This window comes from Mustela lutreola, chromosome 15, assembly GCF_030435805.1.
Source record: "Mustela lutreola isolate mMusLut2 chromosome 15, mMusLut2.pri, whole genome shotgun sequence".
Lineage (NCBI taxonomy): Eukaryota > Metazoa > Chordata > Mammalia > Carnivora > Mustelidae > Mustela > Mustela lutreola.
This window is the reverse complement of record NC_081304.1, coordinates 1,304,006-1,415,074: the sequence shown is the minus strand read 5'-3', so window position 1 is coordinate 1,415,074 and position 111,069 is coordinate 1,304,006. Positions and strand designations below refer to the sequence as shown.

At 64.6% G+C, this 111,069-nt stretch overlaps 3 protein-coding genes and 2 long non-coding RNA genes across 7 annotated transcripts; 4 read left to right on the top strand and 1 right to left on the bottom strand.

The window, feature by feature from the left end:
* Nucleotides 1–15,473: 15,473 nt before the first annotated feature.
* On the top strand, nucleotides 15,474–71,326 carry BAHCC1 (BAH domain and coiled-coil containing 1). 3 transcript variants are annotated; one of them, XM_059147886.1, is made up of 27 exons: nucleotides 15,474–16,000; nucleotides 38,708–38,887; nucleotides 48,947–49,069; nucleotides 51,351–53,078; nucleotides 53,274–53,379; nucleotides 53,703–53,911; nucleotides 54,077–54,235; nucleotides 54,483–54,664; nucleotides 54,795–55,125; nucleotides 55,715–56,527; nucleotides 59,552–59,751; nucleotides 59,872–60,008; nucleotides 60,311–60,439; nucleotides 62,367–62,484; nucleotides 63,075–63,370; nucleotides 64,130–64,308; nucleotides 64,405–64,706; nucleotides 64,917–64,991; nucleotides 65,113–65,284; nucleotides 65,368–65,482; nucleotides 65,557–65,632; nucleotides 65,728–65,836; nucleotides 66,205–66,324; nucleotides 66,449–66,625; nucleotides 66,745–67,919; nucleotides 68,519–68,755; nucleotides 69,222–71,326. In XM_059147886.1, exons 1-27 carry the CDS (start codon nucleotides 15,826–15,828, stop codon nucleotides 69,426–69,428), a joined length of 7,830 nt encoding a protein of 2,609 aa, XP_059003869.1. In that variant the 5' UTR covers nucleotides 15,474–15,825; the 3' UTR covers nucleotides 69,429–71,326. The 3 variants fall into 3 exon arrangements, with proteins under 3 accessions (XP_059003869.1, XP_059003868.1, XP_059003867.1); XM_059147885.1 differs by having other exon boundaries at nucleotides 53,271–53,379; nucleotides 64,920–64,991; XM_059147884.1 differs by having other exon boundaries at nucleotides 53,271–53,379.
* A 13,173-nt stretch (nucleotides 71,327–84,499) lies between these two features.
* LOC131816442 (uncharacterized) lies at nucleotides 84,500–85,794 on the top strand. The gene is made up of 2 exons (XR_009348065.1): nucleotides 84,500–84,811; nucleotides 85,287–85,794. It is a non-coding gene; the product is annotated as an uncharacterized LOC131816442 (long non-coding RNA).
* Nucleotides 85,795–85,889: 95 nt separating this feature from the next.
* Nucleotides 85,890–89,580, top strand: LOC131816667 (collagen alpha-1(I) chain-like). The gene is made up of 2 exons (XM_059149595.1): nucleotides 85,890–85,988; nucleotides 87,241–89,580. Exons 1-2 carry the CDS (start codon nucleotides 85,890–85,892, stop codon nucleotides 89,578–89,580), a joined length of 2,439 nt encoding a protein of 812 aa, XP_059005578.1.
* A 1,177-nt stretch (nucleotides 89,581–90,757) lies between these two features.
* LOC131816280 (uncharacterized) lies at nucleotides 90,758–92,436 on the top strand. The gene is made up of 3 exons (XR_009348001.1): nucleotides 90,758–90,841; nucleotides 91,202–91,495; nucleotides 91,695–92,436. It is a non-coding gene; the product is annotated as an uncharacterized LOC131816280 (long non-coding RNA).
* A 14,081-nt stretch (nucleotides 92,437–106,517) lies between these two features.
* On the bottom strand, nucleotides 106,518–109,332 carry ACTG1 (actin gamma 1). The gene is made up of 5 exons (XM_059148578.1): nucleotides 109,173–109,332; nucleotides 108,495–108,863; nucleotides 107,773–108,211; nucleotides 107,480–107,661; nucleotides 106,518–107,390 (listed from the first exon to the last, which is right to left on the bottom strand). The coding sequence occupies exons 2-5, from the start codon at nucleotides 108,855–108,857 to the stop codon at nucleotides 107,247–107,249; spliced, it is 1,128 nt and encodes a 375-aa protein (XP_059004561.1). The 5' UTR covers nucleotides 108,858–108,863; nucleotides 109,173–109,332; the 3' UTR covers nucleotides 106,518–107,246.
* Between the last annotated feature and the right edge of the window lie 1,737 nt (nucleotides 109,333–111,069).

Sequence of the window (111,069 nt, the reverse complement as noted above, 5' to 3'; positions counted from 1 at the left end):
CGCAGCTTGCTCCCCAGCCGCGGCATGGGATGTGCGGGGCTGTGGGCCTCTCGCGAGCGGGACCTGCTGCCCAGAGCTCATTTTACGTGCAGGCTCAGAAGACAAGTGCCCAGCTTTGGCGATGGGCTTCTGGGAGCTGGTGGACCAGACTGGACCCTGGGGATGGAGGGACGACAGCCAGAGCGGAGGGCACTCCCCCTGAGCCCAGCTGGCGGTCTCCATAGGGCCTGGTGAAGGGGCTGTAGGGCGAACTGAGGGGCACCCCAGGGTCTACAAACCATCAAGGGGTCCATGGAGCAGGGATAGGACCAAGGCTCCTGGGGAGGACCGAGGACACTGAGCTAGTGATCCCCAGCGGCACGGCCGGGGGCTTCTGGCCCAGAGATGTGTTGGGGGTCATGCCTATTGTTTTGGATTTCTCTGATTGCAGAAAGAATACTTTCAGGGGCGCTTGGGTAGCTCAGTGGGTTAAACCTCTGCCTTCAGCTCAGGTCATGGTCTCAGGGTCCTGGGATCGAGCCCCGAATCACATCCCCGAATCACATTGGGCTCTCTGCTCAGTGGGGAGCCTGCTTCCCCCCTCTCTGCCTGACTCTCTGCCTGCTTGTGATCTCTCTCTCTCTCTCTCTCTGTCAAATACATAAAATCTTAAAAAAAACCACACACGCAAAAAAACCTTTCAAGAGAGAAATGTGAGAAGCCTAGGAAATTATAAAGAAGAGAACTGTCCTGACCCTACCACAGGGCCTGAGGCTGGGTCAGTGGGCCAGACAGGTACGGTGGCCTGGGCCAGAGATGCTGCGGCCCCGGGGCTCCCTGGGGTCCCCGTATGCCTCGCTGGCCCTTTGCTGCCCCTGCCACTTACTGCGAGAGAACAGCCCACAGTCGCAGGGAGGACCCCACTCCCGGCCCAGATTCTGGCAGTTCAAGCCCAGACGCCCAATTGGAAGCCTGCAAATCACCCTCATCCGCCTCTCCTGACCTCCACCCGCCCTTCCTGCCTCCAGGAAGCCCTTCCTGATCCCCCACCCCCACCCCAACTCGCTCTGAAGTCCCTGCAAGGTCCTCCAGCTTCCAGCCAAGGATGTCTGGGCTCTTTTCCCAGTTGGGTGTCCCTGTGGTCAGGGAAGAGATCCGGCAGAGCTGACGGCTGCCCGGTGCGGGAGCTGCTCTACACGACGGAGAACTCCCCTGGAGTGAGGTGCGGGCTGCAGCCAGCTCAGGAATGCGGTGCCCTCAGGTTGGGCTTCTGTTCCCAGACGGGCCCAGTACAGGAAGAGGAATCTGGGGAAGGCTGAGTGCGGGTCAGAGCTACCGCCACCTGGAACACCCCCGCCCCCGCCGCCCCCTGCCAAGGCCCACCCGCTCATCCCCCCAGCTGCAGCCATTTAAATCCAGAAAACATTTGGTTTCACGACACTGTTTTGAACCTTGGGTCCTGACACTGATTTTTACCCTTCTCCCGCATGCCGCCAGCCCCCAAGCACAGAGCCAGGCAAAAACTATGCATGCAACACCCACTCAAGGGTTAACTGAGGCCAAAAAGCAGAGCCACTGTTGTTCTCCCGGGCCCCCAGCCCCAGGCGCTGATCCCTGGTCCCGTGGTGACCACGGGAGTGTGGGTGCAGACAAAGCTGTGTTCTTCCAGCCCCGGGTTTGATGATAGCAGCACAAGGACCCCATTCTCTCTTGTGCCCAGCTGTGTCCCCTCCCCCAGTGAGCCTGACACCCCGGGAGGGCCCCCAAGGGCACAGGCTCAGCTGCCGGGCTGGGGCTGGGGCTCGGAGACATTCACAAGGGGCCTCTGCTGGGGAAGCCAGTTCTGCCCGAGAGGTACAGACAGCTGCAAGTCCGCACGTCCAGCCTCGGGTGCAAACCGCCTGCATTGTTACAGCTGATTTCTGAACCCAAAAGTGGAGGTTCATACCCAGCCTGTTAAACATAATCTTATTGGTTTCAGTCCAATGTGACCTTTTGGAATCTGGCTTCCAGATTCTTCCCATATATTAGCAGTTCTCCCCAGCTGTAGAGATGGTGACCTGCCTGGCTGTGCCTTCATCCCAGGGACTCCGAAAAACAGGCCTGGCTGGCAGAGGCTGCAGAGGGGACTTCCCAGGGAGAACAGGGCCCTTGGCATCCTGCTTGTGGGTGCTGTGGCCCACAGTGTGGGGTTATAAGGCCCACCTTTTCCTGCTCTCCGTCTACAAGCATAAGGGCCTGGAGACGTCAGGACACAGTCTGCCCGGTCCATGAGTCTTGGGGCTATCAAGACTGACCACAGGCCAGTCAATCCATGTCTGGAGGTTTTGCAGAATCTGGGACCCCAGCACCCAGCCCCTGGGTAAGAACTCAGGCCGGCCAGTTCCCGACTGTCCCAGTCTCCATTTGCTCATCTGTAAAATGGGGATGATCGTCATGCCCTCTGTATCCCCGGCTACCCAGAGAATTAAATGAGGGTCCAGGACACCATTTGGCGCCCAGATGTCCATGTAGTCACATAAATCAAAGAGGTAGACCAGTGGAATTGGCCCAAGTCTTGCCCTCTGGATCCTGGTCTGGTCCCTAGACCAGGAGTGAGTCCCTCCCCAAGGACTGTCCCTTCTTGGCCAGAGCCCAGCTCAGCCAGGTTGCCAGCCTGGTTGGTACTGTGTTTTCTCCTGAGGATGGGAGCCTTCCTTTCTGCAAGCTGCCCCACTGGGGTCCCTCATTCATTCCCTCTCCCAGAAGCACACCCCTCGCCCTCAGTCGTTGAAAGCCAGGCCCTTGGCCCCAACTGCATAGGGCCACAGGACAATCCGCCCCAGCCTGGAGGCCTCAGGAAGCCTCTGGCCTGGTGGCTACTGGGCCCGGGGCCTCCTCCAGGCCGCCAGCAGGGCAGGGGGAGGCCTCGGCGGAATGTTGCCCCTGGGCTGGCGGAGGGGATGGGGGGATAGAGCCCAGCTCACCGGCAGCACCTCCGGCCCCGCGGCGCCCCTCCCCCCCCCCCCCCCCCCGGGCGTGACCTTCGCCGCAGCGCGGACAAAGGCCGGCGGGGCGGGCGGCGCCTTTAAGGACGCGGCGCGGCGGGGTCGGTGCCAGGAGGCGCCGGGCGAGCCCCGGGGGAGCCGCGCGGCGGGCGGAGGAGAGCGGGCGCCCGCGGCCAACCCCGCAGCCACCCGGGGCGCGCCCGGCGTGGTCACTCGCTCGGTGGGGGCGGGATGGGGCAGCCGGGGGCGCGGAGGAGCGGGTGGCACTGGGATGCGGAATGCGGCGGGGGTCGGCGGGCCGCGCGTGGGGGCTGGAGGGGAAGCGGGGCGAGGTCTCGCCCCACCCCCGGCGACCCGGCCGAGCTCGGGAGGCAGCAGCGAGCGCGGGCCCCCCATTCCCACGCGCGGCGGCCTCCCCGCGTCCCGGCCAGCGGCGGCCCCGAGCAGCGAGCCGAGCCGGCGTGCGGGGCGGAGGGCGGACCCCGCTCGCCTCCCGTCAGTTTCCCGTCCGCTGTCGCCGGCCCGTAGCGGGGGCGGGGGGGGGGGGCGCCTCCCGGGCCGTGAATCCGACTGTGGCGCCTCCAGCCGCCTGCGCGCCCCGGGGACGGGCGGGACGGGGGAGCGCGGCGGCCGCTTCCCGCGCGGGGACCCGGAGCGGGACCGGATGGGGACACGGAGCCGCGGAGCGGTGGCTCCTCCCGACGCGGCCGCCCCCGGTGGGCTTTTGTTTCTCGCTCGCCGCCGGGGGCTCTGCGCTCCCACCCGCCTCGCGCGGCGGCTCCGGGCCTCGGGCACTCGCGCTCCCGGAAAACACGAGCGCAAACCCCGGAACGGGCGGCGCCTCCCCGGGCCCGAATCCGCGCGTGGGGACCGACCCGTCCGCGCCCCCGCGGCCCCTCGCCCGCCGGACTCTGGACTCGCAGCCCGGGCCTCGCGCGCTGGGGACGCCGCCGCGGAGGTGGCTCTCTGGGCGCAGGGGGCCGGCCTCGGCGCTGCCCTGGGTGCGGCCCCGCTGCCCATCCTGCCTTGCCCTGTTGGAAGGAGGACTTTCCCGGGGATTCTCCCCGCCCCCCGCAGCACTGATGCGTCATGGACTGGGACGCGGCACATATTCCTGCAGGTCGAAAACCCACAACAACAACAACAACAATAATAAACGGGGCTATTGAATGATCTTTCAATTGAATGGATCTACTGTCCTCTTAACAAACGCAGGCTGCAGTGGTGGTCCTGTGGCCCTGCCTGGGCCAAGCCCTTTGCTTGCCTGGGAGGAATGAGAGGAGAAAGGGCTTTGCCACAGTCCCCGGCTGCTCTATGGGAATTTTGATGGGAATAATTTATTGTTGGTTCATATATGGCCAGGCTAACAGGCGGAGGGCTCAACCCCCCAGCAGTAAGGAGGCAGAGAACAGGCAGACCTGGTACCTGCCCAGCCCTGGTTTCTTCCTAGACACAGCTGGCCTGGTCTTGGCCATTCCACTGGGAGAAAAGTCCTAGGGAGCACAGGGACAAGGGGAGGTTGTGAGGTGTGCCCGCCCCATGGAGCAGGGTCTGGGATGTGAGTGGGGAGCGAGGCCAGCCGCAACTTCACAGCAGGAAGAGAACAGGAGGGCTGCCAGACTGAACCGTCCAGGCCTCTGGCTTTGTGTGTCAGAGGCCAGTCTGCACCAGGCAGCCCCGACCATCGGAGCCCTCTGCTGGGACAGAGGCAGGAAGGGGAGCCTAGCAGGGCAGTTGGGGGGGGGGGCGGGGGGCGGGTCTCCCACCTTCGGGAATGTGAAAAAGTCCAACAGGGAAATTTGCTTCAAGGTTCCTGGCCACTCTGGAGGTTGGGGTGAGAAGGGGCAGGTGCCATTTCCCCTACATCTGGGGGGAACTGGTGCCAGAGGAACTGTGTTGGTCATGTGTTAGGGTGGGGTGAGATGAGCTAGGAGCTGTGGCCAGCCCAACCCCTGAAGATCGGGCCAGCCTAGGTTTTGCTCCTGGCCTTGCCTGTCTTGGCTCGCCAGGGCCAGCTGGATTTTATCAGAGGAAACCCTGACACCCAGCCTGTACCCCTCTCCCAGCCCCCCCACCCCCATGTGAGATCAGGCTCAGGAAGCCGGGCCCCAGAGACCCTGTCCAGACATACCCTGACAGCGATATGTGTAAACACACCCAAACAGCCGGCCGGCCGGGAAGGAGCAGTGCACAGCAACTGCTTACTTGGCTCTCCCTCTGGCGGGAGTGCGAGGCCTGGTCTGGGAGGAGGCAGGTGTCCTCGAAGAGAAGGCATGTGGCCAGTCTCTGCGGGGAGCAGGGGGCGAGTGCCCAGAAGCACCCTGTACCTGGCCCCTCACGAGGTCCAGCAGTTTCTGTCCCCCACCCTGGCCCGGCCCACCCCACTGCCAGAGCTGTTCCAGCCACTAGGCCACCTCCATTCCCCTGGGCTGGGGCTGGGGCTCGGGTCTTTCCCCACAGGCAGGAAGAGGAGGGCCCGGTTTGGGCCAGCCTCCTGCAAAGGAGACCCCCAAAACACACCCCTCCACAGTTCTGGCTATGGAGGGTGATCATAGGTAGGGAAGGAGCAGTTGGCCTTAGGGGCCGGCGGCCTAGTACACGCTATAGATTCCTCCCCAGACATCCCCGCGGGGTCCCTTGCCTTCTTGTAGGCCATGTGTAAAGGTGTCCAGGAGGCTGGAGGGCGGCGGGGGGACAGCGGGGGGGCTCCCTCTCCTGGGGCCCTCCTCACCCCTGTGGGTCCCAGGCGCCTCCCGGCCCCTTCATCCTCTTCAGCAGAAGAGCCTCGCTGCCACTGGGGGGAGGAAGCTGGGCAACAGGGACGCTCCTGCCCTTTTATGAAAATCGCTTAGATTTAACCCAGATGGGTCTCCTGTTGATAACCTCACGCAACCAGCACCCTGAATTATACTGTAGGTGTGAACACACTGGGTTATATTTAGCCGCAAATTATGGCTCTGTTTAACAAGCACCTTCCCAGAGCTGAGGGGGCTGGGCAGCCTTCTGACCTGGTTGGACCAACCAGAAACAGAATTACCCCCCCAGGCAGGAGGGGCCTGGGAAAGCTGTTCATCCAATTTCAAAGTTTGGCTCCCCAGCAGCTCCTGCTGCCTTTTGAAACTTCCAGCTACATCCCCAAGGCTGTCCTGGAGCCTGTCTGTGGCCTGCAGGGACCAGCTGTGTTCAGGATGGGGGGCGGTGGGGATGGTGTCTGGCCTCAGCACGTAGGCCCCTTGCTCAGGCCAGAGCTGGGACTTGGGAGACATTCCGCTCAGGCCACGGGGCCTGGCCATGCTGGAGAGAGATGTCCTGGGGGAGGTGTAGAAAGGACCCTCCCACCCTGGCCTGGCCCAGGTCAAGCCTTCTCCTTCTGTCTGCTGCCCCTCCCCATCACCTGGCCTTGTGTGACAGAAGGCATTGTTTTCCAGTGGGGAGGGGGGAGGGCCCCTTTCTTTGGGGGAGGGGATCTCTGCCTTCCTCTCCCCTCCAAAGCAGGGCTGCCTTAACAAAGCTTAACCCCCAAAGAGGACAACGTGGCAAGAAGACCATCTTCCAGTCTAGGCACAAAGACCCCTGTACAGCACCTTGGGGAGGGCCTGTGGGGGTCCAAGCTGCCCTAGCGAGGGAGCCACATGGGGGAGAGTGCTTCTGGGGTCTGGGCTGGGGCTGGTCCACACAGACCAGCACCTCTGCTCCCTCCAGTGCACCAGCCAGAGGCCTTGATGAAAAGAATCCAGCCCCCAATCTGGTGGCAGAAGACCTCTTTCAAGGAGATCATGTGGAGGCCCGGCTTCGGGGTGCTGGGGCCGAGCTCCTCCAGCTAAGGTGCTCCGGGGAATGTGTCTGGTTTTTTTCTTCTTCTTTAATCCCTCTTACTTGGGCAGGGGGGGGTGCAAACTCTTTATCTTTTTTTTCTTTTTCAAAGATGTTATTTATTTATTTGACTGAAAAAGAGATACAATGAAAGAGAGAACACAAGCAGGGGGCGTGGGAGAGGGAGCAGGCTTCCCGCTGAGCAGGGAGCCGGATGCGGGGCTTGATCAGGACCTGAGCCCAAGGCTTAACAACTGAGCCACCCAGGTGACCCCAAACTCCAAATCTTTGTACTGTCCTCGGAAAGAGCAGATGTGCACCATTCTCCTCCTGGGCCAGGGGAGGGGGTGCTGGCTCAGCTCACCCCCCTTTGCTCTCCTGCACAAACTCTAGACACTGGGCAAGTACAGACCTGTGGGTACAGGGCCCCCCCTTCAGGCAGGCCGGCCTGCCTGCCCTCTGGACCTGGCCCCCTGAGCTGGGGGGGGGGGGCGCTGTAGAATTAAGAGTCAATTTTTGTCAAGAAATTGTTCCTAATTTGCCCTTTGACTAATGGCCCAGGGAACAATGGCGAGACTCCTGATGCACAATTACAGAGCACGCGGCTCCGCGGCTCTCTGGCCCAGGCAGGTGCCTATTTGGAGCAGGGACTAATTCACAATTTTATGTAACTCACCCAACAACCCCACCCTCTGGTGTTAAAAAATGATTATTTCATGATTTCAGACAGAGCAGGATCACGGTCCTTCGGGAGCTGAGAGATCTAGATCTGTCGCCACCTCCCAGGGACCCTTGCCGATGCTGGGGATGGGCTTTGGCCGGCAGGGGCCCAGGCTGCGTTGGGGGAGGCAGGTTCTCCAGATACTCGCTGATACACGGGCCTGCTGTAAACATGTGTCAGCGTGGGGCATGGAAGTGGGTGTGCGTACGTTTTGTGCACACGGGATGTCATGTGCCGTGCAACGCCCGAGTGTATGCCCGTGTGATGTATGTGTACGCGGGGCACGTGAGCATGCGGGAGAGGGCACATGTGTGTCGTGTGGTCTGGGAGACCACATGCCCAAGTGTCCAAGAAGGGCTGGCGGCTCGGGGATCTCTTTATCTTCTTCTTGGGGCCAGAGGGCAAGCCAAGAGAGGTGTTCACCAGGAGAGGCGTGTGCCAGCGTGTGCCAGCAGGGCTCTTGTAGGGAGGGGCCTTGCTGGGGGCTCACCCTGCTGGTGGTGTTGAGGCGGGGGCAGGCATACGGGCTGCTGGGGTGTGAGAGCCCCTTCCCCCATGAAACGGTGGGTGACTGCAGGGCCTGGACACCCCAGCTCAACCCGATTTGCCATCGGGACCCCTTGTTCCTCCTCTCTGACCTCTCCCTGGTTTTCTCTCCCGCCCGGGGGGAAGGCAAGTCTACAGATCCCTACACCACGTTCCTCTAAAATTAAAAACATTTGTTAGCTCTGGACAGCGGAGAGAGTGAAAAGGAAACTGGAGGTTTCCTTGGAGCTGATAGCGCTCCCAGCCAAACATGCCCGGCCCCAGCCTCAAGGGGGAACACTGGGAGCTCATTTCCGTGGCACTTCAGGAGCTGCCTAGCGGCCCGGTGCCCGAGCTGGGAGGCTGCCAGCCGCTGCCGCATCCAGAGGCAGTCTGCAGTCATTTGCTGTAACAACTGTTTTGAAACAGCATTGGTGGGGGGGAGCCCACCAGATTGGTTTTAAGTGATGCTGGGGGAAGAAGGAGGGGGTGGGGGCCATGGCTGGGCAGGGAGCAGTGAGGCCCAGGCACATCCAAGGTAGGCAGGCCCTCGGGAGGCCTGCAGCCTGCATCCCGGTGCAAGTCACCAGGGGCAGGGCACAGCACTGGAGAGGCTCCGAAAGCCAGCTCTCACCCCCTGGATGAGTAAACTGGTGACTGTGAGCTGGAAAGCCTCAGTGAGGGCGATCTGCAACCCGCGGACAGCAGGGAGCTCCCCTACCCTAGCGTTCCTGGAGCAGCTCTCTGCCAGGCCAGCCTGTCTCCGGCGAGGCTGGGGTGGGGCCCATCAGCCAAGCTCCAGGACCTTCAGACCATCTTCTGCCCCAGGGGGTGGGAGCAGGGTTTACGATTTCCCAGGCGGCACCCCTCTGCGCACACGGTGGGGGATCCTGGAGGCTAAAAGCCCCTGTGTCTCCCCCAGCAGGCGGTTGAGAGGCCAGGCCAGGGATCCCCTCCGGGCTCATGGGCACCCGGGTCGCAGCGGCACACTCGGGGAGCTCGGAGAAATTCCAGGGTTCCGGCCGTCGCCAAGGTGTTCTCTTGCATGGAGGATCCTTTTTCAAGTACTTTGCTCACGTATATATTTAATTTCAAATGGAGCTTTAATACATAATGTTACATTTTAAGATTAAAAAAAAAAAAAAAAAGGTTCCTGGACCAGAAAACAAGCTTATTGGAGAAAGTCAGCAATGGGGAAGTCCCTTTCCGAGCCAAAGCAGGCAATATGCGGTCAGCGAGGGGCGCTTTGCGGGGGATCGGGACTCCAGGGCTGGAGAGCTGGGCCGAGGGGCTGCGAGAAGCTGGTGGGGACCCCAAGGCGCACGGACCGGGCAACCACCGCGCACCAGGCCATCGGAGCCCGGGGCGCAGTGTGAGCCTGGCGCGCTCCGGGACGCGCGGCAAGCCGCTCCCAGGCCGAGCTTCCTCCCCGCGTGGCCCTGCCAGCGGTCCCGGGGCGCAGGCCGCGGCCGCCCCTGCCGCCCCCCACAGGTGAGACTGATTTCTCCCGAGCCGGGCCGGCTTTCCCGGATGTGCGCAGGAAGCGGGGGCCTCCGTAGGTAGCCACAGGGGCGGGACCCGGAGGAACCCAGTCCCCCCAACACACGCCGGGGCCGCCACGGAGACTCCATCCTCCGGAAGCCGCGGCCCGAGCCCGGTGGCCCGCGTCAGCCACCCCCCGCCCCGACGGCCGCGCCAGCCCGAGCCCCCCCTCCCACGGGTCGGCAACGGGGACCTAATTCAATAGCCCGCGGCCTAATGAATAGCCGCACGCTAATCGGATCGCCCGGCGCTTTACGGATTTGCTCCCGCCGCCTTCTCTCCGCGGTCGCCGCGCGCCGCCCGGGGTCGTTTCCGCAGGCGTCGGCCTGGGGACTGGCCGGGGGCTCGGGCCGCAGGGGGGTCTGTACCCGCCGCGTCGCGGCCTCGCCCGGGGCTCACCTCGGGACCGCGCGCCCTGTCCGCGATCGTCGCGTCCCGGCGCTTACCTGCCAGCCTCCGGCTCTCCGGAGCGGCTCCGCCGGCCGCGCCGCCCGAAGCGGGCGCCCAGTCCCGGAGCCCCCACCCGCCGCCCGAGCCCCCCCAGCCCAGGTCAGAGATGCCCGCGGGGCAAGGCCGGCCCGGGCGCGCGCCTGCTTCCCCTTTCTCTCCGGATTCCTTTGATCCGCGGGCTCCGCGGCGCACCTCGGCTCCCGGGCTGCGGGGGTCGGCCCGTGGGGGTCCTGGAAACCGTCCCCAGCTTATCTCCTTTCATCAAGCGGCCTTGGGCGCCTTGAAACCGCGGAGCCAGTAATTGCTTTTTTCAGGAGGCCCTGTGCGGACTGGACAACAGCCAATCAGCGCCTTGTTTACACTCGGTGATTGACAGCCTGCTGGCAGCGTGCCAGCCAATCGCGGCTGTCCCGCGGGAGCGGGCGGGGGGGGGCGGGAAAAGGAAGGAGACAACAGAAGGCCTTGGGCTTAACCCTTTCCTGTCCCTATCGGAATGAGCCGGTGGAGAATTTCTAATGCGTGTGCGTGCGTTTGTTAGCATCTAGTCTAAATATCGTTTTTTTTTTTTTTTTTAAATCCCCCAGAGGAGGAGGCAGAGATTCACGATAAGAAAGAGGAATGAAAATAATGTACCCATCACTACTGAGACATCAGCTTGACTCCCGGAGAATAAATAGCATTTTGTTGGGAAACCAAATTCCAACAGAAATATTTATTTGGAGACTATTTTAAAAAGTGCTTTGCGTCTAATAATGATGAAGATAATCGTTCAGTGGCTCTTTTTAATGGGGAAGATAATTTAGCGGATATGCAGAAGGGTGGCATTGAAAAACGCCGCGCAGGATTTTCGCATTGTGCGTATGAAGGTAAACATATTTTAAAAATCTAGTTGCAGATGCAGAAAAGGGCAATCTTTATCTTGGCCATAAATTCCCCGATTTTCATTTTGATCAGTGCTCCGTTGCAAAGTATGGCCGAGGGAGATAAAAATGAGAGTTGACAGATAGATGGCCAGAGAGGCAGGACCCTCTCCCTGAGGTCTGATCCGCAGGCAGGGAAAGGAGACAACCAGGCAGGTGACTCGGACCCTGCGCCGCCCAGGCCTCGGGCGTGGGGGCATTCCTGAGCTCGGCCGGAGCAGGCGAACGTCTCGGAGTGGTGGAAGGGTCGGCAACCCGAGGAGGCCTCTACGTCTGGAGCTCGGGCCTACTTGCGCGGGGTTCAGCCACCTGCCAGACAGATCCCAGGTATTAAAAAAACATCTGCCTTCACGGGTGTTGCTGTTTCTTCTCCCGGCCTCTGTGCACCAGAAGCCAAACGTTAGGCCTGCTGGATTAAATTGGGGGGAAAAAAAAAAAAGGAAGAAAGAAAGAAAGAAAAAGGAAAAGCCTTCCCCTATGCGCGGACACGCGCTCCCACTCGCCTTGCTCCCTCTCCCGCCCTGCGCCACCACATTCCCATTCAGCAGCAACGATCTGCGCAGAGGAGCTGCGCAGTCGCCGGGCTTGAATTAGGCGCCATCGGGCTCAGTAGTAGCCCTGCTGCTCCCTGATTGGCAGCTCTCTGGCCCGGCGCCAGCCTATTGGGAGGCCTGTTTACGCCGAATGAGTGGCACGAGCTCCCGGCCGCGGAGGGCCGCGCAGCCAATCAGCGCGCCGGCTGCTCGGGGCTGAGTGGCACGAGCTTATTAGTATGCAGGGCCCGTGGCTCGCCGCGCCGGGCTGCAGGTTTGAGAGCCGCTCTGGATGGGCTCGCTAGAGTCGTTGTTGTGGAAGCGGTGCATTTACAGTGCAACAGTCAGCACATTGAAAATACCAATAGGAATACAAAACAAAGTCACATTTACTGATTTAATTGTATTGCATTCAATTGTATCCAGGAAACAGCCTCCAGTAAGTAACTGAAATTGCTTTCATTTTTTGTTTTTATATTTTTATTATTATTTTATTTTTTATTTTGGCTTTGGGGATTTACATTTTTTTTCTTTTTAGCAAGAGAAATTCAGGGTTGCGATGTTAAGAAGTATATATCTTCCCTTTTAAAAATTCCGTTATAATGTCGAGTAGGCTTTTTTTTTTTTTAAGATGGACTATATATAAGAGCGATTTTTTTTTTTCCTCTGAAAAATCTTATCGATCGGTTTAAAATTCCCCCCGTAACGCGTCCTTGCTTTGCTCTGAGCGCTTGTTGTCTCGATCGACACCCAGCATTAAAAATAAATAACCGCGACAGGCCAGGGACCGCCAGGCTGCGTCCAGCGCTAGCTGCGCGGGTGGCTCCGGGCGGCCGTGGGCGAGGACCCGGGCGCCGCCAACGCGAGTCGGGCTCCCGCGGCACCACGGACGGACCCCGGTTGTCCGCCCCCCACCTCGCTCCCCCCCGCGAGCCGCCGCGGCTCGGCCCCGCCCGGTCGCTCGGCGGCCCTGGGAACGCGCCGGCTCGGAGAGGCTGCGGCGGTGCGGGCCGCTGGCCGGAGGGGCTTTCCGGCCGCCCGCGAGGGCCCGCGGTGGGGAGCGGTGATGCGAGTTCTTCGGGTTTCGCTTTCCAGAGCCTAATTCGTTGCAGAACATTTCAGAAATTCTTTTCCTGGGAGGCGGGGGTGCCGAGGACGGGGAAGGGGGGCACGAGGCCAGCGCAGCGGGGCGTTTTCGCCGCGTGTGTCCCGGGCAGCGCGTGGGGCTCGGGTCACGGCCGGCCTGGCGGGGTCTGCGGGCGAGTGCGCCCTGGGGGTGCGGGTTCCCGCGCGGCCCTGGCCCTCGGTCCTCTCCCGCGGGGGCGGGCGCGGCCGTTTCGCAGGGAGCGGGTTCTGCGGCGGCGCCCGAGCCGACCGCGCCCCGGTGCGCCCCTGGCTCCAGCCCAGCCTGCAGGCCCCACGGCGCCCGCGCGCTGCGAGACTGCGCCGGAGGGACGCGCAGAGAGGGTGCTCCGAGCCCTAGGGCGACCGAAGCGGCGGCGCGTTGTTTTGGTCCTTCGGCTAGAAGCGAGGCAGACCCCAGGAACCCCGGATTCAGGAGCGCGCGAGCCACGCAGAGTGGGGGCGGCAGCTCTGGGGACCGAGCCCGCTCCCCCGGGGAGGAGCCCAGCGTCCCAGCGGTCCGAAGTTCGGTTCTTTCCAAACCGAGCTCGTCGTTCCTCCGCCCGGCGCGAGGCCCCTGCCCTCTGCCGCGTTCGCTGCGTTTCCTGCTCTAGACCCGCCAGGCCTGTGGCCGCGGCCTGCGGCGGCGCTGGGGGAGGGGGCTGCAGCCCGAGCAGCGGCGGGGGGCGGCTCGGCGGCTTCGGGTCCGGGCCGCGGCGCCCGCGCGTCCCCGCCCAGCGCCGTCCTCCGCCGGGGCTCCGCAGGCCCAGGGCCGCCCGCCGACCTGCGCGGAGGCGCCGCGCGGCCTCTCCGGGAGCGAAGAGCACAAAGGGAAGTCCCTCCTGCCCCGTCGGAATCGCAGCTGCAGGGGCGGGCGACCGTCCTTGCGCCCCCAGGGTGCGTACCGAGTCTGGCGGGACGGTGAGCCCGCGATCCGGCCGCGGGGCGCGCGAGACTGAGACCGCTGCGCGCGGCCGAGCCCGCGTCCCGAGAATCGCGAGCAGCTCGCGTCGCAGTCCCCTGCGGGAAGAAAGGACCCACGAACAAAAGCGTAGCGCGCACGAGTCCCCGGAGGCCGCCGGCAAGCCTCGCGCCCCCGCGGGCGCAGCCCAGGCCCTCGGCGCCTTTGAAGTCGCAGGTTCCAGACCTCCCTCCCCTCCTTCTCTGTCTTTGTCCCTCCCCGAGGCCCCCGGCCCGGGCCGCCCCTCCCCTGACCCGGCGCCCGCAGCCCGCTCGCCGGCGCTGCCCTGGCCCTGGCGGCGCGGCGCTCGCTTTGCAGGCCGGCGCGGCGGCGAGCGGGTTTGTTTGTTAGACCGGGGCAGAGAGCCGGCGATCCCTGGCGGCGAGGGAACCCCAAACCCCTTTGTATGAAGTTGAGAGACAAAGAGAACTCTTTGTGCAGGTCCCATTTATTTACAATGCGAAAGTTCTCCGGATAAATATGGAGAAAAGCTTATCAGCTGAGCAAATATGTGTTCACTTAATACATTATGTTTTCGGTTATAGATTAAATCAAACACAAAATAGTCTGCAAATAAGACGTTGTGGAGCCCGTAGCGCTCGACACGGCCGTCTAAACTGGTGCTCACGGCCTGGAGAGCATCCTGGTCGCCCTGCTGCCACGGCGGGACGGCGGGAAGGCAGGAGCCGGGCTTTCCGCGGGGTTCGCCGGCGAGAGTACCGAGCCTGCCCCTCTCCCTTCGGCGGGAGCTGACACCGAACGCCGAAACAATGCAGATTTAGGAAGATGAGGGGAAATATGCAAAGTGAAAGCGGTCCACGCGCGCGCCCGGCCGTGCAGTTTCTGTCGCCGGGTCGGTGTTTGCCCACTCGGCCTCCCAGTGCACGCCCCCGGCCGCGCGGGGGTGGAAGGAAGGGAGCCGGGGGTCTTTTTAAGTGGCTTTGCCGGGAGGGGGAAACCCAGGGCTGAGTCCCGGGGTCTGCTGGGCCCTGAGCCGGGGCGAAGGTTGCGCGGGGCCGGGCCGACTCCCCGAGGCCGGAGGGCTGAGCGGGCCGCCGCAGACCCCCGCGTGCCCGGGCTGCGCGGCTGCTCGGAGACCGACTGGGCTCGGCGACCCGGGGCAGGCGCTGCAGGGAGGAATTCTGTGGCCGATTCGGGGCGCCAAGAGAGAACACTTTCTGACTCTCAAAGCATCCCCCACCCCACCCCACCCCCTCCCCAAAGTCCCCAGTCCGCAGTGGAAGATCCTGGGCGAATTTGATTGGGGGGCGGGGTAATTGTTCCAGCCTAGCCGGGAAGCTCCCGGCTCGGGGACTACAGGCCGGGCACTTCGGCGTGGCCGCCCAGGTGACACCGGCGGCGGACGCAGACTCCTGGGACACTGGGGAGCTGCCCCGGGGTCCCGGCTGGGAGCTGGGGGTGGGGGCCTTGTCGGGGGCGGCGGGTTCTAAAGAATGGGCCGAAAGACGCATGGGGGGGATGGGAACAGGGGAGAAAGGAAGGTTATTAAAAAAAAAAAAAACTCTTGAGTTACAATCAATAAAATTACTCGCTTAATTAGCATGGTTATTCGGTTAAGCGGAATGTAGTAAAAGCTGGACCTCGGCATAAGGGGGGAGAGGAAAAAGGCGAGCGTGGACCTCAGGCCTTTTCCTCCGAGACACCTCTGGGCAGCGGGGGAGGGGAGGGGGTGTGCGTGTGAGTGTGTGTGTCTGTGTGTGAGTGCGTGATGGCTTCGCAGATTTGGGTTTTTATCACCCAGCGGAGCCAGCAGCCTTTTGCCGCGGCGCCCTCGCCGCAGGGACCCGCGGAGACGCGAAGGGGTAGCGGCGAGCGCTGCAGCCGGGTTCCCCCAGGCTCTTCGGGGCCGAGCGCGGCCGGGACGGTGCGTGTGCGCGCGGGGTCCGGACGGCCCGGGTGGCCCGGCGCGCGCGCAAGCGGCGGGAGACGCGCGGACTGTCCCGGGTCCGGCCGGCGGGCGGGGCGAGGACACCCCCTCCCAGACGAGCCGAGCCCCCCGAGTCACCGAGTCTCTTCTGCTTGCCTCCGCAGACTATGGACCCGCACGGCGGCCGCCGGCTCGGCGCGCGGCTGCCCGCCGAGGAGCCCAGTCCGCCGGCGTGCTGACCCGCCCGCCACCCCGCCGCTGACCCCGGACGCCGCCTCCTCCGCGCCGCCCGCGCGCCGCCCGCGCACGCCGAGCCGCCCCGGGGCCCCGGCCGCGCTGCTCCCCGGAGGCGGCGGCGGGCCGGGGCCGGGGCCGGGGCCCGGCATGGATGGCCGCGACTTCGCGCCGCCGCCGCATCTGCTGTCGGAGCGCGGGAGCCTGGGCCACCGCAGCGCCGCCGCCGCGCGCCTTGCCCCCGCCGGGCCGGCCGCGCAGCCGCCCGCTCACTTCCAGCCTGGAAAGTACTTCCCGTCGCCGCTGCCCATGGCTTCGCACACAGGTCAGTGCCGGCCGGGGCGGGCGCGGGAGAGGAGGCCCAGCCGAGAGGCGGGCACGGTCCGGGGGGAGCGGGCGCGCGCCCCTCCTCTCCGTGGAGCCCTCGCGGGGCAGCTTCGCTTTCATTTCCCCGCCGGGGCCGCGGTGGCGGGGCCCCGAGCCGCCGAGCCGCGGTTTGGAGCGGCCTTGCCGGGGTCCCCCGGGTCTCAGAGGGCAGCCCCGGAGCCGGCTAAAAATAAAGCCTTCCCCTCCGGCCCCCTCCCCCACCCCTTCCTGCAGAAAACCCAAACTCCCCCGGAAACCTCGTTTCTGCATTCTGCATTCACATCCTTGAGACATTCCGGGGCCGGGACAACGAGGCACTTTCTGCGGGAACAAAACGGCTGTTGTGCCTGGGGGCGGGGGGCGCCGCGGCCGGCGGATTAGGGCGGTGTGCGCGCGGGGTGCGCGCTAATAGGGACTGCTGGTGTAAGACGAGCAAATCCTGTTTCTATATAAAGCCTTGAAGTGTCAGGGTGAGAATGGGTTTGCAGGGGCTGCCTGGGCTTTAACAAGTGCGTCCGGTATCCTGCTAAAGCCGGACAGAGCGTGGCTGCGGCTCGGCCGAGGCTCCAGGCCCGCCGCCCCGGGGGAGCGCAGCGCCAGGCGGCGGCCTGGCTGGGGGCGGCGCGGGCCGCCTCGGCATTTCGGTGCAGGCGAGTGCGCCGGGAATTTGCTCCAAGAGGAGTGAACGGGCCTGCCCGGCGTTCCCGTCCTGGCGGATCCCCTTCCGCGGAGCGTTGCTCCTGGGCAGGGCTGACCCAGGCCTCCCCAGCGGCCCTCGCCCCTCTGGGGCGGCTCTGATATTACCGTTGAGCAAGGTCAGGGAGAGGGAGCGGGGAGCCCAGGGGCGGCTATCTCGGGGAGACCCTGGAGGTCACCGGCCTTAGCCCGCAGAGTTTGCAGGAGTAAGGTTTGGGGCTTGGGGTGGGGGCCTGCCGGTCAGGCTTGAAGGCTGGCTTGCTTTTGTTTACAGTTTGTTCTAAACATCGGAAATGCTGTTTGCCGCTTTTTGGGGTTTGTTTGTTAATTTGGCAGTAACAGTTATTATTGCTAGCTTGATGAACTGTGAATACTAATAAAATTATATCTGCTTTAATGGGATTACAATTAGTGTGGATTAAAACGGATGGAAGACTCCGGCTAGAAGGGAAAATGTCAGAAAGAAAAACATAAATTTCCTAAAAAGAAAAAAATATGCAAAATTCCTTAATTACTAATGGGCTTTTAGCATGTACAACACGGAGAGGTTCAGAAAGTTAGATGGAGGCGGGAGCAGAGGGGCTGGGCTCCAGGCGTCCTGGGGTCCTGCGCTCTGCCCGGGCGTCCTGCGCTCAGCCCGGGTGTCCTGCGCTCTGCCTGGCCGAGGGGCCTCCCTGAGGCAGCCCTTCAGCTCTTTCTTGCTGTTCCTCTTTCTGTCCTTCTCTTTTCTCCTCTCTAGATTTATAACTTGAAAGAGGAAACGTACTTGCTTGGGAAATTGGTGATTTAAAAATATCTGTGCTGGCTGTCCCTGGAGTTAGTGACTCTCCTGCCCCAGGTTTGGAGATGGTGCCCACCGGGAGGAGCCTGCACTGGGGGGCTGCGGTGCAGGGCTCCTGCGGGCCACAGGGACAGTGTGGTCTCCCTGCCAGCCCCTTTTCTCAGCCGGAGGCTTGCAGCCCCGCTGAGGGTGAGAAGGCTGAGCCTGCAGGTTGGGGGATGGGGAGGGAGGAGCTGCAAACCCCCCCCCCCCCAGCGTTTGCCTGCAAGCCCGGCAGGTAGGAGCATCAGCCCTGAAACAACAGGGTCCAGAGAGGGTCCGGAAGGGCGCCTGATGCCTAGGCTTCCCCCAGGCTATCCCACTCTGGGGAGGCCCGAGCAGGTGGGATCCCCCATCCATTCAGGTCACGGCTGCCTCCCCGGTCCCCACTCCCAAACCTGTAGCCTAACCTAGGTCTTGGTCAGCCACCATGTTCCTTTTCTGCTGTTTCTGCCACATGCAGGCATCACCAAGTCAGGTGGGAATGTGGTCGGGGTGGCCCGGACCATTGTCTTGATCTTTCCAAGTTTGACCACGTGGTTCTTGGAGCAGAGGCCTTGCTGGGTTTGGAGATCCCGGGTGGGCCGTGGCCCGGTCTGTGTCCTTGACCTAGACCCAGCCCTCCTCCCCATATGCAGGGTGCTCCAGAGGGCGCTGGAGGTCCCCAGGGCACCCTTCGAGGGGGGCTGAAGGGCCACGTGTTCCCTGTTCCTGGAGGCCATTTCCACCCCCTGGGGGACCAGAGTGCTATTGTGTTTGGAGGTGTCCGACCCATTAGTGACGGAAAGGCTGGCCCGAATGGGCGTCCAGCGAGAAATGTCTGCCGCTGAAAGCCTTTTGAAATTGCTGAAAGCCAGAATATTGTATTGGTTTTTAAAATTTAGCTGCATCATTTTTTTTAAAGAATTATACCCCAGATCACTTTGCTTTGGACTGTATCTATAGATGATCTAGTTTAGAAAGGAAAAAAAGTATAATTAAGTTAAAAACGTGTTTTTCCCCATTTGTGTGTGGATTTCCAAATGGCTAGTTTGGCGGACTTTCTTCCCATTTCCGCAGATGGCCGCCGATCCTCAGGCCAGGCCAGGCTGCCCGCAGCCTAGCCGCCCCTCCCTCCCCGCACTGCTCGGCTGCCCCCGAAAGGAAAATTGCCCCGAAGCTCCTTCTTATGTGTCCAGGTCTAACCGGGAGTGGGGTCCAGCCACCAAGGATGGAGTCCCGGCTTCCCAGGACTCGTTATCCTCGGCAGGGCCTGCAGGGCTGAGCCAAGGGGCTCCCTGTCCCCCCCCCATCCCCCCCCCCCCCCCCCCCGCCTGCCTGTGCTGCCCCACCCAGTGCTTTCAAGATGTCAGCTTGAGGACCCTGATGGGACGTTGGGCTCCAGGGCTTCTTCTATTGTTTTTCTAAAAATGAAAGTGCTGGTAGCTTTATAATCGGGCTGTAGGGTTTTATGGTAAAGTGCTGTTCCAGTAACCTTGTCACCAAAAGGTGCAATTAAAATGTTTGGAATCATTATTTTTAGTGCAGTGTTAGATTTTGTCTCTAATACAGATGGTCCAGAGGCAAAGCTGTGAAGTCTAGGGGAAAAAAAAAAAAAAAAGAAAATCAACAACGCATCAACCCAAGATTTTCCATCAGCACTACCGCCTGGAGCGGTTGGGGACCGCGCCTCTCCCGGCTCCTTTCAAAAAGAGGCGGCGGGGCCTGGGAGAAGCCGGTCCCCACCCCCTCTTCCGGCCGGGTCAGCGCCTGTCCTCCATCCTTCTCTGTCCACCGCCCCCCCACCCCCCTGCCTTGGGCCGAGCCTCCAAGAACCACCGGGCCTCTACCCAAGACAGGCGGAGGTGCCGATTTCCGCAGTCTGGCTGCGGGTTGGGTTTTCCTCTCTGCCTCTTCTCTTGTCTCTTTTGGGGTGTAGACGGGCCCGGCCTGGAGGCCAGGGGCCGCGGGGAAGGGGGGCGTTGGGAATAAACAGGGCGGCAGCAGGTCCCTTCTGTCGGGAGGACGGCAGACTCCTTTCCTCGGATTGCCAACCTTGAAAAGAAAGAAAGCAAAACACACTGGAGGAAGAAAGATAATTTCCTAGTGTGAAAAGACCCCATCAAAGGCTCCCCCCTCCCTCATCATGTGATATTTTTTTGTAAAGAAAAAAATACATTTTCATAAATACCTCATTAACTCAATGACACGATGGTGTTTCTGCAACAGTTACCAACATTAAGTAGGTGTGAAAAGAGTTACTTTCTGAAGACTCTACCCATCCTGCTTGGGAAGTGACAGAACCAGACATCAAAGCGGGCCGCCCCGCTGCAGAGCCCCGGGGATCCGGCGGCCCCGTAGACCAGCCTGGCCACAGCCGCCCTGCCCGCCCCTCCGAAGCCATTTTTGGAATGTGGGTTTTTTCTCAGTGGGGCTTGTGCTGCCATGTCTGATTATTGCCTATAAGGATATTCCTATAGGAATATCCAGGTCACGTGAGTAATAAAACAAATTAGCCAGCGAGGCAGGGAGCGGCCTTGTACAGACAGCACATCTCCCCAGGAAAACACACGCACCCCAAACGCCGCCCGGTTATTCTTAGAAATCTCCCTCCTCTGCCTCGAGACTGGGTTCAGCAGCCCGCACAGACAGGACCGAACGCATAGGAGTCTGTTAGAATAACATGGATGAGGCTAAAAATACCCCTCAGAAACACACATAAAAAAGCCAAATCCAACAACAGAACGAGCTAAAAATATTCCAGGCTTTGGCAAAGAGCACAGAGTTAAATAAATTATACAAGAGCCATTCATGGGAGCAAGTCGACTTTCTCTCTTACGGGAACTTGGTTCAAGCTAATAAAAATAATAATTTACTGGCCACTGAGCTTTGCATGAGTTTAAATTTAATTGGTGGGGTTTCTGGCGTTTGTCACTTCTTGGCGATTATTAGTGGGCTTGCCCTGGCCTGGGGCAGGGTGGGGAGGGGGTGCAGGGCCTGGGGTCCCTGGAAGCACAGGATGGCCTCTCCTCGGCAGGAGGGCCTGGGTGCAAGGGCACAATGGCCCCCGGAGGCCAGGCGGAAGGAGGAGGGAGGTTGCAGGGCTGGGGGTGGGCGGTCAGGGGAGGCAGAAAGGAGACGGGCTAGGTGCGGCTGTTTTAATTTGATAAACGATCGTACACCTTTAAGAGTGTGTTTTAACAATCAAGATACACTCCAGCAAGTTGATAGGATGTTCGCTGTCAACTTACATATGTCATCAGAGCGGGCTGTGAGCATAAATAACGCGGAGTGTGCGGCAGCCTCGGCGGGCACCGGCAGGTAGCACCCCGTCCCCTGGCTGGCGCTTCTCTCTCCTGGTGTCTGGGGTCAGTAGGCAGAGGAGGATAGGAGTGGGGGGACACGTTGGGTCTCCAACATCGGGTCTCCCCGCCAAAATAAGAGTTCGGTCGTCTTGCTAGAGAAGCCACTGCGGGAGGACCTGAGGCTGGTGACTTTGGGCAGCAGATGTCTACATTCAGCCACTTTAGGAATGTCAAATTTGCACCCAGGGATTAGGGTCTGAGTAATCCCCTTTGGTCTCTTCTCTTCCTCCGTTGTTCCTTAGAGGACCGCCCCTGGAAATCCCTGCCCGCTCTCCTAACTCCTAAAAGACTACACTTCCCAGGATGCCCCTGGTCCAGCTCTGGGGGTGGGGGTGGTTCCCAGGCACTGAGAGTTCAGCCAGTGCCACTGAGAATGAGTGCTTTCCAGCAGACCAGAGAGGATCCTTGGTCACCACCCCCCTGGAGCCTCCCTTGCTTGCCTCCTGGGAGAGGCTCCTGGGCCCCAGCAGTGGGGAGCTGCCCTGCAACCTTGGACCTGCATGGCCGCTATCTTGACTGGCGTGACCAGAGTTCCCTGGGGATTCCCACCAGTGCCCCTCCCCATTTCAGCCCACGCTTCATGCCTCCCTTCGGTGTGGCCTTCTCAGAGGGGCCCTGGTCTCCTTGAGGACCGGTGTGGAAGGGATGCCGGGGGCCCTGCCTGGCCCCCAGGCTGGTCTCTGTCCTGGAGTCCCATGAGAACACCCTTCACAGCCTTCGGCGTGGCACCTTCTCCTAGCCTCACGTCCTCAGTCCTTGCCCAAACCAGGCGGGTCTGCGCGCAGCCTGGGAGCGAGGTCTGGCAGTTTCTAAGAAGAAACCGTCCCCCCAGGATAGACGCCCTGGGCTCCTAGGACGGCCCGGCTCATCATCACCTGTCCAAAGAAGGTTCTCAAACTGGCTGCCACCTGCAGCCCCCTGGAGAGGGGGCCTGTCCCAGGTGCCCCTTGGAGACAACCCCCCCCCGCCAGGTCCCCCCCACTGCGAGGTCCTCCTGCGTCACCCCATTGCTTTCTCCACGCGTGACTTCAGAGTGGCAGGAAGCACAGGGCACACCCCCTTTGGCAGATAGGCCATGTGCTCTGATGGCCCCCCGCCCCTGCTCGGCACCAGGGAGCCCCAGCCCCCGCTTAATCTCTGGGGCCTCCTTTCTCATCCCAGAGACTGGGTGGCGGTGGGGGGAATCGCCACAAAATCCAAGCCCGCTCACAGCATCCGGAACACGTCCCACAGTGCCCCGCCAGCCCCGCCGGGAAGGGGGGACCGCCGCTCCGCCGCGACTCTGACGTTTTCACAGGGTAATACACTGTCAGATCACGCAGGCCTGTGGGACAGCCGGCCGCCTCTGTCTGTTGTCATATATGATATGGGTGCGTCCTGCGGCCCTTGAGCAGCTGCCACCAGACGCCCACCCCGGGGGGTTGGGGAGGAGGGTTGCTGGAGGAGCCGCGTGGGCCTGGCGGGGAGGCGTCCAGCACGCGAGCTGGGAGCCAGGGGCTGGCATCCGAGGGCCGAGAGCCGAGGGCCGCCGCAGCTGTCTGGGTGATTAGGTTCCAGATGGAATCAGCCAGCAAGCGGTTTTTTCACTCTGACCTGGGCCGGGGAGAGGAGGAGAAGGGAACGAACAGGTGGGTTGGGTTCCCTCCCCCCTCCCCTCTGCCCCCTCCCCCCTCTCCCCTCCCTGGCCCCCCAACAAAGAGTCCAGTGTCTTTAGATGCAAAGGCTTTTGAGGCTCAGTGGGGGGAGGGAGACCCACTGTGTGCCTGGAACTGGAAGGAAAGAGGAAGCAGCCCCTCCCCCTCCCTAGGGCAGGAACTTGGTTTTCCACTGGAAATTTCCAGAAATGGGGGAGGGGCGGAGAGGACCCCTGTGCTGCCCATAGAAGCCTCTAAGCAGCTAGCTGGGGTCCCCGAGGGCGGCCTGGGAGCAGCGCCCTGCTGGGGCACCCCATCCAGAACGAGAGAGTCCCAGGGTGAATTACGTTGGGACTGTATGCCCCGAGCCATCTTCCCGGGAGGGCAGGTCACGGCTGGGTCCCTCTGCGGGGTCCTCAGGGAAGCCAGGGGCTTTCCTCCTGGGCACAGCCACAGGCGGCTTGGGCAGTGGGCAGCGGGGTGGCCCGCCCTTCGTGGAGGAGGGTGTGCTGGAGCCCAGTTGGGCAGGGGTGAGAAGAAGGCCCGCTAGGGACAGCTGGACGGGAGACGCAGTGGTGGGAGTGGGAGGGAGCTGGGCTTGCGCTCCCCGCCTGGCACCCGGGTGCCCCTGGCAGGGACGGGCTCCGCCTCGGGCACGGACGACAGCCCCGTCTCCTGGCACAGCCCCCATCCCCTCTGTGGGCAGAGGTGGAGGCCCACCCCGCAGACCCCGACGGGGGCACCGGCGCATCTCCTGGCCGAGCTCCCAGGGGCCGCGGTGCGTGGACGCAGGTCGCCTCCTGCTCGCCCCCGCTCTCCTTGCCGGACAGGCCTTCCCACTCCCGCACAAGCAGCCTTCCAGGAATCCGATTCCGGCGCCGCTGGGAGAGCCAGCTGTCCGGTGACCTGAGCGCCTGCTGGTGCCACTTCCTGCCACCTGCTCTGTCCTTGAGGTCCTGGGCCCCGGGCAGGGTGGAGCCCACTTGGGGCCCTTGCTGTGCGGCTGGGCCCTGGGGAGCCGTGGACCATGCTTTAGCCCCTCTGTGCCTCTCCCACCGTGGCCCCGCGGAGACCCCCCGCTCCCCTTGCCGGAAGGGCTTCCCGTACGGAGTCCCCACCGTACTTAGCACTCCACGTCTGTGCCCAGCCACCCACGGGCTCCGGCCCCTTCCGGAGCTGGCCCGCGGCCAGGTCTCCAGGGGGCCACCAACACAGCCGCCCGTGCCCAGACCCTATCACACACTCAGCGCTGCAGCTGACTCCACCAGGTCCGGGCCTCACCCACTCTCAGAGCCTCCTGGTGATCCTGCCGTGCGGATCCTGAACGTGCCCCCACGTTCTGCCCAGACTCTACCTCTCCCTCTCAGGAGGGCCTCCCTGGGCCTCTGGCCCATCCCCCGTCCCACAGGCTGCATGGCCTCCTGGCCCTGACCCCCTGGGTGCCCTGTGCCCCCAGGCCAGCAGCGGGCTCTGCCCAGCTCCCTGGACCAGTGCTGGTGGAGTTGGAGCCCTTCCCCATGGGGCTGCAGACTCCTAAGTCTGGGGTGTCCTCCATCCCTTCCTTTCTGCCGGAGTTGGGCCCCCCAGGACCGTGGGGGCCCCCAGGTGGGGGTGTGCACTTGGGGAGCACGCATGTGTCTGGGGATACAAGGAGAGCCTCGTCCGGGTTTTCTCCCATGTTGGAGAAGAGGGAAGAAGAGGACCGTCTCCAGGAGAAGGCAGTTAGGGGGAGGGGGTGGGGGACGCGCCAGGGTCCGCATGGACCCTAGGTCTCTTCACTAAAAACCAAGGTGCCCTGCCCGCCTGCCTGAGCATGACATGGGGACGGCATGCTGGCAGTGCCCTGTGTGTGTCCCCAGCCTGTGTGGACACCTCCCGGGGGCCGGGTCAGCGTCTCCCCTTCCAGAAGCATCTTCTGTCATTGGCAGAGGCCCCCAAGCTGTGTGTGCCACATTTTAAAAGGTATGAGCACTAAACAGATGGACAGAGGAAGCTGTCCCCCTGTTAGTATCACACCTGGGGCGGGGGTTGGGGGTAGAGTCCAGAGGCTTCACCTGAGTCCTAGGGCACTGGTGAGTGACGAGGGATGCTGCGGGGGGCGGGGGGGGGGGCTGCCGCTCTCCTCCCTGGTGGCTGTGGGCGGCTGCCCAGGCGGGGGACTCGCGTGTGGTGGGGGCCACCAACCAAAGGAAAAGGAGGGCGCAGTGGAGACACGGGAGCTGGCAGAAGGCAGGGCTGTGGTTCTGCCCCCTTGCCCTGCATGGCATCTCCATCCTAGGCAGGCGAACCTTCACACGGTGCCACTCTGCTCTCTGGACCTTGGCGCCTGGCTGGGAGGTTTGTGTGGCGGGACCGGCCGTGTCCAGGCCTTCTGACTGCTGGTCGCCCCTGCTCTGTCCCTTAGGAGCCCATTAGAGCTGGCTGGACGTACACACTTGTACACACCCTGGCCCCAGGATGTGCCCAGAGGCCTGGAGAGAAAGTGACTGGTGCCTGTGTCTTGCAGGAGGGGCTGCCTCCCTGGGGACAGGCAGAGAGGGGCACATGGGGCACCTCCTGGGGGACCCCCTTCACGGGTCCCAGTCCCCCAGCTTCCCATGGTGTCTGTCTAGAGGGCCTGAGCGGCACCCAGCTATGGGGTCCTGCCATCCTTCCCCTGGCTGGCTTCGGCTTCTGGGGGCCGTCGCACGGGGCGCGTCAGATGTCTCTGGGCTTCGGGGCCACAGGGTTTGACATCATAGGGCTGGAGGTGGAGATGCTGGGCCTGGGCAGGGCCGCCTGCGAGTTTGGGAGCCCCATAGGTAGGGGTGCTGAGCATGCGTCTGGAGATCCCAGGGAGCCGTCCAAGGCCAGAGGCAGGATGGCCCGTGGGAACTTAAGGCTTTTCTTTCTTTCTTTCTTTCTTTCTTTTTTAAGATTTTATTTGTTTATTTAACAGAGAGAGATCACAAGCAGGCAGAGAGAGAGGAGGAAGCAGGCTCCCTGCCGAGCAGAGAGCCCGATGCGGGGCTCGATCCCAGGACCCTGAGATCATGACCTAGGCCGAAGGCAGAGGCTTTAACCCACGGAGCCCCCCAGGCGCCTGGCCCGCGGGAACTTTAGGCCGAGGCCCCCGGCAGGTCCCGGGGTCGGAGAGGAGGAAGCGTCTGTGAGCCTCTCTTAGCTCTCACCTCTCTCGTCATTTCTCTGTCTGAGCGGGAAGAGGTGCTCGTCATACGGGGGCCGGGACGCCACCTTGCGCGCGAGCGGGCCTGGGTCTCTCCCTTCCCTGCGCGTCTGTCCCCGGCCCGCCCTCCTTGTCCTCAGCCCCAGCCCTGCGGCGCCGTGGATGTGCCCTGCAGCCTCCTTCCTGCTCCCCTCCCCCTCTTCCGTCCCCCAAACCCTGACCCCAGACCGACACCTGTGCCCAGCCCTGTGATTTGGGCCAATGAGAGTGAGGCTCAGTGAGGACAGCTGGGGAGACCCCCAGGGAGGAAGTCGGCGGGGGAGGGGGGCAACCACTGGCTGCGCATGGGGACGGCCACCTACCCGCGGCTGGCGGGCTCTGTCCCTGCCGCTCAGCTCCTGGCAATTCTGGGGTCCGCGCTGGCCTTCCTTTCTCCCTCCTCCCCTCCATGCCCCGTCCTCGGGCTCTCCACGGGCAGCCCTAGAGCCTAGCCTGTCTGTTGACCTAACCTGGGTGCATCTGCTGGGAAGCCCCGGTGGGCGGCCGGCCACCCCGGCCCAGGCGTGTGATGGCCCCAGGGGGCGGTGGGTGGAAGATGTGTGTCCTCTGGAGGCATCTCCCACTCCCCTTCCCCTCCACTGCCCCCCTGCGCCCGAGGGAGCCCCGAGCTTCCCGTGGTTTCTGGGCCTTCTTACTCCCCCTCTGCCCCGCGGACCCTCCACCAGCCTGAGCACCTCACGGAGGTCCTCCCCAACCCTCCTCCCTCAGTCCTGCTTCCCGCCCAGCCCCTGCTCCTGCCTCCCCTGCCGCCCCCATAACCCTTGCCCATGCACTCAGCAGGGCACCAGCCCAGATGCCGCCTCCGCAGCACTCTCCAGGGCGCGGGTGGCCCCCAGGCGGCGGGTTCGGGACCAGGCCTGGGTGTGACTATGGTGAGGGCAGAACTGGGGCTCCCACCTGCTTTCTGGCCTCAGCAGTGGCACCTTGTAGGAGGGTGACAGCAGATCCCTTCGTCCCTGGCCAGGGTGCACGGGAGGGAGGGGGAAGGAGCTGGCCTCTGGAGCTGCGGGACAGCCATCCTGCCCACTCAGCCTGCAGTGTACCCCGGCCACTCAGGCCAGCGGGTCACTCGTGGGCACTTTGCCTGAAGCCAGTCCCCTTTTTGAGACTTTTTGCATCCCTTTGGGCCTCCTAAAAATAAGCTTTTAATTTATTTTAAATTAACATTAGAATTAATTCTAAATGAAATTGTAACGCATCTTTAGGCCAGCTCTTAAAAGTCCTTAACGTGCGTGAATACAGAAAAGATTGGGAAAAGTTGGGAAGATGTTCATGAGACTGTCCCATCCCTCATAGCCTCTTGTAGGTTTGATGGCAAATACCCAGCAGGAATCCGGAAAGATGAAGTCCGAAGGGCCCTCGAGTGGGAGACGGGCAGACGGAGTGGGAGACGGGCAGATGGTCCTTAGAGTGTCCAACGCAAGGGGAGGGGCCAGGACGCGACCCCACGCAGGGGCCTCTGTGGCTGCTGGCGCCTGCAGGGATCAAGGGCTGAGGTGACCTCGGGCTTGGCTTGACGGGAAGTTGGGGGGCACCTGTGTGTCTGTGTTGCCAGGGTCAGGAGGTGGCCGTCCGGCCAGGGTGGGGCTGGGGGAACTTCCCACGTAGACCCAGATGTTGGGCTTTTCTGCAGAAGCAGATCTGTACCCTGAGTTGCCGACTCCCCTCCTGATCCTTCCTGAAGGTTCCTTCTTTGCCCTGGGCTCCCCTGTAAATGCAGCAGAACCTCTCCCCGCCCAGGTTCTGTGGCTTCTCTATGCGTTAGTGAGGTATTGCTGTGTAACAGATCGTCCCAAACTTGGCGGCTTAACGCAGCCAACACGATTGCCTCGTACTCCCTGGGGGTCAGGAATCGGAGTCGAGGTGGCAGCCAGGGCTGTGGGCATCTCGGGGCTCGGCGGTTGGGGGGTCCCCTTCCAAGCTCCCCCCGCGTGGCTGCCACAGGCCTCAGTTCCTTACTGGGGCCGGCTGCGGACGACGGTTCTGTACAAGTAAGTCTAATCCCTCCCACGCCCAGGGGAGGGATTGCATAAAGGCATGAATACCAGGGGTCGGGGGCGTTGGGAGCCCCGCTCGATCTGGACCCTCCTGAAGCTGTCACGGCCCCGGAGGCTCTGGAGGTTGTCCCCTGTTCCCCCCCCCTCCCGGGCTCCCTGCGTGGGACCTGGCCCAGCCTCTCAGCCTCTGTCCCCTCTTGTCCAGCTCAGCCCCCTCCTTGCTCTGCAACTCTGTCATCATCTCCTCACGGTGACCCCTCCCTGGCCTGTCCCCTCCAGCAGCCTGCTGCCTGCTCGGTAGAGGACCCAGACCAACAGGGATCTGCTCCTCTGCAGGCTGGGCATGTTGTCCTCTGACCACCTGTGCACCGTCTGCTTCAAGACACGCCACCGGGGGACGCCTGGGTGGCTCAGTTCGTTAAGCAGCTGCCTTCGGCTCAGGTCATGATCCCAAGGTCCTGGGATGGAGTCCCGCATCGGGCTTCTTGCTCGGCAGGGAGCCTGCTTCTCTCACTGCCTCTGCCTGCCTCTCTGCCTGCTTGTGTGTATTCTCTCTCTCTATCTCTGGCAAATAAATAAAAACCTTAAAAAAAAAAAAAAAAAAAAGACATGCCACCGGCAGGCCTGTGACTCAGCCCCAAAATGGCCTCAAGGACGGTGCAGGTCACTGAGAGATCCAAGGGCCGTTGTCAGAGGCCAGGGTGCCTGGCCTGCGGTTTCCTCAGCTTCCAGGCTGGGCCGCGGTGGGACTGGGTGACCCCGTGTGTGGCGCGTGCTCTCCATAATCGTTCGTCTAGTGAATGACCTGGGTTAGAGTTTCCGTGTCCGGACGGAGCCCAGGCTCCAGGCTGCGGCTTGGGTGACAGGGACGTGGCCTGGTGAGGTCTGGGCAGCACTTTTCACGCTGTTCTTGAGCCAGGTGCCTGCCCCGGGGAGGTCAGCAGGTGCCCTGGGCTTACCTGCCCCCCGCCCCGCCCCTGGGAGCCAGTGCAGGTCGGGGCAGACCCTGGGAACCTCGCCAGGCCCTGGGTCCCTCTGAGGCTGCGTGTGAGGTGCCCACTGGGGCCTTGTCCTGTCCGGGCAGCCAGCACAAAGCCCTTCCCTCTTCTGATTGTGTTGCACACAACACTTGCTCAGAGCTCAGGCTGTGAGTTGGGCTGAGGGGATCAGTCCTTAGGCTCAGGGACAAGTCCCGCGGGGCTGACGGGGTCCTAGTGACAGAGCTCAGTGAGACCACTTGCTTGCCCTGAGGTCACACTGGGAGCAGGGCGAGAGCACGGGGCTCGGGGCTGAAAGCCCAGGGCTGGTTCTCTGCCCCCTTGCCTCCTGCCCTGGCCGCTGGCAGGCCCCAGGCCTCCGGGAACCAGGGAGCAAAGGGCTGGACGCTGAGGTGGGAGCTTCAGGGGACACTGCTGAGCCTTTGTTCCGGAGGAAATTCTTGCTGGGTTCCCCCAGGCATGGGCCCCCAGGGGCTCCCCTGGGCTGGCCGTCCATCCGGCCCTTCTGGAAGCCACCCCTCCCTCCTCGGGGCTGCTCCTCTTCCTGGGGGGGGGGTCTCGGATCCGGGGTCTGCTGTCCCCCACCCCAGAGCTGCTCTTCTTGCCCTCAAGAGTCCCCGGAAACACCATAGTTTCACCTCTGAGAAGTGAGGTTTCCCTTCTCCTTCAGCTCGGTGTTTCTAGAGCTGAGAATTCCTTATGTCTGTCCTTCTAGAAGAAGCTGGAAGGATGCGGACAGCCCACGGGGCACACTCCATCCCGCGCCCGCCGCCCTGCCCTGCGAGCGCCGTGGGCCCAGCACCACAGGCTGAGCACTGTGCATGGGGCCAGGTCTGTGCCTCCCGCCAGGAGCCAGGAGCAGCCCCGGGGGGGGCCAGGCCTTTTCCTGCTTCTGGCCCTGGGGACTAAGAGGCAGTGGGGAGGGCTGGGCCTTCCGAAGTCCGGGCTGCCTGGAGGTCTGTGCCAGGAGAGGCCCAGGCCCCGGGTCGCTTGGCCCGCCTCTCTGTGGGGAGTGTCGGCTGTGGGTGCCGCGGGCTGGCCCAGAGCCCGTCTCCCTCCCGGGGCCCCTTGGGGATCTGGTCGTATTCGGTGGCTCGGGGGCCAGTCACCGTGGCTCTCTTAGCCGGACACCCCCAGGCCTCCACGCGGCCGAGGGCATGGGCTTGGCAGGCCTCCCCGGGTCCCTGTCCTCTGCCCGCACCTCCCCCACACCAGCCAGGCACGGCGATGCAATCTCACTGAGAAATACAGCATTTCTCGCTGATCAGACCCCGCCCTTTCCCCATCGCCTCCCCGACCCTCGTGTCTCACACCCACGGAGCATTTGCCGGGGCTCACGTGCCCATCGGGACTTCCCTCCGCATCCCCAGGCTGTCCTGTTTGTGGCCTTTGCCCTGGGGTGCTCCCTGGCTCTCTGCCCTTCCTGCTGGTCTCCCCTCCTTCAGGGCTCCCCTGCCTGGCCGTGAGCAGAACCCTGTGGCTGAGAGGCCCCCCTCCAGAGCCGGTCCCCTGTCAGGACCTGCGGGGGTGCTGGTGCCGACCAGGCCTGAGGCAGGACCAGCTTCCCCGGGGGGCTGGGGTCAGACGGCCTCAGCCTGGAGTCCCTCTGGCCACCCGCCTTGCCCGCACCCCGTGCTCGCTGGGGCACCCAGGTCAGCCCGCCGCTGTTGCTTTGTTCCCCATCGGGTTGAGGTCCTGGGAACCCTAGACTCGCCCGGGGCCCACGCAGGCCCTGGGCCTCTTCTGCCGGGGCTGGAGGGTGTTGAACGGCTCGGGGGCATGGCCGGGTGCTGAAGGCAGGGCCCTGGGCGGGCCCTGGCTGAGTTTCAGAGAGGGGGCTGGTGCGAATGGGGCCTTGAGAAGTCAGGAGTTGGGAAGGGACATGGTTTCCGGGAAGGGGCAGGAGGGTGAGCCCCGTACTTGCCAGAGTCGGCAGGGACACAAGGAGAGAGTGGCGCTGGCAGCAGGGACCCGCCGACCTTCTTGAGAGCGTACCGGTCTCTCTTTCTGAGAGACCAGAGGCTGCTGTGTGCAGCGACCTGCGGCGGTCTCGGGTCCCCCTCCTGGCCCCACGCCAGGACACCGCAGCCCGAGCCAGCCCTGTTCTGGGAGTCAGGCCCTTGGTCCCCTGTCCTCAGGCACGAGGCCGCAAAAGCAGGCCCGAGTGCTTGCAGCGGCCCGGGGGGAGCTCTCCCAGCCCAACATGCTGGCGACCCCACGGCCAGCGGTCGGGACCCCAGGGTGCACAGCTGTCCCTGTCTCCGGTCCCGCCACCACGGAGCTCCCGCCTGGGTGTGGGTGCAGGGGGCTGGCTCAGCCTGTAGCCTTGTTCGGCGTCTTCGGGAGGGGACTTTGGATCCCTCCACGCCCACCCAAGCCAGCCCAACCTCCGGGCCTTGCAGGGTGCAAGGTGGGAGCTGTAGGGGGCGCTGGGGCCGGGTGCGGGGCGTCCCCTTCCTCCCCCAGGAAGATGTGGGGCCTCTGAGCGCCCCACCCCGAAGCTACCAGCCTCCGGGCAGGGTGCGAATCTTGCCTTTACGTAGGACAGCAGAGGGGTCTGTGAACTCCACTGGGAGCAGGAGGCTGGACTTGGTGGCTTTGGTCCGGCTTGGAGAACTGAGGGAACCGCCTCTGTGGCCAGCGGGCTCGGGGACAGCTTGGGGGACGGCTCAGAGGCCAGAGCCTGGGCAGCTGTAGCACTCATGCCCTCGGCTCCACAGCTGGTGCCCAGCTTGACCTACAATGGCGGTGGCCTCCAGGTAGGGGAGGGCCCTTGGTCTAGGAGGTACCTTGGTCTAGGGTTCTGACTACCCATACAGGAGGGATAAGTGGACGGTTGGGTGGACGAATGGGTGGACGGATGGATGGACGGACCCACAGGTTGGGAAGGTGCCCCAGATGGTGGTAAGCCTGACCCCAAGTGGCCTTCATCCCACTCCTGTCTCCTACCCCTTCATTTCCCCCGCCTGCTGCCCTTGGAGCTTCTGCCTGATGCAGGCAATGATGTCGCCTTCATGGGGCTGGGGCAGGGGGAGGAAGCTCACACCTGCCAGACATCGGTCTAATGCCAGGCCATGCGGGACACTCTGGCCGGGTCCACTTGGCAGACAGGGAGGGGCTGGCCAGCAGGGCAGACTCCTCACCCTTCAGGCATGGAGGCTTCCATTGGGGTCCATCCTGTACTGGCATGACCGCTCAGACCACCCTGTGAGCAGACCTGCCTGGGCCTGTCTGACCACAGCTAACACAGGGCAGGTCCAGGGGAAGCTGGAGGGCATGGGGGTCCGGGCCCAGGGCACAAGGGGGCAGAAGACCAGCATCTAGACCCGCACGGCCACCTCCTTGGAGCTGGCTTCTTTCAAGATGGTGGGAGGGAGCTGCCTTGCTTAGGCCGAGGCCACTCTTCCAGCTGGGGCATGCGGGGGTGGTGCTGACCAGCCCTGGCCACCTCCCCATGCCCACCCCCCAATATTTTGCTGCCCTCGGGAGTGTCCCGGAGGCGGAGGTGCCGGCTGCCTGCCAGAGAGTGTGTGCAGGGAAGGGAGGCTGCGGGAGAGCAGGGGCGAGCAACAAGGGGGCGGCCCTTGGCCGCTGCTGCTGCACCCCCCGGCCGAGGGGCCCTCTGAGTCGCTCTCAGCATCGAGTCCGAGGGCGGCCCCTTTGCCCAGCCAAAGGGCTAAATTTACCCTTTTAATAAGAACCAGACTTATATCCGATTTTCCTTTTCTTTTATTAGTTCTGGGCTGTTGGTGGTTGGGCCCCTGTCATCCTGCCTCCACGTCTGTCCGCTGGGTGGTTCGGCAACCACAGAATTTTCCTATTATGGCCTGAGAACCGCTGCCTTTGGGCCAACCCGGGCTTCTGGAAGGTTCTCCTGGGCCATTGGAAAGGGGCTTCCCATGTGACACACTCGTGCTTCTGGGCGGGTGCCCCTTACCCTGGGCTGCCTCCGCCTCGTAGGGCTGGGCCGGCCAGGAGGCTCCCTCCCCCACGGCCTCACATTCCTGCCTCCTGTCTCTGTCCCTTCCCTCTCCCGGTGCCTGTCTCAGGCTCCTCTTGTCTGGCCACCGTCTCGGATTGTGGACAGCAGCTGCCGTTGCTGGGAGGGGCGCTCGGGGACTCCCAGGGCCGTGGTGGCAGAGGGCTGCCTGGAGGCCGGGCAGGGCTTGGGTCTGGCCAGACCGAGTGAGGGAATGGTGCTGGACAGGCCGACATCCGGGGGCTGCCCGCTTGCGGCCGGAGGGGACTGCCCCAGATCTGGACGATGCGTGGGTCCTGGCGAGGCAGCGCAGCAAGGCTGGCCCTGCAGGGGCGCGTCCCCGATCAGAGAGGGCTTTGTGCCAATCTAAGCCGCTTCTCTGCGGCAGAGAGGGTGGGCTGCTTGTGGGGAGGTGGGCCTGGCCACGTGGCCTGCCAGCTGTCCCCCGGCATCCACATGACTCCTGGAGCCACGTTCAGGTCCAGGTGACCGGGGCTGAGCAGCTGGCTTGGGGCGCGGGAGTTGGGAGCGCGGGAGCAATAGTTTGGTGCTAAGTAGGGCTTCCTCCCACCACCACCGAGCCAGGGCGCATTCCCACCTCCCGGGATGGAGGAGGAGGTGGGCAGGACCCAGGTAGCCAGTCCGCCTGCGGTCCCCTCCGGTGGCACCCCGCGGAGCAGACAGAACCAAAGGCCAGGAGCCTCTTCCTGAGTCCCAGCCGGCGAAGGGACCGGTTTGTGGCAGTCGAGCTCTGGGAGGTGGGTCTCGGGCCCCGCACACAAGAACACGACGGCGTGCGCGCTCAGAGCCGCGTGTCCACACCTGTACCCAGGGTGCGGGCTGAGCCCGCCGGCGTGTGCACCCATGGCCACGTGCGCACGCTCCCAGCCATGCAGCCAGGCCCAGACGCCACACGGGTGCCTGCACAGCGCCCCTCGGCCGCCCTCTGCCCCGCGCGTGTGCTCACCATCCTCTCACGCCTGGGCTGGTGGTGGGTTCCAGCCCCGCGGGACCGTCCCCTGGGTGCATCTGGAAACGGAGCCTCCAGAGCACACCCAGAGCGGCTCCCTGGGCGGCGCTGTGGGGCTGCCGGGCAGGGGCGGTCCCAGAGCGGCCCCTCCCTCCAGGGCTGGGTCGCCCCATCCCTGTCCCCTCTCCCACCTGCTTTCTAGCAGGCTAGGCCAAATCCTCTCCATTGTCGTCCAGGCGGGACCGAGGCCGGTCACCAGCTGGGTGCACTCCTTCCTCGTGTCCTGTCCCGGAACGAGAGGGCTGTGGCCAGGCCCTGCCGTGGGCTGCCCGTCCTTCCTGCCTCTTCTTCCTGACCGCTCCTTCCGGGCCTGGCTTGGCACGGAGGAGCCCTTTGGTTCCCTAGGCAGACCTCCCGTCTCTCCAGTGTCTCAGCTGCCTTTGGTGTGCTGGGGGAGACCCAGGGATGACCCCGGGAGAGTTGGGGAGCCCTGCAGGGCCTGGGGCGGTGGGGAGCCCGAGCAAGTGTGAGTGGGAACTGGTGGATACGGAGCCGGGGAGTGGCGTGCCGGCCCCTCAGCTGGGCTCCAGGAAGGGCTTGGTTCTCGGGGGCGGCTACAGCCGTCTAGGCCTTTCCTTTGCAGCATATCTGGGTTTCCAGAAAGGGAGGCGGCTGTCCCCACGGCTTACTCAAGACAACGCAAATACTCATTGTGCCCAGCTCTCTGAGCCCCTCTGTCTGCCCGTCTTCCCTCTTCTGCTCCCTCTGCCATCAGCCTGGGGTCACAGAGAGGAGACCGGCTTCCCGGTGTTCCCACCATAGGACAGCCTGGTGCGGAGGTGGGGGCCGGACGGAGAGGGGGTGCGGTGGTACTGTGGGCACCTGACCTCCCGAGTCCCCAGGCCTAGGGTGTACTGGCACCCCAAACCCTGCGTTGCTGCTGGTCGGTCTCCGTGGTCCCTAGACGGGGCCTCCCCGGCTGCAGCTGTGCTCTGGGCCGTGGCAGGTAGGCCTCCCAAACAGAACAGCCGTGGAAGGCCCAGCTGGGCTGTTTGTCCGGGCCACACGGAGCCACCTCTGCCAGGGCCGATGCAGCTCGTCGCCGGCCGGCCGCCAGCCTCTCTGCGCAGCAGCCTGTGGGCGGAGGCGGGGCTCCATGGTCACTCAAGCCTGGCTCCACTGGGCCGGCCGCCACGAGGGACACAGCCGCCACAGCCGTAGCCCAGGTCGTCTGGGCCTGGGGATGAGGGGTCAGATGGGGCTCAGGGCCGGGGCTGTGCCTGAGGAGCCAGGCCGCTGGGGGGTGTCAGCAGGCCCTTCCAGGAACCCTGGCCCCTGGAGCTGTCTCCTCAGCCAGCCCGGCGCCCAGGCCTCCGCAGGGTACTAGGCGAGCTTGGGCAGTGCTGGAGCCAGGACAGGAGCCCTGTGTCCAGCTGGGGCTGGTCAGGCACTGGGGGCCTGAATGTGCAGTACAGGTGGGCCGTTTCTGGGCCCACGAACACCTCGCACCGCGTCCAGGCCTCTTTCCTGAAGTCATTCCACACATGTACTTTTTCTGTGATGAGATCGGACCGTGCACACTGGTGGGGCTGGGGCGGCCTTGGAGAGGACAGGCCTCATTCAAACCGCAGCAGAGGTCCTTGGCACCATGGAGTCCAGATGCCCCGTGGTGGGCCTGCCGTCGGGGCTGCATGAAAGCAATTACTGGGAGGTCTGTAGAGCCCCTGGTCTGAGAAGGGCGGGTGCCAATGGCTCTAGGATTGGGGGTCCTAGCCGGGGGCAGGGGTGTCCTAACCAAGCACCTCTCTGGCCTTCCCTGATGCTCCGGGCTCCCACTGTCCCTTCCCAGGCCAGTGACCACGACAGTCCGTGGGCAAGGACCCTGCCAAGAGGAAAGAACCCTTCAGCCCAGTTCCCGGCCAGACTTGGCCGCGAGGCTCAGCCCTGGCCGAGGCCCAGGCCGCCTCAGCTCACGCTCTGTCTGGGCTGGCTACTGGTTGGCGGGAGGGGCTGGGGAGGCAGCAGCCAGGTCAGCCCAGGCCCCTGCTGGCCAGGCACATTGCCATCTCCAGGCTCCTTGGAGGTGGAGGTGACAGTGAGAGCCAGCTAGGGGGGGCTTCATCAGCCCACTCCCTGCCCCCCACGCCCCATAGTCACCCCCCACGCCCCGGGCAAAGCCGGCTGGACCTTCAGCTACTTCTGAGCCGCTCAGCCCGAGTGGCAGGGTAGAGACTGAGCCCTTCTGAGCAAGGAGTGTGGAACCCCATGGCACAGGATTCCGGCCAGGAGACTGGCCTGCGCATCAGGGGGTGTGTGAACCCCCCGCCCCCCAGACCTGGTGCTGCAGACTGGGGATTTAGGAGTGAGTCTGTGACGGTGGCTCAGGAATGGGGTGTCCGTGTGGGCAGTGGGGGTGCCGGAAGCCCCGGTGGCACTGTGTCTGGGCGAGGGCCTTGTGGTGTGCTCTTGGGGCCAGAGGCCTCCAGTGACCCCTGCTTCCTTCCTGGAGGGCACTTTACAGTGAAGGTGCAGGCCTCACATTTGTATGACAAGCCTCTGTTTTCAATATGAAAGGGAAAGAGAGGAGAAGCTTCCCAGGGCCTGGGACCACCAGAGGCAGCAGGGTTCCATGGGGGTGGGGGGGCCAGAAGGTGGAGGAGGGGCTGGGCTGGGCTGGCAGGCTGTCCCACCCCCTTCATTGCCCATGCCCTGAGGCACGGGTCGCTTCTCCCGATTCTGAGAAACCATCTCTCTGAGGATCCCCAAGAAGGTCCCCCCTCACCCCCCGACCCCCGGTCAGGAGATAGGCTGTGTGGGGCGAGGTCGACCCCAGGCTTGGGGGCTCTGGCTCAGCGGGAAGTACGTCTCCTGCCCTGTCTCCTGCCCTGTGGAGCGGAGAGCCTGGGCTGGCTGAGCCGAGGTGCTGCCCCTCCCCCACACCCCTTGCAGTGCGACCCCCCCCCCCACGGGATGGTGTCAGAGCAGGGCACCCCGAGAGTCTCCACCCACCCGAGGGCCAGGATCCGTCACCCAGGGCCATGGTGTCCTGGCACCTGCCCAACCCAGATTTCAGCTTTGGACCGGCTCCAGGCCTCAGGCCTCTGCACCCCGTCTGTCCTGGCCCCAGGTGGGTCTTCAGAGGTTGCCTGGTGCCTGGACCCACCTCCAAGCCTCAGCGTCCCTGGACCCGAGGGCCAGAGGGCCCTGTGCAACTCTGAGCTGCATTTCCCGCCCAGCCTGAGGCCTGGCCCTCCGCCTCGCCCCCGCGGTGTGGGAGAGCTCAAGGTGCGGGCTTCTCAGGCTGAGCTCCTGGAGAAATCCTTTATCCAGACCCAATTCTTGGACTCGGTTGCCTCCCAGTGTCCCGGGAGGAGCAGGGTGGGAGGGATTTCCCTGGGAGGGTGCGGGGGTGGGAAGCCCTGGGAGACTCAGGCTGGCCCGGGCGAGGCAGGAAGAGGCCTGCTCATCCGCCAGGCATGGCCCCCCCCTGGGGTCCCTAGAGCCCAGCAGAGGCCGCCCTCCTGCTCCTGCCCCTCCGCCCACGGCCTCTGGAGGCCGACACTTCCCTTCCCAGCCCAGAGTCCCTCCTCTGGCTGGACTCCTGTGGTCTGGCGGCGGCCCATGGCAGTCCCAGCCCTGCGGTTCGGGAAGTCCCTGGCTCGTGGGCACCTTCGTCCCCTGCCCCTGGGTCCTCTCGGGGTCTCCGTGCAGCCTGACACCCACCACACAGGTCAGGTTGAAGCCCGGCCCCCCGCCAGTGCTCACAGACCCACCTCCGTGGCCTCCGCCCAGGGAAGAACTCTTCCCTCCCGTGATGTCCCATTCGCTCACAGGCGGGGTAGGAGGCCAACAGGGTCCCCATCGGGGCCGTGCCTCCCTCACCGCTGCTCTGGGCCTCCTCTGTGCTGAGTCACCCCGTGTCTGGGAAGCTCCCAGGGCCAGGCCAGGCTGGGTGAGGAGTCATAAATTCCCCCCCGCCTCCCGGGCTGGGAAACAGCCGCCCTGACTCACCTGGGGCAGGGCCTGCTGCCCGTGGAGACCCCCCGAGCCCCTGCGAACCCCACCGGGCCCCTGCACTCAGCCCCACGGGGTGGTGAGCCCGCAAGTCCTGGCTCCCCGTCCGCTGGGATGGTCCCAGGCCTGACTCACAGCCCGTGGAACAGAGGGGACCAGGTGCGACCAGAGTGGGGGGCCGCCTAGCCCAGCCCTAAACTACCGGCCAGGCCCCGGGGCTGTGCGCGGTCTGTGAACACACATGGCCGGTTGGCGTGCAAATCCCGGGAGGCCCGCTCGGCCTGGCCGTGGCCTCTGGATTTGGGCAGAGGGGACACCCAGTGACGAGGGTGCAGGTGTGCCTGGAGGGCCACGAGGCTGGCGTCCAGCGGAAGCGCAGAGGTTTCCTGGGAGGCCGATGACTGTGTGCGGTCGCCTGCCAGCCCGGCTGGGGCATGACCCCGGGAGACCCCCGTGGCTCTGAAAAGCGGGTCCTGGCCTTCTCCGCGGGCTTCTCTCATTTCGCTCCCTGGGACGGGGCTGAGGAGCCTGTCAGACGCGGCAGGAGGTTGAGGACCCCACTGCGGGGAGAGGCCATTCTAGCCCCGTGCTGCCTGCACGGTGACCGAGGCTGCGGGGCCCACCGGGCTGGGGCAGGGGGACCGGGGACACTGGAGCTCTCTTGGGAGGTGTGGGCAAAGCAGTCTGGCAGGTCGGCCGTGGCGGGGGGACCGTGGTCTGGGAGAGTTGGGGACTCTCGCTGAGCAGCTGGCTCCCCGCGGGCACAGTGCTCGGCATCTGGCTTGGGGGGCGGCAGAAGTGCAGACAGTCACAGGAGGGCAGCGGACCCCAAGTGTGCCTGTCGGGGGCCTGGATGGGTGGGTTCTCCTGCCGGTGACCTCCGAGCTCTTTGAGGACAGAGAGTAGGGAGCTCGAGAGTCAGCACCGGGGCAGGGCTCCGCGGTGGGGCAGCTCTGCTCAGACTCACTGTTGTCCCCCGTGTCCACAGCCGGCAGCCGTCTGATGGGGAACTCCCCGGCCTCCTCTTTCATGGGCAGCTTTCTCACCGGCAGCCTGGGCTCAGCTGCCCCCGCGCACCCCAGCGGCCCCACCCCAGCCCCCTCGGAGCAGGCCTACCGGGCCTCCCACCCCGCCACCTCCCAGATCTGGTTCTCCCACTCCCACGAAGGTAAGCCCAGGGGGTGGCTGGCGTGAGCAGAGGGGCTCCCTCCCCTGCTGTGGCCTGCCGAGGAAGCCCCCACGGGGGAGGGGGTAATTGGTTGGAAACGGGTTGGTGGGGGGGCACCAAGCAGTGGTCCCGGCCAGATGTGCACCACAGATGAGCAGAGGGAGGGAAGGGGTGTGGCCGAGAGGGCTCTGGGAGAGCTGAGGAAATGTGGAACACAGCTGGGCAGGCCGGGGCCGGGCTGCACCCTCTGCCTGGGGCTGCACCCACCTCCCCAGACTCAGAGCGGTATGGGCTCCAGATGTGCCAGCTGGGAGGGAGGCAGGGGAGGGGAGGGGAGAGCTGTCAACATGCTCACCCCGCCACCTTGGGGGCCTGGCCGGGAGCGGAGTCCCTCCCAGGCTCCCGGCCTCCCCGTGGAACGCAGCCCGAGGCACATGGGCCATGGCCCCGGCCCCCCGCTGGGACTCGGGGGCTCCCCGCAGCGTCCCCCGCTCTCCCCGGTCTGTTCAGCCCCTTGGCGCGGCGATGCCAGGAGCATCCGAGCCCCGTGCCTAATGGCTCCCGTGCGGCCCCGGAAGGGTTAAGGCCGGCGGCGCTGGCTGGCACGCGGGGAGGTAATTGCAGTTGGCAGCGGGCACGGAGGGCTCTCGGCTCCTGGCACCGGCGCCGCCGTAACTCAGTGACGGCTGGGCGGCAAGCTCGGCGTTTGCAGAGCGCGTACCCACACACCGCGCCTGCCGCCGTGTTCCAGGCCGGGAGATTAGCGCCCGGCGCGGCTGGAGAGCCAGAGAAACTTCTTTGTGCAATCAAGAAAGGGGCTGTTTTCCAAACAGGACAGGTGACAAGTGAGGGACAGTTGTTAAAATAATCTGGGCTTTAAGCGCCGTGCGGAGTGCACATGACGGCCAGGCGATAAGGAGCGGCTCTCCTTCCCCGCGGAGGGAGGCCGGGCGGCCCGGGCAGCCAGGGCGGGACCCCTGGCCCCTACGCAGCCCAGTGTAGGGGTGTGGGGGTGGCGGGAGGTTTGGCTGGCAGCCGTGGGTGGGCCCCAGGCACTCTGCGCCTCTCCCCCGGGCCCCTCCAGCCCTTCCGCCTTCTGTGTCTGCCAGGCGAGTTCCCAGCCCTGGCGGGAGCATCTGGGAAGGATGTCTGTGGGAGGGAGGAGGGCGGCCGGCGGGGGGGGTCAGGCAGGGGGAGGCCTGCAACAGCCACAGGAACCACCTCCAAATAACGAAGTAACGGCCATGCTGCACCCAGGTCCAGCCGCAGGTGCACGGGCGCTCCCCGGCTAGCTGACTCGGTTTCCCCTCTGTGCGGGGGGTGGGGGGGCCCGTGGTCCGGTCAGCAGCTCTGCTCCAGGAGGCACGGACCCCCACCCCGTGTCACCCTTGGGGACCTTGTCAGCGTAGAGGGCGGTTTGTGGGCAGCGCCACCTGCCCTGGGGCCCAGGGAGGTGTCCCTGTCCTGCCCCCCGGGGGGCCGCAGGGAAGGCGGGAGGGAGGCAGCCTGCAAGCAGCGCCCTCAACGGCCTCCCGCCACTCACTTCCCCTGAGCCAACGGCTGCCTCTGCATCGGGAGATGAGCTGCGGGCCCCGGGGGCAGCTACCTGGCGGGGTGGGGTCCCCCAGCCTCTGCGGCCTCCACCCCGTCCTGCGTGCTCCAGAGGATTCTCGGAGGCAGGGCCAGCCTGAACGGGAAGGGGGTCAAGGCTAGAGCACCCCGAGGGCACTTCTCCCTCTCAGGCCGGCCCTGAGGTCTGTCCGTATCCCCCCGCCCCCGCCCAGACACGACCTGCACCTGCTGGGGCTTCACACGCCCGCCGCTTGGTGCCTGCCAGGGCGAGGGGCTCCGTGGGCAAGGCAGGTGAGCAGAGGACAGAGAAGAGGAGGCGGCCTCCGAAGCTGGGGCGTGTACGGAGCAGCCCGAGGCCCAGGCCTGGGAGAGGGAGCAGGGAGAGTGCCCCCCACCCCCGACCTGCCCGGTCCTACCTGAAGGAAGCTGCGTGTGTGTGCGTCCTGGGGACCGTGCAGCCACCTGCGCCGGCCAGGCCCGCGCCTCAGTTTACCCCTCGCCACCTCCCTTCTCTCCGCCGTCTACGGAGCGGCCCCGCCTCGGGATCTCCTTCCTGCGGGGGTTCCCCTGCCCTCCGCCCTCTGCCTGTCTGCCTGCCGCAGCCTCGCTCCCCGACGGGCCACGTGGTGCCGGCTGCCTCGCCGTGAGCTCGGAGCGTGAAGGCCGGCGGTGGGGGGGGGGGGGCAGAGCGAGCAGCAGCGCCTGCTGGCCGGCTGCCCTGGCACAGTGCCCGGCTGCTAGTCTCACTGGGTGCCAGCTGGCTCCCCGCGTGCCGGGGCCTGTTTCTCTGCCGTGTGTGTTCGCAGAGAAGGGGGGTGAGGCGGGCGGGGGGCACGCGACACGGCCGGAGAGCGGGGGCCGCCAGGCATGGTGGGCTGCCTGGGCGGGCTGCTTTGAGGGCTGGCTCTCACCCTCGTCCTGCTTCCTTCCGCCGCCCCCGGGCTGGGCAGGCTGGCAGGCGCCCAGCAGCGCCTGCTCACCGCCCCTCCTTGGCCTGGGGCCGGCCCGGAGGCCCGGACTGGGCGGCAGGTGGGAGCCAAGTCAGGGGAGGGGTCCAAGGGACCCCACGGCACCCGCAGCTCCAGGCAGGACTGCCCGCTTTTCCGTTGGGGAACCCGGCTCGGCATCTGGGGGGGCAGCCATCTGAGCAGCGCCCAGGCTTCCTGCTTCCCTGGCAGAGCAGCTGGGTGCCGGGGAGGCTGGGGCTGGAGAAGCCGTCGGGAACATCTGGCCTGGGGCAGGGCCTGGCGGTCCAGCCCGCAGGCCTCCTGGCCGCCTAGGCTCGCCCAAAGGAAGGGACCTGCCAGAAGCCGGACGTTCCCCTCTGAGGCTTAGGGTGGGAGTGGGCTGCGGAAGTGCAGGCAGGGGTGAGCCAGTGTCCAGCAAGGCTGCCTTGGGTGGGTCAGAGTGGGGGGGCGGGGGGGCACAGCACAGCTGGTCCCATGGTCATGGAGCCTGGCCCCTCTCTCCCCACCCCACCCCCAGCTGCAGGCTGGGACCACCCACAGGGCCGTGAAAGGAGATTCTGTTCCTGGGGGCTCAGCTGGGGAGGGGTGGGGCCCCCAGCGGCCGCACACCACAGGCTACCGCGGTCTCTAGTGCCACCTGGACGGGGAGCTGTGGGAGGAAGCAGGCCCTTGTGCCGTCCACGGCAGTGGCCCCCGGGGGCTCTCTAGCAGAGGCGGCTACTGCTCTCCCCCGGAGCTGGGCCAGCCTCCAGTGGGTGCTCCCTGATGCTCCCCAGCTTCCCCATGCAGACGTTGGGGAGGCTGGAGCATGTCTGTGCGAGGGCAGAAGGGCCGCCCAGCACCCCCCACCTCCGTGGGACCTCCGGCCATCCTGCCTCCCAGAGTGTGTGTTCCAGAGCCACGGAGAGGAGCCGTGTGAGGCGGGTCTCCCTCCTGAGCCCCAGCCCCTCTCCCCCCCACCCTGTCCGCCCTTCTCCCTCTCCTGGCCTCTGTTCCCCTGATGGCCTGGGACTCTGACCCCACAGAGCCACTGACGACCGCCCGTGTCTGTGGTCGCCCTCACCCTGCCCCCCTGACCCCGGCCCCTGCTGGAAGGAAGGGGGTGGCTCGTGGGATGGCTGGCCGCTCTGAGATCTGAGGACAGAGTGTGGGAAGGGCCCCAGCTCCCCAGGTCCCAACGTGGAAATCAGGGAGGCCCGTCCCCTACGGACCTCGGACCCCCTCCAGAGCGTCCTTGGGGCTGTTGCGTGGCCTTCCCTGACCCTGACGGGGTGCTCCGGCCCTGGCTGCTCCCTGCTCTGGTCCTTGTCTCCTGCGGTCCCGGTCCCCTGCTGCCCGCCCGCCCCGCCCCCGCCGTGGGCCCGAGTCTGGCGCTCAGGCAGGCTTCCTCCACGTGGCTCCTAACTTGTGCAGTTGGTTGCTGAGGGCACAGGTCCCCGCCTGACCCCTGGGAGGCTAGTCCTGGGCAGGGTCACTCTGCCGGTCCAGCCTATCTTGCGCTGCTCTGGGTCCTGCGCCACAGGTGGCCCTGAGGGCGGGAGGCCCGGGCCAGTCCCTGGCTCTAGGTCAGGCCGGGAGCCCACGGGTGTGCTCAGGATGACGGCATTTTGTGGGGACCCTGGCCCAGGGACGGCACGTGCATCATTTGCTTTTCGGAGCGACGCCATGGCAGGTGGGCGGCTTTTCAACCGTCTTACAGGGGAGGGAACAGGCCGGGGAAGGTGTGTGGCGGGCTTTGAGTCTAGACAGCCCAACTGAGAGACTGTCCACCCCTCCCCTTTCCTCGGCAGCCCCAGGTCCCCCCAGCCCAGGCTCCCTCCGCCTTCCTCGTGTCGGGAATGGGCACCCCCTTTCCCAGCTCCTGCGGGGACCCAGGTAGTATGCTTGTCCCGGGCAGCCGTGGGGGGGCAGGGGGTGGTCAGGACCCTGCTGGACCAGCCCCAAGGCCCCTGGCCCTTGCAGGGGTCACCTTCACTGCTCAAGAGTGGGTCCTGAAAGGCTGGGGGAGCCATGGCACCCCTGGGCCTCTGTTGCCCCAGATGCACCCGGCTGACCGGGAGAGCCCTCCTGACCCAGGGTGGTATAGTCTCACACAGCCTGGTGGCCAGCCGGTGCCCGGCAGAGGCCTCCCTGAGCGCTTGCTGTGTCTGTCTGCCATGTCGCCCGTAGCAGCTGTCCACTGCTGGGCCAGGGTCTTGGGGCTTCCTGGGCTGACGCCTGTAGTGCGAGCACGGGTGAGGACAGCACCGTCTGGGCTGGGGAGAAGTCCCCATGTCACTGCCCGGGCAGACGACCTGTCTGCGGCACAACTGTAGATGGGGCTGGGTTGGGGTGTCCTCGTGGCCCCCAGGATCCTCTAGGCTTGGTGACCGCCTGTGGCCGGGCCACCCAAACCCTGGGGCTTGGAGCCCTCCAGAGGGCGAGTAGGCCGGCCTGGTGGGCTCCCGAGTAGCCAGGGTTGTCCTGGGGGATCTCAGTGAAGGTTCTGGGGATCACGCCAGTTTGCCCCCAGCCCTCCCAGGCCCTCAGGCCCCGCCCCTCTCTGAGGGAGCTCTGCATCTGTGTTCAGGGCAGCACGTGCCAGGAGCCTGGGCTGTCCGCAAACTGCCTGGATCCCGGGCAGGCTGCCTGCTGCTTTCATGCCAGAGCCGCCCAAGGTGCAGGGCCTGGCACCTTCCCCCGGCTCTTAGCACTGCTGTGGGCCTGGGATGAGACCGGCGCTGCCAGGCCCTGCACCTTGGGCGGTGGGGGGCACCTGAACCGGGACGTTGACAGATGCTATGAACCTGGAACCACCACAAGCCCACACTTAGGCCCCGACCCTCAGCTGTGGGAGGCCGAGGTGCGGGCACTCCCTGAGGGCCGAGCTTCCAAAGCCCACTCCGTCCTGGAGAAGGGGTCCCCCTCTGGAAGTTCAGCCTGGACAGCCTCGGTCCGACCGCCGAGTGTGAGGGGGCCTCTGGACGGAAGCTGGGAGGACATGGGGAGGGGCCGTTGCGAGGCTATTTCGCGAGGCTATTTCGAGCAGGGGTGGCACGTCTCCTGCTCACTGCCCGTGCCTCCCCTTCCCGGGACAGAGGTTATTAGTCAATCGTGGCACTCCAGGTGCATGTGGCTGCAACCTCAGAATCCTTTTTTTCTTTAAGTATTTTATTGATTTATTTGACAGACAGAGATAGACAAGCAGGCAGAGAGGCAGGCAGAGAGAGAGGGGGCAGCAGGCTCCCCGCCGAGCAGAGAGCCCGATGCGGGGCTCGATCCCAGGACCCTGAGCCGCCCAGGCGCCTCTCAGAATCCTGTTTAACCCAGCACTCTGCGGGGTCGCTGTCACTTAGTAGACCTGCGTGCCACACTTGGAATCCCCGACATCCTGAGAGGGGCGTCGTGCAGGAGCGAGCCAGCGTCCGGTCATGGGGCCGGGACCCCTAGCAGGGCCTGTGTGGCGGGAGCGTCCCCGGGCGGGTGGGATCTGCAGGTGGGAGTGGGACATCCGCTGGGCTCCATCTGGAGGCCCTGACCCTTGCTGAACCCTGGTCCCCCAGTGGTCTGGCCCAGAGGAGATGGGGCCTCTGATTGGCCAGTTGGGCATTTGGGTTCCTGAGAGCCGGCCCTCCAGGGTCGGTCGTGCTGTGGGGAGCTGCCTTCGAGGTCTGGCACTGGGACCCTCCTGGGACCCGCAGCCACAGCTCGAGGCCTGATAGTTGGTGAGAACGTTCCAGCAGTTGGAGCCTCAGGATGCGGGGGGCGGTCACCCTCCAGAGAGACGGCCCGCTGTTAGTCAGGGTGGCCTGGGGGATGGGGTGTCTGTGGCAGAAAGGCAGAACCCTGGGGGAGGGAAGGTGGCCGGGGCCCCCAGAAGAGTTTACCGGACTCTGGGCCTGGGCTGGGGGGCAGCTTCCCCTAGAAAGTCCCAGTCCTCTGGTTGCCTGGCCACACGCCCCCACACCCCCAGCCTGGCTTCCCGAGAGATGCGAGAGCAGGGCCCGGGGCCTCCCAGGAGGGTGGTCTCTGGGAGGTCAGGGGCCGGGGGAGTCGCGTGGTGAGGCCCGGGAGCAGAGAGGTGCTGCGGGCTGGTCCGGGTGGCCCCGCTCGGAGAGGAGGGCCAACATGGGGGTGCGGCGCCCCCCCCTTCCTCTCTCACTCAGAAGCTTGCAACAGACCTTGGGTCCTCCCAGGCGCCGGCCTCTTCCCTGGGAGAGGGTCGGGAGAAGCCCCCGCCCCTCGTGCTTGCCCGGGTCCCCCACAAAGTGTCCCCGCCTTTTTTTCCTTTCTCCTCTGCGCGTCAGACCCGGCCTCTGGGCGGCCCCTACGCGGGAGGGCGGCCCACTCCCCACCTGTCTCCCCAGCACCCCTGACTTCCCCGGACAGCCAGCAAAGGCCCAGGGGATCCCGGGAGGGGGCTCAGTGTGAGGTCGCTCTGCCCCCCAGCAGCCCAGGGACCTGGAAGGTGCTGCCCCTGCCCAGGGCCTGACTGCGTCTGCTTCATTGCCCCCATCGGGTGAAGGCCTTGGCCCTCTGCCCCGTTGTCCCTTATGTCACAGGACTGGCCGGAGTCTCTTGTGGCTCAGAGCGGCAGGGTCAGGGTGCAGGGTGTCCTCCATCCTGTGGAGTCGTGAGACGCCCACCGAGGCTCGGGGCTCCTCAGAGCTCATCAAGGCCCTCCGGGGCCTCTAGGGCAGTCGGAGCCCAGGGACAGGTCTGGGGCCTGGTTCCCCCGACCCTGGGCTGTTGCTCTACACACATTTGCCCCCTGTCCCTTAAGGTGGTCACAGCAGCCCCAAACCCAAGGGGTACAAGGGGTCCGGGAAGGAGGTCCCCAACCACACTATCCCCTGCAGGGGTGTGGACTTGAGGAGCTCTGGTCCTGCGTTTCTGGTGTCCAGCCCCCTCCCCTCTCCCTGCGCCTCGGGCCTCAAGCCCTGCTGACGACCACAGCCCCCACGTTGTCCCCCGCATAGCCCCTTCAAGGACCCGGCCGTGGGTTCCAGCCACGGCGGCCCTGGCTGGTGCCCCCGCAGTACAGCTGCTGTGTAAAATCGGCTTTTCTTTTCTTCAGGTCAGAGAGGATGGTCGTGTTGGGGGAAAGAAAGGGACCTTTCTGTGTCCGGGCTGGGAGGCCCCTGCCCCCAGGCCCCTGCAGCCCCCTCCCCCGCCCGGGTCCCCGGTCCGTGCCCTTCTGCTGTTTCTTCCTTCTCCCCCCACTTCCCCTGAGGGGCAGGCTGGGGGTGGGAGGGGGCCCCTGCGCTTGGACGGCCACCCTCCCGGAAGGACAGGTTTGCGCACGACAGGCACCCTCACAGCGCCACCACGCAGCGGGTGGGCAGGCCCGGACCTCCCCGGGGGTCACAGAGGGGGGGTCCACGCTCGGGAAACGGGTTCTGGGCAGGAGGAATTTACAGACTTCTGTTTACCAAAACGAGGCCCGTAAAACATTTAACAGCAGCCAATTAAAAGGGGACAGCTGTGGTGGTTGAACCTCTCCCCCTCCCCGGCCCCCCGCCCCGCGGCTCCCGGCCCCAGCCCGCTCGCGGCTGTTGTCGGGGCCTCCAGGAGCTGAGTGTGATCTGGGGAGCAGCTGTCCCAGATGCGTCTCTGCAGACAGACCGGGCCAGTTGGCCGGACTCTGCGGACCCGGCCCTGCCTCCGCGGGAGGGGCTGGAAGAGAACCACCCGTGGCATCATTAGGGTCTGGAAGGGGCCTGATCCCGGCGGGGGCTCCCATTCGATGCTGGCCATGTTCCAGTCCAAGCTCTGCCCCTGCAACCCATTCTCAGCCTGCCCTGGGGCAGCACAGCTCCCCGTTAGCCTCAGGCCTGGCGAGGGGCCTCCCGGACCCCTGACGCTCAAGGTGAGCTGCGGACTGCCCCGCACCCCCGCGTAGCTGCAGCGGCCCAGCACTGACCTAGAGCCCAGGCCCCCCTGGCTCCAACCCTCCACCCCCCTTCCCTCCCACAGCCCAGCCAGGCCCGCCTCAGGCCATGAGCCAATGTCCCTGCCCGAGGACTAGGGCTTGGGGGCCTGGAGGACAGTCCTGTGGTTCTGACCCTGCCCCTTCTGGAAAGGTGGTTCCCTCGGGGTACCCCATGGAGTGCCCAGCCACCAGCTGGTACCTTACCGGCCACCAGCCGGCACAAGAAACAAACGTTCACTGGGTCCGCAGAGGGATTTGGTCATAAGTGCAGTTCGGGAAACAGAGGACGAGTGAAAAGGAAGGGACCCCTCCGTGACGCACTCCGAGGGGTACGGCTGCCCCTCCCCCGCCCCAGCATGTAGCCCCCAGCATGTGGCTACAACAGGCACTCGCTTGGGGACCTGGCCTCGCCTGCCCTCCGGGACGGCTGTCTGCAGGGCCCCGCAGCAGCTCCTCTCTGGGGAAACCCCTGGATGGCGGCTTCCTCTTTGCAGCCAAGGCCACCCAGAAGGGTGGGAAGCTGCTCCAGGAGCCGGTCCCTCCAGGGACAACAATCCTGGTGTCCCCGAGAGAAACTCCTGTAGAGCTTTCCATGGAGAAAGTGTTCAGAGCGTGAGACTGCGTCCTCCTGCCTCGGCCCAGCAGGTGACCCGGCTTCCCAGTACCGGGCCCCAGCGCCACCCCTCCCTGCTGGCCCAGGTCAGGAATCACCAGCGGGGAAGAGCCACGTTCAAGGTGCCTGGAGGCTCTGGGCGTCCCGCAGACACAGCCGGGCCTGGCCAGGGCAGGAGTCCAGGAAGGGCCTCCCAGGCCTTGCTTAACTCCTGTCTGTCTTCATCCCCCTGGGGGCAGCGTGTGTGTACCAGGTGGCTGGAGCTCCTAAGGTCCAAGACTGGCAGGGGTGGGGATGGGGGGCAGGATGTGGCTGGCGTTCCTGTTCGGGGCAGGACAGGGCCAGGCCTAGAGGCCAGTTTAGGCCCTGGGGCCCAGAGAAGGGCCTGCCAGGCATGACTCAGAAGTGCCAGGGAGGGTCTCCAGGCTGGGGGCCAGCTCCCTCTGTAGATCTCCAAGCACAGAGGAGGCCCAGGCAGCGGAGACACCACAGGGCCGGCAGCCTCCAGCCAAACGGTCCTCGGCCATACCCTGACCGCGCCAGCCCCAGGGCGTGGACCGCCCAACCCCGGAGCTGCCCGGTAGCTTGGATGGCGCAGGCCAAGGTGGCGTCCGGCCCCGGCTGTCCTGTGTCCTGCCGTGTCCGGTGTGCATGTCCTCCCACGGCGCCTCTCCAGGGCCACTTTCCTGCCCGGCCCCAGAGCCCCCACGCCGCTGTGGGCAGCTGGGGAAGGCACCACGGGCCCCTCCTCCACCGTCCACCCTCCCCTCCCGGCCCATCAGCAATTCAATTTGTACCGCACCGGAGGGATGGTGTTGGTCTAGCCAGAGCTAATGTGATGTGCTGATGGGTTGATTTCCCACCGGCAGACGACACACCAAGCCTGGCAGGGCGCCGCCCCGGGCTGCCCGCTGCTTCTCACCTCCCTGGGGTCAGGGCCGGAGCGGGCCAGGGCCTTGGCCGTGCCTCTGCAGCCAGTCTCTCTCCTTCCCTAGCTCCAGGGTACCCCAGATTTTCGGGGGGTCTGGCATCCACCTTCCTACCCATGAGCCACTTGGATCACCATGGAAACAGCAACGTTCTCTATGGGCAACATCGTTTCTATGGAACCCAAAAAGGCAAGTGCTGGCTTGGGGCCATGCTAGGGTCTGGGGCTCCTGGAGGGTGGGGAGGGCACATGCGTGTGAGCTGTCCCACGCACACGCACACACACTGTGCAAAGGCCCGATGTCCAGGACATGAACCCTGTCAAGGAGGCCAAGGGAGGTGTGGCCCCTAGAGAAGGGACAGGTGTGCGGAGTGGCTGCAGGCCTTCGTGGCCTGTCTTGCAGAGTTTTCCCCGGGGGCCTCTTGTTTGGCTTTTAGAAAGGGCTCTCTGGGCTGGTGTCCAGGAGACAGGCAAGGAGACTGCTGGTTTGGTTACTTGTTTCTGATGACACGAGACTGAATTGGTGTGTGAGGGTCAGGAGGTCCTCGATGAACCCCCATCCGTGGCCAGACCCTGGGAGGGGTGTAGCTGTGGAGGTGTGGCCACCTCCCACACAGAGAGTCTCTCCCAGTAGTATCCAGGTGGTGGCTGGGCACACATGGTGGGGGTCGGTGCCAGGGAGCCCCCCGGGTGAGGATTGATGCACCTCGGGGGAGCCCCAGGAGCCCCGAGACTGGGGCTCTTGTGGAGGCCAAGGAGGCACCCCCCAAGCCCACGTGGTAGACAGGACGCCGGGCAGGGTTTCAGGAGGTAGTGGTCAGGTCAGAGTGTGCCAGAGCGGATCTCTGGCAAGGAAGGGGACCTTAGCGAGACGACCCCAGCGTGGCAGATTTGGGAGCGAGGCTTCGGCCATCCCTCGTGTCCTCCTACCCCCGCCCCAGCCCTTTCTCCCGAAGAGACCCCTGTTCTAGGACACTGGTGTGTCTTGCTGCTTTGGGCCTGGCAGGGTGGCCAAGGTCCGGAAAGCCGCGGCCTTGACCCCACCCTAGACTGGCTGGTGGGGATTGACGCAGATGAGACCCTGCCTGCAGTGGGCAGGGCTGGCAAAGCCCCCGCCCCATCCCCGGGGGATGGTCAGCCCCCCACAAGCCCTGGGCTTGGTCCCCCAGACTCCCACATGTGCAGCTGTTTTGACGGCGTCTGTAGGGGCTGAACCAGAGCCCAGAAACTCCCCTCCAGCCGTGGGTCGCCGGCATCCCGAGCGCTGGTGGCCTCTTGGCGTTCAGCGTTGTGGCAGCGTCCCATCCAAACATTTGGGTTTCGGAAATCAAGCTAATTAGGGTTCACCCAGGCTACCCTCTTCCCCCTTGTTTTGATTAGCAGGAAATTGACAAGGAACTTCTGCGACTGAGGACAGTTTTACAAGTTCCAAATGTTTCTTTGTTTCCCTCGTCTGCCCCCTCTGGGCTCCAGGCCCTCCTCTGTCTGCCACCCCAGCTGGCTGCAGGGGGGTAGCCCCCCAGCTCCCCGGAGACAGGAGCCCAGCCCTCGCTCTGGGAGCAGTGGGTGTCCCCAGGGCTGGCCAGGGACCCCCAGGGATGGTATGGCCGGCTTGGCCCAGGGCCCAGGCTGGACAGCAAGCCGTAGCCCAGCAAGGGGGCCGGGGTTCTTGGAGGGACCTTGAGCTGCAGGGCTGTAGCAAGCCGATAGCAGGCTAGAAGTAGTGACGGCCGGCCGTCTGGAGGTGGGGGCCACTTCCTCGTCTGCACTGTCACTGGAGCCCCAGCCAGAGGTGTCCACGGTGACCACCGTACAGAGGAGCCAGGGGCCCATCATCAGACAAGGCCTCACTTCGTCCTGGGGGGTCTTAGCTCTCACAGAGGCCTGGTCAGAGCCCAGCGCTCGGCGGTCATCCGTGTGCGGTCCCCAGGCCGCAGGCTCTCTCCTGCTGTGCACGCCGTCCACGTAGCCCACCCATGGCGGCGGGTCAGCACCCTGCCCGGTGTTAAGGCTCCAGTGGCTGTGAAGACTGGCCCGGTCCTCACTCTGCTGGCGTTGCCTGGGAAGCGGAGGTACCTGAGCACCCTGCCTCTGCTCCTGCCTTTCCCCCACTTGTGCTTCTCGGCACCGGGCAGGGGAGCCAGACCCTTCGCCGCTCCTGTCTCCGGGGGGCTGCACGCCCGTCAGAACCTTCAGGGGAAGCGCAGCTTCGGTTTGGGGTGACGCCCAAGTCTAGGTGGGGGTCGCGTGCGTGAGTGGGCTCCGTGCTCTGACGTGTGCACTCCCAAAAGGCGAGCGCGGGGAACTGCACGTGGTTTCACGGCATAAGCTCTTTGCAACAGCCGCCGCGGGTCGCTAGCAGCTGCTGGTGGGGAGAGGCTCCTAGAGCCTGTGTTTGGGGGGGGGGGGGGTCTGACCTCTCCTGCCCCCGGCCCAGCCCTCCCAGTGACCTTGGTTCTCTTGGCATGCAGATAACTTCTACCTGCCCCCCCAGCCCACCCTCCTGCCTGCCAACCACAGCTTCCCCGGTGTGGCCCGGGCCGCCCCCGGTCACCCCATTGGCTCCTGCAGCCGTGACCGGGGCGAGGCTGGCCCCCTCCAGAAGGGGGCCAAGGAGTTCGACCGCTTCCTGCTGGGCAGAGAGAAGGCCGGGAAGGCCGCGGAGGGCAAGGAGCGGCCGGCGGCCGAGGAGGAGGGCGGCAAGGAGCGGCACAAGCTGGCGCTGCCCGTGCCCGCCGACGGCCACTGCAAGGAGAGCGGCGTGACGCCCCGCGGAGCCTGCGAGGGCCGCCCCAAGCACCTCGCCTCCTGCCTCCTCAACACCAAGGTGCTCAACGGCGAGATGGGCAAGGCCGCACTGGCCAGCTGTGCGGGTGGCATGCTGGTGCGGCCTGGCGTGGCGGGGGCGGCCCCCGGACGCTGCGCCAAGGAGGCGGCGGGCCCTGCAGAGCCCGGGCCGGCCTTCAGCGAGTGCCTGGAGAGGCGGCAGATGCTGCACCACGCCGTGGCCTACACCGTGCCATCCGGCCTGCCCGCCGGGCCCCCCCCGCCCCTCAGCACGGCCGCTGGCTCCTTCCCTTGCCTGCAGCTGCACGCGGGCCCTGACGGGCTCTGCCCGCTGCAGGACAAAGTCCCCCGAGACCTGAAGGCCAGCGGGCCCACCTTCGTGCCTTCCGTGGGACACCTGGCTGAGAAGAGCCGCCCCTTCCAGGCCGCTGAGGCCTGTGCCGTGGCAGGTGAGGGCAAAGATCGGCACCTCGATGGCGCCTTGGGCCCTGAGCACGCCGTGCCCTACGGGGTCCCCTACACCCAGCTGAAGGCCGAGGGCAAGGGGGAACGGCGGCCTGGGGGCTTCGAGGCTGCACCCAACCCCCGGCTCAAGGGCCTGGAGTATTTCAACAGCACAGGCCCCGAGACCCCTTTCCCCACGCTCCCCAAACGTGGTCTGGACAAGAGTGGCTACTTCGAGCTGCCCGCCCACTCGCAGGACTGTGCCCGGCCAGGTCACCCAGACCCGCTGGGGGGGAAGGTCCCCCAGGCCTGCTGCACTTTAGAAAAGACCTCCGCAGGCCCCCCTGGGGCCCAGAAGGTGGCCCGGATCCGGCATCAGCAGCACCTGGTGACCCCCGAGGGGGAGCCGGGGGGCAGTGGCGGGGCTGAAGCCAAGCGCAAGTCCCTGGCACTGTCCTCTCTGGGCTACGGCGGGCCCCACCTGCCCCCGTGGAGTATCCAGTCGGGCCAGGGCGCCGCCATGGCCGTGGGCGAGGAGCGTAAGGGCGGTGCCTACCTGGACCCCTTCAGCGGCGGCCTCCAGCAGGCCGGCCTCCTGCCCCAGGACCTGCCCGCGCCACCCGACGAGGTCTCGGCCATGCAGAGCCTGCTCAAGTACAGCAGCCAAGCGTTGGTCGCCGGCCGGAAGGCACCCTTCGTGGGCCTGGGCAGTCTCAAGGCCAGCTGTGCCCAGCAGGAGATGAAGTTCCCAGCCCCCAAAGGCCCCGCCCAGGCCCCCAGCGAGGCCGAGAGGCCCGACTGTGCCCGGAGCCGGGAGCACGACACCGCACACAGCGACGCAGAAGTGAGGCAGCCGCCCGTGGGCATCGCGGTGGCCCTGTCCCGGCAGAAGGACACGGTGAGCCGGCCGGAGACAGCCTACGGCGCCAATACCGGGCGGCAGGGCCGGGCAGCCCCTGCCTTCAAAGGTAGGACCCTTGGTGGGCAGGGAGGTGGGCAGTGGGGCTCGCCGGCCCTCACGTGCCCGTCTGAAGCTTAGCTGGGATGGGCCCTGGGCTCTCCTGCTGTCCCCGCCCCACGTCCGCGGTCCCACCCCTTGCAGGGCTGGCCGCCCCAGCCACCCAGACCCTCGAGCCTTCTGCCTTCTCCTCCTCGTGCAGCAGGCGGCCCGCCCCGCCCCACCCCCGCGCTGGACCTGGAGGCCGAGGAGGAAAGGGCCCGGCTGCCTGAGGACCGCCTGGGACTCGCCGGCCGGGAGCTGCTGCTGCCGTAAGGACGGGGTGTTGCCACCCTCCGGGGGTGAGCAGGACCACAGCTCTGGGACAGAGCAGCCTGACGGGCCATCGCGGGGCTGGGGTTTCTGCCCCTGTTGGGGGTGGGGGAGCTCTGCTGACTTTCCCTCCGCTATCAGGGCCACGGCTGGGATGGAGACCCCCACCACCAAGGCCCACCTGATCCTGGGCTGTCCCCATGAGGCTCCAAGCCCCTCCTTCCAAGGCTGATGTCAGCAGGATGGGGTGGAAGGGCTGGTTGGGTGGCCAGTGGCCGTGCTGAGCCCCGCCACACACCCCCATCCCCGCCGTGACCCACAGAGACAACAAGGACCGCCTAGAGTTCTCCCGGATCCACCCATCGGGCGGCTGCCCCGGGGACCTGGCCCCTCACCTCATGATCGCCGGCGGATCCTCCCTGCAGACCGGCCAGCTGGGTGGCGACCCGGCCTCCCGCCCGCACCCCGCCCATCCCCCTTGGCTGCCCCGCACCCGCAGCCCCTCCCTGTGGATGGGGGGCCACTCCTACGGTCAGTGCTCCCACGGCAAGCAAGGGGGCAGTCCGCGGGCGTGGGGCAGGGCCGGCGTGGGGCTGAGCGGCCCTTGGCCCGGTGCAGGAGGCCCGAAAGCTCAGGGCCTGGCCAGACCGGGCTCCCCACTCCACTCTGCCTTACCGCTGTGCCTTGTGTCCCTAGGCCTTGGGCACCCTGCCCTACACCAGAACCTGCCCCCAGGCTTCTCCGCCTCCGTGCCAGGCTCCATGCCCTCCGTCTTCCCCCTGTCCCAGGACAGCCCTGCACAGCTCGTCATCCTGCCCTCGGAGCCCACCCCCCACACCGCCCCCCACGCGCTTGGTAAGAGCCTCCTGGGCGGGCTGCCTGAACGTGGAGGTGTAGGAAGCGGGTCTGAGGAAGAGAGCAGCCCGCAAGGGGGACGGGGTGGCAGGGCAGGCCCCCGGCCACCGCCTGGGAGGCAAGCAGGCGGGTAGAGGAGCTGCCAGGGAGGAGGGACAGCGGGCGGTGGCGGTGAGGCCCTCGGGGGGCTGGGGGCTGCCTGCGTCCCATCCTCGCTGGGTCTGATGCTCCTTGGCCCTGCCCACAGCCGACGTCATGGACCAGGCCCCCTTGTGGCCCCCCATGTACGGGGGCCGGGGTCCCGCCTCGCACGTGCAGCCCCCCAGCCAGCTCCCCGTGTACTCGCGGTCCCAACTCCTGCGGCAGCAAGAGCTCTACGCCTTGCAGCAGCAGCAGCAGCAGCAGCAGCAGCGGACAGCTCCTGTCCAGGTACCCGCCCCAGGCCGCACCCAGGGGGTACGCGGCGCCCCCTCCCTCCTTCTGCTGCAGCGCGGCCCCAGAATCCCCTCGCCCCGCACGCCGCGGGATGACGCCCTGAGCCTCTCCCTCACCCCGACAGCGGAAGCCTGAGGACCATCTCCCGGAGCTGGAGGAGCCCGCCCAGGAGAAGACCCCCAAGTCTGCCCACAAGCCAGTTGCCTTAACCCCCACAGCCAAGGGCACCCCCTCCCCGGCCACCGTAGGCCCCGCCAAGCTGTCCCCTTGCTGCCACTCGCCCAGCCCGAAGCCCCCCGCCAGCCGCCCCGTGACACCGCCACGCCCCAGCGCCCCGTGCACTTTCTCTCTCGACCCCTCGGGCAGCCCTGGGCCTGGCTCCAAGCTGCCCAGCTCCGAGGTCGTGAGTGGGGAGAGCCGGCGGGCTGGAGCCGACCTTAGCACGTTGGAAGCAGGTGAGCGCGGCGGACGCTGGGCTGACCTCGGCCCGCCCCTTCCACTCTGAGGTCTCTGCCCACCTGTGGATGTGCAGAGCCGAACTGAGGGACCGCCTCGTGGGGCCCCTGCAGGGCCCCGTCCTCTCCCAGGGCCCCTGGTAGGGCCCAGGGCGCCATTGCTGTGCTCTGTTCTCTCTCCTTCCCTGTCCACGGTCCTTCTGTGGTGGAAGCTCAGGGTCCCCGCCATCCTTTGACCTCTGACCTCTCCTCCCCAGTTCCCGGCAGGCAGGGTAGGATGAGGGATGGGCTCGGGGGACTGGCCTGCAGCGGGGGTCACCGGTGACAAAGTGTCTGGCCTGCCGGGGAAGGTGGCCGAGGCTGGGCCCAGCCGCAGGACCGGTTCACAGCCCCGAGTCTGGCTCTCAGCCCCCTTCGATGTAATGTGTTCCCGGTTCCTATCTCCCCTGCTCCAAAGGCAGAGGCCAAGGGCTGACTGGGGACCCTCCCTCCCCGCTGTGAGTCAGGGATCGGAGGCCACCCTCTCCCCATGTAGAACAGAGCCCCCCAGACCCCCGGCTGCCCCCGACGACACCTGCTCTTTCCACAGGCCTGCCTCCTCGGTACACCTGCCCCACGGCCAGCTCGGGCTTCGCCCTGTCCCCCAGCGCGCACTCTCCTGACCTCTTGGACCCCAAAACTATGCAAACTGCAGCCCCCAGGGTCCAGCCTGAGCCAGCGAGGACGTTCCCACCCAGGGAGCTGCCCCCCCAAAGCCCCCAGAGCCCACAGGAGCCGGGGTTGTCCTCAAGGGCCAGGGAGGCCACCCAGGACCTTGCCGCCACCACCCACCCTGCCGAGCGGGGACCCCTGGGGCAGGCAGCAGACCCCAGCCCACTGGAGGGGCTTCGAGAACTGCGATATGGGGCCCTCCTCGAGGGAGGGAGCCCTGAGGCCGTTGCCCAGGCTCAATCTACTCAGGGAGGGGCAGCAGCGGAGGGGGGTGAGGCGGTGGGGCCCTCGTCGGGGGCCAGCCCCCAGACCCTACAGCAGCAGAGAAGCCCCGGCGCCCTCAACGAGGCCCCCCCTGGCAAGCAGCAGGCCCCCAGGGAAGCCAGGTCGGAGGAGGGGGCTGAGGATCGGGAAGACGAGCTGGAGGAGGAAGAGGGCCAGGGCTCCGCTTGCAGGAGCTGCCACCTGCCCAGGACGTTCCTGGGCCTGGACGCCCTGGTCGCAGCCACCATCGACCTGGGGGACCTGCCGGGCATCAGCCCGCGGGACCCGCAGCTGGCCGCTGCCCCAGGGCCCCCACACACAGCCCCTGCGCCCTGTCGCTCTGGGACTCACAGTCCCGGGATCGCCCTTCTCAGTGAGCTGGCGGACCTGGAGATCCAGCAGCGGAGGAGGGAGCCGGCTTTGCAGGGTGAGCACCGGAGCCTCGGGGAGCCTGCTAGGGCCCAGGGTCGGGCTGTGGGCTTCAGCTCAGCTGCCCCACCATGGGGCCCCCACTGCTCCCCCCCCCGACCCTAGCCCCGCCTGAAGCTGTTGGCTGGGGACACGGTCAATGACGTCCCCTAGTCATGGTGTTCACGGTGCCCTGGGAGGACTCAGGGGTATCCCGCAAGGATGCCAAGGCCGTCGGGGCCCGGTGGCTAACTGGGAAAGCAGGGATGCTTGTGTTTTCCTCTGTAGGTGCTCAGCTCTGACCCGCTCCCACACGGGCCCAGGGGAGGTGGCCTGAGGTTGGTCACACCATCCCCAGGGCTTGGACGCACATGTGCCCCACAGTTTCCCCAGGGATGAGGGCTGGGGTGCTGGTCCTTTCTGCCCCAGGGCCGACCTGCAGGTGGAGAGGCTCCTGGGCTCCCAGCACGCGGAAGAACCCGAGGGCACAGGCATAGGGTCTTGTGCCAGCCCGCGGGGAGCGTTGGACCGGAGCCCGTGGGGTCCCCACGCAGGCCAGCAGACCCTACTTCCCGCCTGAGCAGGAACCTCAAGGGGCCCCTGAGGAGACCCCCTGCTGGAGGGAGCACCCCCAGCCAGGCACTGCGTCCGTGATGTTTACAGAAGGAACCTGCCAGAGTTCTCCGGGCTTGTCCGCTTGTCTCCCTGACACATAAGGCTCCCCGAGGCCCGTCGCCGGCGCCTTCAGTGCTGCCGGGAGGAGAGCCGACACTCTCGCGGAGGTCATCTCCCCAGAGGCCTCGGTGTCACTCTTCTGTCCACTCAGACGGGCTGTCCACCCACAGCTGTGCCGCCGGCTTCCCTGAGGGCCTCACTTAGGGCTGGGGCTGCAGGGTGCGGTGGGGGCCCCTGGACAGACCCGGAGCCCCCGTGCGCCGGCACAGGGAGCCAAGCGGAAGCCGGGCGGGGTGTGTGTCCAGCCCGTCGGTGCACATGAGCGCCCGCTGGATGGGCGCCCATCTACTGCATGAACGCTCATGTGGAGGCCACGTGCGGCCCAGCATGGGCGCTGCCGCCGGGCCGGGCCAGATGCCCGTCACCTTGTGCGCCGACCAAGGGAGACGCGGTGGCCACGCCTCCACTCCACCCTCCCCCCTGGAGGATCCATGCCAAGGGACTTGGGCCCCCCACTGAGTCCTGGGAGCCGGAAAGGGGTTTAGTTGCCAGACGCTGTGTCTGTCCTGGGGGGTGAGGCCTGTTCACGGGGGCCCGGCCCTCAGGCTCCCAGCGACCCGGCTCTTGGAGGCACTGCCTGAGCCTCCCGTCCTCCCCGGAGTTTCGGAATTCCAGTCCCGTCCCTCGCGGGGGGTCGATGCCCCTTTCGTCCTGAGTGAGCCTGAAACCGGGTGACGCTGAGCCAAGATCCCACCCTAGATCCCGCTTTGTACGGGTCTGCTGACCTCCATGCTCCTCCCCTGCTGCCCGACCCTCAGCCCTGTCCTGGCGGCCCCCTACCCCCACCCCACTGACCCCGTGAGACAGGACCGTGGCGGGAAGCCCGAGCCTCCCTCCCCACCTGTGTCGGCAGGGTGTGGTTTGAAGCTGAGAAGAGCCGTCCCCAGCACATCTCCCCACTGGCACCGGCCTCCCAGGCTCACCCGCGGGGTTGTGGTCTCCACAGGCCTAGTCTGGGGGGTGGATTGAGGCCGGGGGCGTGGAGCAGAGGGGCTTCTGGCTGCCACAGTGACCCCAGCAGATAGGACCTAGTGTGGGATTTCTACCTGATACAGGGCTTGGGGATAGCCCTGTCCCGGCTGCTGAGGGAGCCAGCTTCCCTCAGCCTCCCTCTGGCTCCCGTGCCCGGGCACCTCTGAATTCCCAGCACTCTTGAGTGTCCAGAGACTCCCACAGCGGCCGCGGCTCACGCCCAGCGGCCAGAGGCTGGCGCTCCTGGCACCCGCCGGGCGACTCTGTCCTGTGGCGGAGGCTCTCTCCCTGCAGGGCCGTGGCCATGGGCATGACTAGGCACTTCCCCTGACACACAGCAAGGATCTCGCAGGCGGTGCCTGAAGTGGGGTGTTTTCCCCACCCCTCGTGCGTCTTCCTGTGCATTTATCTCCTACATCCGTGTGGCTCATGGGGTCTCACTCTCTGATGGGCTGTGATCGACCCATCTTCACTGTTTAATGTGGTGATGGAATCGTGTTCCCATGGCTGGCCCATGTGGGCGCCGACGTGTCCCTGTCACTGAGGGACCCTTCCTGGCTGTCCGCACACCTCCCCTGCCCCTGGGACCAGCCGTTTCTCTGAGAAGCCCGGGCCCTGTCCTGGTGGGATGGTATTAGAAGCCAAGTTCAGAGTGTTGGGGTGCTCACTGCAACTGGGGTTTTGCCCCTCGGAGGTTTTGCCTCTCAGAGGGCAGAGCTATATGTCCTGAAAATCACAGGTACCCTCAGACAGCTTCCAGCCCAGGCACCCCAACTGACCGCCCAGGGCTCCCCCTAGCTGGCCCCCTTTCCCTGGCTGTGGCTCTTTGTGGGGTCAGCCTGCCCCTGCATGCCTGACTCCCCAACTCTGCCACCACCCTCCTGTCCTGAGTCCGGGCTCCAGGCCTCTCCACTGGACAGATGCTGCCCTCCACGGGCCCAGCTCCGACCCTGCACTGGGCCATTCCTCTCTCTCACCCGACTCTTCACGTGGCAGAAACACGGGCACTCTCTGTCGGAAGCATAAGAAGCTGGTCTCTTAGTGCGTGAATGCTTTGGGCACTGCCCCTAGGTCTGGGCCATCCCGCTGGCCTAGCCCACAGCAGCCAAGAGAGATGTCCCCCCGCCTCCTCAGAGCTGAGGCGGGGGCTGCTGGGGACCTGGCCCTGTGCCCACCTCGTGGCTCCCAGCCACCTCACCCTGGTGCTCGGTCCCCACGTTTTGGGAAGCTTGGAGGGTCTGGGCCAGGACGAGATGCCGGATGACATAGAGAGCCTATCCAGGGGGCAGTATGTGCCTGCCGCCCACACACACGCTGACCCTCGTGTCCTCCGCAGAGGAAGAGGACCTGCTGGCGTTCGACCTGCGGCGCCTGGCCACGCTGGCCTCGGCCTGGTCCCTGGTGGAGGCTGCTAGCCTGGATAGCCCACCGTCCTGCGCCCAGACCCCGGCTCCCGACGCCTGCAGGGCACCCATACTCACCCCCCGCATGCAGATCCTGCAACGCAAAGACACCTGGACCCCCAAGACCAAGCCTGTGAGTGAGGGGGCCTGGCTGCCCCAGGGCTGGACTCCCAGGGGACACCCGAGTCTCCCCCTCCACTGGCCACCCTCATGGTGGGGCCTGAGCCGGGCTCATGATGCACCTGCCCAGCAGGTGTGCCCCCTGAAGGCCGCCATCGAGCGGCTGGACACGCAAGAAGTGGAGATGCGTGTGCGGCTGGCGGAGCTACAGCGGCGCTACAAGGAGAAGCAGCGAGAGCTGGCGCGCCTGCAGCGCAGGCATGACCATGAGTACGGCCAGGCCCGCGGGGGCGCGGGGAGGAGGCCCAGTGGTACAGCCCAGGGCCGCCACCTCAAGGTCAGGGGGCCCCTGTGGGTGCCGACCTAGACTGCAGGCTGGGGTCTGGGGCAGCCTCCAGACGCAGTGGAAGGAAGGATGAGGAACCAGCCTGCACATGGGGACCCGGCTCCCTGGGAGGGCCTGCCCCGCCCCCATAGCCCTCCAAAAGGCCCGTGCCCCCTGCACACCACGCCACTCCCGCTGGGGAATCAGGTGGGCGCCAGCCTCTGACCGCCCTTCCTGTGGCCTCCAGGAGAGAGGAGAGCTCGCGCAGCCCCGCTCGGCGAGGGCCCGGCCGGCCGAGGAAGCGCAAGTACTCCAGCCTGCTGTCCCCTCTGCGTCCTGGGGGCCAGCTGCCCAGGGGCGATGGCAAGAAAGTCAAGTAAGTCCCGGGTGCGTCTGCAGGCAGAGCAGGGCGCTCTGGGCCGGGTGGGGCTGTAGTTCCCTCTAGGCCCCTCTTCGCGCCCCCAGCGCCCCCGAAGACCCAGCCCCTCCCTCCCAGAACTCTAGTCCCGGTGAGCGTCCAGGGGACGGAGCCCGCTGCAGGCGCCACCTTCTTCCCGGTGCTGTGCTCGAGGCTCGCCGCTCCCTGCTTCCTCTCGGAAGCCCAGGGGGCCTGGACCGCAGCCACAGCCTGTCCACACCCCTGGCTGTGGCCTTGCCCACACGGAGCAGCCTCTCGGGCTGCCCCGTCTGATGCTGCTGGTCGCGCCCGGCGCTGCTCACGCTGCGGCACCGTGTTATTACCCATTACCCGCCCGGCGCACTCGTTGGCACGCTCCCGGGCCGGGCATAATTGTCCTTCTCGGCTGCAAATTGCCTCTCCCGGCAGACCTATTTGCATAAATCCTACGAGCTCCTGCAAAGCCGATTGGCGAGCGCGTGTGCGCCCTGCATCAATCCTGATGATTTGGTAATAATAGTTAAATCGGCACTAAATGGTTTCTTCAATTAAGACAGAGGCAAAAAATTAATCTCAGGGCTTTATGTCACAAAACATTAGCAAATGCAGGGAAGGTTACGGGGAGGGGGAGTCCACCCGCCTGTGGCAGGGGCGGGAGAAGCCACAGGGCTGGGGCCTCCCCAGCACTCCCTCCCCGTTGCCCAGGTGCCATTCAGCGGGGGACCCCCTAGAGTTTCCCTTTGTGGACCAACTAAGGCCCTTGGGACCTCTGGCCAAGGCGGAGCCCACGGAGGCCGGGGGTTGGCTAGGGGCCCTGTCGGAGTCCCCGTGAGGCTGCCCCGCGCTTTCCCGGGGCCCCCGTGGCCCTGAGCCCCAGCCCTGGAAATTCCGTCCTGCTCCTTGCACTGCGGCCACATTCTCCGCTGACCCACCACGGCAGGTCCCAGCTAGAGGGTAGCGGCGTCAGGACAAGAAGGGTCACAGCATCCAAGACCCTCTCTTCCCAAGGATCAGGGCTCCTGCCTGAATCTGGGGCTTCTACTCTCTCTCCATCCTGCTGCGGGGCCTGGCCCAGCACTGCTGGCCGGCAGTGGGGACCAAGCAGGAAGCAGAAGGTCGTGGGTGGGAGTGGGGTGCAGCATCACTGGATGGGCCGGCTTCTCGCTTGGCTGCCTCTCTGGGCCCCCAAAAGCCAAGGCCCTCAGCCTCCCTCTATGACTTCTCTTCATTACCACCCTGTGAGTGGGGGATGGGGCGGGGTCAGGCCCAGCCCCTCAGGCCGCCAAGCTCCCAGCCCACACTTGTGGGGCACCCCTCCCTCCAGACCTGGAATTAAGGACAGGGGTGTGAGCCCGGCAGCTGGGGTCCCTGGAGGCTGGGAGGCAGAGCCTGGACGTGAGTTTTTCTGGCCATTGGGCCCCATTGTCTTCCTGCCAGTGACCAAGTTGAAGGGAGGGTACCCCACTCTCAGGAGCCTCTCTAGCTCCCTCCTTGTTCTGAAGTCGGGGCAGGTGGCCTTGGCACTCACCGAGGGCCAGGCCTGGACCACGCACGGCCCCACCCCAGGCTTGCAGAGGGCCACAGTCGTTACCCCATCTTCCAGGTGTGAAGACTGAGGCCACAGCTCACAGAGTGGTCCAGCAGGCCTCAGGGCCCTGTCCTGAGTCTGGGCTGCCCTCCCTGGTCAGCGAGCGGAGGCCCTGGCCGGGAAGCGGGGGGCTCAGCCCCTGGGACCACCCAACAGCTATGCGTGTACTCACAGCCCAGTCCAGGAAAGAAGCAGAGCCCATGTGGGGGCGGGGCAGGGTCTCTTAACTGCTGCCACAGGGACCCTTGGGTGGACGGGGCCAGGGGGCCAAGGCAGGCTCGCATCTGACCCACGTCCACCGGCACCCCATCCCCCCAGAGCGGTGCGGTCCAGCCTGAGCCTGCTGTGTGCTGAGCTGCGGGGCAGCGACGGGCCCCCGAAGAAGCAGAGCCGACTAGAGGCCGGTGTCTACGCGGGCCTGCAGGCATCATCGGCGGTGAGCGCTGCGGCAGCCTCCGCGGGCGCGGGGACTCGGGGGCTCGGGCAGACAGCTGCAGGCCACACACCCGCCCCGTGCTGGCCCCCAGCCAGATGAGGAAGCAGAGTCCTGGGGAGCTGCAGGTAGCCGGGTGTGGCTCCGGCCGCTCGTGCGTCCCCACGTCTGTGCTCCAGCAGAAAGAAAAAGACTGTTCTGGGCTCCAGGCTCCAAGCCGTGAGAGCCCGTGCTGTCCACGGTGACTGGACTGCTCCCTTGCGTAGTGGGCGGCCTCCCTCAGGGGGCTTTCTCTCGCTGCCAGTGGGCCCTTCCTCTGAGTGCAGGGCACCCCCTGTCCCATCCCCCACTTTAGGACCCTGAGAGGGACAGGTGAGACCCCTGGGCCCGTGGGCTCCCTCCGCAGTGGGGGAGCGGTCTGGGGTTGCTGCGGGGCGGGGGATGGGTAGGTTCCAGTGGCGAAGCCCCCCCTTGGACTTCGGAGGGCAGGACCCGGGAAGTGTGGCTTTGGCGCCGACCGTGGCAGAGGGCCGGTGGCCGGCGGGGGCGTGGCGGCTCAGGGTGGGGACACTGACCGCTGCCGCCCTTTCTAGGACAAGGTTCGCTGCAAGAGAGGCAGTGGGCAGGGCGAGCTGGCGTCCGCCGCAGCCCACAAAGTGACCCAGCTGAAGCCGAAGGTCAGGACCAAGGGGCTTCCTGCCGGCCTCGGCCCCTTCAGGCGGAAGGAGGCTGCCCCCGGGGGACGCATCCGGAAGAAGCTGTCCCAAGGCAAGACTGCCAAGGTGCCCGGGGCAGCCCGGCACACCCAGCCCGAGGACGGGGGCGCCAGCAGGGAGACACCCAAGTTCCCGGCCCAGGCTTTGGTGGCCACAGCACAGGAGGCAGGCAAGTCGTCGGCATGAGGGCCCCAGCCAGGACGTCCACTGCGGTCCCCCGGGGTCTGGGGGAGAGGGCCCACGGCTGAGACAGCCCTCAGAGCCGGGTCAGGACCTCTGAAGAGGACAGCCTCCCGCTACAGCTGCGGGGGAAGCAGCCCCCGCCCCAAGGCTGAGCCCAGTGGCTCTCTGCAGGGCCATGGGGAGAAGGAGGCCCCCGGACACATCCTGGACAGGGGCTAAAAATAGGCCTTCCGCCTGCTGAAGGCTGCTTTCCTGCAGCGTCCGGCCGGTCTGACCCGGGGAGGTATCTGGCCCCCAGCAAAGCCGTGTGTCCAGAGACCGGCGTGTGGGAAGATAAATGCTTCGGCCGCCCCAGGCCTTGCCCGCCCCCTCCACGCTCTCGCCTGAGAAAGAGCAGAGGGAGGGGAAGAGGAAGCAGGAGGCCGGCTGGGGGAGGGGCTACCCTGGGGAGGGCCGTGCCCAGGCCCAGAGGTGGGCGCCCTGCTGCTCAAGGCTTAAGAAAGGCAAGCAGAGGCCAGGAGAGGAAGGTCAGAGGGGCCCACCCTCCCCATCCTGGAGCAAACATCCTCCCCAGGTGCCTGGCCCAGGTGCCTCTCCCCTATAGTAGCCCCAAGGGCGACAGTGACGGCCCCCTCACCGCCCCCCGACATAGCTTGTGCGCCAGACCGTCGGGCCCCCGACCCCACCCCGACGCGGCGTGGCCCCGACGCGACGCCGAGTCACCTGAGCCCTCGGTCTCCCCCAGGCAGTGGCTATGACAGCGAGAACTGCGAGAGGTTCTTGGGGACAGAGGCACCCCCCAAGGAGCCCGGGCTGACGCTGCACGCGGGGGCCAGCGTAACCGTGCTGGGGCCCTCCCCCTCTTCTGTGGTCAAGATGGAGGCCAACCAGAAGGCCAAGAAGAAGAAGGAGAGGCAGGGCTTGCTAGGTAACCAGGAGGCACGGGCGGGCCAGGGGTCTGCCTCGGGGTGGGGGGAGGTTCCCAGCCTCGGGGACCCCTGGGACAGCCGCCTTCCCCCCACAGGGGCCTGCCGCCTGTCCAGCCCAGACAGCGAGGTCAAGGTCAAGAGGCGCGTGGTGAAGACCGAGGTGGGCGCCAAGCTGGAGCGTGCCCCAGGGCGCAGGCCCCCGGGCGCCCCAGGCAGGAAGAAGGCCAAGGGCAAGGCCAAAGGCAGCCTGCGGACAGACACGGGGGCCGCCCCCAGCAGGGACGCCCTCTTCAGCCCCACCCGGGCCTTCACCTGCCGCGAGGAGGGCAGCAAGCTGGCCAGCGAGCGTCTCAAAAGAGCCACGCGCAAGAGCACGCTTCTCCAGCCGGGGCTGAGGGTGAGGGCCGCGGGGGCGGGCCGCGGGGGCCGCGGCGGTCCTGGGTGCCGTGGGCGGGCAGTGATGCCAAGGGAGCGCTCGCTCCCCCTTCTCTCCCTGCTCACGGTGGGCTGCCCTGCGTCAGCACACACCACGCCCCGGGGCGCACCCTGGGCTGGCCGGGAGCCGGAGGCCGGGGCCAGCTGACCTCCTTCCTTCCCACCGCCCCAACAGCGGAAGAACGGGGCCCTGTCCATCGCGCTGTCGCCGCGGAACACCAAGGCCATCCTGGGGAAGGGCAGGAAGGTAGGCTCGGTGGAAAGCGAGGCCGTGGGCCAGCAGGTAGCGCCCCCATCCGGGCGCCGGGTCAGGACGCAGACCGCTCCCGCCCGCCCTCCAGTGGGAGTTGACCCCTCTGGCCCCCCAGGGCAAGGGCCGGGCCGTGAGTCGGCTGCTGGAGAGCTTTGCGGTGGACAACGATTTTGCGTTTGACGACAACGGCAGCTTCGAGGAGGAGGAGGAGGAAGAGGAGGAGGAAGGCGAGGAAGAGCCGGCGGCCTCCAGCGGGCCTCTGAGCGCTGAGCAGAGCGCAGCCCTGGGTGAGCGGCCCCGGAGTGCCCCTGGGTGCGGGCGGCAGGGACAGCGGCGGGGCCGGGCAGACGCTGACGCCCTGTTCCCTCAGCGCGCTCGTGCACCATCCACAAGGAGGACCTGCAGGACGGGCTGCCCGTGCTCATTCCCAAGGAGGACAGTCTGCTGTACGCGGGCAGCGTCAGGACCCTGCAACCCCCTGACATGTGAGGCCCCGGGGAAGCGCGGGGCGGGGGCGTGGGCAGGGAAGCGCGGGCCGCTCACACGTCTGCTCCCGCAGCTACAGCATCGTCATCGAGGGCGAGAGAGGCAACAGGCCCAGGATCTACTCGCTGGAACAGCTGCTGCAGGAGGCGGTGCGGGGCCGGCGGGGCCGGGAGCGGGCGGTGAGGGGACGCCCCGCGGCCACCGGCCCCAGCACCCCCTCACTGCCCGCCTCCCGGCCCCGCAGGTTCTGGATGTGCGGCCGCAGTCCAGCCGCTACCTCCCCCCGGGCACGAGGGTGTGTGCCTACTGGAGCCAGAAGTCCCGCTGTCTGTACCCAGGCAACGTGGTCCGAGGTGAGCGGGCTGACATCCGGCATCCAGGCTCCGCAGACACGGCTCCCTGGGCCCCGGGTGGGGACAGGGCGGGCAGCTGTGGCCATCCACGTGGCCCGGCCGGGAACAACAGGGAATGTGGGGTCCCCTGGGCCACAAGCAGGGGTGTGGAGCCCCGGGGTCGTGCAGGTGAGTGAGTGGCTGCGGCGAGGCTGTCTGTGTCCTGGCAGCCGGGGCAGCCCCGAGGAGGCAGAATGGTCCAGGTGTCTGCGAGGTGCCAGGAGCCCCCCACCTGGCGGCCGGGGCGAGCCGCGCAGAGCCGGAGAGGGCCCCCTGCTCAGCTGGGCCAGCCGGAGAGGGCCCCCTGCTCAGCTGGGCCTCACCCCCAGGCTCCCGCAGCGACGAGGAGGAGGACCTGGACTCCGTGGTCGTGGAGTTCGATGACGGCGACACCGGCCACATCGCCGTCTCCAACATCCGGCTGCTGCCTCCCGACTTCAAAATCCAGTGTGAGCCCCGGGGCTGCTGCTGCGGGGGGGCCCCCTCCCTGCCACCACGCTGTTCCCCTCCCTTGGTTCCTCCCAAGACCTGGGGAAAAGCCGGGCCACGCTGAGGCGCACCTCCACTCTGCAGGCACTGAGCCCTCGCCCGCACTGCTGGTGTCCAGCAGCTGCCGGAGGACCAAGAAAGCTTCCTTCGAGGTCCCCCCACCCAGCGAGGCCCCCGCCCCGAGCCTGTCCCCCAAGGTGCATGACGGCCCCGAGGCCTCGAAGACCCCCGGGAAGAAGTCCATCAGCAAAGACAAAGCCGGTACCCATGGGGGAGGGGCAGGGAAGCACCTGGGGGGAGGGGGCGGAGTGCCCAGAGCTCGGCAGGGGGGTGGGGGGGGAACAGGTGCAACCTCTGACTCCACCTGGTCTCCCCCCCAGGCAAGGCGGAGCTCCTCACCTCAGGTGCCAAGCCCCCCGCGGGGCCCGCAGACCACTTCCTGGGCCGCCGGGGCAGCCCCCTGCTGAGCTGGTCGGCGGTGGCGCAGACGAAGCGGAAGGCGGCGGCGGCCGCGGGCAGCAAGGGCCCGGGCGCGCTGCAGAACCTCTTCCAGCTCAACGGCAGCGCCAGGAAGCTGCGGGCCCGCGAGGCGCTGTTCCCCGTGCACAGCGTGGCCGCCCCCGTGTTCGGCAACGGCTTCCGCGCCGACTCCTTCAGCAGCCTGGCCAGCGCCTACGCGCCCTTCGTCGGCGGGGCCGGGCCGGGGCTGCCCGGGGGCGCGCACAAGCTGCTGCGGGCCAAGAAGGCCGAGCGCGCGGAGGCCGAGAAGGGTGCGCGGCGGCGGGCGGGCGGCGAGTTCCTGGTCAAGCTGGACCACGAGGGCGTGACCTCCCCCAAGAACAAGAACTGCAAGGCGCTGCTCGTGGGCGACAAGGACCCCAAGCTGGGGCGGCCCCTGCCCAGCCCCAGCTACGCGCACCCGGCCCTGGTGGGCAAGGACAGGAAGGGGCGGGCGCCCGTGCACCCTCTGCCCATGGGGCTGGCGCTGCGCAAGTTCGCGGGCCAGGCCGAGTTCCCGCTGCCCTGCGACAGCGACTGCCACAGCTCCTACTCGGACGACGAGGAGGACGGGCCCGGGCTGGCCCCCGGCGTGCCCTCCCGCTTCCTCGCCCGCCTGTCGGTGTCGACCTCCTCCTCAGGCTCCTCCACCTCCTCGTCGTCGGGCTCCCTGTCCACCTCCAGCCTCTGCTCCTCCGACGACGAGGGCTCCTCCTACAGCTCGGACGACGAGGACCCGGCCCTGCTGCTGCAGACCTGCCTCACCCACCCCGTGCCCGCCCTCCTGGCGCGGCCCGAGGCCTTGCGCTCCAAGGGCGGCGGGCCCCACGCGCACGCCCAGCGCTGCTTCCTGTCCCGGGCTGCGGTGGCCGGCGGGGGCGCGGGTTCGGGCCCCGGCGGCGGCAAGTCCAAGCTGAAGCGCAAGGAGGCTCTGAGCTTCTCCAAAGCCAAAGAGCTTTCGCGGAGGCAGCGGCTGCCCTCCGTGGAAAACCGGCCAAAGATCTCTGCCTTCCTGCCCGCTCGGCAGCTCTGGAAGTGGTCCGGGAACCCCACGCAGGTAGGTGGCCCGGGCCCCCGCCCCACCCGCAGGGAGCCCCTGCTGCCCGGAAGCCCGCGCGCTCCCTCCCTCTCATCCTGCTTTTGGTTTTTCTATTTCGGGTCGACAAACAAAAAAATAAGTGAACTTTGGGAAGAACAAAAGCTTGTGCGTGATGTGACCAGGCAGGCAGCTGCCCCCGTGTCCCCTCTGAGTCCCCGCCGCCTACACGGTGCCGTGGGGCGTGTCCCCCAGGGTTTTGCTTCCCATGCGGCAGACCCCCGGGGGTACATCTTTCTGCCACTCTGTGGACAGAAACACCGTTTGTGCCTCTCTGCCCTGGGAGCCACACTGCCGTGGACACCCCCGTGGCTTCCTCCCCTCCAAACCTTCCGGTCCAGCATCCCTCCTCAGTCATGACCCAGCGTGCAGGGCGGGCACGGGCGTGACCCTAACCCTGGAGCGCCCCGTCTGGCCCTCGAAGGCGTCTGTGCACACGCGCTTGCACACGAGACGTGCGGTCTGTCCTTCCGCTGTCCCTCTGTCCCTCTCTGTCTTTCTCCTGCCCGCCAGTCCCCGGGTCCCTCACTGCCGTCTGCCTCTGGCTATGTCCCCTACAGCGCCGGGGCATGAAGGGGAAAGCCAGGAAGCTGTTCTACAAGGCCATCGTCCGGGGCAAGGAGACGCTGCGCGTCGGGGACTGCGCTGTGTTCCTGTCGGCCGGGCGGCCCAACCTGCCCTACATTGGCCGCATCGAGAGCATGTGGGAGTCGTGGGGCAGCAACATGGTGGTGAAGGTCAAGTGGTTTTACCACCCGGAGGAGACCAAGCTGGGGAAGCGGCAGAGCGACGGGAAGGTGAGAGCCGGGGCAGGCGGGGGCCTGGGGGAGGTGGAGACCCAAGGTGGGGGGGATGGGCGGCAGGGGCGGCAGGCAGAACCAGAGGAGCGGCCCCATCCGTGGACCCCCCCGCCCCCCACACCTTGAGGCTTCCCCGCGGAGGGCGGAGGCACTGGAGACAGGTCACCGGGGTCCCTCCCCGGCCGTGCCTCCCAGGCTCCCTGTGGCGGGGGGGATGGTTTCACCTCGCAGGGGGCACGCGGCCCCAAGCAGCAGACCCCACCCAGGAGGCCCCCAGCATCCCCTCTGTTCTCCCCCGGGAAGGACACGAGTTTGCGGACGCTTCAGAGAGGGGCAGGACCCAGAGTGCTGGGGCCACGGCTCCAGGGCTGATCTGAGGGGCCCTCCCAGAACCGAGAGGCGGGCCCCACGCCGGACGGGGCTCCCCAGCGCGGCCCCGCCCAGCTCCCCGCTCCCCCGACAGAACGCGCTGTACCAGTCCTGCCACGAGGACGAGAACGACGTGCAGACCATCTCCCACAAGTGCCAGGTCGTGGGGCGGGAGCAGTACGAGCAGATGGCGCGGGGCCGTCGGTGCCAGGACCGGCGCGACCTCTACTACCTGGCGGGCACGTATGACCCCACCACGGGGCGCCTGGTGGCGGCCGATGGAGCGCCTATCCTGGGCTGAGCCCGGCCGAGCGGGTCCGGGGCTCGAGCCCAGGGAGCGGCGGGCGGCAGGAGCACGCAGCGAGACGGCAAATATGCAAGCGCGCCCAGGCCCAGGCTTCGCATTCCTCTCCCCGGGGAGCGGCGCCCGGCCCTCGGGGGTCCCCCGCCTTGGCCGCCCGGCCACGCTCCCGCCGGCCGTCCCCGAGAGATTAGAATCCAAGCCATATTCTCCCTAGTACCTCCGACTGTCTCCCGCCAGGGAAAGCAGAAATCAGGTGTGTTGTCTATTTATTTCTCTATGTAAATATTGTATTTCTGCGGGAAGTTTTATGGAAAAAAATAGTGGAAGAGGATTTTTTTTTCTCCCCACACGCGTGATGAGGGTGTCTGTGCATGCGTGTGCGTGAGTGTGTGCGTGCGTGTGTAGGTTTCGTTCTGGGGGTTTTTGTTGAAAATGCACTGTTTTGCTCAGCCTGGCTGAGTTCTGACGGGGGCGTCTGTGGCCACGGAAGCAGCGGGGAAGGGGCTGGCCACGGGAGGGAGGACAGGACCCTCGGTCACGGCACTGATCGCGGGGCCCCGTGCGATGGAGTCACACTGGTGTTTATTCCCTTTTGACCCACCTACTAGGAAAAGCGTAGCTGGGGTGCAGGGCAGTGAGGGAGGGCCCCCCTGAGGGTCCCCGGGGACAGAAGGGGTTCCAGAGGCTGAAATAAAACCAGGACCAGCTGGTCCCCCAGCAGCCATATGTGTATCTTACCTCTGTTCAAAACAAATATGAACAAATATTTTAAAGTATCGATATGGGAAAAAATGACATTTTGATTTTATTTCCTGAATATTCCAAGTTCTTACTGATTTCCGTTGCGATGGTCAGTTTGCCCGAGCCTCCACTCGGAGCAGGGAAGGGGCCAGCCCCCGCCAACTCACCGGGAGGTTCCGGCGCCTTTTCTGTGGCCGCTGGGCATGGCCGATGGCCGGGCTGGGAGACCAGTGTTTGGGGCATGGGGCCGCTCGGGTCCCTCCTGTCTGCCTGAACCCACGCCCACGAGGGGCTGTTCACCCCGCACCCAAGAGCCTCAAAGTGCTTGTCACCCCCTCATTCCTCCTGTGGCAAGAGAGACCGGGTGAGCCAGACCCACAGCCTAGCAGCCCTTATGCCAGAAACCTACGTAGGGCCGCGTGTCCTCACGTGCCACCCCACTCCCCAGGAACCCCAAGAAAGCCCCCCCAAGTTAGTCACTGTTTCTGCAGCCCAGGTCCCTGGAAAATGTGGGATGTCGGTGGGTGCCCGGCACCCCAGCCGGGCCCCGCTCTGGCCCCTTCCTTTCCGGCCGGGAAACCACTCCGGCCCCACCTCCCGCTCCTGGCTCCACGGGAAGCACAGGGGCAGGGAGGGGGTCCCCTGCCCACCAGCTTACCTCTCCCACCTCGCTCTCCCCTTTGTCTCGGCACGAGTGCAATATTTCAGTCCTGGCAGTCACCCGGGAGGCGGCGCCCGAGGGCCTGCTCGCGGCTGCACAAGCAGAGTGGAGAAGACGCGCCCGGCGCCAAGGCGCTGAGTGGGGGACAGCCCAGCCGCAACAGCGAGAGTCCGAGGCCCTTCACAAGCCCGGGCACGCAGCGAAGGAGCAGCCCCTTCTCCCGGCCCTCGCGCTGACTCTCCCGTCTGTCCCCCCACCGGAGCGCGTGGGCCGTGCGGCCTGCCCTCTGACCAGGGTGGACGCGGCGGAGCTCGCTCTTGTAAATGTGTAAACTAAGAGGATGGTTGGATTTTTTTTCAATGTAAACACTAAAAACAAACAAACAAAAAACACAAAGGTTTTATGAACAGCAAACTCTATGTAAAGGCATTTTAGTATTAAATTTTTTATTGATAACTTGCTTAAGAATAAATATATGAACTATGGTACAGGTGGTCAGTGGTCCGGAATCTAACTGTGCCTCGGCGTCCGCCTGACGTCCTAGGTGTCTCCCCGGAGGCCACGGCGTCTTGGGGGGCTGGTCTCAGCCAACATGCCCACGTGCAGGCCAAGTCTGCCCCCCAAGTCCGCGAGAGGGGAGCCCCTCAGGGCACGGGGACTCACACACGTGAGGGGACTCTGCAACCAGAATGGGCCTGGGGTGGCTTTGGCCTTTAAGACCTCCCAAGAGGAGGCTCCCTTTCTTTACACACCTCACCAGCCAGGGCGGCTGCTCCTGGAGGAAAGGAGGGGAGGCTCAGCCCCCACAAGGCACAGGCACAGGGGGGATGGGTGGTCCCCAAAGTGCCAGCTAATAGAGGGGTCTGGGCAGACCAGACAACAGACACCTCCTCAGGGAGAAGAGGAATTCATTCATTCAACAAACATTTTCTTAGCTGAGAGCCCTGAGGAGGGGTAATAAACAGTGCTCCAGACTGTAGATGGAGAGCTGAACCCCCCAGGTTGGAGGTGGTCAGAACGCAGGGTACATCGGGGAACTGGGAAGCCACCCCAACAAGCTGCTAGCTAGAGAGAGCTGTGTCCAGTGAAGCTGCAGACCCAAGGTCTTTCTGGAACTGTCCGTCCAGCCAGGGAGGAGGCACTCCATTTTTCCCTCCACCTCCAGGGTCCCTGGGGAGGGAGGTCCCGGCTGGAATTACAGACCCCAGGAAGGAGCCTCCGATTAGGGCAGGTGGACAGGGCAGGGTAAGTGTGGGGAGTGAGGCCACGACACAGACAGGGACCCCCCCCGCAGGTGTGTGGGGAGCCGTGGGCCGTTTGCGCACACACTCCCCCACACACAACCGCCAGCCCACGCTGGGGCTGCCCTCAGCCGACCTGCTGACACCCCCCCCCCATTTCCTCCATTGGACCAGCTGTCCAGAGAGAGCAGAGGGGACAGGGCCCTGGGCACAGAGCCGGGTGGAAGGGGCAAGAAGCTCTTCCCTCAGCAGTTCTGAGCCTGCCAAGCAAGGAGGATTAGAATGGAGTGTCTGAGCAGGAGGCCTGGGGCTGTGTACACTCAGGGCACACATCTGCTTCAAACACCCCCTGACTGAAGTCTGAGCGCCTGGATTCAGCTGTGCCTGAAGGTGGACAGACTTTGCCCTTGGACTGAGTCCATGAATCAGCAGCCCCTGCTTCACACAGGAATTGGTGGGGTTTCCGTCTTGGTGGCCCATGGTCCCAACTCTCCAAGGGCCGCAGCAGGAAGAGGGACAGAATGGGGCTGGAGGAGGCCTTGGGGGCCAGGCTGAGCCATGGGACTTGATGAAACAGGAAGGGCAGCTCTGAGGGAAGGAGAGCCTGCTAACCTAGGTTTCTGGCTTAAGAGCCCTCCCTGGGCTGGAGAGGAGGGACGGGGGCCAGGCCAGAGGCTCGAGAAACCCAGCCTCAGTGGTTTCACACGTTTACTTGTGGGCAGGGGCAGAATCCAGGGCACCCAGGGCCAGGATGGGGATGAAGGCCTGGAGCCACTGCCTCGGGCTTCTAGGGGCCACGAGCCGGGATTTGCAACTGCGCCGCCCCGTGCCCACACCAAGACACGGCACGGTGGGCACTGGCGGTCACAGTGGACGTTCTGGAGCGAGAGAGCAGGGTGGGGCCAGAGCGGGATGGGTGCCGATGCCCAGAAAGGGCAACAGTGGCCGCCCGGCAGCCGAGTGGGAGAGCTCCCCTGGCTCGTCACGGGTTTGAAGCCTCCGTTCCACCGATACTGGCGCCAGCCACAGCCTTCGAGGTGCTGGGCACCCTGAGAGGCAGACAGGAAAGGACGTCACAACAGTCCTGCCGCCAAGACGGCGTCCCCAGTGGAATTCTGCCAGGAGGCTCGGGCTGAGCCAGGCCTGCTAGCTGCCGGCCTGGGCTCCCCGCTGCAGCCAGACGGACGGCGACTTCAAGGACACCGTGAGCAACAGCTCATGAGGGCTTCCCGGAGGAGGCGATGCAGGCAGAAAGGCGGTGAGGAACACGGCTGGCGGCCAGGAGGCACAGGGGCCCGATGCTGGAGATGGAGTGTGACAGGCCCGATGGCGGTGGCTGTGCTGTCTGCCAGACGACAGGCTCTAGGCGGAGGGCCCACATGCCCGCTGAGACCACCCCCGCTGGGCCAGGCTGAGAGGGGCCCAGCCAGCCCCTGGGGAAGGGGCTGGTGCCCAAAGAGTGGCTCTAAGGGCCTGGGTGGGGGCCAGAGTACGTGGAGTGTGGGGGTGTTGGGGGGCGTGGTGATGGGCGCAGGGACATGGGCATGTGGGGCACGTGGGGCAGAGGCTGATGACCACAGGGACACAGCAAGGGGGGACCGAAGCGGGATTGGGCGAGCCCCCAGCAGCTGCACCTGCTCCTTCCCCTTCCCCTCCAGGTGCCTCCCTGCCCGCTCCTGCTTGCCACCTTCACTCAGAATGGCCCCTGCCTTCTAGAACCTCCCACCCCCCAGAACAGGGCCCCAGGCGAGGGAAGGGGGTGGACAGTGGAGCCCCAAGGGTTAAATACACAGGACTGCACTTGGATCAAGACAAACGAGCCATTATGTGAAACGCAAAGCAAGATAAATGGTGGCACTGGGCACGGAGATCGATACAAGGGGCGTTTGATCAGGTAGAAATGACAACCTGGCTATCGCCATTCCTTTTTATCACCGCAAGCCAATCGCGGGACGAGGGCCTCTAATTGTTTCTGCCCCAGCCTGGGGTGGGTGGGAGCCGGCCCCAGACCCGGGCCACGGACAGGTGAGAGGTCAGCTCCGTGCCCCGGCCTGCGAAGGGGCATCTGGGCACTCGGCCAGCCAAAGGCCACGGCCTCCTGTGTCTGCAGCAGAGAGGCGAGACCTGCCTCTGCGGCCCCGGCTGCCAGCTAAGGCAGAGCACAGAGCCGGCACCCAGGAGTGACCCTGAAAGGCTTCCTTGCTTCCTGCCAGGACCCCAGGGGTCCCGACCTCCATACTGCCTCCTTGCCACCCCCCCCCCCCGCCCCACCCCCTAGGGGTCCTAGTGAAAGCCAGCCCCCCGCCCCCCGCCCTGCGCTGCTTCTCCTCTAAAGGCCAGGCCTCCTGCGCTTCTTCCCACCGCCAGCTCAAACCCAGGACGGTGACGGAAGCAGGGCGGCTCGGGGCAGACCGGCCGGGAGGGCACTAAAGGAACCCTCTCAGGGCCCACCTCGGGCCTGAGTACCACGGGCGGGGGCACCAAGAGGCCCTAGTGACACAGGCCCCCAAAGAGGACAAGGGAGGCAGGCAGGGCGAGGCGGCGGGTGGGTGGCAGCCCGGCTCTTCAGGCGGCGGGTGGGTGGCAGCCCAGGCCTGAGTCCACCACCGGCTCTTGCCGCCCCCGGGAACGGGACAAGATGAAGGCGAAGCTGACGAGAGGCGGCAGAAGGGGCTTCTGGGGGCACACGCATGCACACCGGGCCCTTTCTCTGGGCCCCACGTCACCGCCCCAGGTGGGACGGAGGGGCCCAGCCAGCCCTGGGCTACCCCTTCCAAGCGTACTGTCTTCTCATCCTCTGGCCAGCAGTGACAGTGACAGGACTCAGAGTGTGGGGACACATGCCCGGCCCCAGGATGGACTCACTGGAGCCAGATTCTACCCCCGCCCGGTTCAGGGGCCCCGGTACCCCCCAGCCGGGGATCCCTCAGGGCCCAGGGAGGTGCCCCCACAACTCTACCCAGGTCCTCACAGCTGCTCCAGCGGCTCAGTCCAGGGACTGGCAGGGACTTCCCTGGGGGGCCTGTGCGGGGCTACAACCCCTTCTCTGACAAATGTTCACAGAACCTCCTAAGTGTCAGGTGTGCACGCACCTGCCGCCCCTGTGTGAAGGATGAGGCCTGGAGGGGTCTGCAGCCGTGGGATATGCCTCCCCCTCCCCACACCAGCCTGGGAGGCCGTGGGCCCCGTGCCGCTCCCTGGCCAGCCCTGAAGGAGCATGGGGGCTGCTGGGGCAAACGCTCCGAGACCAACAGGACCCGGAGAAGAGAACCGAGGGCAAGGCCCAGGCTTCCAGGCCAGGTGAGCAGAGATGCCTCCAGGGAGGGGAGTTCTGGGGAGAAGCTGGGGTGGGAGGTGTGAACGCTCCTCCTCCCCGCACTGGCTCTCCTGTCTGTGGGCCCCGACTCCGGGGACGTGCCCTGTCAGGAGCTCTGACGCACTGTTCCTATGTCCAGGTGGGCACAGGACCCCAAGAGTGGTCTGGGCCCCCGGGGGGAGAGCATCTCTATCGGATCCAGTAGGGACAGACCCCCCCCCCCGGGGGGGATTCGGATGGATAGGGTGACTGTGGGCCCTACAGACAGCCCTGGGACCCCATCCTTGGGCCTCCTTACCTCCAGTCTGGCCAGGACAGCCAGAGGCCGCAGGACGGAGGACCCATGGGGGCTGTAACTGGGTTGTGGGGAGGGGCAGGCCCTCTGCACCGGTTGGCCCTGGCCCACTGTTCTGCAGTCTCAACAGCCGTCCCATCCCAAGCCCTCCTGCTTGGGAGTCCCGCAGGGGCACTGTTCAGGCAGGAAGGGGCAGGGTGGCCTGCGCACACCCCCTCTGTGTTTGGTGCGGTCCTGAGTGGATGGAGTTGGAGGCCCAAGCTTCCCAGCACCTACAGCAGCCCCGAAGCTCACACACCTCTCGACTCGGTTCACCCCCTGAAGGGTGGGGAGAGGCCCTCCCAACCGAAGCGGGAGGCTGCAGCCATCCCTGAAGAACACCCAACATCCTGGCCCTCACTGCCTTGGATGAGAGCTGACGAGGGCGGCCTGGAGCCCCGGGTGGGGGTGGGGGGCTCAAAATGAGCTGCGAACTTGGAAAATTGTTTTCTTGGGCCCCACATTCCCCTGATGCCACCCCCCTTCTCTGGCCTAGAATAGACTGAATTTCAAGTGCTGTCACCTGCTGCCCCAACCCGGGTGTCCCTTCCTAGAGGCATTTCCTGTCGGATTCTGCAGGGCTCCCAAGGCAGACCACCTGTGCATAGGGAGAAAGGCCCGGGACTGACCCAGCACGCTGGGCGTCCCGGGCCCCTGCCTACGATTCAGAGAAAACCTTCAGCAGTCCCGTTTTCCCGGACGGAGGCACGGTAGCCGCAGCGGACAGCCGGGGCTGCAGAGGCTGCCCGCGCCTCCCATATAGGGCCAACTCCGTGGAAGCCGCCGATCCGCCCTCAGGCAAGGGTTTCTCGCCCTTGCAGATGTGATGTGCTCCCGGCACGAACACCACCTGTTCGCATCCGGGCCATCCGTCGGTCCGTCTGTCACCTCCGTAAGTACGTGCTGAAGACCTACTGCGTGCCGGGCTCCCTGCCAGGCACGGGGGCGCAGGGCCGAGCATCTCAGGAAGGCCCAGCCGGACAGGGCCCCTCACGAGCGCGGGCGGCGGCAGGCCGAGCAGCCCGGCCGAGGAGCCCAAGGAAGGGAGCGCTCGCCCCTCTCCCGGGAAGCCCAGCCGCGGCAGCAAGTCCTTCCAGGGGCACCTGCCCGGCCTCCTTCCGCGGGTTTAACGCGCGGAGGTGGATTCAAGCTCCCGCTTCCCGGGCAAGCGGCAGAGTCAGGCGCCGCCGTCCCCGCGTCTCCTCAGACAACGGGGCCCAGAAAACCGCCTCCAGGCCGGGTCGCTGACCTGCGCCGGCTGACCCCGACGCCGGGGCAAAGCTGCTCCCGCCCCGCCCGGCCGCGGGCGCTGGGATCGGGCTCCGCCGGGAAGCGCTCCGGACGGCGGCGGGGCCGGCGCCCCAACCCCCCGCAGGCCGGGCCGGCTCGGGCCTCGCACGCGGTCTGCTGCGAGCCACGGTCGCCCGCCCCGTCGGCCTGCGCGCCCGCGGACCGGCTGCGAGCCTCCGTCCCGCGTGCGCCCCCGCACGGACGCAGAGCCGGGGCGGCCGCCAGCGGGCCGGGCGGGGACGCAGCCGTCCTGGGCGAGGTCGCCGGCGCCCACCGGCCCCGGGCTGCAGGCGCCGCGGGAGGGACACACGAGCCCCGCAGGCCCTGGCTTCCGGGCGCCGAGGGGAGCGACGCCGCGCCGGCCCCGCGGACACCCGAGGCCATCCGGGCCGAGACCCTCCGGCCGCGGAAGACGCGCCCCTGCGGGCTGGCGCCCAGCACTGCCGCCGGCCACGCCGCCCTGCACGCGCCGAGCCACGCGCCCTGCCGCCCTCCGGTCACATGACCCCGGCTGGGCCAATCGCAGGCCTCTCGCTTCCTCTGGGGAGGTGATTGGTTTTAGTGGTGAGCACGTGACCCAAGCTGAGCCAATCAGGGCCTGCCCCGGGGTTCTCGGGCGATCACCCCCCCAGCCAAGGGGAGCCGCGCGGCCTTCGGCTCCCCCAGGTGACCGCCAGTGAAGCTTGGATGCCCGGCTTCGTGCTGTCCTCAGGCAGGACCGCACACCCGAGCCGTGGGGGTCGCCAGATAAAGCTCAGGACCGCCAGCCGAATTCGACTTCCAGATCGACAACGAGGAATTGTAGCGTCAGAACCGTCCAGGCGGTGTTAGGGATATACTTATGCTAAAGGTTACTCACTGCGCCCCTCCGTCTGCTCCCGAGCCGGGAGCTCAAACTCACGACTCCAGATCGGGTGTCGGGAAGTGCTACCGGCGGAGCCAGCCAGGCGCCCGCTCTCTGTAACGTCCTGTGTGGCTTTGCCACTGGGGGTCAGTGCGTTGACCTCGAAACCCAGCTGTTTGTCAAACTGGGTGCTGCCGAGCCCCCCGGCCGCAGCGGACGCACCCAGCAGGTGTCCAGCACGGAGCAGAAGGGTGCACATAGAGGAGGCCAAGCAGGCCCCAAGGCACAGGAGGCCACTCCTGCCACAAATTCATGGCCTCTGTGAAGCCTGGTGATCTGCTGACCAAGGGAGAAGCAGTGTGGGCGTGCAGATGTGCCAGCCCCGCCGCAAGCGGACCGCGGTGCCGTCACAGCCTTGCCTTGCAGGACAATCCTTCCGGCCCTGGTGGGGGGCAGGGCACAGACTGCTGAGCAGAGGCCTGGATGTCCAAGGCCAGGATGTACACAGAGTCCTGGGCAGAGCCCGGCCATCTCAACAGCCATGAGGGACTTAGGAGCAAATGACTCGACTCAGGGAGGCTGGAGAAGGAGAGTGGACAGACGTCATGGACGGTGCCCAGAGGCTGGGCATCTGCCTGCCCATGTGAGTGCCATCAGAGGCCCATTGCAGGACGGTCCTGCACGGTCCAGTAAGCATGTGACCCACCCCAGGGCGGCCTGTCAGCTCCCCTCCCCCCGGGAGCCTCAGGCTTGCTTCCTGAGCTCACGCTGAGAGCACAGCAGGCAGGAAGATGTGCACAAGGACCCCGCCATGAACCTCTCCACCTGGATCCCCCGACAAATACCCAAGTGTCAGCGACAATAGACCTCAAATCCCGACGGTGACACCACACCTCAGGGGACCCAGCCGCTCTGCAGCGGCAAGTCGGTGACATTGGGCCCTTCCGCCATGACACGTCCTGATGGGCCTCGTGAACCCCTACACCTGCCCAGGAAACCCCGCCCAGCCCCTGCCACGGAGGAACTCCTTTCCGAGCAAAGGACTATGATCGTCCCTGTGCCACACCCACCCCAGCCCCTGCAGCTCGGGCTGAAGGGGTGCAGCCCACAGGCCCATGTAAGGGCTGTTTCTCCCTTGGCCCCAGACATGTCCAGGAGCTGGAGGAGCAGGCAACGTTTCCTGCATTGTACCAGCGAGCTTGGGCTCTGCTTTCCATCCTGACTCAGAGCCGGGCTGCTCTGGAGTGCATTCTCCAGAGTGGGACACGGCCAGCCCAGGAAATGGGAGCTGGGGCCACACGGAGTGAATGGGGAAGGAGGGTTTGGGGTGACCAGCCTGGACTGCAGTTGGCAGGAAGACATGGGTGGGACCGGGGACCTCAGGAACGTTCCTCCGCCGCATGCCGATGTGTTAAGGGGGGACCTTCGCAATCCCAGGAGGGCACAAGGCACAGGGCTCTGACTCCCTCAGCAATAAAGGTTGGGTGAGCCCCTCGGGGCGGAGCCCACCCATCCGCAGCACCGGCTAGAGGCAAGGGCAGTGTGGAAGGTCAGCAGCAGAGGGGTCACGGACCCTAGCCGTAGCTGCGACCCCACGGGAGAGGAAAGGGCATCGTCTGGACTTGCCCGGGGCTGGACACATTTTATTCTCCCCTCCTTTCCTCTTCCTTCCTCCCGCTGTGGCACGGGTCGCAGACATGCGGGTGGTGGGTAGTTCTAGCGTCTACTTGAGGCTCCAGACACTGGGCAGGATCTTACCAGAACTCAGGGAGTGCGCACACCCCAGGGGACTGTGGTCCCGGTCGCCTCCCCCGCCCGAGGTCAACCTCTGTTGGGAAGGACGTTTTTGTTGACCCTCAGACAGTGGCACTGTGCCAGGCAGGGCCCCTGGAGTCGTGGTGTGAGTGGGGGAAGAATGTGTGACTTCCACGGGGCCAGAGTGGGGCCTCCTGGCCACTTCTTCCCACGGCAGATGCCCCTGCTTCCTGTCAGAATTGCCTTCACCAACCCGCACGGTTCCGTAGAGCCACCAACCGCCCCCCGCACAGCGCTGAGCTCGGGACCCAGGCCTGGACGGCCACAGTGCGCTGACCCCTGGCCCAGGGAGGAAGCCCTTTCCTGGACATGCCGTGAAAAACCCGTGTTTCTACTGGATAGCCAAGCTGGGACGCGTGGCCCAGCCAGTATGCACAGAGAAGCCAAGCCAGCAACAAGAGAAACCCAGCATCTCTGATCGCCTCGGAGACCCAGAGGGCGGGGCTGTTGCCCCTGGCGGCTCTGGTAGCAACTTCCGCTGAGAAACTTGGCATTCAGAGTCCCTCAATTGTAACTGGAGGGGCTTGGGTGCACCAGCCCTGAGGGGCGGATTCCCGGCCTGCCATCCCTTTCTGAGCAGCCAGAGGCCCACAGTCACCCCTCGTGCCAGTGCACACCCTCTCCCCCCAAGCTCTGGTCCAGCAAGCACACTCTGGTGGCTGGTGGGGCCAGCGGAGGCCTGATGGGGTAGAAAGGGTGGTGAATTTCTGGGGAGCACCCCAAGCTCCTGCAGAAGTACTGCAAGGCCGAGACGTCCAGAGAATGCTGGAAGCTCGAACATGCCCGGCAGCAGCCACCCAACCGGACTGGGCAGACCCTGCTCGGTGCTGTGCAGCCGGTTAGCAGCTGGGGAGGGGAGCAGGGGGCAGTGTGTGCCCTGTCGTGTCGCTGGCCCGTTCCACAGCTCCCAGGTCATCTCCTCTGCCTGTGCTCCTGCCCAGCGCTGAGGGCACACTGGTCATTCAGGGCCTGGCCACCCATCACTGACTTGCCTCCTGTGCTCTGGGAAGATGGGAAGGGGTCTAATGCCACTCCCATGTCCTGCTTAAAGAGGGGGCAGGGACAGCGCCGGTCAAGAAGGGACTAGGAGAGTGGGAGCATCCTGGGTAAGGGAGCTCCCTGCAGATGGACAGTAGTTCTGGAAAGTTCTCAGTGGGCTTGCTTCTCTTGGCCTGTCAACCATGGGCCCTTGCTCTTCTGAGACCTAGTTCCTCATCTCTGAAAACGAGAAGATGCCAGCGGGACGGGGCATCAGCAGCGGCTCCGGCATGCCCTGTGACCCTGTGGCCGCTGCTGTTGAGCCCTGAGCGGCCCGTTGTGTGCAGAGAACGAGGGGGAGCCCATCCACTGGTCATTTCTGGCCCCAACAGCATCCCCTGGTTTCTGGTTATTGGGAGGGACAGAGACTGCATCTGTTTTCCCCTTTCCCCAGCGTGTAGCTGGGCTCCTGCCTGGCCAGGGTCAAGGTCACATTCCCCAGCTTCCCTTGCAGCTAGATGCTGTCCTAGGGCCACGGTCTAGCCAGCAAGGGTGAACAGTGACGCCATGTCCTTCCGTGTCAAGGCTGTGCTCCTCCTCCGCCCTCCCCTCCAGCTGCTTGTCCTGTGCACGTGACAGCTGAGCAGCCGAGGGGCACCAGGGGCAGGAAGCTGCACTCGGGGATAACAGAGCAACAGGGCATGACGAGCGCGGGTTCCCGCCGACCCCGAAGCACCCCCAAGCTTTCCTGGAGGCTTTCCGTGAAAGAGAAAGGAATGTCCCCCTCACTTAAGTCACTGTATTTTGGAGTTCCTGCGGGGACAGATCCGGAGCTTGGGATTTAATGTGGCCCCCGCGGGCTCAGAGGGCTCCCCCTCCACCTCTGTGCCTCCTCCGGGCCCCACATCCCCGTGCTGCTGGGACACTTCCCTCCAGAGTCCCCGGGACACTGACGTCTCCGAGGCCAGCTCACTCTCAGTCCCAACGTCAGGCCGGGGCAGGCCTTTCGCAGCACGGAGCACTCACTGCAGCCTGTAATTATGTATTTATTGTGGATTTCCTGGATTGCCCGCTGCCCCGGACTGCCATTAACCTGTGAGCAGGGCCCCCGCCTCTGTGTGCACCCTCACGTCCCTGCACCCAGCTCGGGGTCTGCGCACAAACGTGCACCCAGCAAAGCCCCACCAGGCGGGCACTGACCCTACCGACCCCACGGCCCTCCCCCCGCCCCTCCCCCAAAGCCCAGAATCCCCTCCCCAGCTCGCTTTGTTCTGCACCAGCCCTGACCTCTCACCGGAGCTCCGTGCCCCGGGCTGGCCAGCTAGCCACACCAGCCGCATGTCATTTTCTGGGAGAATTGAGACTGGAATTCCAGAAGCAGCTCCAGTGCTCACTGGCAGTTGTGGCCAGAGTTTCTGTCCTATAAATGGGGATGATACCCCTCGCCTCTTAGTCATGGAGGCATTTGGAAGATCAAGAGGTGGCGTGTGTTCCCCTCACCCCCAAAGGGCAGAGTGAGGGACGGATAATCCCAAGGGCTGGCACAGGTCCAGGGCCACCGGAACCCACCCACACTGCCGGTGGAAATGGTGGTCAGCACTGCCCTTGGAGGACCGGTCGCATCCGGACCAAACCAAACACTTGCCTCCCTGGCCCCCCACCCCCAGGCACACGCCCAGAAGACAGGCTTTGGAATGCTCAGAGCGGCACTGCTCCTAACCCGGAGGGAGCCGGGAGCCGGAGAGAATAAACCATGCCGCCCCATACAGTGAAACACAACACAGCCGTGCAAAAGAACAGACAGAAGCAGTGGTGGGCTGCCGCCTGTGGCTTACGCTGAGCGGGCAGGGCTCTCCGTCAGTGTGCATTCAAGATCAGACTCCCCAGATGCCACACGATTTGATTTCCCTCCTGCCCCTTGCTTCCCCCCCTCCCCCGCCCCACCTCCTCCCTGCTTTCAAAGCCATCGCATGTGCCAGCTCCTTCCCTTGTCTCCATTCTGTTCCGAGTCCCTCCCTCCCGAACCTCTCCAGGTCCTCGGCTCAGGCTGCCTTATCCTGAACTCATGTGTGGCTGTGCTGTTGGACCCTGAACTTCCCGACTGGAACACACTCTTTTCCCCTTGGGGTCCCCTGGGGCTGAGCCCCGGCTGGGCAGAGGAAGGCCCCCTTTCTCTGGGTGAATATGCCCTGCTTTGAGGGCAGGCCTGTGTTGGCATGGACCGTATGCCCTAGTGTGTACTGGGCGCCCAGCAGACCCAGGAACCATGAAGAGGGGACAGTGAACAAGGCAAGTCCCTACCACCAGATTTATAGTCCCCCGTGGCAACAGTTTAATGAAAATGGAATATCCAGGAAGGCTTCCTGGGGGAGGAGGCACCTAACTTCATTGCTCACGTGCACCAGCAGGAGCACGGTTCCTCCGCTGCCGTGCTGTGCACTCCTCATTGGCAGGCTGTCCTGGCAGGAAAGGCTCCAAATGGTTCTGTGGGAGAGAAGGTTCTGCTGAGCCCTGGGCTGCCGGTGGGGGTGGAGCGGGGATGTGGGGCGTGGAGTTATGATGTAGTGTAGATACGGGGTGTGGGGCCATCTCTGCACAGGATGCTCACAGGTTTCACTTGCATCGTATGGCACTGCCATAAAACAAAATAGCGACATTTCTAGGATGAGTCAGTTCCTGCCTCAGAACGGTCAGAGCACACCTCACTGCCCCAGCTGCCCTGCCTGGTACCGTGCCTGTCCCGGAGCCTGTCCCGGAGCCACAGTGTCAGCTTGGCCAAAGAGGAGCCTGAAGACAAGAAAGCCGGCGGGGAAAGCCGGGTCAGTCTGTGTACCCATTCTGCTCCCTGCCGGGTCGCTGTGTCCCTCTCCCCAAGGTCACAGCTCCTGCTGGCTGGGCCCCTCCCGGACTACCGCGGCCCTTCAGTCTGCAGTGGTGACAGCTCCCCTTTGTTGCCGGCCCGGGCACTGCACCATCCGCCCTTTAATTCACTGACTTCCACTGACTCCGCGCTCGGCCCGGGACCGTCCGAGGGTGCCAGAGGCACGAAGGCCACGTCAGTGCCTCATCAGAGAACACGGTCCGCTTCCCCTTCCGAGGAGCCCGGAGCGGTTAATGGAAGCCGCGGGGAGGCCAGCCCTCTCGCCCGCTGGGCCGTTGCCGCGGGCCGCACCGGGAGCTGACTCCGTCGGTGAAGCGGCCGCCCCGGCCCCCCCGCCGCCCCGGCCCCCCCGCCGCCTGCAGCGGGCCACGTCTCCCCCCGTCCGCGCGACCCAGCCCCGAGACCCTCTCCTCCGCTCCCGGCCCCGGAGCGCAGTGGCCTGGGGGGCGGCGGGGGGGGCCGGGGGGGCCGAAGCCGGGCGCCCGGCCCCGGGGAAGGGAGGCCCGCGGCGCGGCAGCCGCCTGCCCCGAACAGGCTGGTGGCCTCGAGGCGGTCACTGCAGCCCCGCGCGCGCGGCGAGGGCAGCCACCACCCGGCCCCGCACCGCAGACCGGCCGGAAGGCGGCACAGCGCTTCGAGCGCACACGGCGCTCGGGGTCTCGGCGACGGCTGGGGCGGCGCGGGGAGCCCTGGGGCGGGGGTCCCCGGGGCGAAGCGCGGGCGCGGTCGCCGTCCGGTCCCCAAGGCGCGGCTCCGATCCCCACGCCCCGCCCACCCGCCGCGGCCCGCGAACCGCCGCGCGCGTCGCCCCACGTGGGGCCGCACGGGCCCGGGGCTCCGACTCCGGATTGGTCACCGTCCGGCCAATCAGAGGTCACCTTCAGAGGCGGCCGCGCCGATTGGCCGCCGCGGGCCGGCCGGGGGAGGGGGCGGGGCTCCCTTTTGTTCTTTCTTCCTCGGCGCCGCGTGCCCCACCTCCCGCTCCCCGCCTCCCGGGACCCCCACCCGGAGCCGGGCCCGGGCCGCCGGGGATGTGGTGGGGGCCGCAGGCTGCCGCCCGACGCCCCTCCAAAATGGCCGCGCGGGGGGCCCGGCCTTGCCCCCGCCCCCGGCTTGTTCACACGCGAGAGAAAGACCTTCCGCCTGACACGCGGCCTGTGCGGGGCCTGACCTTGCCCCGGCCCGCTCGGTCTCCGTCGCGCGGTCCCCGTCCCCTCGCCCCCTCCGGTGTCCTCGGAGCTGCGCAGAGGAGCGCGCCAGAACCGAGCCTGTGCTCCGGGTACACGTAAAAGCGAACGAGAGAAGGGTGCAGGCGGGGGCGCGCCGCGGCGGGCGCGGGGTGTCCGCATTCGGCTGACTTGTCCCCGAGACCGTATTCCGGGCGCCCGTCCCGCTGGGGCTGGGCGGGGGAGGGGCAGCGGCGCAAACTCTCCCTAAATCATCCCGGCTCTTCCTTCTGGGGTGGAGAGTAGTGGCTCTTGGGGCCAGGGGCCCACACAGGGAGAGAGGGGCTCTGGGCTGGGCGAGGGGCTCAGGGGTTCGGGTCTGAGTCGGCCTCCTGGCTCACCACCTTCCCCCTAGAAACTGCCCCAAAGCATTTGCCAGTGTGGCAGTGGCCACTCACACATACCCCGCAGGCGGACAGGCTGCAGGACTGCCCAGGCTGTGGACCCAGGGCTCCTAATCTCTACACAGGGACCTGAGGTCCCCGACCAGCTGTGAACTCAGAGGCTCAACTCCTTTCCCTCCACCAGGTGGCCACCAAGGAGACCACCAAGCCATGGCTGGGGCCCTAGGAAGGGGGGCCAGCCAGGCCCCAGGGGATCCTCGGTCCCCCCTTCCTACCCCATTGACCTGGAAAGCCCGGAAGCCCTAGTTAATGGAGAAGATGAAATTCTAACAACGGCTCAGGAATAGCATCTCTACCAGAACAGGACTTACCTGCCTGGAACTGGAAGTCCAGACAGACCATGGTTCCTTGGGACAGACAGACTGATCTGATCAGAATTTGGAATACCTCTGTGCCACCGCAGGGCGGTCCCTCAGCCATAGATGTCTCTTTGGCTGCAGCTCCCAGCAAGCAGCGTGGGAGCCGGGGCCTGCCCCGCGGTCCGGCTGTAGTGGCCCCTGGAAGGACTCCCAGCCCCAGGGCCTTGGCAGGTGTCTGCTGCCTCCCTGAGGGTGGGGTGCTGGGAGGCTGACATCTGCAGAGTGTTTTTACTGTTGGACAAATTGAATCAATTAAACGGGCCCCGTCCCGGTGGCTGGGCATGGAGCACAGGAAGAGGGGAAGCAGAGGCGATGGGGCTGCACGCCTGTCTCTCGGGGTGTCTCCCTGGTGCACGTTCGAGGGCAAGATGGGAGCATACACCCCTTTCCCTGCTGTTCGGGGGGCTGACCGCCGCAGTGACGGAAGAGAAGGCCACCCCGAGTGTTGTGGGGGAGAGTCGCCAGTGGTAAGGGGTGCCTGCATGACGGAGACCCATTTCCCCACCTAAGATTCAGGCATTTGGGCTTTTGGACTGCCTGCCCTATGACCTTCTGGGGCACCAGAGTTTCCCAACCCATTGCAAGCGCAGGGACACACACACACACACACACACACACACACAGGCCTCCGGAAGCTGGGAGGCTCCACCTAGAGAAGAGTCCGCCCCAGGAGGCCCAGGGAAGCAGCAGAGGAAAGAGGAAAAAGGAAACAGACTGCGACGGTGATAGCTGGGCCCCCAGTCGCCCACCTGGAGCGGAAGCCTCGGGCTCGGGCAGGCCCAGAATGAGTTAGGGACTGGCTGCTCCAATGACCCAGCTGACCCAGAGCCAGCCACTGCTGGGGAGCCTGCCCCTCCCCGAGCTGCCATGGTCCCCTGACTCCAGCAAGGGGGGCTGGGCCACCGCCTCAACACCCTCCTTCTCCTGGAGCTGCAGGGGCGGGGTGGGGGCGGCAGGGACTCAGGTGAGGCTCCCCACGCAGCGACCTTCCCACACAGAGGGCTCCTGTGGCACTGCGATGGCCCTCTCTCTGTTACCCTGAGCAGCCAGCCCAAGGCTGTCTCTGGATGTCAGGTGACTGTGACTGGACCACCGAGGCCAACAGGGTCTTATGGGTAAACAGCTGTGGAAGACAGAGTGGTCAGCGGGAGACCGTCCTCTGCCCTCAGCAGGAGCCGCAGGGCAGAGACTGAGAAAGGGCGCTGGGGTGAACCAAGGTCGGGGTTAGGCCTTGGCTGAGGATCCCACATCCAGGGATCAGCCTGGGCTAGTTCACTGGATGATGGGGGGGGTTCGTGGCAGGGCCTATCCGTGTGGGGGACGCCCTATTCCCAGCCAGGCCACGGTGAGGAGGCAGCCTGAGTTCCAGGCCCAGCTGTGCAGACAGAGGTCCTGCCAGGTGGGGGACAGCGTAGGGGAGGTGTCACTCGCTTGGACCTTGCTGTCACCTGCTGAGGACCCCGCCGCCCGGAGGGTAGAGCTTGGAGGCACAGAGGTGTTGGGAAGGGCCCAGAGGGACCCGAGAGGCATGGTGGGTCTCGGCCTTCTGTATCGCGTCTGGAGGAAGTGAGTGTTGAGGGCCTGTCCCGGCCACCCGTCCCCCCCGTAAGGGCGGAGTTAGTCCAGGTTTGCTAATGGAGTTGCTGAGCACCAAGCCCTTGACGGGGCGGCCCAGGACCCTGGAAAGGACGAACAGCGGTTCGTCCTTCGCCTCCTAAGACTTTGCCGCATCTTCGCCGCTACCCGGCGAGCTGCGGGGCAGCCTTGGGGCTGGAAGTGGCCGCCGGGCGGGTCTGGGGACCAGGTCTGAATACGGCTCGCGGCCTCCTGCGCCGACCCTCCGCGTCCCATTCTGGCGTGAACCAGGAGATCAACCTCCGGCGCCGCCGAGGGCCCTCCCGGCGGGAGCCCGCCGGTCGGCAGGAGCGGTCCGGGGGCGCCCTCCAGCGGCCGCGGCCCGGAAGGAGGCCGACCTGCAGGACCCACGGCGGGGAGCGGGGGCTGGCGGTTCCCCAGCGTCCGGCCTCCGACGCCTCCGCCCGCCGGCGCCCCGCTCCTGCCGGGCTGGGGGGATCTAGGAGCCGAAGGGAGGCTGCCGTGGGACAGGAAAAACGAGACGCCTTCGGGGGGGACGCCGAGGGGCGGGCGCGGCTGCGGGGGGGACCCCGCGGCAGGCCGGGTCTGGCTCGTCCGGGTCGGGGCGTCGTGCGGTCCCGGTGTCCTTCCCGGGCCCCGCCAAAGCCCCGCGGGCCGCCGCTGGAGCGGAGCCGGCGGACGCCGTGCTCGGGTCGCGGCCTGGGGCGGTTCGCCCGCTTGGCCCGGACGAGCCCCGAGGTCCGGCACGTCCCAGCATCTTCTCAAGTTCGGGCCCACGTGTCTGACGTCACACTCGCCGCTGTAGGGCCACTTCCGTGCCCAGTCGGTGGCCTTCACCGTGCGGCGCTGTCGTGCGCGCGTCGTCGCCGCGGGGTCCCCGAGCAGCCGCCGCCAGGGCGCCGCGACCCGGCCTGGTGCCTCCGCCCGCGCGGCCTCTCGGGACCGGCGGGGGCGCACCGCGGGGCGGGGTGCGGTCCCGCAAGCTCGCCCTGCCCTGCGCTGGCCGCGTCCGTGAGCGCCGCCGCGGGATCCCCGTGCGGCCGCGGGTCCGAGCGGCCTCCCTCGGGCGGGGACACTCCGCCGCGCGCTTCCCCTGTGCCGGGGCTCGCGGACGCCTGCGCTGTCCCCCCTCGCCCGGCTGGGGCGGTGCGGGACGCGGCGCGCCAGCCCCGCACGGCCGCGCGCTCCCACGTCCCACCGCCGCGTCCCTCCGCCCGGGGCTGTCGCCGCAGCGGCCCGAGGGCTACAGGGCGGGACCCGCTTTCTCAGACGTCTGTGCGCGCGAGCCGAGAGCGGGGCCTGTGCGGGGGCCGGGCGGAGGCAGGCGGAAGGGGGCGGCCGCTGCCCGCGGCGCAGGGAGTCCCGTGCGGGCCCAGTCGCAGGACCCCGGGAGCGCGACCCGAGCCGACGGCAGACGCTGCACCGACGAGCCCCGGCGCCCCCGAAAGCGACCTTCTCCTTCGCTACTCTGTGTCCACTGACGGCGGCTGGTCGGGGGCCGACGACCGGTCACCGCCAGCCCCACCCCCGCCGACCGTCAGGGACGCCGCTGCTGTCCGCGGGGGTGGGCTCGTGGCTTTGGGATGCGCGGGAGCGGGGCGGGGGGCGAGCAGAGGCGGCGCGGGCCGCCGTGACATCGCGACACCGTGCGAGGGCGCCCCCGGCCCGCGCGGCGCGGGGCCTTCCGGTCGGCCAGACCGCCGCCCCATGCACGGACCCGCTACGGGGCGGGGGGGCGCGGCCTCGATCGCGGGCTCACGGCGCCCACTGCCGGCCCGCAGCCGAGCGTTCCCGGAGGGGCCCCGCCGTCCCCGCCCCCCCGCTCCGGCCCGGCCCCCGGCGCCTGCCCCGCCCCCGCCGCGCGGCCCGCCAGGAACCGCGCGTCCATTGGCCGACAGCGCGACGGTCCGGGCCAATCGCGCGAGGGAGGCGGCCCAGCGCCCAGTGGGAGCGCGGTGGGCGGGGCTGCGGGCGCGTGCGCACTGGACCCACTGCGGCCCCGCCCCCGTCCGACCCGGGTTCCCGCGCGGGCTTCGCTCCGGGCCGCCTCTGGAAGCCTGGGCGCCCCTCCCCGCGCCGGCCTCGCCGGGTGCCCCCGCGTCGGTGCTCGCCCGCCCCTCGTCGGCCCCGGGCGCGCGGACCCTCCACCCAGGACCGGGAGGAGGAAGCGCCGGGTCGCCGCGGCGTCCTCACCCGGCGGGCGTCCGCGCGCCGCACAAAGGGGAGGCGCGGGCCGGGCGAGACGGCCCTCGGGGCGCGCTGGGCGGCATCTGGCCGCGCATCTGCGAGACAAAGGCGTCCCCGGGCCGCGAGGCCGCTGCGGCGGGGCCCCGGCAGGGCGGGCCGGCCTCGCCCTCCCCCGTGCCCGCCTCCGCTCGCCTCCCCCCCGCCCCAGCCCCAGAGCCCGGTGGAGAGGCTTTGGGAGAATTTCCGTTAGGTCAGCTCTGCTTCAGGGGGAACTAGTCAAATCGAGGGCGCCCGGCCCTCCGCGGAGAGCCCTCCTGCCAGGTTCCAAAGGCCGGCGGGGACCCTGGACCTCCCGGACAGGACCTTGCCCTTGTCTCGGGAGCCGGGCCTCTGGCGGGAGCCGGCCCCTGTCCCCGCCTCGGGCCTGCCCAGGTGGCCTGGGAGGCTCTACACAAAGGCCGAAGGCCAGAGAAAACCCCTGCCCTCTGCCCACTGCGCCCTGCCTGGGATCCGGCCACAGAGGGAGAGCCCCGGGCCTCCAGGAAGGGGAATGGGCTGAGTGACAGGGCCAAGCAGGTGCCTCACTCTTCCAGGGAGCCCAGCTCCGTGCAGAGAGCACTTTGGGGAGGAGCATGGGCCCATAACACCTCTCGCTGTGCACAGTGGGGGGCCACCCTTGGGGGCAAGCACCACCCCATCCCCTTTTCCCTCTCCTCTCTGTTGCGGGGTCCTGGGGGTGTGGGGGCATGTCCAATGGGCTGAGCCCTCTGCTCCCCTGGATGGCTTCAGGAGCCCCAGGTCCTGACAGGGAGTGAGGACAGGGAGGGCCTCAGAGGGGCTGGTGGCCTCAGGGCTGGGGAGGTAAACCTCTGTGAGTCACCCGGCTCCCAGCCTCAGTGCTCTTAACCCAAACTGGGAATCCGGCTCTGCTGTCCACACTGCACTGCTAGAGTTGGGGACTCCCCACAAAGCTCTCAGGAGAAGCCAAAGTCCTCCCGGGAACTCAGCCCCATTTCTTTTATTTCTTTTCTTTTCTTTTTTTTTTTTTTTTTTTTTTAATTTTTTTTTTTATTTTTTATTTTTTTAAAAGATTTTATTTATTTATTTGACAGAGAGAAATCACAAGTAGATGGAGAGGCAGGCAGAGAGAGAGAGGGAAGCAGGCTCCCTGCTGAGCAGAGAGCCCGATGCGGGACTCGATCCCAGGACCCTGAGATCATGACCTGAGCCGAAGGCAGAGGCTTAACCCACTGAGCCACCCAGGCGTCCCTCTTTTTTTTTTTTTTTTTTAAGATTTTGCTTATTTATTTGACAGGCAGAGATCACAAGTAGGCAGAGAGAGAGAGGGAAGCAGGCTCCCTGCTGAGCAGAGAGCCCGTTGCAGAGCTCCATCCCAGGACGCTGAGATCATGACCAGAGCGGAAGATAGAGGCTTAACCCACTGAGCCACCCAGGCGCCCCTCACAGCCCCATTTCATCAGACCACTTCCCTGTTCTGGCCCTGACCACCTCATGGCCCCAGGCGCTCAAGCTCCAGGTACACCCCCCCCCCCCCCCCCCGTCCTGTGGTCCCTGGAATATACCCAGGCCTGCTCTCACCCCAGGGCTTTTGCAGTGTCCGTGCTTCTGGGGACCTCTCTCTCCCCTTCCATCTAGGTGCCCCCCTCCTTCAAATCTTTGCTCAGAGGGGCCTTCTCCAGCCCCTGCTCCAGCTTTCACCCCCCCCCTTTTCCTCCGAAGCTTGCATCCCGCCCCCCACGCTGCAGTTTCCTGGCTTTTAAGTCCGTTTCCCTCACGAGGATGTGAGTTCTTTCTGCCCATTGTGTGTGCAGCCGTATCCTGAGAAGGGGGCCCTCCCTAAGTATTGGTTGACAATGAACCCACCATACATCTGTAGGCCACCTTTCAGATCAAGGCCGACCCTCCCAGCAGCCCCACCCCAGAACCAGTACGCAGCAGCAAGCGGGGCAGCAGCAAGCGGGGTTGCTTTGTATCACATACACGACCAAACGCGGACATTCTCAGCACATCAGAGCGCCTCTGTTAGGAAAACCCGCAGCACTTCAATAAAATGGAGGCCGTGGCTGGGAGCAGATCTTCTGCCGTGACCCCAGCGGAGCTGAACGACGCCCCCCCAACTCAAACAGCTGCCAGGTGTCGTTTCTCACCTGGCAGACACAGGCACGACAAGGTGGGTGCAGGGCAAAGGCGGGGAGGGCAGGGGCCCCGCTGAGGACCGGAGGGCGTCCTCCCCCGCGGGCGGCCTCTGGCTCCTGGGCTGCTGACTCCCGGGTGTGGCACTGTGGCTGCAGGGGCTGGTCCCAGGTAGCTGGGGTGACCGATCCGCGCCACGGCCCCATCCTGCCCACCCCTCGCTCCTTCCCCATCAGCTCCAGCGCCGTTTCGTATTGATGCTCCGGGACAGCAGCTGGGAGATGAGCCTCTCGCCGGCGAGTGGCAGGTCGCAGTGGGAGCCCCACTCGTGACCTCAGTGAAGAGGCTCCCGGGCGCCGGGCTCTGGGCCGGAGGCCGCCAGGGCAGCCCCAGAAATGCTTATTAAAGAGCCAATAAATCACGGCTCCACCCACCCTCTCCCCTCCGCCTCGCTGTCTGACTTCCTCATACTGATGCATTTAATTTATCTCTAAAAACGGGCGAGACTGCTTCTTTGATTTCCACAGGGGCCACGTGGGGCAGAGAGCTGACAAATTATCTCCCGACCCTGGATGGCTGATGTCATGGGGCCCCAGCACGGAAGGCCCCGTGCCGGTCTCCCCGACGCCCCGCAGTTGGGCTGCGGGCCATTCCCCAGGCGGTGTTGTCAGAGCTGGTGCTGTCCTGGCAGCTGGCTCGTTTGTCCATAGCGGTGGACACCCATCGGTCCACGAGGCCCCCAGCAGGCAGCAGGGCCTGGCCCCTGACCTCTCTTGTCCATGCCTCCCATGGGGACAGGCGGCCTCAGGACAGGGGCAGGGGTGGGGGCGCTGACCTTCCCTTGGGCCGGACAGTTTGGATCATTTTTTTGCCTAAATCACCAAGATAGGCAAAATCTGTGGGAGTCAGAAAAAGGGATTTGTTTTCAGCACATTAATATTTACGGTATAAATAAATCTGGAAAATGTCCAAGAGAATTACTTGTCTACACCGGACAAGGTGAGGCCATCCGAGTCTGAAGGAGGCATCCCAGAACGGTTTCCAGAAGAATCCCAGCCGAAGAGCCACACTCTCTCCCTAGACATGGCCCTCAGCCTCCTTCAGTGGCCTTGAGGATGCACTTGAGGCATCTGGGCTGGGGTGCCAGGAGACGACACAACGGGACCTCACCAGGTCACCCGGGCTGAGCGCCTGCTTCCTTGGGGTCCTTCCTGCTACCTGGGAAAGGCCCTCTGTCTTCCAGAGGCTTCTGTGGGCTGCCCGGTCTCATCCACCAAACTGTCTGGCACTTTGTTTCTCAAGGTTGGGTGTCTGTGGCTGTTGGCAAGAATCCCGACTGAGGACATATCCCGAAATGACTCTGGGGTGCCCCAGGGTGAGCCTTTGTAAGCCCTCAAGCGCTCTGTGAATACGCGCGTTGATCTGCAGAGGCAGGTGTGAGGGCGTCGGGGTCGGGCACCAAGTCAGCCGCAGGCGGTGCAGTGCCTGGTGAACGGGACAGGAGACGATGGGGCTGGTTTTTCTCCTGTGACCTGGGTTTCGCGTGAAATCAGGAGGCGGGGCTGTCCGCGTCCAGGACCGCACCCCTCTGCCCTCCGCTCCAACACGGCGAGCAGCTGGCCCGCGTTTTGTCCTCACGGTTTGCTAGGTGGCTGCTGGAATGTCAACCGTGGCTCACAGTCCACCCCACAGTCGGCTGTTGGGGGTGGGGGAGAAGAAAAGAAAGGAGGAAGATGCAGGCCCAGTCACGCGTCTCCTATTTATTTATGTATTTTAAGGATTTGACTTATTTAAGGTGACTCAGTGGGTTAAGCAATTGCCTTTGGCTCAGGTCATGATTCTGGAGTCCCCGGATTGAGTCCTGGCTGGGGTTCCCTGCTCAGTGGCGGGGGGGGGGTGTCTGCTTCTCCCGCTGACCCTTCCCCATCATGTTCTCTTCTCATTCTCGTTCTCAAATAAAGAAATAAAATCTTTAAAAAATTCTGGGGCGCCTGGGTGGTTCAGTGGGTTAAGCCTCTGCCTTCAGCTCAGGTCATGCTCCCAGGGTCCTGGAATCGAGCCCTGCATTGGGCTCTCTGCTCAGCAGGGAGCCTGCTTTCCCCCTTCCTCTGCCTGTCTCTCTGCCTACTTGTGATCTCTCTCTGTTAAATAAATAAAAACTTTAAAAAAAGAAAAACAAAAGATGTTATTTTCAGGTCATCTCTACACCCAACATGGAGCTCGAACTCACAGCCCCAAGATCCGGAGTCTTCGTGCTCACCAACAGAGCCAGCCAGGAGCCCCGGAAGAAGGATTTTTTAAAAGATGCATTTATTTCTTTAAGAGTCAGAGAGCACGTGCGCGTGTGACCAGGGGGCAGGGGCGGAGGGAGAGAGACTGCCCACTGAGCACAGAACCTGACACGGGGCTCCATCCCAGACCCTGAGATCATGACCTGAACGTAGACCAAGAGTCAACCGCTCAGCCCTCCTGAGCCAGCCACGCGCCCCGGGCGGAGGAGCTAAGTTTTTCATTAGGGATCGGAAGGCTCACAGGTGAGCCGCGGTGGCGGGGCTCACGCAGCTGGTCGGGGAGTCTACGGTCCCGCGGCCGCCGCTGGCTCCAGCCACCTCAACACCGCAAAATGCACCCAGTGCCACATGCCGGGAGCTCACGGGGCCCACGGCCACCCCTGCCGTCAGCCACGTCCAGGGCTGTGACTCAGGGAGGGGATGACCCAGTTGCCAGAACCTGAGCCACTGACCTTAGGGGACAAGGGGCGGTGAGTCGGCATGACATAGTGGAAAGCAGTTTGGGGATGCGTACGAAGAGCCCACAGATGGGCCCAGGAGCGTCACCTGGGGGAGCCTCCCTCGAGGATGGTGGCGGGCGCGCAGGGAGCTTCTACCGCTCAGGCCATCACAGCGAGGTGGCTTTTAACCCTAGCCCGCGGGGGCAGCTGACTTGTCCGGCGAGACACGTTCGCGAGTATGTGATCACCCGGGGACACGCTCACGTGCCCGTGGCTGTCTGGGCAAAGCGCGGGGACGCGGGATTCACCGAGCCCAGCCCCCGAGGCCGGCCTGCTGTTCGCTTCGTTGGCAGAAGGCGCCGAAGAAGCTCCCCATTTTAGCAGAAATTTCTCCCTGAAAATTAGGTGAAGTCCTCAAATGTCAACGCCCTTGGAGCAAGCTCCAGGTTGGCTGGCTGAGAGGGTCGGACGAGTGGACACGGCCAGACAAGCTCATAAAGTTGCAGAGCCGGGAATTGCCTCCAGTACGTTGTGTGTGACAGAAACTTAGAGCCGCCTCGGAACCATCCGGGAGCCGCGGCGGACGGTGGGTTTCCACGGCCCAACACCGCCCAGCCACAAAGAAGGTGCCCCGCGTGTGTGGGCGTGGAAGTCACTCGCGTGCGGATAGAAGGAAAGTCAGATCCTGGAGGAATGTGTCCTTTAAATCCTAAATATCCTGAAAATAGGTTAACATGTGCCTCGCGAAGCACAGAGGGCACTCCGGTGTCTGGTCACCGCGGGGTGACTGGCTTGGGGTGTGTCGTCCTGCCATCAGCAACCAGAGCACTGGAAAGAAAAGAAAATACGCAGCAACTTTTGGAAGACGTTGGACCATAGACCGCCCAGGACTGTGAGGTCCCTAAGAGAAGAAAAGCGAAGACGCAGGGCCTACAGCTCTCTTGCCTTTCTGCTGGGAGGTGCTCTCTGGACTGAGCCACGGACACTGGGCTTGGGAGAGGCTTGGAATGAGCGGCCCGGGCGCCCCAGCGGAAGCAGCCGTGCGGAGGACAAGCTCCGGAAATATGCACAGACGTTCCCTTAAGGGTTTTGGTAAATTTTAAACTTGAACCTGTGTTCAAGGACACCTCGTGAGACTTAGCAAACAACAGCCCAGGCAGAACGGCAGAGCTGGACGATTCCCAGGGCTCACGGGGGACAGAGAGATGTGCCGGTGCCCAACAGACCTCATGAAGCACCCAGGGCACTCCTGGACATTTCGTAAGGGTCCCATCTTAGCCGTAGAGCTGACCTTCCCCAGAATAAAAGGCTAACCCAGACTCACTCTGACAAGGCTTGAAAATAGCCTCGGGGCGCCTGGGTGCCTCAGTGAGTTAAAGCCTCTGCCTTCGGCTCAGGTCATGATCCCAGGGTCCTGGGATCGAGCCCCGCATCGGGCTCCCTGCTCAGCGGGAAGCCTGCTTCTCCTTCTCTCTCACTCCCCCTGCTTGTGCTCCCTCTCTGGCTGTCTCGCTCTCTGTGAAATAAATAGAATCTTTTTTTTTTCCTTAACATTTAAAAAAAAAAAGATTTTATTCATTTATCTGACAGAGAGAGATCACAAGCAGGCAGAGAGGCAGAGAGAGAGAGAGGAGGAAGCAGGCTCCCCGCTGAGCAGAGAGCCCAATGCGGGGCTCGATCCCAGGACCCTGAGACCATGACCTGAGCCGAAGGCAGAGGCTTAACCCACTGAGCCACCCAGGTGCCCCTGAAATAAATAGAATCTTAACAAAAACAAAAGCAAATTAAGACAATTAAGGAAAAAAATTGGTAATAAATAGTATGCCCAACCAGCTACATCAACACTCAAACGTTGACCTAATTAATGTTTACAGAACACTGTACCCAACATGGCAGAATGCGCATCATTTTCCTTTCTTTTAATTAATTAGTTAATTATTTTTTAAAAGTATGCTCCACACCCACGTGGGGCTTGAACTCACAACTCTGAGTGTCGCATGTTCTACTGACTGCGGATCCCCTGAACGTCCTTTCCAAGCGTACCTAGAAAATGAAACAAGATTGGGGCACCTGGGTGGCTCGGTCAGGCAGGGTCAGGTCGTGATCTCAGGACTGTGACCTGGAGCCCAGCTGGGCCTGGAATCTGCTCGAGATTCTTTCTCTCTCGTCCCCTGCCCCTCCCCCCCCCAAAAAAAATTAAGATTGAGCAAATTCTGGGCTATAACGCCAGTTTTAATAAATTCAAAAGGATTGAAGTTACATAGATTATGTCCTCTGATCTCTACAGAATTAAAGTAGAAACAGCCATTAAAAAATTCTGGGAAAATTAAAAATATTTGGAAGTTAAGAACATATCCCTAAGTAACCCATCGATTATAAAATCACAAGGGCAATTAGGACATAGTTTAACCAAATGATATGGAAAACACAATGTATCAAAAATTTGGAGATGAAACCAGAACAGAGCTTAGAGGGTAGATATAGTTTTCAATGTTGATATTAAAAAATAATAAGGGTCCGAAATCAAATATATATGTCTCTATTTTAAGACCTAGAAAAAAGAAGAACAAATTAAATCCAAAATAGAAGGAAAAAGAAGAAAATAGCAAAAATCAATGATATAGAAAATGAATACATAATAGAGAAAAATCAATGAACGCAGAAGCTAGCTCTCTGGAAACCTCAATAACTTTGACAAAGCTCCAGGCCAGGAACACTGGTTTTATGGGCTGGATTGTGTCTCCACAACATCCAAGTGTTGAAGTCCTAACCCCAAGGCTTAAACGTAAAATGCAAAACCTATCAGACTTCTAGAAGAGACATAGAAGAAAATCTACACAACCTCGGATGTGATTTTCTGGACATAGCACCAAAATCGTGATGCACGGAAGAAAAAATGAGTTGGACCTCATTAAAATTAAAAACCTTTACTCTGTGAAGGACACTGTTGAGAAAATGAAAAGATAACACACAGACTTGGAGAAAATGTTCGTAAGTCACACATCTGATAAATGTCTTGTCTCCAAAAAATATAAAGAACTCTTAAATCTAATAAAATACAAGGACCCGGGGCACCTGGGTGGCTCGGCTGGTCAGCCATCCTACTCTTGGTTTTGGTTCAGGTCATGATCTCAGAGCTGTGAGACTGAACCCAGAGTCGGGTCCGCGCTCAGCAGGGAGATTCTCTCTTCCTCTCTGCCTCTCCCCTCAGCTTGTGCGCTCTCTCTCCTTCTCTTTCTCTCAAATAAATAAATAAATAATAAATTCAGAAGGATTTTTAATATTAAAGATTAAATTAAAAATCTGACATGTCACCTCCTCAAAAATATTAAAAATAGAATTATCATATATATAGCCCTGAATTCCACTTTACCTAAAATAAATGAAAGCAAGGTCTTTTTATTTTTATTTTTTTTACTTTTATTAATTGGGTGCCTGGGTGGCCCAGTCAGTTGGGCGGCTGCCTTCAGCTTGGGTCATGATCTCAGGGTCCTGGGATCGAGTCCTGCATCAGGCTTCCTGCTCAGCGGGGAGCCTGCTTCCCCAACTCCCTCTGCCTCTCTGCCTACTTGTGATTCCTGTCTGTCAAATAAATAAATAAAATATTTTTCTAAAGATTTTTTATTTATTTACTTGACACAGAGAGATCACAAGCAGGCAGAGAGGCAGGCAGAGAGAGGGGGAAGCAGGCTCCCCGCTGAGCAGAGAGCCCGATGCGGGTCTCGATCCCAGGACCCTGAGATCATGACCTGAGCCGAAGGCAGAGGCTTTAACCCACTGAGCCACCCAGGCGCCCCTCTAAAGATTTGTATTTGTTTATTTGAGGGAGAGACAGTGAGAGAGAGCCTGAGAGGGGAGAAGGTCAGAGGGAGAAGCAGACTCCTCATGGAGCTGGGAGTCCGATGCGGGACTGATCCCTGGTCTCTGGGATCATGAACTGAGCCGAGGGCAGTGGCTTAACCCACTGAGCCACCCAGGTGCCCAATAAATAAAATCTAAAAAAAAAAAAAAAAAAAAAGATTTTATTTGTTTATTTGACAGAAAGAGCCAGAGAGGGAACATGAGCAGGGGGAGTGGGAGAAGGAGAAGCAGGCTCCCTGCTGAGTAGGGATTCCCGACTCAGGGCTTGATCCCAGGACCTTGGGATCCTGACCTGAGCCAAAGGCAGACGCCCAATGACTGAGCCCCCCAGGCACCCCTGAAAGCAAGGTCTTAAGGAGATATTTGCACACCTATGGTCACTGCGGCAACATTCACAACAGCCGGCAGTGACGCGCAACTGTCATCGAGGAATGAATGGATCAACAAAGCAGGGTCCCTCCACACAACAGAACATTATTTATCCTTGAAAAGGAAGGAAATTCTAACACATGCTACAATAGAGATGAAACTTAAAGACATTTTACTGCGTGAAATCAGCCCTCACAAAAGGCTACTGTATGAGAAACCTTCTATACGAGGTCCCTAGAGCCATAGAAACAGAAAGTAGGGTGGTGGGTGCCAGGGGCTGGGGGAGGGAAGTGCGAGTTGTCGTTTAATGGGGGCAGGGGACAGGGTTAAGTTTGAGTTTTCAAAATGGAAAGAATTCTGAAGATCGGTGGCACCACCATGTACTTAACACCACTGAACACTTAAAAGTGGTCATGATGATATGTTCTACGTTATGTGTATCTTATCACAGTTTTTCACATGAGAGCACCGGGCTGCTGGCGAGGAGACCCAGGGAAGCCGTCCCTCCCGGCTGGAAGGCTGCAAACCGGTCCAGCCACTTCGGAAGGTAATTTGGCAGTTTCTTACAAAGATAAAGATTATGTCAGCATTCAATCCCATGCTTATGCAGCAGAAGTTTTGTCCCCCTGATCTGAAAGCCCTGTCCAGACAAAAAGCTCCATAGAGATGCTTTATTAGTAATTGCCAAAACCCAGAAGCAAACAAAATGTCCTTGACAGGCGCGTGGATACACGAAGTGCGACCGAAGGAGGGAGCTCCTGAGCCACACAGACATGTGGGCGATCCTGAAGGGCATGTGGCTAAGTACAACCGGCCGTTCCGGAAAGGCCCCATGCTGTTGCCTCCATGACCGTGGCCTCTAGAAAAGGCAAAATGATAGAGAGAGTAAATAGACGGGTGATTGCCGGGACTTGAAGGCGGGTGGGGACGGAGGAGATGGAGCACAGAGCCTTCTTCAGGGTGAGGAGACTGTCATCACCGCCCTGTGGTGATGGGTCCACGACACCTGCATTTGTCCAAACCCACAGAATTTTAGAGCAGACGAAGTGAGCCTATCCAAAGCCACCAGGAGGAGGGGTGGGGACACAGGGCTGAGCCAGGTCGCTGTGGAATGAGCGGGCTCTGTAAGACGGAGGGCAGAAGGAACATCATGGGACCCGCACTGCTGTTGGTCAAGTTGTCCCCGTCGGTACCCATCAGGAATTCTTTTTTTTTTTTTTTCAAAGATTTTATTTATTTATTTGACAGACAGAGATCACAAGCAGGCAGAGAGAGAGGAGGAAGCAGGCTCCCCGCTGAGCAGAGAGCCCGATGTGGGGCTCGATCCCAAGACTCTGGGATCATGACCTGAGCCGAAGGCAGAGGCTTTAACCACTGAGCCACCCAGGTTCCCCCCCCCCCCCATTAGGAATTCTGAAAGCAAGTCCCGTGCACTGGGACTGAGTGATTGTGTCGGAGGTGGTGGGTGCTGGGGTCGGGTTTCGCACTGTCGGAGTGGGAGCTGACAGAGAAGCAAGGGGCAGAGTAGGTCGATCCGTGTGGTGTGGGTTAGAGGTGGAAACAGTAGTGGGAGCTCACGGTTACCTTAAAAGAAGCACAGGTGGCCGCCTATAGAAACGTGTGTGTACGTGCGTGTGTGCAGGGTCATGTGCACACATTCACCTCCTCACTCTGTCACCAGAGAGGGCCTGCCGGTGAGGACATCCCAGTAGCAATGAGCACACCCAGCCCCCAGACTTTGGTCTCTAATACCCTCCTCCAAGAACAGGAAGACACGGGAACGCAGCTGACTTGGGCCCGAGGCAGGGAACCTACGCTCCGTGTGGCACCAGGGAAGTAATCCGCAGCGGAGCCTCCCTCCGGATGGGCTCCCAGGGGCCAACGATGGGGCAGCTGAAGCGACGGAGTGAGTGAGGCGGCAGCGGGAAACGACCCGGCGCACCCGCGGACACTGAGGCACCCGCCAACGTAGACGCGCAAGCGAATGAGTGAGTGGGGAGCACACAGGTCTCACGCGCAGGGGGAAAGGGATTCATGTTGATCCCCCGACCCAAGAAGGTGAAGTGTAAGTGGGGCATGACCCCCCCAACCCCGGGGTGTGGGCTCCACGGCGTGACGTCCTTCCAGAGAGAACAGTACACACACTGGGGAGAATGAACACACCCCAGCCCGGGGTCAAGGCCCCGTCCTCGGTGACAGGTCCCACTGAGAACAGAGACCCCTGACGTGAGGCGAGGAGAAGGCCCTTCAGCTCTGCGGTCTTCCTCCCCAAACCCGTCGCCCGTCCTCACACGATCCCGACGGAGGGATGGCCCCAGAACCCCCCCCCCCGCCAAGAATTGCCGGGCCCCCCAAAACCAGGGACGTGAGAGACGGCTCGGCCCCGAGGAGCCTGGGAGACAGGACGACCGGGGCGGAGAGAGGGGGTGACAGGAAAACCAGGGAGTCCTGAGCAGAGTGGACTCCGGCTACCGACCGCGAGCCAGGCTCGCTCCTGCTTTGGGCCGCGCGGGGGACGGCACGGGGCGGGGGGCTCTGCGCGGTCTCTGGGCCCTTCTGTCCATCTGGAACTGTTCCCAAGTTGAGAGCCGACTCAGAAGAGAACAGAGGAAGGAAGGGAGAGACGGAAGGAGGAAAAGGAACGCACGGAAGGTCGGGCTCGCTCGCGGCGCGGCCGTTCGCGTAAACGTGCCCTTCGCAGAGCACAGGGACGAGGCGAAGGTCCCGGCCGGTGCCCCCGGCTTTCCCGGGGCGCTTCTGCCAATCCCTGTCCCTCCAGTCTCCCGAAGGCTTTCCCTTTGCGCTCAGACACTGTCATGTTCAGCTGCGGCCGGAAGTGCCGGTGTCCAGGCACGGCGGCCCCTCAGCTCGGGCGGCGCGGGCCGGAGCCACAGGGCCTTTCCCTGCCGCGGCTGCCGACGGGGCTGTCCCCAGGCCAGTCCGAGGTGAGCAGCGCCGCGTCCCTGTGAGCCACCGGGAAGGACGCGGCGCTCGGCCCCACCGCGGGGCCACCTGCGTTTCTTCACCAGAGCAGAGGAGGCAGGACGGGGCGCGGGAGGCCGGCCCACCTCCAGGCCCATCGGGCCCCTGGTCCCGCGGGAGAGACGCAGCCCCTGCAGCCACCCCTGCTGGGCCCGGGCTGGGGGTCGGGGGGACATCTGAATTCCGCTGCCCTGGGCTCTGCGCTCGTCCGCAGGAGCCGGCTGCGCGTGTGGTCCGAGCCTCTTGTCCTCACCGGACAGCCGCTCGGTTTCCACAAAGGATGAGGGGTGGGTGTGGGGGGGCTCGGAGGCTGGGGCCGGGGGGTGCACCGGGCAGGAGCTGGACTAATCCTGGGGCGCTCACCATGGCTGAGGCTTCGCCTGGGACAGGTCCAGCCCATCGGGTGGCTCCCGCAGCCCTCCGGAGCCCCCTGCTCCTGGGACAGCCGAGCCCCGCCCTCCTCCCTGGGAGCCGGGTCCCTGAGTGAGGGTCTCAGAAATGCAGCCTTTCTCTAGTGCCCCCCGGCATGCACACCCCAAATCCTGGCTTACCATCAGCCTCTGCTTTGGGGAAAGCAAAGCTAGGGGAGAGGGAGGGAACAGGGAGGGCCAGGGCAGACCCCGGGCCGGGGAGTCCACGGCGGGCACCCCAGCGAGGCTGGGCCGGACCCCGGATGACACCGCGTCGGGGACAGCCAGCGGCCGTGAAGAGCCCACAGGAGGAGGACGGAGAAGGCCTGTCTGTTCTGTCCCTCAGACAAGACCTCACTCCGGGGGCGGAGGGCCCAGCCATGGCTTTCGTCTGGGGTGTCTGCTGCCGCCCTGGGCGCCGAGGCTGTGGCTGGGTCGGGGCAGAGGGAGCAAAGGCCTCTGGGAGCGTGGAGCTCAGCTTGGGGCCCGGGGAGACAGAGGCCCCTTCCAGGCCCCTCCCCGGCCTGGCCTCCGTGGCCACTGGCCAGTAGGTTCTGAGATCACGGCAGCCTGTAAGCGAGCTAAGCTCGGGTGTTAGCTGGCCCTGATACCCTCCATGCCCCGGATGCCCACAGGCTCCCCCAGCAGCCCGGCCCGGCCAAGGCCCTGTTTTGGCTCTGCTGCCCGCACTCTGAGCTCCAGTGTCTCCTGAGGGCTTTGTCTCACTGCCCGGGAGGCAGGGCCGAGTCCGCGGGCTCAGGAGAGTCCGACAGGCCCTGGGCACCTACTGCGCACGAGGCGAGCCCTGCGAGAGGGGTGGGAGCCCCGGAGAGGCCACTGCACTCGCCCTCCAAGAGCCCGCGGCACACCTGCTCGCGGGGCCACCGGCGACAGAGCGGCAAACGGCGACTGCCCTGAGGGTGCGGGGGAACCAGGAGCGCGGCTGGTGGGACCATGAGCCAGTCGTGGCCACACAGATGGGGGAGGTCCCCCCAGAAAGTTAGGACTGCCGTGAGAGCGGGGATCGCACCTCTTGGCACGGGCCCGAATGAACAAGAAGCCCAGCCGTGCTCCCTGCAGCTCGGTTCCCAGAAGCTCAGAGGTCTGTCTGCAGGGGAGCAGACAGACGGACAGCCCTCTACCCAGACGGAGCTCCACTCCCGGAGGGACACCCTGATCCCCGCTACACCGCGCGGGCCCGGAGGGCGCTGCGCACAGTGGGAGATGCGGACGCAGAAGGACGAGCGCTGTGCGCCTCCCGACCACCAGCCTCGGGAGCCGCCAGGGCCCCCCACGGAGCGTCCGGTCGTGCGGAATCCTAAGACTCACATGAGGTCCCTTTTGTCTGTTTTTTCCTTCTGTCACCTTGTGCCTCTGGGTCACACCCGGGGACCTCTGCCGCACCCAATGCCTTGGGGCTCCCCTTCCGTGGTTTTCTGGGTCTTACATTTTGGTCCTCGGTCCGTATGGGGCTAGCACTTGTATACGGCATGAGGTCAGCGTCCGGCTTCCTTCTCCCGCACGTAGACACCTGGTTTCCCAGCACCGTTTGTCGGAAAGACGGCCCTTGCCCCACGCGCAGGCCCTGGCCCCTGCTGGACACCACTTGACCACACGCATGAGGGTTTCTTTCGGGGCTCCTCCTGCTCCTGTGCTCTGGCCTCTACCGGTTCACGCTGCACTGGTCACTAGGCTCTTCGGGAGGTTTTGAAATCAGGAAGTGGGAGTCCTCTAGTTTCTTTTCTCAAGGTCGTTTTGGGGCTATGAGAGTCCATATGAATTCTAGGCGTACTTCTCTACTTCTGCAAAAAAGCATCGTTAGGACTTTTACAGTAATTGCACCAAATCTGTAGATCACTTTGGATAATGCTGACATTCTAACAATATTGCTTAACAGTTCATGGATTTGGGGTATTTCTACTTATTTATGTCTTTTAACATTTCTTTTAGCAATGTTTATATTCTTTCATCTCCTTGGTAAAGTTAATTTCCACGTATTTTATTCTTTTTGATGCTATTATAAAAAAGATAAATTTACATGTTTTATATTTTACCACAATTTCAAAAAAAAAAATCATCGGATGGATGGATGGATGGAATGCATAGAGAGATCGATCGATCGATCGATCCTATAGACCAGGGAGGGTGACAAATAATGCAGGCACGGACCTGTTGGGACTGGTGCACAGGGGACAGACGGGGCTGTGCAGGGGCCCCATGGATGGCCACGCAGGTGGTGCACGGCACAGCTCCAGAGGCTACCCCTCCCACTACCTGGTGCTGTATCAGGCAGGAGGGCCTCGGTTATGCTGCGTAACAACTGACCCCACAATCTCATTGACTTCCAGCAACAAGGATTTCTCTTTTGCTCACCCTGTATGTCCATCCAGGTTGGCTCTGGTGGCATCTCTCCAGCCTCCACACTGATGGAGAAGCCCCTCTCTGGAATGCTGTGGCCCCAGAGCAGAGGGGAAAGAGAGCAGGGCCGCTCCCCCCTGCTTCCTAAGTTCCTCAAGCTCTATCACTGTCTAAAACATGTCCCATGGCCCATGATCAGTGGGGCGAGAGGTGTAACTCTCCAGAGAGGGGCAGCTTCCTGCAGGAAAGAGCCGCCGGGCAGCAGGGTATGAGGCTGCTGGCCGGCCCCGCTGCGGGAAGCCGTGGGGAACCCCTGTGTAGCAGCAGCAGCCCCCCGCTTCCCAGACAGAAGCTCACTGAGTTGGATGTCTGTGGCCTCTCACCACTAATGGTCCTGGAAGCCATCTCGCAGCCTTTCTAGTGCGAATCCTTGAAATGGTCTCTGTCCTCTACTGAAACACTGGCTGTTAGAGACGAATGGACCTTGGACTTGGAATTGCATCCGATGCATGCAATGTCTACCTCTTGCCTGGGGACACTGGCTCCAGGTCCCAGCGGTTACTGACCACCTGCTGGGCGTGGGGACGCTCCTCCCCTGCAGAAAGCTTGGGCACCCGCGAGCCTCCCGCCCCGCTCAGCAGTCCTTCACCTCTGCCTCCCTGTCAGGACACCAGGGTAGCTCTGAGTCCCCAGGTGGCCAAGGCAGTTCTCCAAGGAGGCATCCCTTCCGGAAGCTTCCATTCATTCAACTGAATGGTATTTAAGACAACGTTAGCCTCTGAGGTTTCATCTTCTACAAGTTTTCGGGTCGTATGCGTTCTCCCACGTGTCTGCAGATTTTCCTCCCGGTCTTGGTTCGCGGCTCCGTGCACCGTCTGGAGGGAAGTCCCTGATTCTCCACTTCGACGAGCTGCGTCCCACAGGTAGTTCTGCTGACTTTGTGGATGACGACGGCCTTCCTTGCAGAGAGCTCCCTTTTCTTCTGAAGAAGCAGGCAGAAACTATCCTTGTCTTGCTTTGGTTTTTCAAAAGTCATCCCAAGCCCCATCTCCTTTCTCAAAGTTCAGCATCTTGGTAGACTCAGAGCTCCTGAGAGAAATGCCAGACAGGTGGTTTGCTGACTCGGGTGTCGGGGCCTCCTGTGTGGGGACAGTAGAGGGACTGGCCCACCGGCCCCAACACCAGGAGGGCGGGGCCAGGACAGGGCTGATGGGGTGGCCCCCTTTCTTCTTCTGGCTCTAGGACAGAGTTGTCCCCTGCTCCCCCACCCAACACACATGGAGTCCTCTCTCCTCCACTGCCGGGACCCACGCACACCACAGACCAGACCTTGCCCCCACGGAAAGTGGGAAACCGCACAGGGTGAGAAAGTAGTTCGGTCGTGCTGGACGCTCCCGCGGGTGGTGCCCGAAGAGGGGAGAGCCAGATGGAGGCCGGGGCTCTTGGGGGTCCACTTGCTGACAGGAGACTCTCCAGAGCCTTCCGTCGTGAGCTCTTGGGTCCCCCCCTCTCCAAGCCGGACAGAGCCCACCCCCCCAACCCAGAGAGATGGGACCTCGGGAGCCCCTGCCCCCTCCCTGCTGATGAAACTTGCTTCCCAGCAGCAGAGGCAAGAGTCAGCCCACAGTGTCTTTACCCTTTCCAGTCAGTCCTTCCAGAGCCCTGAGCGTTCTCCAGCCTGCCTGCCTTCCTTGAAGGACCCGTGCAGCAGTCGGCGAAGCGTCCCACTCCGTCGGCCTCTGGCTCAGGTCTCAGGGTTGCAGGATCAAGCCCCGGGCTGGGCTCCTCTCTCCCGTGCCCTCTGCCTCCCACTCTCGGCCCGCAGCCGCTTTCAAAACAGCGGCTCTTGATCCAACCTGCATGTAGGTCCCTTTTCAATCTGAAGAAACGGACTCAGGCCTCCCAGTAGGAGCCCCAAACCTTCGACGGAGGCCAGGAGCACAAACAAGGGTCTTCAAGGTCAAGTTGGTCCCGTTCCCACCACTGGGGACCAGTCCCTGCTTCGGCGACTCAGTGGTTTCAAGACCTTCACAGCTGCCGCAGAGCTTGTGGAAGGAAGAACCGAGGTCCCACAACACCCACCCACGGAGGGAACCCAGCCCTGCAGGGCCCCAAATCGCCACCTGGAGAGCTCCCACTTCTGATCTCCGCTCCGCTGGGGCCCCTGGACGCGAACCCGGCCCACGGGACAGGGGCTCCCCAGTTCCCAAGCCATGCCACGCTGCTCACTAGCCTGGATCCTTAAAACACACTTGCTCATGAAGGACCCAGGCTGTTGGCCAGCCCCAAGCAGGGAGCTGTCCCCTTCCACACCCTCTGCCCCCGCCCCCCCACAGAGGCCACTGGACTTCACTGCAGCACTTTTTTATTTTCCTCACACAATGACGCGTTGCTGGGGCCTAATGTTCTCACATGACAGTAGAAAACCAAAAATTTGTTGTCATCTCTTAAAGAATTGAGAATTGTGTACAAAAACCTTACATAAATTAAAAGGATGAATAAATTTACAGTTGTAAATGCAAACCGTTTTCCAACTCAAGGCAATTAACCCACGGTGTTCTGGCAGGAAAACATCGGGTAAGAAAGGAAAGTGGGTCCTAAGGCTCGGACCTTCCCAACCCTGTTAGACCGGCAAGACAGAAATGACAACTCGTTCAGGACTCTTGCCAGCCTCTAGAGAAATCCTGGAATAGGCAGCTCCTACACATTAATACCCTGCACAGATCAAGAACCTCACGGCCTTGCGGGTTCTCCACTCAATGGATTTCTCTTCCATAAACGTGTTCTCAACCTCAGCCACGAACTGACCGAGCCACATGTGCTAAGGGCTTAAATCAAAGATATGTACAGGGTATTAAACATATACCAAGGGAACAGTTAACTTGGATACAAGGTCAAGTTCAGCAACAAGTTCTACAATCCAGTGCTGATATCAGATACAAGCTTCAAGGACAAATTTCTTTTCAAAGGCTGATTCCAGTTTCACGAGGCCGGCATGAGGTGTGCACATCTGCCGGGGCAACTGCTACTCCGGGTTCGCTCATGCAGCAGGTGCTACGCATCTGCCTGCAGTCCGTTTAGAAGCATTTGCGGTGGACAATGGAGGGGCCCGACTCGTCGTACTCCTGCTTGCTGATCCACATCTGCTGGAAGGTGGACAGCGAGGCCAGGATGGAGCCCCCGATCCACACCGAGTACTTGCGCTCGGGGGGCGCGATGATCTGTAAGACAGAGGACGCGGCTTGGAGTCCAGGCCGCCGGCTTCCCAGCGAGGCCTTGGAGCCCCAGCCCGCAGCCACGCTGGACTCACCTTGATCTTCATCGTGCTGGGTGCCAGAGCGGTGATCTCCTTCTGCATCCGGTCAGCGATGCCGGGGTACATGGTGGTCCCGCCAGACAGCACCGTGTTGGCGTAGAGATCCTTCCGGATGTCGACGTCACACTTCATGATGGAGTTGAAGGTGGTCTCGTGGATGCCGCAGGACTCCATGCCTGAGACAAAGGTCTCCGTTAGAGATCACACACCCACAACCCCACGGCCCTCTCCAGCCTCCGGGGGGCGGGGGGGGGGGGTCTGGTGCCCCGCCACCGCCCCACACCTACCCAGGAAGGAAGGCTGGAACAGCGCCTCCGGGCAGCGGAACCGCTCGTTGCCGATGGTGATGACCTGCCCGTCGGGCAGCTCGTAGCTCTTCTCCAGGGAGGAGGAGGACGCGGCCGTGGCCATCTCCTGCTCGAAGTCCAGGGCGACGTAGCAGAGCTTCTCCTTGATGTCACGCACGATTTCCCGCTCGGCGGTGGTGGTGAAGCTGTAGCCGCGCTCGGTAAGGATCTTCATGAGGTAGTCCGTCAGGTCCCGGCCAGCCAGGTCCAGACGCAGGATGGCGTGGGGCAGGGCGTACCCCTCGTAGATGGGCACAGTGTGGGTGACCCCGTCCCCAGAGTCCATGACAATACCAGTGGTGCGGCCAGAGGCGTACAGGGACAGCACAGCCTGGATGGCCACGTACATGGCTGGGGTGTTGAAGGTCTCGAACATGATCTGGAGAGAAGGCAACGGGCTCCTTAGTCAGGGGCAGGGGCGCCGAGCCACCCCCATGCTCACACGCTGCATGCGGCATGCCACAAATGTGATGTGTAGAGAAAAGAAAAGGTTGCAGGCAGAAACACAAATAAGAAACCTTGAGACTTCAGGGAGGAAATGCCAGGAGAGGAACAGAACCCTGGAAATATCGAAAGAAATACTTGAATTTCAGAAAATAAAGCTGAGCAGAACATGGTTTAACGAAAACAGATGGGCGGTGGTCGCATGGGGCAGCGCCTACCTGGGTCATCTTCTCGCGGTTGGCTTTGGGGTTCAGGGGGGCCTCGGTCAGCAGCACGGGGTGCTCCTCGGGGGCCACGCGCAGCTCGTTGTAGAAGGTGTGGTGCCAGATCTTCTCCATGTCGTCCCAGTTGGTGACGATGCCGTGCTCGATGGGGTACTTCAGGGTCAGGATGCCCCGCTTGCTCTGGGCCTCGTCGCCCACGTAGGAGTCCTTCTGGCCCATGCCCACCATCACGCCCTGGTGCCGGGGTCGCCCGACGATGGACGGGAACACGGCCCGGGGGGCGTCGTCCCCAGCGAAGCCCGCCTTGCACATGCCGGAGCCGTTGTCGATGACGAGCGCGGCGATCTCCTCTTCCATTGCGGTCTGCGCGGGACACCCGTGCGGTGAGCCGAGCCCGGCCGCGAGGGTCCGCCGCCCCCCGCCGCCCCCGAGCCCCGCGGGGAGTAACCGCCCGGCACCCGGCCTCGGGCGGCGGCGCGACCCGGCCTCTCCGCACTGCGGCCGGCCCCGCCCCGCCCCCCCCCGGCCCCCCGGCCGGCGCCCTCCGTGCACCGGCCCCCCCACCCCCCGCGCGGGCCCCGGCCCGCCGACCCCGGGGCCGTACGGCCGGGCCCCTCGGGCAGGAGGCGTGGTGCGGGGACCAGGGCCCGCGGCGCCAGGCCGGCGTCTTACCGGCGGAGGTGGCGGCGGCGGACGCGAAGGACGAGCGGGAGGAGAGCGCGGAGCACGGGCCGGCGGCGGCGAGTGAGACCGAGCGCGGCCTCCCCCGCCGCTATTTAAGCGAAGCGGGACGCGCGCGCGAGCCGGCGGCGCGCGCGGCCCCAGAACATGTCCATATATGGCGATCTTTCCGAACGCCGGGCGCCCATTGGCTCGCCCGGCCGGGACACGTGGGGCCCCGCGCCCGGCCCCGCCCCCCGCCCGCACCGCCCCCAACGGCCCCGCCCGCGCCGCCCCCGCGCGCTCCGGACCCCGCGCGCGAGACCCCGCGCGTACTCGCACGCGGGCGGGGCGGGCAGGAGCCCCCCGGGATTCGCGCGCGGGCCCGGCTGCGGGTCGGACGGGCCGGCCCCGCCCCGGGACTGCTGGGCTGTGGGGGAGGGCCCGGCTGCACCCCGAAACTGCCTGGCCCAGGGCTCGGCCGCGCCCCAAGCCGGGGCGTGTCCCCGCGGCCCGGCCCCACGGGTGGGGGGCTTTGCCCCCGCGCGCCCCCTGCGAGATGCACCCCGAGGCTCCGCCGAGAGCGCGGGCTGCGAAGGCCGACCCTGGGCTGGGGGAGGGGCGGGCGGAGGGACCTCCGCCGGTCGCCCTTGCGGCGCTCTGGGTCCCGCGGCCGGGGTGTTGGGGGGAGCCCCAAGGAGTCGTGAAATCGTCTCGGTGACGAGGGCTAGAAGCCGCCTGCCCCCCCCCCCGCCCCGCGCAGGTCCCTCCGCCGGAGGAGGGGGCGCCCTGCCTGGGGTCCCTGGCGGTGCGGAGACGGAGGCTTCACTGCAGACGCGGCCGACGCTTCCTGCCTCTCTAGCCGCAGGCCTGAACGTCCCCGGGCGCGGGCTCCAGCCGGGGTTTGGGGCCACCCCCCTCTCACTGCGGAGGGCCTTTCTAAGCTTCTGTGTGCGTTATGAGGAAACTGAGGCAGGAAAGTGAAGTTTTGTCTGCCCGGACCGTGGACTCTCCCCTGGAGTTGGTGGGCGCCCTCCTCTCTGCATTTCCCATGCCAGACAGAGCCAGGGCGGCAGTAGGTTTGAGGACCCCTACCCACAGGCCGCCCCACTGCTCCCCGACCCTGAGTGGCCAACAGGCCGCCCCGTCCCTGCTGCCCAGGATTGTGTGTCCTTCCGGGTGCAGGGCGGGCCCTTTTCCCCAGGAGCCTGACCTGTCAGCCAAGGCAGGGTCCTCGCTGCACCTGCTGGCGCCAATGCTTTAGAGGGGAACGAAGACTATGATTTCTTTGGGATGATTTGTAGGCTTTTGGAAGTGCTCAGAACTAGACGTTGGAGGGGGCGTGGGGCAGGGCACCCACGAAGAGGGTCGGTGGTCGGACCAGGCCCAGTGAGGCAAGGGACTCACGCAAGGGGGGCTCAGCTCGACCCAGGCAGGTGTCTGATGGCGGGGTGGGCCTCCCCTAGAGCCCTGCGGGGTGAGCCGGTGGCCCTGCCTATGGAGGGGGACGCTGGACCCAGAAGGCAAAGCCGCTGCCCAGCTCACCTGAGGACCGCAGTGCCCCAGACGACAAGGCCACTCATGTCCCCAGGCCTAGCTGGGTCCCCGACTCCCCAGACTTTTCCTGGGTGTGGGGCAAGGCTGCTGTCCCTCGGGTGTGTTCCGCACTGTGGGAGAAGCCCGTGCTGGGCCTCGTAAAGCCCATCCACGCTGGGGGCCACTCGCGCCCGTGGGCACCATCATGGCCTGCTCAGCCGCCAGGTGGGGTGTCTGTGATGCGAGGATGACTCCCACTTGGGGGCCCCAAAATGTCACACGGGACATAGGGAAGGTGGGAAGTCCCAAGGTCTCCACGTCCCGTGTCCGCCAGCTCCGCGACTGCACTCAGGCCTCTGACTGCGGCGGGGGG

Excerpts from the sequence above, each read along its gene's own strand:
- BAHCC1 (XM_059147884.1), top strand. The coding sequence starts at position 15,826 with ATGGATGGCCGCGACTTCGCGCCGCCGCCGCATCTGCTGTCGGAGCGC. Across the intron at positions 64,992-65,112 it reads TCCTGGGGAAGGGCAGGAAG|GGCAAGGGCCGGGCCGTGAG; the intron begins GTAGGCTCGGTG and ends CTGGCCCCCCAG. Across the intron at positions 65,483-65,556 it reads ACCCTGCAACCCCCTGACAT|CTACAGCATCGTCATCGAGG; the intron begins GTGAGGCCCCGG and ends CTGCTCCCGCAG.
- ACTG1 (XM_059148578.1), bottom strand. The coding sequence starts at position 108,857 with ATGGAAGAGGAGATCGCCGCGCTCGTCATCGACAACGGCTCCGGCATG. Across the intron at positions 108,212-108,494 it reads ACCGCGAGAAGATGACCCAG|ATCATGTTCGAGACCTTCAA; the intron begins GTAGGCGCTGCC and ends CCTTCTCTCCAG. Across the intron at positions 107,662-107,772 it reads GTTCCAGCCTTCCTTCCTGG|GCATGGAGTCCTGCGGCATC; the intron begins GTAGGTGTGGGG and ends CCTTTGTCTCAG.
- LOC131816667 (XM_059149595.1), top strand. The coding sequence starts at position 85,890 with ATGGGAGCATACACCCCTTTCCCTGCTGTTCGGGGGGCTGACCGCCGC. Across the intron at positions 85,989-87,240 it reads GTGGGGGAGAGTCGCCAGTG|ACTTTGCCGCATCTTCGCCG; the intron begins GTAAGGGGTGCC and ends TCGCCTCCTAAG.